The following is a 144,179-nucleotide window of genomic DNA, read 5'->3' as shown; positions in this document are numbered from 1 at the left end:
CCGGTCACGTTGGGCTACACGGAACCAAATTTAACAGGTTCCTCGCTGAATGTCAAATTAAATCTCTTGACAATTCAACACGTTGTGTAAAATGACACTGACACCAGCTAAGTTATTAACTGCAAAGGTTCTTCACACCTCACAGTGGCGACTTTCATCTGGAGCTCTTGGTGGCGTCTACCCTGGTGGCTTGGGTAATGGCGTGTCGCCTCATGTACTAGCGTCTCCCCTGCCCCGCTCCGCGTCCCGCGTTTGATACACAAATTATTTACTACGAATATTATCATTTCTCGCAGTTGTGATTGAAATGCTCGGATAAGGATGGGTTTATTATTCAGAGGAGTTAAATATTATTATTTGCCCGTTTTACGATGGTAAACGAGCAATGGAGATGAATTAAAGTCTCTCCAGGGCATTCACGCTTGACGTTAAATTTATTACCAGATAACAGTTATAACTATAAACGCTCTATTTGGCATTAGTTGGAGATCATTTTATCTGTAAATAATTATCACACAGAACACCGTTGTTTTATAGAGAATCAAATTCAATTCTCAGACACACTGGATATAGTTGTGTTTATTATAATGGAATCTGACGCAATACTGGTGTCTGGTGACGTAAGAATTCTAGCCTTATTGTACAGATGTAATTATTAGTACATGTGAACTCTGCGTTTGGTTAATTTTATTCACTACAATGATTAGTAGATTTAGTAATAATTAATGATAATACAACAGTGTTGTATTTAGTGTTGGAAATTTCCAACATAACTCCGGGGGGAGAGTTTTAGGGTCGCAGTGTAATGTGGAGTACTGACACACCTATCCCGAAGTTGGTATTAATATTAGTATGTTAGTATGTTAGTACACACATAACGAATGTCTCGTATTTGTCAAGGACATACAAGAAACTTAAGTCTTGCTGATTTCATGTTAAATGGAACATGTTATTATGAATTACCTAAAGTTGATAATTAAGAAAACTTACAATAACTCTGAGACTGGTGTCGCTATGACATGTAATGTGTATGTTACAAATCTCTAAGTCTGCAAACTATCAGGTACTCTAGATAAATAATGTTCTTTATAGCCTATACAACAATTAAAGATTTAAATCACACAATTCAAACAACAGAATCTACTGTGATGGGAATGTCCTGGGTCATAGTGACTTGTAATGGTTTGTTACTTGACATTACACCACAGTATCATCATAGTTATCTAAATTGGATGTAAAAGGAATTACTCTTGGTCAGAGCTGTAATAGGCTTGCAGTTTCCGCTTACATTGTTGAGCAGCAGCTCTAGTGGGGCGGTTGCTCGGAGGATCAGAATTACTGTCCTCGGAAACTACTGGAGAAACTGGATCTGGTTGATGTTCTCGCTCAGCCAATTCAAGAGGAACCAGCTTCTCTAAAGTTTTTAGAGTAGTGTTGCCTCGGCATAAAACTTTCACTACTCTCAGGACACCTTGATGATCTGGATGAATGGCAACAATTTTGCCTATGGGCCACTCTGACCTTGGTCCATCACTGTCGACTAGTACTAGGTCCCCTGGTTTTAGTTGCACTTTATTATAAGGACTCGAAGCTCCATAGTGGTACTCTCGTAGAGCTGTGAGGTACTCTCGAGTCCACACCTCATTCCACCTGTTAATAACCCCTGAAAGATGCTGGTAGCTTTCCATTAAGTCACCTCTGGTCACATGTGACGGGTCTACGGGGTCCTCTTCAGTTAAAGGGATGAGAGGGCTCAGTAGACCTCCATGGATCAAGTGTGAGGGACTCATAGGTTCTCTCTGGGTGAAATCATCAGACAGGTATGTTAATGGGCGGTTATTGACTCGCGCCTCGATTTCCACAACAATGGTTTGGAGCTCGGAGTAACTGACCTTTTGTCTGTGCAAAGTTTTTCTTAAACACTTCTTGACTGTGCCTACTATTCGCTCATAGAACCCACCTTGCCAAGGGGCTCTTGGTGCTATAAATTTCCAGTGACATTGTCGTCTCTGCAGGACTGACTGTACTTCTGGGTGGTTCCAGACTTCTCGTAGACAAGCTTCTCCTGCCACAAAATTGGAACCATTGTCCGATATCATTAATTTGGGACAAGATCTGCGAGCAGCAAATCTGCGGAAGGCCTGGATGAAGGCTTCAGCACTCATATCTGAAGTCACTTCTAAATGTACGCCTCTGGTTGTAGCACACGTAAAGAGACAAATGTATGCTTTCACTGGTATCTTATCTGGGTTGCCAGTGAGAAGTAAGGCTCCGGTGTAATCAACACCAGTGGTTTCAAAAGGACGAAGATGAACCACTCTTTCTTCAGGGAGTGGTGGAGGTCCTGGGTAAGGACATACTCTAGCATCGTATCTTTTACAGATTACACAGAATTTAATTATTGACTTAACTGTCTGACGACCTTGAGGCAGCCAGTACTTTTGTCTAAGGTCGGTGAGAGTATCTAACACTCCACCATGTAAAGTACCATATTGATGGTGATGCAAAACAAGAAGTTTAGTGATGATGTGGTGACGAGGTAGAAGAATTGGATTCTTCGTGTCCAGATCAATTTTTGCATGAAGCAAACGTCCTCCACATCTTAGTATATTATGAGTGTTGGCATCATACCAGATACCTAGAGACTTAGTTAATTTATCTGGAAGATTTTCATATTCGCTTCCATATGTCTCTTGTTGTGCACGTTTGATCCAGTAGAGGATAGGATTGGGAAACTTATGTCGAATTCCTATCTTAGCAAGAAAGTCAAACACATGGGCAGTCACTCTTAATAACTTACTTAAGTTAGAATAATTGTGAGGATCAATGGCTAAGATTCCTTGAGGTTCTGGTTCTTTCATGGGAGTGGTGATATTGGTCACTATGACTTGTGGCTTTTGATTGGGCCACTGACCACCAACAAGCCATGAAGGTCCATTGAACCACAGCGAAGACTTGATAAGTTGTTTTATCGTTAACCCTCGAGATAAATAATCTGCAGGATTGTCCTTAGTAGGAACATGTCTGAATTTATATCCAGCAGATAACTCATGAATTTCCCTAACACGATTACTGACGTAGAGAGTCTTGTTGTTGTTGTTTCTTACCCATTGTATGACTGCCTCGTTGTCTGACCACACGACAATCTCACCAAGTGGATATTACTGAGTGTCTTTGTCAGGAAATGAGCCAATCTTACTCCCACCAGCAATGCAGTCAACTCCATTTGAGGTAAAGATCTCTTCTTAATGGGAGCAACTCTTGCTTTAGATGTGAGCAAAATTGATTGTGCACTATTAACTAAGTAGGCTACTGCGCCGTATGCTTTGCCAGAGGCATCGCAGAAAACGTGCAAATTGGTGGGTAAGTTTGGTCCTGAAGCATTACGAGGAAATTTCAAAACACCTAACTGATTAAAATCCGTTGAGAGTATCTGCCATTTAGCTTGTAACTCACTTGGTAACGGATCATCCCATCCCATATGTTTCTGCCAGCACTCCTGCATTAGGAGTTTGCCCCTTATTAATATAGGACTAAGTAAGCCTAAAGGGTCAAATGGTTGACTGACAAACGAGAGCAGTGTTCTCATGGTAAGGGTTGAGTTATCAGTTTGTACTGACTTGACATTCATCTCGTCAGTACTGGTGTTCCATTCCACGCCTAGAACCTTTAATTGCTTGGGTACCTGATAACCTGGAAATTCTTTCTCGATTACCTGGTTGAGTAATTCATTATTTGAGGCCCATGACTGTAGTGGCATATTGGCTCCTAATAGCTCACGGTTAGCCTCATGGTAGATTTCTACCAAATTAGTTTGATCATTAGTTGTTCCCTGGAAATTGTCGACATACAAGTTGTCGCTAATGTCTGCCTTATAAGGGCTATTCGATTTCCTCAAATGTGTGTCTAATGTTGCTTGCAAAAGAAACGGTGAGGACGTAGCTCCGAATAATACTGAGGCAAAACGATATGTGATGACTTCACTGTTAGGATCCAGTGGGTCCTTAATCCAGAGAAATTTTGTGTAGTTACGATCTTCCTCCTGCAAACCTACTCGGAGGAAAGCTTTGCTGATATCAGCAGTATAGGCGAAAATACCGGTGCGAAATCGTAACAGCACATCATGTAGCCTTTGAGTTAGGCTAGGTCCCGTTTGGAGACATTCATTTAAAGACACACTGCTTGGCTTTACTTTAGCACTACAGTTAAAAACAATACGAATAGGTGTTGTCAATGAGTCTTTCACCACAGCGTGATGAGGTAAATAATGACCTATTTTTCGGTCATCGTTATCAACAACTTCAATAAATTTACTGTTAAGTTGTTGTTGGATGAGTTGATGATACATGTTCAGTTTGTCTGGCTGCTTCTGTAGTCGTGTTAATTGAGACTGCAATTGTGAGGCTGCCATAAAATAATTAACTGGAAGTTGTGGATGATTCAACTTCCATGGGAGTCTTACCCAGTATTGTTGATTTTCATAGACAACTGTATCCAGATATTGCTGGTAAGTCCACATATCGTCAGGGCTTGGTTGTTCAGGGATAATACCTAAAGTGTCTAAATCCCACAAACGCTGTACAGGTGGATCAGACTGAATATCTTCAGATATTTCTCTGAAACGTAGGGGTGACTGTTCCAAGCCTAGTCATGCCACTATTATGTTATTAGATTGTTGGTTTGTTGACGCTGGATTTTGTCGGAAAAGCACCGGTCCCGTAAGCAATTTGCCTCCAGCAGACGACAACAAATTCATTCCGTGTTGTCTGGAGCATCCAGTTATAAATTTGTAATAATGATCCTCGCCTATAAGTATTCCAACATTGGGTTCCAACATTGGGTTTATAAGTATTCCAACACTGGGTTCTTACTCTGATGTCGTTAGAGGAAGGGTATCCGGCCCCAAGCCAGTAGTGGCTTTCAAGGGATGTGATCAGTAACGCAAGTAAACAAAAGGGGAAGGGAAAGAAAGGCAAAAACTTAATATTATAATTAACACCGCCACCAATAAATAATATATAAAAGGTTACTCAGGGGGAGGGGTATTAACACTGCACAGGGGAATTATTTACACGGTCGTCTTCTCCTGAAGACTCTGGATCCTCTCGGTGCCAAGCTCTCGGTGCTCTCGTGGCCTCTCGACGAATCCTTCGAGAAGCTGAGTCTACCCCGGCCACAGGCCAGCCAAAACACAGTTCCACTGGGGGCACCGCCGTGGAGGCCGTCAACCACAAGTCCAGCAGACTGCTGGCAGGTTCCGGATCAGCAACGCTGTTCAGGCCACTCCACGAGCGATACTAGGGTAGCGCCCTAGTCAGGAGCCTCGTGTGATACCACAGATCACTCTTCTGTCCACAATACCCCAGTGGTCAATCGTCTCCACCAGTCGGTCCCGGGTACGACTATCCTTCAACTGCCACTACACTGGCAGGGTAACACCACAGTGTTCATCCGGGAGGCGACTCACAGCTGCTGCAGCAAAGCACTTGGTATGGGGATGGCTGCCTTGGGTAGACTGACTCAACTTCCCTTACAGCAGTCCCAGGTTGACTCTGTAAGCAGACACGTCATCAATAACAGGGACACACTAAAGCATCTCACTTACAGGCTCAGACACAAACGCCTGACGTATCCACTCCATAGATGGCGTTGTCGTCTGAGCACCACCTCACCAGAGGTCAGCAACGGCTGTGTTGTGAGCTGAACAGGACTGGAAACTGGCCCTTGTGGCCAGTACACTTCGTCCTCACCAGGTGTCGTCGTCCATTGGGAGGGGGTTTCGGGAGCTGACCCACAGATGGCGCGGTCGTCTCTGCTCCGTGCTCGGACGCTGGATTCGGGTCCGTAACAGCACATCATGTAGCCTTTGAGTTAGGCTAGGTCCCGTTTGGAGACATTGATTTAAAGACACACTGCTTGGCTTTACTTTAACACTACAGTTAAAAACAATACGAATAGGTGTTGTCAATGAGTCTTTCACCACAGCGTGATGAGGTAAATAATGACCTATTTTTCGGTCATCATTATCAACAACTTCAATAAATTTACTGTTAAGTTGTTGTTGGATGAGTTGATGATACATGTTCAGTTTGTCTGGCTGCTTCTGTAGTCGTGTTAATTGAGACTGCAATTGTGATGCTGCCATAAAATAATTAACTGGATGTTGTGGATGATTCAACTTCCATGGGAGTCTTACCCAGTATTGTTGATTTTCATAGACAACTGTATCCAGATATTGCTGGTAAGTCCACATATCGTCAGGGCTTGGTTGTTCAGGGATAATACCTAAAGTGTCTAAATCCCACAAACGCTGTACAGGTGGATCAGACTGAATATCTTCAGATATTTCTCTGAAACGTAGGGGTGACTGTTCCAAGCCTAGTCATGCCACTATTATGTTATTAGATTGTTGGTTTGTTGACGCTGGATTTTGTCGGAAAAGCACCGGTCCCGTAAGCAATTTGCCTCCAGCAGACGACAACAAATTCATTCCGTGTTGTCTGGAGCATCCAGTTATAAATTTGTAATAATGATCCTCGCCTATAAGTATTCCAACATTGGGTTCCAACATTGGGTTTATAAGTATTCCAACACTGGGTTCTTACTCTGATGTCGTTAGAGGAAGGGTATCCGGCCCCAAGCCAGTAGTGGCTTTCAAGGGATGTGATCAGTAACGCAAGTAAACAAAAGGGGAAGGGAAAGAAAGGCAAAAACTTAATATTATAATTAACACCGCCACCAATAAATAATATATAAAAGGTTACTCAGGGGGAGGGGTATTAACACTGCACAGGGGAATTATTTACACGGTCGTCTTCTCCTGAAGACTCTGGATCCTCTCGGTGCCAAGCTCTCGGTGCTCTCGTGGCCTCTCGACGAATCCTTCGAGAAGCTGAGTCTACCCCGGCCACAGGCCAGCCAAAACACAGTTCCACTGGGGGCACCGCCGTGGAGGCCGTCAACCACAAGTCCAGCAGACTGCTGGCAGGTTCCGGATCAGCAACGCTGTTCAGGCCACTCCACGAGCGATACTAGGGTAGCGCCCTAGTCAGGAGCCTCGTGTGATACCACAGATCACTCTTCTGTCCACAATACCCCAGTGGTCAATCGTCTCCACCAGTCGGTCCCGGGTACGACTATCCTTCAACTGCCACTACACTGGCAGGGTAACACCACAGTGTTCATCCGGGAGGCGACTCACAGCTGCTGCAGCAAAGCACTTGGTATGGGGATGGCTGCCTTGGGTAGACTGACTCAACTTCCCTTACAGCAGTCCCAGGTTGACTCTGTAAGCAGACACGTCATCAATAACAGGGACACACTAAAGCATCTCACTTACAGGCTCAGACACAAACGCCTGACGTATCCACTCCATAGATGGCGTTGTCGTCTGAGCACCACCTCACCAGAGGTCAGCAACGGCTGTGTTGTGAGCTGAACAGGACTGGAAACTGGCCCTTGTGGCCAGTACACTTCGTCCTCACCAGGTGTCGTCGTCCATTGGGAGGGGGTTTCGGGAGCTGACCCACAGATGGCGCGGTCGTCTCTGCTCCGTGCTCGGACGCTGGATTCGGGTCCGTAACAGCACATCATGTAGCCTTTGAGTTAGGCTAGGTCCCGTTTGGAGACATTGATTTAAAGACACACTGCTTGGCTTTACTTTAACACTACAGTTAAAAACAATACGAATAGGTGTTGTCAATGAGTCTTTCACCACAGCGTGATGAGGTAAATAATGACCTATTTTTCGGTCATCATTATCAACAACTTCAATAAATTTACTGTTAAGTTGTTGTTGGATGAGTTGATGATACATGTTCAGTTTGTCTGGCTGCTTCTGTAGTCGTGTTAATTGAGACTGCAATTGTGATGCTGCCATAAAATAATTAACTGGATGTTGTGGATGATTCAACTTCCATGGGAGTCTTACCCAGTATTGTTGATTTTCATAGACAACTGTATCCAGATATTGCTGGTAAGTCCACATATCGTCAGGGCTTGGTTGTTCAGGGATAATACCTAAAGTGTCTAAATCCCACAAACGCTGTACAGGTGGATCAGACTCAATATCTTCAGATATTTCTCTGAAACGTAGGGGTGACTGTTCCAAGCCTAGTCACGCCACTATTATGTTATTAGATTGTTGGTTTGTTGACGCTGGATTTTGTCGGAAAAGCACCGGTCCCGTAAGCAATTTGCCTCCAGCAGACGACAACAAATTCATTCCGTGTTGTCTGGAGCATCCAGTTATAAATTTGTAATAATGATCCTCGCCTATAAGTATTCCAACATTGGGTTCCAACATTGGGTTTATAAGTATTCCAACACTGGGTTCTTACTCTGATGTCGTTAGAGGAAGGGTATCCGGCCCCAAGCCAGTAGTGGCTTTCAAGGGATGTGATCAGTAACGCAAGTAAACAAAAGGGGAAGGGAAAGAAAGGCAAAAACTTAATATTATAATTAACACCGCCACCAATAAATAATATATAAAAGGTTACTCAGGGGGAGGGGTATTAACACTGCACAGGGGAATTATTTACACGGTCGTCTTCTCCTGAAGACTCTGGATCCTCTCGGTGCCAAGCTCTCGGTGCTCTCGTGGCCTCTCGACGAATCCTTCGAGAAGCTGAGTCTACCCCGGCCACAGGCCAGCCAAAACACAGTTCCACTGGGGGCACCGCCGTGGAGGCCGTCAACCACAAGTCCAGCAGACTGCTGGCAGGTTCCGGATCAGCAACGCTGTTCAGGCCACTCCACGAGCGATACTAGGGTAGCGCCCTAGTCAGGAGCCTCGTGTGATACCACAGATCACTCTTCTGTCCACAATACCCCAGTGGTCAATCGTCTCCACCAGTCGGTCCCGGGTACGACTATCCTTCAACTGCCACTACACTGGCAGGGTAACACCACAGTGTTCATCCGGGAGGCGACTCACAGCTGCTGCAGCAAAGCACTTGGTATGGGGATGGCTGCCTTGGGTAGACTGACTCAACTTCCCTTACAGCAGTCCCAGGTTGACTCTGTAAGCAGACACGTCATCAATAACAGGGACACACTAAAGCATCTCACTTACAGGCTCAGACACAAACGCCTGACGTATCCACTCCATAGATGGCGTTGTCGTCTGAGCACCACCTCACCAGAGGTCAGCAACGGCTGTGTTGTGAGCTGAACAGGACTGGAAACTGGCCCTTGTGGCCAGTACACTTCGTCCTCACCAGGTGTCGTCGTCCATTGGGAGGGGGTTTCGGGAGCTGACCCACAGATGGCGCGGTCGTCTCTGCTCCGTGCTCGGACGCTGGATTCGGGTCCGTAACAGCACATCATGTAGCCTTTGAGTTAGGCTAGGTCCCGTTTGGAGACATTCATTTAAAGACACACTGCTTGGCTTTACTTTAACACTACAGTTAAAAACAATACGAATAGGTGTTGTCAATGAGTCTTTCACCACAGCGTGATGAGGTAAATAATGACCTATTTTTCGGTCATCATTATCAACAACTTCAATAAATTTACTGTTAAGTTGTTGTTGGATGAGTTGATGATACATGTTCAGTTTGTCTGGCTGCTTCTGTAGTCGTGTTAATTGAGACTGCAATTGTGATGCTGCCATAAAATAATTAACTGGATGTTGTGGATGATTCAACTTCCATGGGAGTCTTACCCAGTATTGTTGATTTTCATAGACAACTGTATCCAGATATTGCTGGTAAGTCCACATATCGTCAGGGCTTGGTTGTTCAGGGATAATACCTAAAGTGTCTAAATCCCACAAACGCTGTACAGGTGGATCAGACTCAATATCTTCAGATATTTCTCTGAAACGTAGGGGTGACTGTTCCAAGCCTAGTCACGCCACTATTATGTTATTAGATTGTTGGTTTGTTGACGCTGGATTTTGTCCAAAAAGCATCGGTCCCGTAAGCAATTTGCCTCCAGCAGACGACAACAAATTCATTCCGTGTTGTCTGGTGCATCCAGTTATAAATTTGTAATAATGATCCGCGCCTATAAGTATTCCAACATCAGTGAGGCAGTCAGAATTTATTTTATAATCTGCTAGCCTCATGCGGTTTCGTTTAAGATGTCTCGCAGTGTGAGCTAACCCAGTGACCTGTAGGTCTGTAGGAAGTTTATCTACTACTATCGCTTGTATTGGACTAGTGGAAGATCCGAGTCTCACTAATACCTTAACTACTTGGTATTCACGAGGTCCACTATTCGTCAAGAAACCAGAAATATTTAACCTCACACTTTTGGCAGGTTTTAAATTTAACTCATCTACTAACTGTCGTGTAATGAAGGTTTTCTGTGATCCTTGATCAAAAAGACCTCTAGTGTTAACTCTAGAACTTCGGTTTATTAGTCTAAGTTGAGCTGTAGGCAGAGTGGTATTATTGCCTGAGTCAGTAGCAAGTACATTTACTTCTTGATGCACTTTGCAATATTGCACTGCGGTAGAACTCGTGGAATTCTCCCCAGTGGTCATGGTTTGTGTAGAAGATTTTCTACATAAGGCGTAGTGATGTACACCTTGGTTGCATCTGTTGCAGGAACGTAGCTGCACTACACATTTTTTGGGATCATGAGAGCCCATGCACTTAGTGCACTTGTGTATTTCTTGCAACCTTTTAATCCTAGTATTATAAGTAGGATAAACAGAGCATTGGTAAGTGGCATGTCCTTGATTACAAAACAGACACCTTCTCTGGTTAATTGACTTGGTCTCTTTAGTAGACAAGTCATTGGTTATCTCAGAAGGAGACACCGAATAAGTACCTACATTTCCACTTCTTTTCCCAGTGGATGGAGTAGTCTTGGATTTATATTTACTAGACTTATTCAAAGTCGGTTTAGGTTTGACTGAAGTGTCAGTATTAGTTGGTTTAGACTCAGGTTTAATTTTATCATGAGTCTTCAACCTGTTAACCGTTATTCTCAATCCCTCGAATATTTGATCAAGAGTGAGAAACTCGGTAATATAATGTGAGCAGAGCTCTGTTAAGACATTTCGAGGTAATTTCCTCTGCAAAAGTAACTTGATTGACCATTCTGAAGCTGGTATGTTAACTTTAGTACCTAAGGCCTTTACTAGAGACTCTACTTCTAGTCTGAAGCTTTGAAATGACTCTGGTCTACTATTTGGTGCATTCAGATCTAGCAATTGGTAATAGAGGGTAGCTATACTTAATTCTTTGTTGCAATAGTTCAACTTCAAAAGTTTTATAGCTTCCTCATAATTACTCTCATTGAGAGTTAGGTTATGTATGACCTTTTTAGCCTCTCCTTTGAGAAGACTAAGCATGTATGAGAATTTAGAAACCTTGTCAAGAGACTGTTTCCTGTGTATATGAACTTCAAATGAAGTCCAAAAATTGTCCCAATTTTCTGTATCTAATCCTGAAAATGTAGGTAAGTCTAAAGTAGGTAAACGAACCTCTGGTAGTGGGTTACTGAATTGAGACCCTGTGTTACTGGTATTGGATCCAGATTGTTTTGCTAATTTAGATAGCATGTAAAGTTTATCTTGAGTCTCATCTTCATACTAGGAGATATCGTCTACAATTTGACTTACTTCCTCAGGATCAGTCTCTGTGGTATTCAGTAGAGTAAGATAAGACTGACTTGTAGACTTAACTTGATCAAATTTCAGATCAGCTACTCTTACTGATGTCTCTAAGTGATAAGAGTCAATGGGAGTATCTTTAGATAAGCCCTCAGCCTTGTTAATTAGTCTGGTCAAATGACCTTTAAGGCCAATGTAGGTTCTCCTTAATTGCTCAGGAGTAGCCATGTTGGGCTTGGGTCCAAACTTCATGGAATTCGTATATGTATTACTAATGAAGCTTGGGTACTTGCTCATTAGTAGACAAGTAACATTAAATGTAGCCTAATTTAATGTGGCTAATTTATACTCTACCTCACTTGAGGTTAAATGTACCTACCTAACAACAAGTAGCTAGATATTTTGTGCATTGTCTGAACTTCACCATTAGTTCTCGTCCGGTTAGCTCTTCTATATCACCATCAGAGGTAATGGGGATCATCCAGCAATACACAAAATAGATACATACAAAATAATGAGTACAAGATGAAATATTTTGGAGACACTCCAATCAGAGTTATCTCAAAATTTAATCCCACCCTGTTTAGGGTCAGCACAAATAGTATAATACATACACTACTGACTAGCTTAAGTCTAGTCCTGACAATTCCTAACTAAGAACTATAAATTTATTTAGTCTGGGCTTGTACCAAATTCAGCACAATCTCAGCCTAAATTCTACCTAATAAGATTGGTAAAGATTATTGTGGTGCAGTAAGGTGAATATAATTGTGCTGTATTTTTGTGTTTTTTGTTTTTATAAGAGTGCACTTGCACACACAGGTGCACTTGCACACACAATTATGTACAGTTAAGTTTGGCTTGCTAGCCACAGCCGTTTGTGATAGTTGATGATGTTGATCAACTTATCAACCACATGCAACCTAGACTCACCTGACAAGTGTACACCATCTCTGGTCAGGTTTTGTCTATAACGTCTGGCTGTAAATTGAATATAAGTGGCATCCAATCTCACTCGTTTTTTCAGCCTGAAATTTATGTACTTAGCAGCTCTCTGGTAGTATTCTGGTGTTACTCCCCAACGATTATCTTGACTTGGTTGGCGAGGTTCCACTAACGTGAATACTACCGAATTACTGATGAGCTTGAAAGAAGAAATTATGGCTTTAAGGTGTTTGATCACCTCAGCTGGATGACGAGTAGGATGGATGTCATTACCACCTAAGTATATAATGGTTAGATGGTGAAGCCACTCTAATGCAGGTGTTAGTGTGGAATTGTTATAAAAGTTATGAGCTGTTGCTCCTGGTGACCTAAAGATTCTTACTTCTGTATGAGCTAAGTGTTGTGGGTAATTGACTGTGTCCCACTAAGGCTACCTTATACATGAGGTGAAAGTAGCGATGTGTTGGTGTGACTTAGACTAACTGATGTGTTACACTGTTGGCTGACACAATTAATTAAATAGTTAATCTAGATTACATCACACAAGGATTAGTTATTATTAATTAGTATTTATAATTATAATTTATGTTTATCCGGTTCGAAGGACCATAATGTGGGACATTTGGGGCTTGACTCTATTTATTTAAATATTAATGTAATGAAATTCTATTACGAAGGACCACCCGCTTTTATAGTAAAGAGGGAAACTAATAAAATATGATCATTAGAAAATTCCTAGATGAACCAGTAACTATGGATAAATTTTAGAGAATATGATCACTTATATAAATTAATGGGCTGTATAATTTAACTGAATCAAAGCCTCAAACACCTACATTGGGGGGTTATTACTGGAACTTCATATATGTCCAGGAACTAGTGTGGTTCGTGCACCAGTCCATTATGCAATAATCTAATCCTATGACCAATTATAGAATCATTATATTTATCACCAATAAGAACATAGATTATAACATGATAAATTAATAATTATAATAAACACATGTCAATCCAAAGAAACAGTGCTCTGCATGAATAATACTTCAGATAATGGAATTTATGGAATAAGGAAAGGGTCTTAGCTTGAAGACGATTTCCAAGAAGTCGGTTACGATTCATCCTCGGAATCTCCTGGACTCATCATGGAACACTGGGAGATGATTAACACGGGAAATGACAGCTCGAAGAATTCTTCACACACGCTGTAAATCAAATTATATTCAGTAGCAACAGATTAAGTTGCTAGACATCTATGTTCAAGAAAATTAAATTAAATAATGAAGGTAAATATTAACCTGTGGTTTTTTATAGTCGCTCTGTGTAACGACAAGCTACCCAGCTATAACCCCCTCCTAGATGATGCATCAAATGGGAATAAAGGTACTTAGCTAATAGGGCACTGTGTAAGTTAAGGCTTGCCGAAGTTCGCGTCCTAGGTTCAGGCATCGTAACGAACACGTGGTGTCTAGCCTAGCCTAGATGTTGACGCGCTTCACTGGCCGGTCACGTTGGGCTACACGGAACCAAATTTAACAGGTTCATCGCTGAATGTCAAATTAAATCTCTTGACAATTCAACACGTTGTGTAAAATGACACTGACACCAGCTAAGTTATTGTCTGCAAAGGTTCTTCACACCTCACGGTGGCGACTTTCATCTGGAGCTCTTGGTGGTGTCTACCCTGGTGGCTTGGGTAATGGCGTCTCTCTCTGAGCGCGTCGCCTCGTGTACTAGCGTCTCCCCTGCCCCGCGTCCCGCATTTGATACACAAATTATTTACTACGAATATTATCATTTCTCGCAGTTGTGATTGAAATGCTCGGATAAGGATGGGTTTATTATTCAGAGGAGTTAAATATTATTATTTGCCCGTTTTACGATGGTAAACGAGCAATGGAGATGAATTAAAGTCTCTCCAGGGCATTCACGCGTGACGTTAAATTTATTACCAGATAACAGTTATAACTATAAACGCTCTATTTGGCATTAGTTGGAGATCATTTTATCTGTAAATAATTATCTCACAGAACACCGTTGTTTTATAGAGAATCAAATTCAATTCTCAGACACACTGGATATAGTTGTGTTTATTATAATGGAATCTGACGCAATACTGGCGTCTGGTGACGTAAGAATTCTAGCCTTATTGTACAGATGTAATTATTAGTACATGTGAACTCTACGTTTGGTTAATTTTAATCACTACAATGATTAGTAGATTTAGTAATAATTAATGATAATACAACAGTGTTGTATTTAGTGTTGGAAATTTCCAACATAACTCCGGGGGGAGAGTTTTAGGGTCGCAGTGTAATGTGGAGTACTGACACACCTATCCCGAAGTTGGTATTAATATTAGTATGTTAGTATGTTAGTACACACATAACGAATGTCCCGTATTTGTCAAGGACATACAAGAAACTTAAGTCTTGCTGATTTCATGTTAAATGGAACATGTTATTATGAATTACCTAAAGTTGATAATTAAGAAAACTTACAATAACTCTGAGACTGGTGTCGCTATGACATGTAATGTGTATGTTACAAATCTCTAAGTCTGCAAACTCTCAGGTACTCTAGATAAATAATGTTCTTTATAGCCTATACAACAATTAAAAATTTAAATCACACAATTCAAACAACAGAATCTACTGTGATGGGAATGTCCTGGGTCATAGTGACTTGTAATGGTTTGTTACTTGACATTACACCACAGTATCATCATAGTTATCTAAATTGGATGTAAAAGGAATTACTCTTGGTCAGAGCTGTAATAGGCTTGCAGTTTCCGCTTACATTGTTGAGCAGCAGCTCTAGTGGGGCGGTTGCTCGGAGGATCAGAATTACTGTCCTCGGAAACTACTGGAGAAACTGGATCTGGTTGATGTTCTCACTCAGCCAATTCAAGAGGAACCAGCTTCTCTAAAGTTTTTAGAGTAGTGTTGCCTCGGCATAAAACTTTCACTACTCTCAGGACACCTTGATGATCTGGATGAATGGCAACAATTTTGCCTATGGGCCACTCTGACCTTGGTCCATCACTGTCGACTAGTACTAGGTCCCCTGGTTTTAGTTGCACTTTATTATAAGGACTCGAAGCTCCGTAGTGGTACTCTTGTAGAGCTGTGAGGTACTCTCGAGTCCACACCTCATTCCACCTGTTAATAACCCCTGAAAGATGCTGGTAGCTTTCCACCAAGTCACCTCTGGTCACATGTGACGGGTCTACGGGGTCCTCTTCGGTTAAAGGGATGAGAGGGCTCAGTAGACCTCCATGGATCAAGTGTGAGGGACTCATAGGTTCTCTCTGGGTGAAATCATCAGACAGGTATGTTAATGGGCGGTTATTGACTCGCGCCTCGATTTCCACAACAATGGTTTGGAGCTCGGAGTAACTGACCTTTTGTCTGTGCAAAGTTTTTCTTAAACACTTCTTGACTGTGCCTACTATTCGCTCATAGAACCCACCTTGCCAAGGGGCTCTTGGTGCTATAAATTTCCAGTGACATTGTCGTCTCTGCAGGACTGACTGTACTTCTGGGTGGTTCCAGACTTCTCGTAGACAAGCTTCTCCTGCCACAAAATTGGAACCATTGTCCGATATCATTAATTTGGGACAAGATCTGCGAGCAGCAAATCTGCGGAAGGCCTGGATGAAGGCTTCAGCACTCATATCTGAAGTCACTTCTAAATGTACGCCTCTGGTTGTAGCACACGTAAAGAGACAAATGTATGCTTTCACTGGTATCTTATCTGGGTTGCCAGTGAGAAGTAAGGCTCCGGTGTAATCAACACCAGTGGTTTCAAAAGGACGAAGATGAACCACTCTTTCTTCAGGGAGTGGTGGAGGTCCTGGGTAAGGACATACTCTAGCATCGTATCTTTTACAGATTACACAGAATTTAATTATTGACTTAACTGTCTGACGACCTTGAGGCAGCCAGTACTTTTGTCTAAGGTCGGTGAGAGTATCTAACACTCCACCATGTAAAGTACCATATTGATGGTGATGCAAAACAAGAAGTTTAGTGATGATGTGGTGATGAGGTAGATGAATTGGATTCTTCGTGTCCAGATCAATTTTTGCATGAAGCAAACGTCCTCCACATCTTAGTATATTATGAGTGTTGGCATCATACCAGATACCTAGAGACTTAGTTAATTTATCTGGAAGATTTTCATATTCGCTTCCATATGTCTCTTGTTGTGCACGTTTGATCCAGTAGAGGATAGGATTGGGAAACTTATGTCGAATTCCTATCTTAGCAAGAAAGTCAAACACATGGGCAGTCACTCTTAATAACTTACTTAAGTTAGAATAATTGTGAGGATCAATGGCTAAGATTCGTTGAGGTTCTGGTTCTTTCATGGGAGTGGTGATATTGGTCACTATGACTTGTGGCTTTTGATTGGGCCACTGACCACCAACAAGCCATGAAGGTCCATTGAACCACAACGAAGACTTGATAAGTTGTTTTATCGTTAACCCTCGAGATAAATAATCTGCAGGATTGTTCTTAGTAGGAACATGTCTGAATTTATATCCAGCAGATAACTCATGAATTTCCCTAACACGATTACTGACGTAGGGAGTCTTGTTGTTGTTGTTTCTTACCCATTGTATGACTGCCTCGTTGTCTGACCACACGACAATCTCACCAAGTGGATATTACTGAGTGTCTTTGTCAGGGAATGAGCCAATCTTACTCCCACCAGCAATGCAGTCAACTCCATTTGAGGTAAAGATCTCTTCTTAATGGGAGCAACTCTTGCTTTAGATGTGAGCAAAATTGATTGTGCATTATTAACTAAGTAGGCTACTGCGCCGTATGTTTTGCCAGAGGCATCGCAGAAAACGTGCAAATTGTTGGGTAAGTTTGGTCCTGAAGCATTACGAGGAAATTTCAAAACACCTAACTGATTAAAATCCGTTGAGAGTATCTGCCATTTAGCTTGTAACTCACTTGGTAACGGATCATCCCATCCCATATGTTTCTGCCAGCACTCCTGCATTAGGAGTTTGCCCCTTATTAATATAGGACTAAGTAAGCCTAAAGGGTCAAATGGTTGACTGACAAACGAGAGCAGTGTTCTCATGGTAAGGGTTGAGTTATCAGTTTGTACTGACTTGACATTCATCTCGTCAGTACTGGTGTTCCATTCCACGCCTAGAACCTTTAATTGCTTGGGTACCTGATAACCTGGAAATTCTTTCTCAATTACCTGGTTGAGTAATTCATTATTTGAGGCCCATGACTGTAGTGGCATATTGGCTCCTAATAGCTCACGGTTAGCCTCATGGTAGATTTCTACCAAATTAGTTTGATCATTAGTTGTTCCCTGGAAATTGTCGACATACAAGTTGTCGCTAATGTCTGCCTTATAAGGGCTATTCGATTTCCTCAAATGTGTGTGTAATGTTGCTTGCAAAAGAAATGGTGAGGACGTAGCTCCGAATAATACTGAGGCAAAACGATATGTGATGACTTCACTGTTAGGATCCAGTGGGTCCTTAATCCAGAGAAATTTTGTGTAGTTACGATCTTCCTCCTGCAAACCTACTCGGAGGAAAGCTTTGCTGATATCAGCAGTATAGGCGAAAATACCGGTGCGAAATCGTAACAGCACTTCATGTAGCCTTTGAGTTAGGCTAGGTCCCGTTTGGAGACATTCATTTAAAGACACACTGCTTGGCTTTACTTTAGCACTACAATACGAATAGGTGTTGCCAATGAGTCTTTCACCACAGCGTGATGAGGTAAATAATGACCTATTTTTCGGTCATCGTTATCAACAACTTCAATAAATTTACTGTTAAGTTGTTGTTGGATGAGTTGATGATACATGTTCAGTTTGTCTGGCTGCTTCTGTAGTCGTGTTAATTGAGACTGCAATTGTGAGGCTGCCATAAAATAATTAACTGGATGTTGTGGATGATTCAACTTCCATGGGAGTCTTACCCAGTATTGTTGATTTTCATAGACAACTGTATCCAGATATTGCTGGTAAGTCCACATATCGTCAGGGCTTGGTTGTTCAGGGATAATACCTAAAGTGTCTAAATCCCACAAACGATGTACAGGTGGATCAGACTCAATATCTTCAGATATTTCTCTGAAATGTAGGGGTGACTGTTCCAAGCCTAGTCACGCCACTATTATGTTATTAGATTGTTGGTTTGTTGACGCTGGATTTTGTCCAAAAAGCATCGGTCCCGTAAGCAATTTGCCTCCAGCAGACGACAACAAATTCATTCCGTGTTGTCTGGTGCATCCAGTTATAAATTTGTAATAATGATCCGCGCCTATAAGTATTCCAACATCAGTGAGGCAGTCAGAATTTATTTTATAATCTGCTAGCCTCATGCGGTTTCGTTTAAGATGTCTCGCAGTGTGAGCTAACCCAGTGACCTGTAGGTCTGTAGGAAGTTTATCTACTACTATCGCTTGTATTGGACTAGTGGAAGATCCGAGTCTCACTAATACCTTAACTACTTGGTATTCACGAGGTCCACTATTCGTCAAGAAACCAGAAATATTTAACCTCACACTTTTGGCAGGTTTTAAATTTAACTCATCTACTAACTGTCGTGTAATGAAGGTTTTCTGTGATCCTTGATCAAAAAGACCTCTAGTGTTAACTCTAGATCTTCGGTTTATTAGTCTAAGTTGAGCTGTAGGCAGAGTGGTATTATTGCCTGACTCAGTAGCAAGTACATTTACTTCTTGATGCACTTTGCAATATTGCACTGCGGTAGAACTCGTGGAATTCTCCCCAGTGGTCATGGTTTGTGTAGAAGATTTTCTACATAAGGCGTAGTGATGTACACCTTGGTTGCATCTGTTGCAGGAACGTAGCTGCAAAACACATTTTTTGGGATCATGAGAGCCCATGCACTTAGTGCACTTGTGTATTTCTTGCAACCTTTTAATCCTAGTATTATAAGTAGGATAAACAGAGCATTGGTAAGTGGCATGTCCTTGATTACAAAACAGACACCTTCTCTGGTTAATTGACTTGGTCTCTTTAGTAGACAAGTCATTGGTTATCTCAGAAGGAGACGCCGAATAAGTACCTACATTTCCACTACTTTTCCCAGTGGATGGAGTAGTCTTGGATTTATATTTACTAGACTTATTCAAAGTCGGTTTAGGTTTGACTGAAGTGTCAGTATTAGTTGGTTTAGACTCAGGTTTAATTTTATCATGAGTCTTCAACCTGTTAACCGTTATTCTCAATCCCTCGAATATTTGATTAAGAGTGAGAAACTCGGTATTATAATGTGAGCAGAGCTCTGTTAAGACATTTCGAGGTAATTTCCTCTGCAAAAGTAACTTGATTGACCATTCTGAAGCTGGTATGTTAACTTTAGTACCTAAGGCCTTTACTAGAGACTCTACTTCTAGTCTGAAGCTTTGGAGTGACTCTGGTCTACTATTTGGTGCATTCAGATCTAGCAATTGGTAATAGAGGGTAGCTATACTTAATTCTTTGTTGCAATAGTTCAACTTCAAAAGTTTTATAGCTTCCTCATAATTACTCTCATTGAGAGTTAGGTTATGTATGACCTTTTTAGCCTCTCCTTTGAGAAGACTAAGCAGGTATGAGAATTTAGAAACCTTGTCAAGAGACTGTTTCCTGTGTATATGAACTTCAAATGAAGTCCAAAAATTGTCCCAATTTTCTGTATCTAATCCTGAAAATGTAGGTAAGTCTAAAGTAGGTAAACGAACCTCTGGTAGTGGGTTACTGAATTGAGACCCTGTGTTACTGGTATTGGATCCAGATTGTTTTGCTAATTTAGATAGCATGTAAAGTTTATCTTGAGTCTCATCTTCATACTAGGAGATATCGTCTACAATTTGACTTACTTCCTCAGGATCAGTCTCTGTGGTATTCAGTAGAGTAAGATAAGACTGACTTGTAGACTTAACTTGATCAAATTTCAGATCAGCTACTCTTACTGATGTCTCTAAGTGATAAGAGTCAATGGGAGTATCTTTAGATAAGCCCTCAGCCTTGTTAATTAGTCTGGTCAAATGACCTTTAAGGCCAATGTAGGTTCTCCTTAATTGCTCAGGAGTAGCCATGTTGGGCTTGGGTTCAAACTTCATGGAATTCGTATATGTATTACTAATGAAGCTTGGGTACTTGCTCATTAGTAGACAAGTAACATTAAATGTAGCCTAATTTAATGTGGCTAATTTATACTCTACCTCACTTGAGGGTAAATGTACCTACCTAACAACAAGTAGCTAGATATTTTGTGCATTGTCTGAACTTCACCATTAGTTCTCGTCCGGTTAGCTCTTCTATATCACCATCAGAGGTAATGGGGATCATCCAGCAATACACAAAATAGATACATACAAAATAATGAGTACAAGATGAAATATTTTGGAGACACTCCAATCAGAGTTATCTCAAAATTTAATCCCACCCTGTTTAGGGTCAGCACAAATAGTATAATACATACACTACTGACTAGCTTAAGTCTAGTCCTGATAATTCCTAACTAAGAACTATAAATTCATTTAGTCTGGGCTTGTACCAAATTCAGCACAATCTCAGCCTAAATTCTACCTAATAAGATTGGTAAAGATTATTGTGGTGCAGTAAGGTGAATATAATTGTGCTGTATTTTTGTGTTTTTTGTTTTTATAAGAACTATAACTAAGAACTATAAATTTATTTAGTCTGGGCTTGTACCAAATTCAGCACAATCTCAGCCTAAATTCTACCTAATAATATTGGTAAAGATTATTGTGGTGCAGTAAGGTGAATATAATTGTGCTGTATTTTTGTGTTTTTTGTTTTTATAAGAGTGCACTTGCACACACAGGTGAAAACAATTATGTACAGTTAAGTTTGGCTTGCTAGCCACAGCCGTTTGTGATAGTTGATGATGTTGATCAACTTATCAACCACATGCAACCTAGACTCACCTGACAAGTATACACCATCTCTGGTCAGGTTTTGTCTATAACGTCTGGCTGTAAATTGAATATAAGTGGCATCCAATCTCACTCGTTTTTTCAGCCTGAAATTTATGTACTTAGCAGCTCTCTGGTAGTATTCTGGTGTTACTCCCCAACGATTATCTTGACTTGGTTGGCGAGGTTCCACTAACGTAAATACTACCGAATTACTGATGAGCTTGAAAGAAGAAATTATGGCTTTAAGTTGTTTGATCACCTCAGCTGGATGACGAGTAGGATGGATGTCATTACCACCTAAGTATATAATGGTTAGATGGTGAAGCCACTCTAATGCAGGTGTTAGTGTGGAATTGTTATAAAAGTTATGAGCTGTTGCTCCTGGTGACCTAAAGATTCTTACTTCTGTATGAGCTAAGTGTTGTGGGTAATTGACTGTGTCCCACTAAGGCTACCTTATACATGAGGTGAAAGTAGCGATGTGTTGGTGTGACTTAGACTAACTGATGTGTTACACTGTTGGCTGACACAATTAATTAAATAGTTAATCTAGATTACATCACACAAGGATTAGTTATTATTAATTAGTATTTATAATTATAATTTATGTTTATCCGGTTCGAAGGACCATAATGTGGGACATTTGGGGCTTGACTCTATTTATTTAAATATTAATGTAATGAAATTCTATTACGAAGGACCACCCGCTTTTATAGTAAAGAGGGAAACTAATAAAATATGATCATTAGAAAATTCCTAGATGAACCAGTAACTATGGATAAATACTAGAGAATATGATCACTTATATAAATTAATGGGCTGTATAATTTAACTGAATCAAAGCCTCAAACACCTACATTGGGGGGTTATTACTGGAACTTCATATATGTCCAGGAACTAGTGTGGTTCGTGCACCAGTCCATTATGCAATAATCTAATCCTATGACCAATTATAGAATCATTATATTTATCACCAATAAGAACATAGATTATAACATGAGAAATTAATAATTATAATAAACACATGTCAATCCAAAGAAACAGTGCTCTGCATGAATAATACTTCAGATAATGGAATTTAAGGAAAACGGAAAGGGTCTTAGCTTGAAGACGATTTCCAAGAAGTCGGTTACGACTCATCCTCGGAATCTCCTGGACTCATCATGGAACACTGGGAGATGATTAACACGGGAAATGATAGCTCGGAGAATTCTTCACACACGCTGTAAATCAAATTATATTCAGTAGCAACAGATTAACACTTTCGCGCTATCTGGACGCGCCGGCGCGTTCGGTTTCGTCTAACGCTAACGCATAGTGGACATAAAGTTATGTCAACTTTTAAAATATTTGTATAAAATTCAATTTTTATCCGATTTCCTTTGGGTTTGTTTCAAACTGCGCGCCATGAGGCTCTCTTTCTCACCACTAGGCTTCATGGTACAATAAGTTCATGAAAGGTGTGGATAACTTCGATCAAATGGTATTTTGTCCCAAACGGGTTGCAGGTTGGTGACTTTAGCCGTTTATACTGGTAATTCTTCCCCTATATCATGTATTATATGCATATGTCTGTTTAGGGAATTTTATTCCGATCAATATACAACCAAAAATAACGGTGTGCAACAAGTATAAACTTGACAAACATAACAAAAGTAAAAATATTTCGTGTGTGTTTGACGCTCACTGATATGTTCCAGCGTTGTTTTATATTTGTCGTTATTCTAACTTACGCTTTGTTGATATTTTTTACCTATGGGCACATAGAACATTCTATTGCGAACACATTGACATAAAAATGAATGACGTACATAAAAAATTAATGTCATGAGAGTGAAATAAGTATAAACTTTCAAAGCGCCGTGCGTCGTCCCGTCACCGATACCGGAAAACAATTTCACCACTTCCCACACTCTTGCGGGCGGGCTGCATCATTATTCTACGCTTATATTCATATCATCGTGTTGGGAATTTCATTGCGAGTCTATTGATACCAAAATTAACGCTGTAGAACAAGTGTGGAGGTGATTACAATCCCAAGAGTAAAAACATTTTGTTGCTGATGGGCGCTCACGGCGAGTCATCTACGTAGTTATTTATTTGGTGCTGGTATCCCTATATGTTTCGTGACTTATTTTACTGATGTTCTTCTAGAGAATTTTATTGCGAACACGTTGGTACCAAAATGAAATACGTAGCATGAGAACTAAGGTCAGAAGAGTAAAAAGAGTATACACATTTTTGTTTTTACGCTTAAGCGATAAAAACGCAGCGCGCACATTCGGTTGGCTGAGTGACCTTTGCGGAGAGCGCGAAAGTGTTAAGTTGCTAGACATCTATGTTCAAGAAAATTAAATTAAATAATGAAGGTAAATAATAACCTGTGGTTTTTTATAGTCGCTCTGTGTAACGACAAGCTACCCAGCTATAACCCCCTCCTAGATGATGCATCAAATGGGAATAAAGGTACTTAGCTAAAAGGGCACTGTGTAAGTTAAGGCTTGCCGAAGTTCGCATCCTAGGTTCAGGCATCGTAACGAACACGTGGTGTCTAGCCTAGCCTAGATGTTGACACGCTTCACTGGCCGGTCACGTTGGGCTACACGGAACCAAATTTAACAGGTTCCTCGCTGAATGTCAAATTAAATCTCTTGACAATTCAACACGTTGTGTAAAATGACACTGACACCAGCTAAGTTATTGTCTGCAAAGGTTCTTCACACCTCACGGTGGCGACTTTCATCTGGAGCTCTTGGTGGTGTCTACCCTGGTGGCTTGGGTAATGGCATCTCTCTCTGAGCGCGTCGCCTCGTGTACTAGCGTCTCCCCTGCCCCGTGTCTCGCATTTGATACACAAATTATTTACTACGAATATTATCATTTCTCGCAGTTGTGGTTGAAATGCTCGGATAAGGACGGGTTTATTATTCAGAGGAGTTAAATATTATTATTTGCCCGTTTTACGATGGTAAACGAGCAATGGAGATGAATTAAAGTCTCTCCAGGGCATTCACGCGTGACGTTAAATTTATTACCAGATAACAGTATAACTATAAATGCTCTATTTGGCATTAGTTGGGGATCAGTTTATCTGTAAATAATTATCACACAGAACACCGTTGTTTTATAGAGAATCAAATTCAATTCTCAGACACACTGGATATAGTTGTGTTTATTATAATGGAATCTGATGCAATACTGGCGTCTGGTGACATAAGAATTCTAGCCTTATTGTACAGATGTAATTATTAGTACATGTGAACTCTACGTTTGGTTAATTTTAATCACTACAATGATTAGTAGATTTAGTAATAATTAATGATAATACAACAGTGTTGTATTTAGTGTTGGAAATTTCCAACAAGGGGAAGGTCTACGTCTTGCCCGAAACGCATTGCGTAATAGTGGCTTTAGGCATTGTATGTACTAGCTCTATCTATATATCAATCCATTAATGTAACATCACTTGTATGTATATACCTTCCCTGAATAAACATATTTATTTATTTATTTATTATTTATTTTAAGTGGTCTGTCAACCACAATAGGTGGCGTCCCTATAGAAGAATCTGTCTGGGCTTGGTCATTGTCATCTTTTGCATCAGACTCACCAGCAGTAATTTTAGCTAACTTCATATGGTATAAATATTCGTTTATAAATGATCTTGTTAACAAATTCTTAAGTCTGTACTTGTTAATCTTGATAAGCTCTATTACCTTATATGGACCTAAAAATTTCTTAGATAACTTGTACATAGGGCCAGATCTGTGTTCGTTAAGTACCATTACTACAGATCCGACAGTCATCTTACTGGACTTAGCTTGAATATTCCTTTGCTCGAGTAAACTCCGCAGTTGTCTTGGACAAGTGTTCTCATATTTTCTTAAAGACTGGTTGCATTTGTCAATGCTTTACTTGAAAAAAACATCTAGGTTATACAAAGGAGTAGGGGGTGAATTGATCACTTCATTAGGAAGAATCTTATATGTACCATAAAGAATAGCATGAGGCGTGTCTCCTGTAGAAGCATTAATTGAAGAGTGTATGGCACACTGAATTAAGGATATGAACTCATCCCAATTACTGTTTTAAAAAATCAATGTGACTCTCAAGGCATCTAACACTTTTCTGTTTGTACGCTCTGCATAGTCTGTTTGTATGCTCTGCAAACCTAGTACTTGCTGGGTGATATGGCATAATACTACATTTTTTAATGTTATATAATTCACACAAACTAATTCACACAAAATATTAAGAAACTATTACTGATCTCGGGACCATTATCTGAGAGAATTACTTTTTGCATACTATATCTACAAATTATTTGGCCATGGAATGCACTGGCTATAGTTTCTGCTGTTTTGTTCAGGATAGGAACTAGTTTGCTATAATGTGAAAATTTTTCAACCATTACAAGCAAGTGTTTGTTACCTTTTTCAGTTTCTGCAAAATTTGTCAACAAATATATTGATACTCATTCCCAAGGGGCTTTAGTTGCTGGGTACACATGAATTGGGTTAGGTCCAATGATGTGTCCCTTGTACTGTAAGCAGGTTAAACTTCTGTCAATATAATGAGCAATCTCTTTAGCCTTTTGGGCCAAAAATACTTCAATCGACCTTACTGGAGTGTACGATCCTTTCCTGGATGTGCATTTACAGGAGCATCATGGATAATCTTTAACACAGTTGGTACCAAGACAGCTGGAACAACTAACTGATAACACTTCCTTGCGGGTGTCCCTAGCTTTACTATTCTACTCAGTAAATTGTCTAACATCACTAGTTCTTTCAATGTTACTGAGGGCTTGTGAATCCGACAAGTATCTTGCTAAATCATAAACTTAATGACAGGTGCCCATATGTGGTCTTGTTTTTGTTCTGTCTCTACTACTATAGCATCTCATTCTGGGTAATTTAACTCGATATGCAGCTATGTGTTAAGAAAATGCATCAGCTACAACATTTTGTTTTCCTGGGATATACCCAAATGAAGGATTAAATTCTTGAATTGTGAGTAAATATCTGGTTGATGATCTGTAAGAACATGAACTGGGTATGTTGACCATACCACACACTAGAGGGTGAAGGGACGACGACGTTTTGGTCCGTCCTCGACCATTCTCAAGTCGATTCTCACAATCGACTTGAGAATGGTCCAGGAAGGACCAAAACGTCGACGTCCCTTCACCTTCTAGTGTGTGGTCTGGTCAACATACTTCAGCCACGTTATTGTGACTCATTGCCAGCATGAACTGGGTAAATTGTATTCCTGAAATGTTTAAAAGCCCATACAACTGCTAGAGCTTCACGCTCTGTTGCACCATAATTTTTCTTTTCCTTAGACAATGTACAGCTAGTTGAGCTATTGCATGATCTCTGTGACCTTCAGTTTGAAGTAATGCTGCACCTAAGCCTATTTCACTAGCATCTGTGACCAACATAAAAGGTTTAGAAAAATATGGGTACCTATGAACAGGTGAAGAGATGAATGCTTCTTTGAGCTTCCTGAAAGACTGTTCTTGGGCTTCTTCCCAAACAAAGGGTTCATCGTTTCTTTCCAACTTGTAAAGTGGAGTGGCTATTGTAGAGAATCCAGCAATAAACGAACGATAAAATCCTAGAAAACCTGTAAACTGCCTCACGGCTTCTGCAGTACGAGGCATTGGAAAATCACAGGCAGCAATAATTTTTTATTCATTTAAGGTAATGCCTGAAGAGGTGACTGCATGACCTAGGAAATTAATCTTCTCCTTTAAAAATGAGCACTTTGAGAGTTTTATTTTTAAATTTGCTTCTACGAGCTTTGCAAGTACTTTCTCAAGGTTCTGGAAGTGAGTCTGAATACCAAACGAGTACTACCTATCAATGTACTAAATAGGCTTGTCATGAGCCTTGAAAACGCGAAAGAAATCCTTAAATTCTGGCCATGACTGGAGGCTAACAATGGCTTTCTCATCATCTACAAAATGAGCATCACCTTTGGTGGAGTCAAAACTTTACCTAGCAATTGCCAAGTAATCATCATCAGAAGGTTCTGAGAAATGCACTTTGGCCTTTGCTTCCACTTTGCTAAACCATGATTCCAATACGTGAGATACTCCAGCAAAAAGTAGAATAGCCATCTCCTGTATGGAGTGCTGGACATTAGTACGAGCAACTGCTCCATTTGAGTCAGAAGGAGTTGCAACAGTTGCAGGCATTGTCACTAACTTAGTGTGTGCTTGAAATTCTAGGTATAAGATTAGAATTTACAGAATAACAACATTCAGAATATCAAACTAGGCTCAAGTAAGTAAATGCAAAGAATAAACATTTAAATTATAGTTAGGCACGACAAAATAAATGGGAATCAGCAAAATTGTAAATTAAATATGCAATATGCGATTTTTTTTTTTAAACACATAATGGCAGGGCTGGTGGCAGACTATGGCTCCTCTTCTGAGGAGGAAAAAGAAGATACAGAGCTTGCTGACGAGTCACTGAGTAAAGGCACCAAGAAGAAAGTTATCAACTTCTTTGATTCTCCCTTTGACCGGGGTAAAGGCACCAAGAAGAAAGTTATCAACTTCTTTGATTCTCCCTTCGATCAAGAAAAACAAATAAAAAAACGTAAGAAGGAAAGCAGCAAACCTGTAATCCTTGCAAATCCTCTTCGTGGTGATGCACTGCCATCTCCATTTGATGATGACCATTCTGCTTCAGTGTTCTTTAACCCATTTCATAAAGCACAGGAAGATAAAAAATTGGTATTGGAGAAGCATGTAAAAATGACAGAAAACCCTAAAGATGTCTTGGAAATCAATGGAAAGAAAATTGTTGGGATTATAGAAAAGGTCGGTGCAAGTTTGGACACAACTGCAAGTTTGCACATGATTCTGATATAAGCCAGCCTTCTGAACCCAGGGAAGCTCAGAACTCCAGTACAAATACCATTGCAGCTTCAGTATCTTATGGGGAATTAGGAACTCAAGTTTTAATGGCGGAACTTACTGTAGATGAACTGACAATAAAAAAGAAAAGACATCCTGGATTATCTGAAGAAATTTGTCCCTGGAAAAAAGGTACAAAAACTACATCGTAAACAGCAAGCCAAAAAAACACCATGGCTTTTGAAATGATTATTTTTTGTCTACCATTCAAATTTTAGTACCTTTTGTATCTTAATAGATTTAATTATCTCAAGTAGGAACTGGAAGTGTGTTTAGTAATTAAAATTTGTATTTTTATAAAAATTTTAAAGAGACATCCAGTTCATTGTAATCTGCATTATCAAACACTGCATATGCAGTGTGAAATCATTATTTTTCTCACACAAAAATATTAATAGCACTTGAATTTATGACAAATTATGTGTGTCTGGTCTTTCATGAAGCAGTTTCTTGCCAGAGATATGCATTCATACTTTACTTAGTATGTAGGCCTATTCCTAGACAAGAGACTCAACTTCAGCACCCACATTCAACACATAACTAATGTTCCTAACTCTGCTCTCCTCTCACTATATTATGCACTAATCTACCCCTATCTTAATTATGGTATCTGTGCATGGGGGTCTACCACTGCAAACCACCTTAAGCCCATCATCACACAGCAAAAATCTGCTATCAGAATAATAACTAACTCTGCTTTCAGACAACACTCAGCTCCCTTGTTTAAATCTCTAAACTTGCTAAATATTAACTCCCTCCACACATTCTCTTGTGTTAACTACATTTACAAAACCCTGTTCTTAAATGCAAACCATGCTCTGAAACTCTCCCTGGACAGATGTAATAGGACCCATTATCACCACACCAGAAATAAATATCTCTTTGATATCCCCAGGGTCAAACTTAATCTGTGTAAACACTCTATGCAAATTAAGGGACCTAGTCTATGGAACTCACTCCCTAGTGATTTGAAAAACTGTAAAACTTTTGCCTTATTTAAAAGCAAAACCAAAAAGTACCTAACTTCATCTATTTAGTTTCCTACACTGAGCTTTAAATTTGCTCTGTACCTAGTGTTACCCAATCTCCTAATTTTTATGTAATATCAAACAACCTTATCATTGTGTTCATTGCTGTCTTCTTTTATGTGCTAGCCATATGCTGTATTGTGACTACCAATTTTTTGTCAACTACCATTCAAGCTGTCATTGCAATCAATCTTATATTGTTTCTGCTGTATTGTGCCTACCAATTTGTTGTCAACTACCATTTTAAGCTGTCATTGCAATCAATCATAGCTACCTATGTGCTTTAATATACTGTACCTATAATTTTCTCTCATCTTTTTTTTCATTCCATGTAATCTGTTATCATTTTTTGTCTATAAATTTTGCAAGTATTTACCTCCTTAAAATTTTCTTAGATTAAGGACCTGCCCGAAACGCTGCGCGTGCTAGTGGCTTTACAAGACTGTAATTACCATATTTGTATCTTCACATTCCTTATGTACATTCTTGTATATGCATAAATAAATAAATAAATAAATAAACTTGATATTGTTTATAGTCATTCTGTAATAACACAAAAATGCTGAGTGTTATTTCATATATGCAAGAGATTTACCATATATTGCATCATGTTAGAAAATGTAGCATGAAATCTTTGATAGTTATAATAATACTTTGTGACAAAGAAAATATCAAGTTGGCTGTGCCATGTTTGTGTTTGTGTTGTTTATTTTAATGTTTCTGCGAGAGAGACCTTAGAAGTTGGGGAAAATTTGCTTAAAATTACAGTATTTTAATAACAATTTAAAGTCTCAGGATTTTTTTTATGAGATTGATACTCTCTATACATGTTCTCTTTAATTAAATGGTCTTTCACTCCGTCATGTAAGATTGGTGGATTATATTCTTGGGAAAACACAGAGCTGAATATCCTAGTTAAATTCAGTACCTGATCCAAAAGAAAAGATAGTATAGCATGAAGTTCATTTTGCATTCCAGAAATACATTATCTGGAATGTAGTTTATTATAGAAGATAGAGAGCCTATACAGATGTTACACTTGGTTTAAATGACATTTCTAGTTAAAATGTAATTTTACAAATACTCTCATGAGATGATTAATTTTTTCTTTCTCTAAATATGTAGTTAATTAATGAAGTGATATTTACTTCAGATAAGATAGCACTTCTCAGTTTTATGAAGGAGCCTGATTGAACATGCAGTACCTATGTATGTCATAATTATGTTGCAGTATTGAACCCACCATAAACTTATAAAGCATGATATGTTAATATCTTGTAATTGCATGTGGCTATGCATTTAATATAATATTTAAAAGCTGTTTGATACTAAGTGCTCTATACTGTATGTTCTCAATTATATTTTTGGATTTTATTTTTATTTTGATGAAATGTGTACTATATCAGTTTTCATTACTATGACTACATACTGTACAGTGTTTTAATGCCACCAACCAAATGATAGATATTTAGTGTGTTTATTTCACAGAATTGCATACCATTTATTGAACAAATTGGTTAATCACTGCGCTGCACCACCCAACATGCAGTGTTGGGTGGTGCTTAGGATTTAGGACTTGCCCAAAAGCATTGCCCGAAGCACTATGCATGCTAGTGGCTATACAAGAATGTAAGAACTTTATATATATAAATAAATAATAAATAAACATGTGATGAACATTAGTATATTGTACGATTCAAAACTCCAGCAGGTACATGGGGCTCACATCCTATTCCTCAGGACTCCAGTAAACAGAGACCTCTTGAAAAAAAAAATCATCTGTATGTGAGCCAGTCGGCCGAGCGGACAGCACGCTGGACTTGTGATCCTGCGGTCCTGGGTTCGATCCCAGGCACCGGCGAGAAACATTGGGCAGAGTTTCTTTCACCCTATGCCCCTGTTACCTAACAGTAAAATAGGTACCTGGGTGTTAGTCAGCTGTCACGGGCTGCTTCCTAGGGGTGGAGGCCTGGTCGAGGACCGGGCCGTGGGGACACTAAAGCCCCGAAATCATCTGAAGATAATCTCAAGATAATCTCTGGTATGAACATGACTTGAATCTAGAGTAATGTAATTAATTAAACCAGGCAAAGCATAACAAATTTGATTATAAACCTAGAAGGTGTAATTGCAAATTTCAAGAAAAATAATTAAACAAATATAGAATTTAACACTCAACATGTGGCATAATAAAAGCTTAATAATTAATATAATGCAGAAAAATACACTCAAAAGAATCAACATGTAATGCAGGACATGTGGGCAATAAGGCATCAAGAATTTAAAACAAAATTAACTTCCTGTAAAATTTTAAATAAAATGGAATGTTGAGAGAATAAAAAAATTGCACTGCAATTTTATAGCAAATGCTGTAATTAACTGGTAAAGTACTATAAAAACAGGTAATTTAAGGAACACTTAAATTGATGACATGGTACAGTAACAATTTTTTTTTTAATTTTCCTCCAAGGGGTGAGTTTATTGGGCAGCGCCACTCATCCTGTGAGTGGACATACCGCCTTAGCAGCATGTACAACACTCCCCAATAGGAAGAAAACCCACTTAGTTGTTCATCTTGTCACGTGTACCCAGACGCAGCTGAGACTTGCTTAACTGTCTCAAGTGAACAGCTCCTCAAACAAGAAGATTAACATCTGTCAACCTTTAAAATCTTACGTTATCTTGCGGATGCAAAATGGGGGAATCTTTTAAGAACAGTATCAATATTTGACAAATAGTGTTTTCCTAACTCAAACAATGTGGGGTTTATTATTCTACACATATTTATAATGTCTTTCAGGTGTTCACATTCTTTCAGGTAATGGTAAAGGCAGTGTCCGTCACTCTCATCACAGATTCTGAAACTCTGCTGCTCAACTGTTTTTTCCATTCCGAATCGCCATGGATATTTGTATCCAAGACGGATTCTCACTATTACTGATACTCTCCCACGGTCACCTCCTCTTCGTTCATAATGATTAGGGTTGCCAGCTGCAACCATGTTGTACCAGCGTACAGATTTATTGGTTTGTGCTTCTATCCCCCTTTCTTCAGTTACCTTGTCACAGTGATATTGCCTGACAATACCTCTAATTTGTAGCAGAGTCTTGGGTATGAAGTATTCAATATGGTCTCCTTCAGCGCCTTCAGCAGCCAGCACATCTGCTCGTTCATTCCCACATATTCCAACATGGGAGTGGATCCACAGAAACTTGACGACTCTTCCCTGATTGATTAGTACCCTTATATCTCTCTTAATTTCAGTGACTATCGCAAGATTTTCTGCCCGATTTTTACTTAGGCTTTGTAGTGCTGCTTTTGAGTCAGTGCTGATCACTGCGCCATTAGTGTTTCATTCAAGGAATCTTAACGCCATAACAATGACAATTAGCTCCGTTTACGATGAAGAGGCATAGTTCTCAATGCGTGCCTTCCCTCCATTTTTGCATTGAAAGGCATTATTCCTAATTGCAGTGAATGCTGCACCAGCCCTGCCAATGACAGAATTAGATGACCCATCAGTGTAAATTTGTTCTAGTTCATCTCCGGCTTCTTTATAAATGTCCCAGAGATACTTGTGCCTCATTTCTTGTGGTATCATGTTGGAGTTTTTGTTGCCATTTCATTGATGATAATCCTGCATGAGTCATCCTCCCAGGAAGATAACCTCTCTACAGGCAAGGGCTCACGGGCTTGCTCAAGCAGGTGAAGCTCTTCGAGGTAGCAGGCTGATCTGTGATGCCCTTCTTTGCTTCTCCTGTTTCCTCCTATTAACAGCACAGAACCCAGAGTTTTCTTGCCAATATCATTGTAATAGTTATCTGGTTATCTTAATTGCAAGCTTAGCATTCAGTTCCTTAATCCTGCTTTTAACACTGGGGGAAGGACAACTCCTCTCGTAAATTAGACGATTTGGCACTTCTTGGAACTCCAAGAATGATTGTCATTGCTTCATTCTCTATGCTTTCGAGCCTTTTCATATCGTTTTGGGAGTAGGTACACAAAACAGGTGCAGCATAGTCTATGACGGAGCACACATAAGCTGTGTACACCATTTTAAGGACGGCAATAGAGGTTCCTTATCCATTCCAGGCCATAGGTTTTTAGTGCCCTGAGTCGACTTTTGCATGTTCCTATGAATTGGTTGAGCCCTTCTTTCTTTCCCTTGTGAGAGCCGACAATGATGCCAAGATACCTGTGGTGGTCAACCCAATCAAGTGTTACACCATTAATTTGTAGTTCTTCATTTGCCCCCTGCTTGTGATGGGAGTATGCCTTCATCTTGTTTGTGGAGAGAGTGAAACCGAGCTCAATACATATCCTTCCAAGGAGTTCAATGGACTGTTTAATTTTTTCCAAGGTGGGAGCTTGTATTAGGACATCATCTGCATATCCCACTTGTTGTATTCCTTCCGGAAAATCAATATTTGCAATGGCGTTCATAAGTACATTGAATAGTGTAGGGCTTAAGACTCCGCCTTGGGGGGGGGGGGGTGTTCCCTAGTTCCATATTCATTGTTTTTGAGACTGCTCCATTGAAGCATACCTTGACCTTCCTCCCTGTGACGTAGTCTTCAACCCATTTCAAGAGTCTCCCCTTGACACCCACGCATGCAAGCTCATCCAGGATCGCAATCACCTGCGCTTTGTCGAAGGCTTCATTACACATAGAAATCACAATTGTGTGATGCATCAAATGAATAAATCCACAAGGGCCGTGATGAGGATTCGAGGCACAAACCAGGGTTTGAGCCTCTGACCCAGGTTCGAATCCTCGTCACGGCCCTTGTGGATTTGTTCATTTGATGTATCACACAATTGTGATTTCTGTGTGTAATGAAGTAAGGGCGAAGAGGGAGAACGGCCTATTGACATAGCTCGAGTGCATGGGGGGAGTTGTGTAAAACCCTGGTTTGTGCCTCGGAGAGGCTGCAGGATCCAGTAAGTTCAGTAGAACTTCGGTTTCAACTCCTTTTGTCCATGTCGTAGCTCAGTCGATTAAGGCAGCGTTTGGAATGCTCTCGGACGCAGGTTCGCATCCTCGTCACGGCCCTTGTGGATATGTCGAAGGCTCCTTTGATGTCAACAAATACAGAGTATCTAGCCTTGTCATTAGTCAAGTAATTAACTATACAGTTTGCTGTGCTCCGTCCTTTAACAAATCCATTGACCCCCTCCCCTAACCTGCCTATTTTGTTCAACAGTCGGTTTAGGATGATCTTTTCAGGCATCTTGGAAGTGCATGACATAAGACTGATAGGTCTGTAATTGCCAGGTTCAATGGGTTTCGGTATGGGAACAATTATTGCGTGTTTCCATTGTGTGGGTAACACTCCACTTAGGAATGACTTGTTAAATAGGTGGAGTAGTGGATTCCCAGACACTTCACACAGTGCATTGAGTATGTCGTAGGTGATGCCATCTTCACCAGGTGCAGTGCTTTAACCCCTTTTCATAGCGCCCCTTACTTCCTGGGCTGTGATCGGTTCTCCATATTCGTCATTACTAGACAGTGCTCTTGTTATCCTTATTCTTCTGTCATTATGTCGGAGGAGCTGCTTCCTGCCAACTTCTGTAGTGAGAGAGGAGGAAGAGGATGCTGCATCACTCCACTTGTGAATTAGTTCTTCAGCCTTACCCTGGGGGTCTTTGTGAGCCACTGGCCGGGCTCTGCCCCCCTTAGCTATCTGAATTTTTGCCCATACTTGTCTTGCAGATGTTTCCCTTCCAATAGACCTAGTGAACTCAAGCCATTGTCTCTCCCGCTCTATAACCTTCTCTTCCCTGGCTACTTGACACACAGTATTAAACAGCTCTTTGGTACTTTCAATGGGATGTCTCCGGTACTCTCTACTCATTTGCGCTAAGCATCTTTATGTAATCGTTCTCATACCATTTTATTTTCTTCCTCTGAGGGTTACTTCGCCCAGTCGTACGGCGCAGAACTCTGAGACAGCTCTCAATTTGGTGATTAAGGTCATCAACAAATGCATCAATGTCTTCAGGGATTTGGTATTCCGTGAACCAGTCACTCATCTTATTTATGAAGTGTGGTCTCGTATCTGGTCCGAGTAATAACCTTTTTCTTCTACTTGACTCTTTCTTCTTCTCGCTCATGTCGACGGTGGTAATCAGTGCCAGTGGTCAATACATAAACTGTGTACAATGTGTGTACTGGCATCCGTGTCCTGTGCATTCAGCAGGAGAGCATAGTTTAATCTTCCTCCTCTGAGTTGAGTTGGCTGTTCATCACCCAAGACTCTAAGGTTTTCACTCCCCCTGACAAAGAGTGACAGTTTCCGTCCATTGATATTGGGCTGATGACAGTTGGCTTCAAAGTGTGGGTGCCTGGCATTAAGGTCACCGATCAGCAGGGTAGGTTCCTCATTAACAAATTCAGATAGTGTGTCAAGATCAAGTTTAGTCTGTGGCACATATCGGCTGATTATATGTAGGGCATTATTGTTTAAGTGAAGGGTTACCCCCAATTATTCATACTCATCCCCCATGTGGAGGTCATCAATAATCTGTGCAGGTAAGTTGATGTTTACAAAAGTGATGAGACCCCGTTTTCTTTCCCCAGCGGGATTTTTTTTTTTTTTATTAAATTATGAGGTACATCTGCATTAGTGCAGCTACCCTAGACTATATGAAGTGGAGTACAGTGTGTCAAAAAAGAGCTAACTAGGTGATGTTAAAAAATCCCCATCACACAGGATGGTTAGTCATATAGAGGCATGTGATAAGCAGTCTGCACTGGCAGACTCCAGATGCATTTTGAGGATATCATCAACACAAGATTGAATAAGGTAGCAGTGGTAATAAAAGCCCCCATCTCGCAGGATGGTAATAGTCATACAGGGCTATATGTTTAGTAGCCGGCATTGGCAAATTTTGGGTACACTGTGAGGATATCTTCAAGAATACGAGAGTGAATAAAGTAATTGCAGAGCTCCAGGTACCCCATGCCAACTGGTCTGAAAGGTCTAATAACTGGGCATTCAGTGATGTAGTGCGGGAGATCGTGCCGTAGTTCCTGCTCACAGAGTTTGAAACTGGAGTGCTCAGGATTGGGAGACCTGTCACCTGCAGCCACCTGCCATAGGTAACGGTAACCCAACCTGATCCTTGCAACCACTGTGTCGCACAGTCTAGTGGACGTTTTGTGCTGTCCATAGATATAGGTTTCAGATCTGAACAAATCATAGCTTTTTATACTAGAACTTTCAGGTCGTTGGGAGTCAGTAAGTTCTTTCCTATCAGATCTGAGTGTTTGAACCAATACAGTTTTGACAGCAGAGATGGGGATACCTAGATCTAATTCAACTTCAAACTTGTTACACGCTTATTTGGCTGCAATGTCTGTCTCATTATGATGGGTTATATTTATGTGTGAAGGTATCCATACAAAGGAGATTCGAGACCCTTTACTCTGTGCATCAATTAGGTCATTTATAATTGGGAGTATGAGGTTCTTGCTGTCGATCTTCCAAGAGAAGTTTTCGATTGCTTGAAAAGCAGACTTTGAATCACAAAATATTATTCCTCCTCCAATGTTTTTTAATGTACTGGTAGCTAGGTGTAATGCAGCTAGTTCTGCTTGTGTGGAGGTCAGCCAGTTGTTTAACCTGACACTGACAGTCTTTGTACAAATATTATTTCTATAAAACCTACATGCTGCTGCAGTCCGTCCAGTAGAGGATTGGACTGAGCCGTCGGTGTAGACACAGTGCTCGTGAGATCTTAAACTCTCGATGGAGGAGGCAATTGTTTCAAGTGTGACAGCTTTGAGAAGAGCAAGATTCTCATTATCTTTCTTGGTGACAGGTGTGTATGATACTTGAATGGTGGGGTACAGATAAAGAGGAATATCAGAGACAGGTAGATTGCACTTAAAAGAAATGTTAAGTTTAATGAGATTGTAAGCATTGTTGCTCAGCCAATTATCATAAAAGGAGTGAGTTGGTATGTCGGCACCAGTCAAAAGGGTGTTAACAGCACTAAATAATTTGTCTCTGAGCAATGCAGGGGATGTAGGATCTCTCATGACTTTAAGGCAAAAGGTGGTGTTGACTTGCATTATTCTCTCTAGTATGGTTGGAAGCTTCAGTTCTTCCCGCATGTTGATGATTCTTGTGCATCTGGAGCACCAAGAATTATCCTCACGGCCTCATTCTGTACTACTTCAAGTTTGTCCAACACAGAGGAGGGGAAATTAATTAAGTGCAGAGCATTACAATCAACGAGAGATCTAACGAACATCATATAGAATAGTCTAGCATATTTAATATTGATACCAATATTCTTACCAGTAAGTGTTTTCAATGGTTTTAGTCTTTCTTTTAACCTACGGTGTAGATCATTTACAATATCACTGTTAATACCAACTCCAAGGTATTTGTGCTGCCTACAGGTTTCAATGTTCTGGTTGTTGACCTTGAGGGAAGGGAGAACTTGCGATATCCGCTGAATCTTGGGTTGAAGTCATCACCCACCAGCGTCTCCTGTAGCACTATGACGTCAATTTGGTGTTCACAGACGTAGTGTATGATGACATTAATTCTATTGCGAACTCAATTGCAGTTCCGTTGTTGTATAGTGAGATATTCTGCGATGTGATTATCCATTTTGAAGTTGTTTGTCACCAGATGCGCTATGTGTGTGTAATTTTTATGTTCATGTGTGTGTTATGATGGTGTTTGGTGTTACTGTGTGTACTGGTGTCACTGTGTGCACTGGTGTTACTGTGTGTACTGGTGTCACTGTGTGCACTGGTGTTACTGTGTGTACTGGTGTTGCTGTGTGTACTGGTGTTACTGTGTGTACTGGTGTTACTGTGTGTACTGGTGTTACTGTGTGTACTGGTGTTACTGTGTGCACTGGTGTTACTGTGTGTTCTAGTGTTACTATGTACTGGTGTTACTGTGTGTACTGGTGTTACTGTGTGTAGTGGTGTTACTGTGTGTTCTGGTGTTACTATGTACTGGTGTTACTGTGTACTGGTGTTACTGTGTGTTCTGGTGTTACTGTGTGTACTGGTGTTACTGTGTGTTCTGGTGTTACTATGTACTGGTGTTACTGTGTGTACTGGTGTCACTGTGTGCACTGGTGTTACTATGTACTGGTGTTACTGTGTACTGGTGTTACTGTGTGTACTGGTGTTACTGTGTGTTCTGGTGTTACTATGTACTGGTGTTACTGTGTACTGGTGTTACTGTGTGTTCTGGTGTTACTGTGTGTACTGGTGTTACTGTGTGTTCTCGTGTTACTATGTACTGGTGTCACTGTGTGCACTGGTGTTACTGTGTGTACTGGTGTCACTGTGTGCACTGGTGTTACTATGTACTGGTGTTACTGTGTACTGGTGTTACTGTGTGTACTGGTGTTACTGTGTACTGGTGTTACTGTGTGTACTGGTGTTACTGTGTGTTCTGGTGTTACTATGTACTGGTGTTACTGTGTACTGGTGTTACTGTGTGTACTGGTGTTACTGAGTGTACTGGTGTTACTGAGTGTACTGGTGTTACTGTGTGTACTGGTGTTACTGTGTACTGGTGTTACTGTGTGTACTGGTGTTACTGTGTGTACTGGTGATACTGTGTGTCCTGGTGTTGCTGTGTGTACTGGTGTTACTGTGTGTACTGGTGTTACTGTGTGTACTGGTGATACTGTGTGTACTGGTGTTGCTGTGTGTACTGGTGTTACTGTGTGTACTGGTGTTACTGTGTGTACTGGTGTTACTGTGTGTACTGGTGTTACTGTGTGTTCTGGTGTTACTGAGTGTACTGGTGTTACTGTGTACTGGTGTTACTGTGTGTACTGGTGTTACTGAGTACTGGTGTTACTGTGAACTGGTGTTACTGTGTACTGGTGTTACTGTGTGTACTGGTGTTACTGTGTACTGGTGTTACTGTGTGTACTGGTGTTACTGTGTGCACTGGTGTTACTGAGTACTGGTGTTACTGTGAACTGGTGTTACTGCGTACTGGTGTTACTGTGTGTACTGGTGTTACTGTGTGTACTGGTGTTACTGTGTACTGGTGTTACTGTGTACTGGTGTTACTGTGTGTACTGGTGTTACTGTGTGTACTGGTGATACTGTGTACTGGTGTGACTGTGTACTGGTGTTACTGTGTGTACTGGTGTCACTGAGTGTACTGGTGTTAATGTGTGTACTGGTGTTACTGTGTACTGGTGTTACTGTGTGTACTGGTGTTACTGTGTACACTGGTGTTACTGTGTGCACTGGTGTTACTGTGTTTACTGGTGTTACTGTGTGTACTGGTGTTACTGTGTGTACTGGTGATACTGAGTACTGGTGTTACTGTGTCCTGGTGTTACTGTGTGTACTGGTGTTACTGTGTGTACTGGTGATACTGTGTACTGGTGTTACTGTGTACTGGTGTTACTGTGTGTACTGGTGTTACTGTGTGTACTGGTGTTACTGTGTGTACTGGTGTTACTGTGTACTGGTGTTACTGTGTGTACTGGTGTTACTGAGTGTACTGCTGTTAATGTATGTACTGGTGTTACTGTGTACTGGTGTTACCGTGTGTACTGGTGTTACTGTGTGCACTGGTGTTACCGTGTGTACTGGTGTTACTGTGTGTACTGGTGTTACTGTGTGTACTGGTGATACTGTGTACTGGTGTTACTGTGTACTGGTGTTACTGTGTGTACTGGTGTTACTTAGTGTACTCTTGTTACTGTGTGTACTGGTGTTACTGTGTGTACTGGTGTTACTGTGTACTGGTGTTACTGTGTGTACTGGTGTTACTGAGTGTACTGGTGTTAATGTGTGTACTGGTGTTACTGTGTACTGGTGTTACCGTGTGTACTGGTGTTACTGTGTACACTGGTGTTACCGTGTGTACTGGTGTTACTGTGTGCACTGGTGTTACTGTGTGCACTGGTGTTACTGTGTATTGGTGTTACTGTGTGTACTGGTGTTACTGTGTACTGGTGTTACTGTGTACTGGTGTTACTGTGTTACTGTGTACTGGTGTTACTGTGTACTCACCTAATTGTGCTGGCGGGGGATGAGCTTTGGCTCTTTGGTCCCGCCTCTCAACTGTCAATCAACTGGTGTACAGATTCCTGAGCCTACTGGGCTCTATCATATCTATATTTGAAACTGTGTATGGAGTCAGCCTCCACCACATCACTTCCAAGTGCATTCCATTCCCTAGTGTACTGGTGTTACTGTGCGTACTAGTGTTACTGTGTGTACTGGTGTTACTGTGTACTGGTGTTACTGTGTGTACTGGTGTTACTGTGTGTACTGGTGATACTGTGTACTGGTGTTACTGTGTGTACTGGTGTTACTGTGTGTACTGGTGTTACTGTGTGTACTGGTGTTACTGTGTACTGGTGTTACTGTGTGTACTGGTGTTACTGAGTGTACTGCTGTTAATGTATGTACTGGTGTTACTGTGTACTGGTGTTACCGTGTGTACTGGTGTTACTGTGTGCACTGGTGTTACCGTGTGTACTGGTGTTACTGTGTGCACTGGTGTTACTGTGTGTACTGGTGTTACTGTGTACTGGTGTTACTGTGTACTGGTGTTACTGTGTGTACTGGTGTTACTGTGTGTACTGGTGATACTGTGTACTTGTGTTACTGTGTACTGGTGTTACTGTGTGTACTGGTGTTACTGAGTGTACTCTTGTTACTGTGTGTACTGGTGTTACTGTGTGTACTGGTGTTACTGTGTACTGGTGTTACTGTGTACTGGTGTTACTGTGTGTACTGGTGTTACTGAGTGTACTGGTGTTAATGTGTGTACTGGTGTTACTGTGTACTGGTGTTACCGTGTGTACTGGTGTTACTGTGTACACTGGTGTTACCGTGTGTACTGGTGTTACTGTGTGCACTGGTGTTACTGTGTGCACAGGTGTTACTGTGTATTGGTGTTACTGTGTGTACTGGTGTTACTGTGTACTGGTGTTACTGTGTACTGGTGTTACTGTGTTACTGTGTACTGGTGTTACTGTGTACTGGTGTTACTGTGTACTCACCTAATTGTGCTGGCGGGGGATGAGCTTTGGCTCTTTGGTCCCGCCTCTCAACTGTCAATCAACTGGTGTACAGATTCCTGAGCCTACTGGGCTCTATCATATCTATATTTGAAACTGTGTATGGAGTCAGCCTCCACCACATCACTTCCAAGTGCATTCCATTCCCTAGTGTACTGGTGTTACTGTGCGTACTGGTGTTACTGTGCGTACTGGTGTTACTGTGTACTGGTGTTACTGTGTGTACTGGTGTTACTGTGTACTGGTGTTACTGTGTACTGGCGTTACTGAGTGTACTGGTGTTACTGTGTGTACTGGTGTTACTGTGTGTACTGGTTTTACTGTGTACTGGTGTTACTGTGTGCACTGGTGTAAAAGTGTATACTGGTGTTACTGTGTATACTGGTGTTACTGTGTGCACTGGTGTTACTGTGTGTACTAGTGTTACTGTGTGCACTGGTGTTACTGTGTACTAGTGTTACTGTGTGCACTGGTGTTACTGTGTACTGGTGTTACTGTGTATTGTAGTTACTGTGTGTACTGGTGTTACTGTGTACTGGTGTTACTGTGTGCACTGGTGTTACTGTGTACTGGTGTTACTGTGTATACTGGTGTTACTGTGTGTACTGGTGTTACTGTGTACTGGTGTTACTGTGTACTGGTGTTACTGTGTGTACTGGTGTTACTGTGTGTACTGGTGTTACTGTGTGTACTGGTGTTACTGTATTACTGTGTGTACTGGTGTTACTGTGTGTACTGGTGTTACTGTGTGCACTGGTGTTACTGTGTGCACTGGTGTTACTGTGTGCACTGGTGTTACTGTGTGCACTGGTGTTACTGTGTATTGTATTTACTGTGTGTACTGGTGTTACTGTGTGTACTGATGTTACTGTGTGTACTGGTGTTACTGTGTGTACTGGTGTTACTGTATTACTGGTGTTACTGTGTGTACTGGTGTTACTGTGTGTACTGGTGTTACTGTGTGTACTGGTGTTACTGTATGTACTGGTGTTACTGTGTGTGCTGGTGTTACTGTTTGTACTGGTGTTACTGTGTTACTGTGTGTAGTGGTGTTACTGTGTGTAGTGGTGTTACTGTTTGTACTGGTGTTACTGTGTTACTGTGTGTAGTGGTGTTACTGTGTGTAGTGGTGTTACTGTTTGTACTGGTGTTACTGTGTGTGCAGGTGTTACTGTTTGTACTGGTGTTACTGTGTTACTGTGTGTAGTGGTGTTACTGTGTGTAGTGGTGTTACTGTGTGTGCTGGTGTTACTGTTTGTACTGGTGTTACTGTGTTACTGTGTGTAGTGGTGTTACTGTGTGTAGTGGTGTTACTGTGTGTGCTGGTGTTACTGTTTGTACTGGTGTTACTGTGTTACTGTGTGTAGTGGTATTACTGTGTGTACTGGTGTTACTGTGTGTAGTGGTGTTACTGTTTGTACTGGTGTTACTGTGTGTATTGGTGTTACTGTTTGTACTGGTGTTACTGTGTGTACTGGTGTTACTCTTTGTACTGGTGTTAGTGTTTGTACTGGTGTTACTGTTTGTACTGGTGTTACTGTGTGTACTTGTGTTACTGTGTGTACTGGTGTTACTGTTTGTACTGGTGTTACTGTTTGTACTGGTGTTACTGTTTGTATTGGTGTTACTGTGTGTACTGGTGTTACTGTGTGTACTGGTGTTACTGTTTGTACTGGTGTTACTGTTTGTACTGGTGTTACTGTGTGTACTGGTGTTACTGTGTGTACTGGTGTTACTGTGTGTACTGTTGTATGGAGGTTGATATGGAGAAGGTGTTATCCCATGCAGCAGCTCCACCCTCTCCACGTTGCTACAATTGTCCAGTGGAAAGGCAAATGACAATGTGCTTGCGTCAAGCACCGTCACAGGAGCGGCCAGAACAAGATTGAAGCCAACATCTGCCTTAGGGTCACTAGCTCCAGTTTTTTGGTTGACTCCTGAATCCCGTCCCAAAACTGGGTATGGCCCCAAGGCAGCGGATGTTTGAGATCAGGGTTGTCCTTTCCTTAGATGAGCTGCCTTCCCAGGCGGTCGAGTCCCATCTATTCGGAGCCGCTGGCTGTAAGGCGCCAGAGGCACGAGGTCGTACACGAGAACGAGGACCTGAAGGGCTACCTCTGTACTACACCTGAAGCAGGCTGGTAGCCTCTCTGAGGACCCTGCAGAACCTCTAGACCCAGCATTATTATGACCACATGTGTGTTCATAATAATGACAGCATTACACCAAAGATAGTATAATGCTCCTATTATAACACCAGAGATGGAATAATGCTCCCCATATAACACGTGTGGTTATAATAATGCCTGCATAACACCAGGGATGATATAACACTCCCTGAATAACACCAGGGGTAGTATAATGCTCCCTGTATAACATGATGGATGGTACAATGTTACCCGTATAACACAGGTGTGGTCATAATAATGCCTTCATTACACCAAGTATCCCTGTATAACACCAGGGATAGTATAATGCTCTCTGCATGACATCCAGGGATCGTATAATGCTCCCATTATCATACCAGGGATAGCATTAGGCTCCCCATATAACACATGTGTAGTCATAATAATGTCTTCATAACACCAGGGATGGTATAATGCTCCCCGTATAACAAAAAAGGATGGTATAATGCTCCTCATATATCATGGTCATAATAATGTCTGTATAACACCAAAGACGGTAGAAAGCTCGCCATATAACACAAGGGATGGTATAATGCTCCCTGTATAACACCAGGGATGGTATAATGCTCCCATTATAACACCAGGGATAGCATTAGGCTCCCCATATAACACATGTGTAGTCATAATAATGCCTGCATAACACCAGGAATATTATAATGCTGCCTGTGTAACGCCAGGGATGATATAATGCTGCCTGTGTAACACCAGGGATGATATAATGCTCCCCGAATAACACATTAGTGGTAATAATAATGCCGACATAACACCAGGAATGATATATAATTATTTATATAACAGCGGAGAGTCCACTATATCTGGACCATTAAACCCAAGTACCTGCATGTTGACGAGTCCGCTGTGTATTATCTGCGTCACACCAGTGAAGGCGTATAGTAACCTTGTCAACACGTGTACAGACAATGTGTATTATCTGCGTCACACCAGTGTAGGCGTATAGTAACCTTGTCAACACGTGTACAGACAATGTCTGTTGCAGCCGCGATGACACTATATTACATGGTCGGAACACATGCGGAGTCCACTAACATCTATTTGACATGAATGAAGACTTATAACACTTATGAAAATTATAAGTCTAACAAGACTTATAACGAGAGTATGCAACCACATGTGCACAATCCTAGTAATAATATACTGATGTTTATATAACAACCTGTGCACCTCAATTAATGGGTTTGAAAGTTTTAATCCGAATGACAACTATATGATACCAATAAGAACTTAATAATACATATTCATCAACCCTGACTGATTTTTTTTTTTACCAGATTGGGGCCTTCCTAAATCACATGCACCCGTTCCTTCAGCGCCAGCAGCTCAACTACTCCATCTACTTTGTCGAGCAGGAAGGTTAGTGATGCTAATATTTCCTTGTTGAGGGCTTCTATCCCGGAGGGAGCCGGTCGGCCGAGCGGACAGCACACTGGCTTGTGATCCTGTGGTCCCGGGTTCGATCCCGGGCGCCGGCGATAAACAATGGGCAGAGTTTCTTTCACCCTATGCCCCGTTTACCTAGCAGTAAAATAGGTACCTGGGTGTTAGTCAGCTGTCACGAGCTGCTTCCCGGGGGTGGAAGCCTGGTCGAGGACCGGGCCGCGGGGACACTAAAAAGCCCCGAAATCATCTCAAGATAACCTCAAGATCAAGATAACCTCTGACTAGTGCTCTTGCCTCTTAGTTTAATTGGAAGAGGATCTCTCCAAATGTCATATGTGTTTGAGGTTAACTAAAAAAATCTAAATTATTTGAACAATGAACATTTCCATTTTTGTTTATATAGATTTACATTCACGATAACCTTGTTACTGTGATATTTGGGTCAAAGTTTTCAATGAAGGTTTGCTTTATTAACATTATCTTGGTGGCGGATGTAGATGCACAATGTTCACTAGTGTGTCACATTCTTCAACTATTTTTTTTACATATTGTAGTCGATGTGGATTTTGCATTTAATGCAGCTGCTCTTGTTGGTTGAATGTTGAGTTTGATGCGCAGGGCTTCAGATGCTTCACAGTCCAGTAAGTAATGTAATAGTGGTGCCTCTGCTTCTGTTGCAAAGATAAGACACTCTCTAACTATTGGGTTTATTACCTCCCAGCAGCACTTGTAACCAAGTCTGAGTCTGTGTAAGGCTACTGCAATGTCTTTGGATATTTTTTTGCCAGGCATGAAAGAGGAGAACCCAGTGGCTTGTTCATTACACATCGCAGTGGATCTTCCTTCCGCTAATTTGGCTCTGTGGCGACTTTTGATAGTTGGGAGTATTTTCTTCTTGATTTTCTCCTTAATCTGTGAGAAACGTGGAGGTATTTTTACCTGTACAACAGGTAGAGCAGTGGCAGTTTTTGCTAGTGAGTCTGCCTTTTCATTACCAACTATGCCAATGTGACTTGGTATCCAATTTAGGGTGATTGACAGCTGTTTCGGTATCGACACCGTTGTTGGAGTGGGGAGTGGTATTTTCAATGGCATTTATGGACCTGCACTCCAACTCCCAGGTATTAGGTGCGATGTAGTCAACGTCATCTGTTGGTGGTGGTGTGGAGCCGGTGAAAGACTCCTGTTTCATACCTCAGTTAGATGGTGAGGTCGATGATGATGACCTCTGGTGGGTTGCGTACCGATATCAATGCCATCTAGGTTGTGAAAGCAATTACAATTTCAATTCCCATGGGAGTTATTCCCCTGGGAGCTATTCAATACCTGGGAGTCAGCTGTCACGGGCTGCTTCCTGGGGGTGGAGGCCTGGTCGAGGACCGGGCCGCGGGGACACTAAAGCCCCGAAATCATCTCAAGATAACCTCAAGATACATACCCTTTCTTTAACCACCCAATATACTGACTGTCTAATTAATGACGTTTTATGTTCACAGTGGTGACGTAAGGAGGCGATTGCGATGAGGACAGTTCACCTTGGGCAGTCCAGAACTCTTGACTTGGTCCTGTGAGAGGACAAAGTGACCGCCGTCGGTAGTAGCAGTGTGTTAGTTGCTGGATTTATGTAGTGTTGTATGGACAGACGTACCTGGGAATTGGCCAAGAAGAGTTATGAGATGACGGTAGTGCATCTGTTGAGAAGTGCTAAGAGTGTATTGCTAGAGACTTCTGCCAGGGTGTTAGCTAACCCTGAACATGATTATTTAAGACCCCTGTCAGCTTGTGGCTGAAGCCCTTTGCCAGTGAATTTCTTGAGAGCAGATGTGGGGTACTAGGGCATTGTGATGATACGATGCGTAGACTGGCCCATGTCGAAGGTGTATTCGCCAGTGATTGCCATTGAGTGTAGACAATGTATATGTGAAGATAGTGGACTCACCAGGGCTTGATGAACACTACGGATCTACTGAGTGTCCTGAGTGAAAGCGACAGTGTAAATGTGTAGTTATAATTAGAGATATATATTGGTGAAGGTGATAATGTATTGGTGAAGGTGTAATTGTGTGTTGTTTATTCCCCATTTATTCCTTGCACTGTTACTTGCTACCACCAATTCTTGAAAACTTACTATCGACTTTGGGTAGGATCAAGGAGAAGTTATGAGAAACGTTAACAGAAAGAACCCTGTTACTGGCCCCAAGCTGGCTGTAAAAAGACAGTGTGCTTCTTTTCCTAGATGTAGGATTTATGTGATAAGTTGTATATTATCTCTGTGCTGGATGAATAACAATGCCTGAAACGAAAATTTAGAGATGGTATGAATGATGGCATCCTGTAAATTATTCTTAATTTCTTAATTTATAGCCTCTGTCAGGGAATATAATTCTGTTTGCAATGTTGAGTACCTACTGTTCATGCTCCAGTAAGTTTCATGGTTCTTAGTGTAACCTGCTGCCCCAGCAGAATCTTTTTCTTTTATCAACTGATCCATGTGTGACGATGAGAGTGGTTGTCGGTCATGAGATGGTTTCCATTTGTTGTACTATGACTGCTTTTGAGCCTCTGCGAGTCACAAGCTGATTTTCTAACTGGTAATCCTTCAGTGGTTACCTTTAAACTCGGTTCTTCCCATGGAGGAGTTTGCCGAAAATGTTGATATAGGCGATCTTCTCCTTTTTCTCTAATAGTCAGTTTCAAGTCCACTTTCTCAATCTTTCGCTTCAATCTTGACCAGATTTTCCGTCCAAGTACTTGTTCTATATTGAAGGTTTCTATGCAGTAATTTGTTTACGCATTCTTTGATTGGCAGTCTGGCGGTGGTTCCACCACGTTTTACTGTTTTGGTGGCTATTTTTTGTTTAATTTTGCTTTCTAAGGCTGGCAAGATGGTTTCCATTCTTTGATTCTCTCGCCATGAGAGAATAGGTGCTCGCAATATTGTTTTGAAGGCATCGTTTTGAGACACTCCAGTTTCTCCCATTGGTTATCACTAAGGGATGTAAGAGCAGGAGCAGCATAGTCAATGAATGACCTAACTGCTTGAACGTAGTACATTTTGAGTACTGGTAGAGATGCACCATCTCTAAAACTTGTCAGGGAATGCTAAGCAGAGTTTCTGGTTTTGTAACGTTGCAGAAGATATTAAATTCAAGGATATTTTCCTTGAATTGCAGCTCTGATGCCTTGAGTTCTCATTTTAACGGCCATTGGCACTGTGGAGAAATGCCCGACAGACCACTGGAACATCATCTAACACAGTGCACAGTTACAAACCCATTAAGATTTCAACTTAGATTCAACAGAGCAGAGGAAGTTGTTAAACGCATATGGCAAAATCTTACTGAAGCGACCATACGAATCATAACTACTCATACTCCGCCCAAGTAAAACAGAAACAAGCAACACTTAGTGGGCGAGCCAAGGGCTTAGGGCCCGCGTAGGAATATCCGTGAAAAAAATGGCCATTGCTTTGCATTTATGTTGTTTATGCGTTCTGAGCATAACCTAAGGAACTGCTATGCGTTCCACTTCCCTGCTGATGATATCTAGGCATTTTTGTGCACGATTCATAGCGCCTTTGCCAGTGATGATGACCACAAAGTCGTCTGCATAGTTAAGCAGTTTGGCTTTTGGTAACTTGAGCTTCATGTATTGTTCCATGAGACAGTTGAAGAGGAAGGGGCTTAGTATTCCTCCCTGCAGAGTCCCATTTTCCAGCCTCTTTGAGGAGGATGTTTTTCCTTGGAATTTGACTTTAGCTTCTCTATTGATTATACTTTGGCAAATGCAAGAGCGTGTCCCTTGATTTTCTTATCCACAAGGCAGCACAGTGTAGCTGGAGCATTGGCTAGCTCTAAGGCTTTTTCAAAGTCCAGAAAAATAAGGATTCCTGGTTTGTCATAGATTTGATCCAGGTGGGAGGTAAGGCATTCTGTGGGTTTTCTGTCAGTAAAATCATTTTGGTGCAGTGGTTTGGCTTTCCATTCAATTCAATTAAGAGCCATTCTTTCTGCAGCTTTGGCCTGTTCATCCTAAAGGTTTCCAATATGTCTTTTGTTGGCTTCGGTTCTTGGTGAATCAAGTAATTTATTATGAGCATTTAAGTCACCCGATATGATAGTTGGTTTGGTGACTTATTTCAGAGATTGCAGAGAGATCCATATCGTGTTCTCATTGGCTCCTGTATACATTGAAGATGTATAGGATTGAATTCCTCATAGTGAGATTAACTCGAATAATTTCGACGTCCTCACCACAGTTAGGCAGGTCTGTGATTGCTGTGGCATTGATATGATTTCTTACTAGTATTGAAGTGCCTCTGGTACCACCTTGTGCAATTGGAGAGTGGAAACCTTGATATCATGTGATATTGATACTTCTTTCAGTCCTTGTAAATGTTTCTTGAAGTAAAACAATATCAATGTTGTCCTTGAGAAGCACTGCTCTGAGTGTTTGTGTTTTGTTTTTGAATCCTTTGATATTCCAATGTATATTCATGAGTGTTGTTATTGGCCATTATTATGTTATAGTAGAGTCCACCAAGGACTCAAAACCATTGACTCGTTTGTAGTTTATTATGTGCTGATTTTCCCGACTGCTTGTGTCGTCTTGGTTAGAGTGGAGACTGCCACTGGGCGCTGAAACCATTCAACTTCGTCACCTTCTTCGACTTCATCGAGCATTACAGGTAGGGCTTGTAAACGTGTGGAAAAAACAAGTTCAATAGATTGTTTTTGGTCCTCTGTTAACATTTCCTTCTTTAAGTGAGGGTTGGTCTGTTCCAGTGCTTGGAATACTTTGTCAAGCATCTTGCTGAAGGTCTCTGTCAGGGAGGCAATAATCATTGGAACAGTAGACACTTGATATATCTTTGGCCCCTTTTCTTTTTTCTGGGTAGGTGAGGAGAATCTGGGTTGGGTCGTGGTGTCTTTGCTACATTCAGGTACTGGGGCATTAGATTATCAAGGTGGTCGTCATTTGTGCTTGGGATGTCTTGGAGGCAATAGCAGGTGTACTCATTTTGCTCCCCTGATCTGTTCGGTTGTTGTTGCCTTGTGGAGTATTGCTTTGGTTTCTCCAGTTATTCGAGGTCAGAGACAGGAGTTTTAAATTCAGCTACTCGTAACAAAAGTTCCAAGCAGCACGGCTATGGTGAGCTCGTAGTGGACTTAACTGGCACAGGAGCGGGGCTGTGAGAGAGAGACAGGAGTTGTTGTTGTTTAAGATTCGCTACTCAGAACAATAAGTTCCAGTAGCACGGGCTATGGTGAGCCCGTAAGTGGATGCTCTTTGTAGCCATTATCTGTATCAGTGGCTGATACTAGAGATCTGACGATGGATGGGGGTCTTCATGATGGTTTTCAGCCTGGAGGGCTGGCTATACCAGTTATGGAGCTGGTGGGGTTAGTGTAGACCTCTAGGTTTTCCGTTTTTTCTTTGCCTGCGACTTTGGCTGAGCAGTGCTGTCGTTAGAGTTTGGTGACGTGGCCTCCATGAGTAAGTCTTGAACCGTGTAGGTGTCGTAAGACAGGAGAGAACATGTCGAATTTATACTGCTGGGAGGTCAGATGTATACAATTAGGTGACGAGTAAGGTGTAAAGGTAAGAGGCATCAGGAAATAACCTATACATAATAATATTAGTCACGTGTAGTGGGCATGGCGTTTTGAGCCGTGACGTCATCGTTGGCATCTTCACGTTCCGGTCTCGCTCTCACTCTTATGGTGGGTAGAGTTAATTGTTCCGCTATTGGAGTATTTATGGTGTGTTGTTCTACTTTTATTTGAAGGCTTCAAGAATCTGAAATCTTTCAATGGATTTTGTCTAATATGCAAATGTTTTTATTCTGAATTTCTCTTGTTAGGGTGATGTCACGAGCCTCGTGAGCTTGGTCGACGTCGAAGTCACTCCTAATTGTTAAGTAAGTAAGTAGGCATCTATCAGTCTCAGGAGACTATGGAGTTGCGCTCTGGTTGTCGGTCTGGAGTAGCCTCTCCAAGGCGCAAATCCAGGGTAGGTTGATACGGTGGAGAAGCTGTTACCCATGCAGCAGGTCTCTCCTCTCCACGGCACCGAAATCCTCCAATGGAAAGACAAACGCCAATACAGTTGGTTCCTGTGCCGTCGCAGGAACTGTCAGAACGAGCTTGAATAACGAGGTTGACTGTAATGCATGTAATTTCTGTAGCTTCTAATTGTTAGAAGCTCCAGAAATCACATGTGTTAGTCAAAACCAAAGAGATCCCAGGTTAGGTTAGGTTATAATAGATTTGGCTCCTATTCATGTTCTCCCCCTTTCAACTGTGGGTGAGCAGGGAAACGGGCCTTACCCTTATATCCTGTAAAGAGGCTCCCATTTTCCAGGATATCAGAGGGGGATCCGAAGGGAAATGTTGCCAAGCTGTGTGCTCCTTAAAGGGGGCCCTCCATCCATTGCCAAAGTTTGGTTATCTCCTCCCTGAAGATTCTTGATGCTGTAGGAATACACGTTGAAGGGAGCACCATCCTGGAGAGGGGAATCTGCTGTCGTCCGGTCCTCAGAAGGTCGCGCTTCTGTAGTGTAGAAAGTTTGTGTGCCTCTTCCGGTAGAATCCTCTCTGTTCGGGAAACACGACCAAATTATATAAAAATCCTTCTGGAGTTCGCTGTCAACACTCGTTATCCATTTTATTCGGATAACAAACGAATAGGCGAGAGATGTCTTTAAGGATGCTGGATGACAGGAAGTATGCAAGAGATAAGAATGCAGGTTAGAATCTTTTTAAACCATTTTAGTTTGGAGTCTCTTTCTCGTTCAAGTTATACACAAGTGTCGAGGAAGGGTAGCTCCTTGGGGGATAGATATGACTGTAAAACCCAAATCTGGGCGGAAACCACTAGCCCATGTGTGAAAAATATTGACCTCTACCTCACACACACTCCAATCGCTGTTCCTTTAATCTGTCGGTAAGCTATTGTCAGAACACAGGAGCGTGTCCTTTAGGTTACAGTCTAAGACATGACGCAAGCACCGTCCCACTAGCACCCTCCCAGGGGAAACGTCTTACTCCGGCGCCTGGTAGGTCGTCTGCAATTTCTCCTTTTGTGTTTCTCAAAGAAAGCTGTTACTTAACGGGTTGCTGCCACTTGAGGGGTGCTTGGGTACAAGGCCGAGACATCTAGAGAGAAAAGGTTGGCTCCTTCCTGATATGGTTGGTTAAAGTCAGCAATTTTACGAAGAAAATATGTAGGGTCGTACAGTCTCTCAAGCAATAGTTTCAGTAGTGGAGAGAGGATCGCTGTGAGGGTTATATCTACCGGCCTCGTTGGAGCCCTCCAACCATTCAGATCCGGCCGTCCTACCAAGACCCTCTCGAGGGATGATAGTTTTTATGAACTCTCGCTAAGAAATATTGAGGAGGAAACATAGTATTGTGGATCATGAAGCTATCTCTTGATGCCGCTGAGAATATTCCTCCTCTTTTCCTGTTTTCAACTGGAACTGGACCGTCCACATACTTGTTGTGCTGGAGGATAATAAGACTGTTGCTTCCGTTTGCCGCAGGCTGGAGCGTCACCTCTGGGTTTGCCGCAGGTTGGAGCGTCACCTCTGGGTTTGCCGCAGGTTGGAGCGTCACCTCTGGGTTTGCCGCAGGTTGGAGCGTCACCTCTGGGTTTGCCGCAGGTTGGAGCGTCACCTCTGGATTTGCCGCAGGTTGGAGCGTCACCTCTGGGTTTGCCGCAGGCTGAAGGGTCACCTCTGGGTTTGCCGCAGGTTGGAGCGTCACCTCCGGGTTTGCCGCAGGTTGGAGCGTCACCTCTGGGTTTGCCGCAGGTTGGAGCGTCACCTCTGGGTTTGCCGCAGGTTGGTCACCTCTGGGTTTGCCGCAGGTTGGAGGGTCACCTCTGGGTTTGCCGCAGGTTGGAGCGTCACCTCTGGGTTTGCCGCAGGTTGGTCACCTCTAGGTTTGCCGCAGGCTGGAGGTACACTTTTAGGTTTGCCGCAGGTTGGAGCGTCACCTCTGGGTTTGTGTACAGTTGAGGTTCGGAGGTCTGTCGCCTCCATTCCTGTTACAAGACTGGTCTCTTCTTGTGCTGTTGTTTTAATTGTGGCAGAAATGTCCATTCCACCAATTTCCACGCCCTTCCAGTCGACTGTTACCCTGAGTCCTGTAGTTCCTTGTGTCTCTACTGAAATCCTGTCTGCATGTCTTTCCTTCTACAGTGTGGTAGAAGGGCGGCCTCTGGTTGACATGTTGCCTGTTGTACTGTATTTTTTCTTTGACTTCTTGGAGGAACCCATTGTTCTCTGTCTGCATGTTCCCTGGTTCTTATCAAGCAACGAGCCCCAGATGTGCATGAATGATATTGTATTATTCATACAATACTTTTCGTGACGTTAGTTTATTTCAGAGGTGGCCAAACCACGGCTCGGGAGCCACATGCGACCATTTGACCTTTAATTAATATGCCGTTCGTGAGCAATTCTAGTGAATTCAAATATTCTAGAAATGTCGTCCTGAATCCAGAGCAAGAAACGTATGGCTATATAAACAGCTGGGATACTTAGGGAAGGGAGAATAGTATAAGTGCGGGCCTAGCTTGTACACTTCATATTAAATCTAGTTTTTAGTGTATTTGAAAACTTTGTGAAGGAAAATATCTTACAAATTGTAAGATACGAAAATAGGAAGAGGAAAACTCAAATTTTCAGCCATAGTCGGAGGAAGAGTTTGTTCTGTAATGAGGTTTGTGAAGGGGAAGCATCGTGCTGTCCTTACAAACCAACACCTGACGAAGCTAATTCGCTCTGACAATATATCAGCCATATTGGGAACGACTTATATGCAAGATGAAGACATAAAAGACCAATACTAGCAGTAAATAGCGTTTTAAATTGCTTGATATGTGTAGCACTGTATTTTTGTCAAAAAAAATTTAATTTTAATAATTAAATTTCTTACTTACAAAATTAATCTTAAAATATTTCAATTTTTTGCTCTACTTTTTTGTTAAATATTTGTCTCTCTGATTGCTGAAACTAACAAATTAAGTTTAAAAACTGCCTGCATGAATATATATTATGGCATTCAATGTGCAGATTTTTAAATTTATATATAATTTTTGTAAAAAAAAAATGTATATAACAATAAAAACGTAAGTGTAAATTTTGTTGATGTCTGTGGCTCTCAAACATCTGAGCTTTATCATTTGTGGCTGAAAGAGTGAGCAAGTTGGACCACTCTCGGTTTATACAAGGCGTTCACTACATCACTCACACCTGACTGTCGACTCCGGCCACATGACTGGGACCACTCCATAATACCTAATTATATCTGGTACTACTTTATTACAAGTAGCTTCTTTTACCCAACAGCTTCTAGCTTCTACCACGGTAAGTATCGTATCCAGGTTCTGAGAGGCGGGTGATAGGCCTGATGTTGCTGCCTGACAATATGTTGATCAATCCATCCACTGACTAGACTCCATGGTCCCTGGAAGACATACACTAACTCTTTTTCTTGTATTCCTAGACTAAATCCTTCCCATATTTCTACTTTTAAATCCCAGAACAATCAAATTCCTCTCTGTTCCTTTTGTTTTGTTGTAGTAATGAGCAGCTGTCCTGCTTACACGTTCCCACTAATGTTCTCATAGTTTTCGTTCAAGTTCTCATCCTGTAAAACAGGGAAATGGTCTGTCATATTAACCGCTGCCTTCCTGATTATTAGCTGGCAGTCCTTTGCCATGGTTCTAGCTCCTCATTTATCGTCTACTCTCCGGGTATCCTGCTGGAGAGTAGACGTTCTATGTCTTAGCATGCTATTAGATGTTTTATCCTGCTCTGTAAGCCTGGTAACTTCTGGCCTAAAGTTCCAGTCTTGAGTTAAGGGCATGATGTGTGCCACTGCTGTTGACTCGCCAGTTGCTATTTATCCAGGTTGTCATACATATGTTTGAAATCATTAGAATCGACCAGAGTTCCGGAATTTAATAAACAAGTGCAGGAGTCATTAGTTTACGTGCTATTTTATATTCATATTCACATAATTTTGTTTTCATATTTTCTAAAGTCTGTTAGTTTATTGATTTTATTTCCCTAACTACTACTCTCATTTTCCTGTCAATGTATTCGTTCTACACAGACAAACCAACATGTTACAAGTAATGGTAATGTTCCCGTATTACGTTGACAATATATTTATGTATCACATCTCTGCTCTAACAGGGGCGGCACCCTTCAATCGCGCCAGTTTACTGAACGTGGGCTTCAAGGAGGCCCGCAAGGAGGGTCCGTGGGACTGCTACGCCTTTCACGACATTGATCTGCTGCCTGAAAATGACTTCCACCTCTATCACTGTTCACCTCAGCCAAGACACCTGGCTGTTGCTCTCTCAACATTCAATTATAGGTGAGAAAAGACACCAGCATTTGATGCTCGTGTCTTCTTGCGCTAATAGTCAAATGTTGACTGTTCGCATCAAATGTTAGACATGTGCTAATAGTCATATTTGTGTATTTATCTGGTAATATCAAAGGAAACATTATTAACTCAATAATGTATAACTTTTGGAAGGGAAGAATAAGACTCCACAGACGACTGTTAAATAATTTGAAGTCAAAACTGATGGTGATAATATTTAGTTCTCATTTCAAAGTTTTGTCGTTGCCACCACAACGGCAAAGTTTTGTCGTTGCCACCACAACGGCAAAGTTTTGTCGTTGCCACCACAACGGCAAAGTTTTGTTGTTGCCACCACAACGGCAAAGTTTTGTCGTTGCCACCACAACGGCAAAGTTTTGTTGTTGCCACCACAACGGCAAAGTTTTGTTGTTGCCACCACAACGGCAAAGTTTTGTTGTTGCCACCACAACGGCAAAGTTTTGTCGTTGCCACCACAACGTCAAAGTTTTGTTGTTGCCACCACAACGGCAAAGTTTTGTCGTTGCCACCACAACGGCAAAGTTTTGTTGTTGCCACCACAACGGCAAAGTTTTGTTGTTGCCACCACAACGGCAAAGTTTTCGAACGGAAACAAGTAGAGTGCTGAGTACTTTGAGTGAGTGTTTCAAGGTTACCGCTAATAGAGACGGAAGTGTGAGTATTATGAGATCATATGTGTAAAGGAGGACTAAAATAGCAAGTTCCTAAGAACTGATGCCATAGAAATATCTACAGAAGTAATGTAACTATGTTTTGTAGGCTTAAGACTCAACCCTGGCATGTCTGTTCAAATAATTAGGAAGACAGTTTTTGTGTAAGTTGAATAAATGAAGCGTTTTGGTGAAAAAGGAGCAGTACTAGATTTGAGACACATACTATAAACAAAAGCTAATTAGACTTTCGTAGAGCAGTGTAATTACAAAGGAAAATGTTTATTAACATTTTACAACAGTCTCCAGTGTTGAGGCAGTCTTTCATGTGTTGTAGTGTTATCTTCAAGGACATATTAAATGTAATTTTGATATTGATAAAAGATTTGTTCCAGAAAACAGGTAAAGAATATTTATATACGAATAAAATGTGCGTAAATAAGAGCATAAATAAATAGAGTAAATAAGAGTACATGCCATAAGAGTGAAGGTTTAGTGTGGGCTGCAAGGGAAGGATTACAATTGAAACGTAAGCAAGAGTGCAAATTTCATCAAGTAACATAAAAATAAACAGAACTAATAATATTGAAAGATCTGTGGTAGAATAAAAGGTAGAGATCTGGCGACAGAAGAGAAACTTGGAGACCTCATCAATTGAGGAAGAAAGTATAGGAAAATAATCAATAGCAACTCTAGATCTATCAGAGTATGATAGAAATTATTACATGGAGAAAATGTATAAAGATTTGTTATCACTAAGCACGATGGTTCAGTATAACTTTTCATAATACTTTTATAATAAATAATTTTATAATACGATATATTTTTATAATAATGTGGCTGAGGAGTTCATAACCCACAAATCTGAAAATCAAGAAACTACGACATTTCGGGTTGTACAGGACGAAAGTCATTCTCCGACTTGAAAATGGTCCAGGATGGACAGAAACGTCGAAGTTTTATAATTTTCACCCCCTCCCCATCTGGCCCGTTGGCGCCGTGAGGGGGCTTGGTGGACGGCTGCCGGAGTGTGATGCTCCGTGAGGCAGCCCTCTGTCCTTTTGTGGCCTTGCGCTCCTGCTGCCCTCTTCTTTAATTGTGCCGGATCGCTTTTCCTTTTCCTTATGTTTCGTTTTTCTCCCCCTCTTCTCCTATCTGCTTGTCGTTTCCTGCCGACCTTTTGCTTGTTTTGGTTATTCCTTTGGACTTCTTCTATTTTGACGCCCGGGTGCTTGAGGAGGCATACTCTTGCACCCGTAGAACTGTACTACCCAACATTTTCGACTGAGGGGAACCTTTTATTGTCAATCCCCCTTTCGTCGCTGAACCCGATCTCGACAGACTTACGGTTCTTAAGGTGGCATTTGTGGGGCGTATACTCGCGATGCACCCCTAGGGGCCCCCGGCATGATCAGCGATAGCTTCCTGTTAGGTGTCCTGCCTCTAATTGTGGCTCCATGGTGGGTATGGGGGCACATTCATCTGTATGTCGTTGAATGTGTCTGTTGTACCCTCTCAGGCTCGTGGGGTAGGTGACCAAGCCCCCGAGTCGGCCTGTATTGGAAGACCGGACTCTGTAGTCCCTGCTGCGTTGGGCCCCAACCTTGCTCCTCCTTTGACCCTCCTGACTTCTTCCCCCAGCTCCCCTCCCTCCTCTGTGGTTGGGTCGAGCCTCAAGCCCCCAGTGGTGACCACTTCGTCCCCTGGTGCGGCTAAGTCTCTCGTTGTGACTACTGCGACTTTTAACCCCTCTCTCTCTGGGGGTTTTCAACGCCGTCCGCGCCACGGCCGCACTCGCTCGATTCCTTCTTGTACTGATGCGTATCAGGCCTTGTTTGGTCCCGCTTCATGGGCCAAATACTTTGATCTCCTCCCTCTTGATTCTGCGCCTCCTGATGATTTCTCCCTCCATCGGCATCTTGTTGATTCTGTGGATGCCTCTATTACCTTCAACCCCACTCGTCTTGGTACACGTGTCGTTGCTGCTGCTCCTTCTCAGGATGCAGCGTCCCGCTTGGCTGCCTTATCGTGCCTTGGCGAGATCCCTGTTCGGGTCTCAAAAAACGCTCGGTTGAATGCCAGTGTTGGCACTATTCTCCTCCCGCCCCATGTTGCGACCGTTGTTCGGAATCTGCAGGACTGCCACAATGATATTCGGCATATCCTTGATGCCCAAGGCCATTCTGTCCTCCAGGTAGACTCGTTTACTCGTCCTCCTCGTGGTCGTCGCCGTCAACCCCTTCGTGTTGTGAAGATCACCTTTGATGGTAGGACCCTTCCATCCTCTGTCATTCTTGAAGGTGCTAGGTGCTCTGTCCAGGTGTACATTTCTTTTCCTAGGCTTTGTAACAAGTGCTGGAGGTTTGGGCATGGTGCCCTCTGCTGCTCTGGGACTGTCTCTCTCTGTCCTTTGTGTGGGGGCGAAGGTCACTCTAAGTCGGAGTGCACTTCTCCCCAGGCTCGCTGCATCAACTGCAGTGAGGCCCACCCTACCTTCTCCTGTGCCTGTATCCATTACAAGCGTGAGGCAGCCGTCCTCAACTTGAAGCACCAGGAGCGTTTATCTTTTCCTGAGGCGAGGTGCCAGGTTTGCTGGCTCCCGCCTTATGCTAATATCTCTTATGCTCGCGTGTTGCGCTCTTCCTCTCCTCGTCCTTCCCACCTTCCTCAGGCCCACAACCGTTTCTGGGCCTTGGACCCTGATACGCCCACTGCCCCTCCTCTGTTCCTTTGAGTTCTGTCCCGAAGGGTCCCCCTCCTGGTTCTCTGTCTGGGGTTCCCCTTCTTTCTGCCCGGTCTGTCATGTCTCCTGTGTCTTCTTCCTCGTCTCCCTCCGCTCCTCCTTCCCATCCTTCTCCTCCATCTATTGGCTCTCCCCGCCGCCTGTCAGTGCGGGCTGATGTCCATCGCTTTCCTACCAGCCGTCGTGTGTGCTCTCGTTCAGCTTCTGTTGAGACACTGGAATCCGTTGCCCAGTACGTAGTTGCTGGGACACCTGTCTCTTTAAGTCAGAAGCTTAAGCCTGGCTCCTCTCATTCCTCCTCCCCGGCGGGTAAGCAGGCTTCGCTTTCTTCCTCGGCCCCTACTTCTGACTCTATCGCCCTTTCCCCTTCCATTTCGGTGGTTGCGCCCCCTGTTCCTACTATGGAGGTTTCTTTGGCCCCCGCTTCCCTCTCGGTTGCTGCCCTTGCTGAGGTGCGCTCCCCTCTTTCTACTCCCCCTCTTTCTGCTGGTGTCTTTGTCTGCTCCTCTCGGTTGCCTCCTCCTCCGGACCCCGCCTGTCCACCTCTGGTCTGTTCTCCCGCTTCCTTCCCTCTGTCTTTGCTCAGTTTACCCATGCCCCCTAACCCTGACTTTGCTGAACCTGATCCCGACTTTGATCTTCTTTAACGTGCTATGTTACTCTTTCACCTTTGTTTCTTCCTTGTTCTCTGTTGTTGTCCTTTCTCTTCTCGTCGATGTCTATTCTTCAATGGAACGTTCGGGGTTATTATGCCAATTTCCTTGAACTCCAACTTCTGATTTCGCGGTTTTCGATCCTTTGTGTCTGTCTCAAGGAGCCGATGCTTGGTGCTCGTCCTGGTCGTTTTCGAGGCTATTCCTTTCTCTCCCCCCCTCCCAGCTGTTGCTGGGGCTCCTAACTTCTGCTCTCTTGATTCGCCCTGATGTTCCCTTTGTCTCCTTACTTTTTCCTTCGCCTCTCCATTGTTCTGCTGTTCGTATCTTTGTGGGGAAATGGTGCACTGTTTGTTCCATTAATCTTCCCCCGAGTGTCCCGCTTTCTCTTCCTGATCTAAAACACTTACTGGACTTCTTACCGGAGCCTGTGCTCCTGCTGGGTGATTTCAATTGTCGTCATTCCCTTTGGGGTGATGTTCTGGCGAACACCCGCGGTCGCCAGAACGTTTATCCTCTATCGTTAAGACGTTTATCCTCTCTTCTTCCCTGTCTCTTCTGAATTCTGGTGAGCCCACGCATTTGGACTCTCGGACTCGCACCCTTTCCTGTCTTGATCTTTCTCTTTGCTCGTCTTCTCTTTACTTAGATTTCACGTGGCAGGTTCTTGTTGACCTCCATGGCAGTGACCATTTCCCCATCCTTGTTTCCTTTTTCTCTTTTCGCCCTCCCCTCTCCTTCCCTAGGTGGCAGTTTGCGAAAGCGGACTGGAACCTCTTTACCCTCAGTGCAACTCTCTCTGACCTCTCCCTTCTGCTACTCCCTCGCTCTCTCCTTTTTCATGACACTGTCTTCGACGCTGCCCTCCGCTCTATTCCTCGCTCTTCCTTTCGGGGTCCACGGAAATGCGTTCCCTGGTGGAATGCAGACTGTGCTCGGGCTGTCCGCTATAAGCGTGCAGCCTGGAAGAGACACCGCCGTCGCCAGATGGCCAATTCTTTTCTTTTCGTTCGGAAGGCGAGTGTGGTGGCCCATAAGGCCATCCGTACAACTAAACGTGAATGTTGGGCATCTTATATCTCCACCATTACGTCCAAAAGTCCTCTGTCACAGATCTGGAAGCGTATCCGCAAGATAGCGGTTAAGTTCGTTCCCGATGTTTCACCGGTCCTTCACCTACATGGTACTCTTGTTGCAGACCCGTTGCAGGTCGCTACCGAACTGGATTCCCACTTTTCTTCTGTAGACCTAGTCTTCATCTTCCTCAATCTTTCCTTCTTCGTAAACCTGTACTTGAGTCTCGTCCTTTTGATTTCTGCACTCATCTTCGACTTCCCTACAACGATCCCTTCTTTCTCTCTCTCAACTTCGTTCTGCCCAGGCCCTCTGCGGATCTACGGCGGCATGTCGGAAAATCCGACAGCATTTAATATATCATACAGGCAGATAACTGCTGTATTGTATAAACAAGTTACCCATAGAAAATGTAACTTGTAGTGGAATTACCATCTATAGAAAACGGGATATCATCACCACACACTATTATATATTCACCACCTATTATGGTGGGAATTATTCTTAAATACATTAGTCTTTGGACTTTACCATCATAAAAACATCTCATATAAATTAACTTAATTATCAGAATTAAAGTAGAGTAAACGTGGCCCTTCTATCACTTTCTGTCATCTGGACAATGTAAGCCAGGCGTCAGGGTGAGGGAGGGGCAGCCATTGTTTATACTGAGACCAGAGGTGCAGGGAGCAATTCGGCTCCTGTTAATTTTACTTGGACGAAGTGTTATGGAAACCAAAGGTGTACCATTATCACACGCTGTCAACAAATTCAAGTTAAGTGTTCTACCGAAACCCATTTATCTAGCATTAGTGGCCATTAATGTCATTGGGTAGGGTTAACCGGTTAGAGCACGAGATCGCCTCATACTAAAGGTAATTAAGCCAGATCTTCATTGTTCCATGTACAGTGTTTTCTCTGATATACCTGTCACATATAGGATTCTGGCTTTACAGCTAGCGCCCTTTTGACAGGTCAAGACGAGGAAGCATGCTTTGTGCATCAATTACCAGGGTGATGGAAGCTACCTCAAAGAGGGAAAATGTGGTGTCTACATCCTGGTTATACCTGGTGGACTAAGGCCTGCTGTACTATAAGATAAGGAACCTCTTCAATGTTCAATATGTGTAGTTAATACTGTAGTTTGATTGGCTGCATATATATAAATTTAATTAATATAAACCCCCCCTAATGTGTAGAGGATCGATTTGTGAGATTATGAGATTATTGCAGAAATACAGTCCACTTATCATTATACAAATTGCTATCGAATATATAAATTAACGTAAATATAAATTCATATAAATTAAATAAATATAAATCTCACAGGTCGGTTCCCACACGGCAGGCTCCGATGGTATTCATTATGAGATGCTTCGCCATCTCCCTCCGTGCACGTCTCAGTATTTACCGAGTCTGTATAATCGGATCTGGGAGTCGTCATCAGTCCCTGAGGACTGGCGCGATGCCGTTGTCCTCCCTGTTCGCAAACCAGGGTCTCTGGGAACATCCCCTAAGGACTTTCGCCCTATTGCTCTTACCAGTTGTCTGCAAACTCTTTGAACGTATAGTTAACGTTCGTCTGATATGGTTCCTGGAACACCATCACCTCCTCTCCCCTTCTCAATTTGGTTTTAGCAAGTGCTGCAGTATGACAGATGTCCTGGTGAACTTGGAGGTCTATATTCGTACTGGTTTTGCTGCGAAGACCTCCGTTGTTGCCGTCCTTTTTGACCTGGAAAAGGCTTACACCACCACCTGGCACTTTCATATTTTATCCCAGCTTCCTTCATTTGGCCTTCGTAGTCATCTCCCTCTCTTTCTCCACAGCTTACTCTCGTCGTTCCTTTCGGGTGCAGCTTGGTACCGCTCTCTCTGCCTCTTTTCAGCAGTACGAAGGTGTGCCCCAGGGTAGTGTTCTGAGCACTACTCTTTTTCTGGTTGCCCTCAATGGTCTTCTTTCCTCTCTTCCTTCAGGCGTCTTCTCCGCTCTCTATGTCGATGATCTCACCCTTTGCTGTCAGGGTGATTATGACACTCGTTTGTCTTAGCCTCCCCATATCTCTTACCTCCGTGTTGAATGCTCTAAGGCCCTTACCCTCCTACGGGTATTGTCCCATACTTCTTGGGGAGCGGATAGGCGCACTCTCCTTGCTTTACATTCCTCTCTCGTCCTGTCTAAGCTCGATTATGGTTACCCTGCTTACTCGTCTGCTTCTCCTTCTACTCTTCGCCGTCTTGATGCTTTGCACCATACTGGGTTGCGCCTCAGTTCTGGTGCCTTTCGTTCGACTCCCGTCCTCGGCTTGTATGTTGACACTGGCTTCCTGTTTCTCCAGGAACGCCGTGATCGCTACTGTCTTCGCTATCTTGCGCGGTCCTTGCAACATCCCTCCTCTCGCCTCTGTCGTGCTTAAACTTTTACCCCTCCTGCGGTTCTTGTTCCTCTTCACCACCTCCCTCTTTCTGTCTGGTTATCTCGCTTACAGGCTTCTCTTTCCGTTCGTATTTCTAATGTTTCTCCTCATCTTGTTCCTTCTTTGCCCCCGTGGAGAGTCCCCCCTTCCGCAGTTTTGTACATCCTTGACCCGCATCACTAAAGCTTTTACCCCTCCTGCGGTTTTAAAACGCCTTTTCCTTGAGCACTTTGCTTCTCACTCCCACTCCGTTTCTGTCTTCACCGATGGGTCTAAGTCTGCAGACGGTGTTGGCTACGCTTGTTTTTTCTGATCGCGCTTATATGTGTCGCTTACCTCAGGAGACTAGCATCTTCACAGCGGAGCTTTATGCTATTCTCTATGCTCTTCGTCTCCTGCTTTCTCGTTATCAGCCTTCCTTTGTAGTTGTTGTTGACTCTCGTAGTGCCCTCATGGCTCTCGGGTTCTTTAATCCGTTTCATCCAGTAGTTGTCGAGATCCAACAATGACTGATTCTTGTTCACAGTAAATTTAAGTCGGTTGAGTTTAGTTGGGTTCCCAGCCATATTGGTGTCTCTTTAAATGAGCGTGCGGATGCTGCCGTCAAGGAAGCTGTCCGCTCTAGTCCCATCTCTCGTAAAGGCATTCCATATTCCGACTTTTATCCGGTTATCCATTCCTCCATCCTTACCCGTTGGCAGGCTTGTTGGTCGTCTGTTACTGGTAACAAACTACATACTCTTAAATGTTGTGTTTCCTCGTAGCCGTCCTCCTACCACCGTAACTGGCGATGGTAAACGGCTCTGGCGAGGTTGCGTATTGGCCATACTCACTTAACCCATGGTCACTTGATGGAGCGCCGCCCTGCTCCTTATTGTCCTAATTGCATTGTCCCTCTTACGGTCGTGCATATCCTTCTTGAATGTCCTGGATGTTCTGAATGTTCTGAATATCCTGAATGTTCCAGGACGAGCGTGTGTCTTGCTTTCCGACCGCCCCTCGCGGTCACGTGTCCCTCAATAGAATTCTTGGTGACTCGGATACTTTTGATATCGTTCGCCTTATGCGTTTTTGTTCTCGTATTGGCATCCTGGGTGATATTTAGTGCCATCTGACTATTCCGCACATTTGATGGTGCTACATAGCCTTCCCGGTTTGGTGCCTTCTTTTGATAATTACTTACTTTATCTTTATAATTTTCAGATGTGGGGGTTGATTATACATAACTTATATTCTCTCCCACAAAACCAAATTTGCCACAGCAATAACTATTCCCCAGGTTTCCCTCCATCACATAACTGCACTAAATGAAACGACGCTCTCACTCCCCCAAGTGGACACCACAGTGGCCCGACGCTCTCACTCTCCAAGTGGACACCATACTGCCACGACGCTCTCACTCTCCAAGTGGACACCACAGTGCCACGACGCTCTCATTCTCAAAGTGGACACCATAATGCCCCGACGCTCTCACTCTCCAAGTGGACACCACAGTGCCCCGACGCTCTCACTCCCCAAGTGGACACCACAGTGCCCCGACGCTCTCACTCCCCCAAGTGGACACCACAGTGCCCCGACACTCACTCCCCAAGTGGACACCACACTGCCCCGACGTTCTCACTCCCCCAAGTGGACACCACAGTGCCCCGACGCTCTCACTCTCCAAGTGGACACCACAGTGCCCCGACGCTCTCACTCCCCCAAATGGATACCACAGTGCCCCGACACTCTCACTCCCCAAGTGGACACCACAGTGCCCCGACACTCTCACTCCCCAAGTGGACACCACAGTGCCCCGACGCTCTCACTCCCCAAGTGGACACCACAGTGCCCCGACACTCTCACTCCCCAAGTGGACACCACAGTGCCCCGACGCTCTCACTCCCCAAGTGGACACCACAGTGCCCCGACGCTCTCACTCTCCAAGTGGACACCACAGTGCCCCGACGCTCTCACTCCCCAAGTGGACACCACAGTGCCCCGACGCTCTCACTCTCCAAGTGGACACCACAGTGCCCCGACGCTCTCACTCCCCCAAGTGGACACCACAGTGCCCCGACGCTCTCACTCCCCCAAGTGGACACCACAGTGCCCCGACGCTCTCACTCTCCAAGTGGACACCACAGTGCCTCGACGCTCTCACTCCCCAAGTGGACACCACAGTGCCCCGACACTCTCACTCCCCAAGTGGACACCACAGTGCCCCGACGCTCTCACTCCCCAAGTGGACACCACAGTGCCCCGACGCTCTCACTCTCCAAGTGGACACCACAGTGCCCCGACACTCACTCCAGCAAGTGGACACCACAGTGCCCCGACGCTCTCCCTCCCCCCAAGAGGACACCACAGTGCCCCGACGCTCTCACTCCCCCAAGTGGACACCACAGTGCCCCGACGCTCTCCCTCCCCCCAAGAGGACACCACAGTGCCCCGACGCTCTCCCTCCCCCCAAGAGGACACCACAGTGCCCCGACGCTCTCACTCTCCAAGTGGACACCACAGTGCCCCGACGCTCTCACTCTCCAAGTGGACACCACAGTGCCCCGACGCTCTCACTCTCCAAGTGGACACCACAGTGCCCCGACGCTCTCACTCCTCCAAGTGGACACCACAGTGCCCCGACGCTCTCACTCCCCCAAGTGGACACCACAGTGCCCCGACACTCTCACTCCCCAAGTGGACACCACAGTGCCCCGACACTCACTCCCCCAAGTGGACATCACAGGGCCCCGACACTCACTCCCCAAGTGGACACCACAGTGCCCCGACGCTCTCACTCCCCCAAGTGGACACCACAGTGCCCCGACGCTCTCACTCCCCCAAGTGGACACCATAGTGCCCCGACACTCTCACTCCCCAAGTGGACACCAAAGTGCCCCGACACTCACTCCCCCAAGTGGACACCACAGTGCCCCGACGCTCTTACTCTCCAAGTGGACACCACAGTGCCACGACACTCTCACTCCCCAAGTGGACACCATAGTGCCCAGATGCTCTCACTCCCCAAGTGGACATCATAGGGCCCCGACACTCACTCCCCCAAGTGGACACCACAGTGCCCCGACACTCTCACTCCCCCAAGTGGACACCACAGTGCCCCGACGCTCTCACTCCCCAAGTGGACATCACAGTGCCCCAAAATGTCAGCTCACTCTATTTCTCCCACAGGAATCCCTACCATAGCTATTTCGGAGGTGGTTGTCTCATGATGGAGAGCCACATATTAAAGGTGAATGGCTGGAGCAACATGTACTGGGGATGGGGAGGCGAGGACGATGATATGTGGAATAGGGTTACGTCTTCAGATATGACGGTGTGGAGATACCCGAACCCTTACGTCAGATACAAGATGATTCAACACAGACCTGCAGCTCCCAGTCAAGAGAGGTAAGAGAGAGGCCGTTGTTCAGGTGGCTCCAAATATCAGTGAGTGCCATTTTCTGTCCTAATGTGGTCGATTGTAGTTATTTATATGTAGTTAGGGTTTAGGATGAGAGCTTTTCTTGTTAGTGTGTGCTGGTAGTTTGATTGTATTCACATATTGTTAAGGGGAGGTGGTTTGGTGGTATATTTTCTTGTTAGAGACGGGGCGGTAATTTGGTTATTATTGGTAAGGGCTGTTCGGATTGGGAATTGTAGTGAGAATGGCGGTCGTTTGAGTGTGGCCATGTTTTGTGAGAGAGGGATAGTCTATTGGTTCCATTCGTGACTTCTTAATGAGGAAATATAAATTGGGTGTTGTCTTATTTAATCCAAAAGGGGAGGTAGTTTGGTTAGTTTTTGTCTTTGTAGTAAGGTGTTAGGGTTAGGATGAGCTGGTCTTGTTAGTGATGAGTGGTAGTTCGGTTGCAGTTTAGTCTTGGTAGTAAGGGGGTGGTGGTTTATTTAATGGTTCACTCTTGTTAACGACAGGTGGTGGTGTGTGTATGTGTGGGGTCTTGTTATCCTAGTGAGGGGTGGTGATGGTCTGGGTGTGGTCTTGTTATCTTAGTGAGGGGTGGTGATGGTCTGGGTGTGGTCTTGTTATCTTAGTGAGGGGTGGTGGTGGTCTGGGTGTGGTCTTGTTATCTTAGTTAGGGGTGGTGATGGTCTGGGTGTGGTCTTGTTATCTTAGTGAGGGGTGGTGGTGGTCTGGGTGTGGTCTTGTCGTCTTAGTGAGGGGTGATGGTCTGGGTGTGGTCTTGTTATCTTAGTGAGGGGTGGTGGTCTGAGTGTGGTCTTGTCGTCTTAGTGAGGGGTGGTGGTGGTCTGGGTGTGGTCTTGTTATCCTAGTGAGGGCTGGTGATGGTCTGGGTGTGGTTTTGTTATCTTAGTGAGGGGTGGTGGTCTGGGTGTGGTCTTGTTATCTTAGTGAGGGGTGGTGGTCTGTGCGTGGTCTTGTTATCTTAGTGAGGGGTGGTGGTGGTCTGGGTGTGGTCTTGTTATCTTAGTGAGGGGTGGTGGTCTTGTTATCTTAGTGAGGGGTGGTGGTGGTCTGGGTGTGGTCTTGTCGTCTTAGTGAGGGGTGATGGTCTGGGTGTGGTCTTGTTATCCTAGTGAGGGGTGATGATGGTCTGGGTGTGGTCTTGTTATCCTAGTGAGGGGTGGTGATGGTCTGGGTGTGGTCTTGTTATCTTAGTGAGGGACGGTCTTTTGTGTGTGGTCGTATGTATCTCCTTCTGGGAGATCATTTACGCATATCAGAAACAGCATAGGTCCAAGTACTGATCCCTGTGAGACTCCACTGGTGACTCCCCGCCACTCCGAGACCTCACCCCTCAGAGTGACTTGCTGTGTCCTGTTGCTTAGGTAATCTCTTATCCAGTGGAGTACCTTCCCTTTCACTCCTGCCTGCATCTCCAGTTTGTGCACTAGTCTCTTATGTGGTATTGTGTCAAAAGCTTTCTTGCACTCCAGAAATATGCTGTCAGCCCAGCCCTCTCTTTCTTGCCTGATTTTTGTTGTCTGGTCATAGAACTCAATTAATTCTGTTAGTCACGATTTGCCATCTCTGAACCCATGTTGATGTTGTGTTACAAAGTTCTTCCGCTCCAATTGTTCCACTAGCTTTTTTCGCACAATCTTTTCCATCATCTTGCATGGAATGCAAGTTAGAGACACTGACCTGTAGTTCAGTGCCTCCTGCCTATCACCCTTCTTGTATATTGTGACTACATTGGCCGTCTTCCAAATTTTTGGCAGTTCATCTGTTACCAGCGATTTGTTGTATACCATGGAGAGTGGTAGGCACAGAGATTCTGGTCCTTCCTTTAGAATCCATTGTGAGATTCCATCCTCCATCATTCCATTCCATCTATAGCCTTTGTCACGTCCAAATCTAGCAGATGCTTCCTCACCTCCTCATTGGTAATCACAAACTCCTCTAGTGGTGTCTGGCTTGATATTCCCTCCCTTATCTCTGGGACTTCTCCTTGCTCTGAGGTGAAGACTTCCTGGAATTTTGTATTGAGTTCCTCGCACACTTCCTTGTCGTTTGTAGTGAATCTTTCAGCACCTATCCTCAGTTTCATTACCTGTTCCTTCACTGTTGTTTTCCTCCTGATGTGGCAATGCAGCAGTTTGGGTTGAGTCTTTGTCTTGCTCGCTATGTCATTTTCATATTGCCTCTCTACCTCTCTTTTCACTCTGACGTATTCATTCCTGGAGCTCTGGTATCTTTCTCTGCTCTCTAGTGTTCTGTTGTTTGTATAGTTTCTCCACTCCCTTTTACTTAGCTGCTTTGCTAGCTTGCAACTTTGATTAAACCATGGTTTTCTCATCTCCATTTCATTTTTTTCCTTTTGGACTTGGACGAACTTGACTGCTGCCTCCTTATACTTCTGTGTGATGTAGTCCATCATGTCTTGAACCTCTAGCAGTTTCGCTCTCCATGCTTCCTCACCTCCATGTGGTTCCCTGTTTCCCAGTCTATCCTTCCATATTTAAAGTCCCCCCATTATGAGAAGATGGGATCGATTTCTACAGGCAGCAGCGGCTGCTCTCTCAATAATGTTAACTGCCATGTTGTTTCTGTTATACTCTTGCCTGGGTCTTCTTTCATTTGGTGGTGGGTTATATATCACTGCTACTACTACTCTTGGTCCTCCCATTGTCATGGTGCCTGTGATGAAGTCTCTGAACCCTTCGCAGCCCGGAATAACCATCTCCTCGAAACTCCATTCCTTTCTCATCAGTAGAGCCACTCCTCCGCCTCCCCTTGATTCCCTCTCTTTCCTTATTACAGTGTAGTCCTGGGGAAACACCGCATTCGTTATGATTCCTGAGAGTTTTGTTTCTGTGAGTTCAATTACATCTAGGTTTACTTCTTGTGTTGTTTCCCTAAGTTCACTAGCCTTGTTTGTAATCCCATCTATGTTCGAGTACATGACCTTAAAGCTGATTCTCTTCTGTCCATTCTCAGTTTCTGTGGATTCCACTGGAGTTGGGGGACAAGGGATATCTGGGATGGGTGAGCCTAGGAAGGAGGACCTGGGGGGTCTGGGGTGTGAGAGGGCTGTGAGGATCTGGAACAGGAGGGCTAGGGGGGTCTGACGTGATGCGGTTGAGGGGGTCCGGGGTTGGGGGTGATTTGGGGCATGGGATGGGGGAGCTATCCTAGGGTGGGTTGACAGGGAGGTCAGGGGTTGGGGAGGGAAGCCTGGGGAGGAGGGGCCAGCAGGGAGGGGGGTAGGGCAGGGAGGAGAGCTTGGGGTGGGGAAACTGGGCAGGGTACAGGCTGGAGAAACAGGGAAGGGCATGGGGTGTAGGAACAGTGAGGATCTGGGGAAGGGGTTGGGGAAGAAAAAGGGCATGGGGAGAACATGGGGTGTCTGGGATCAGGGAACATGGGGGCATGGTCTGAAGAGGGACTTTACTGTCTGGGGAGGTACAGTTGATTGGTGGGGGAAGGCTGAGAGGTTGGTTGGTGGGAGGCTTCTGTTACAGTCCCCCCCCTGGGTGTGTTGGCCTGCTGGTGGGGGGATTCCCACTCCCCTCTGAGGTTCCTGGAGATACTGAGCTGAGGCCTGTGGCTCCCATATCCCCACCCCTTTCTCAGCGTCTCTCCCTTGCTTTTGCAGCCTTCCTTCTCTCTTCCCTCGTCATGTCCCTTTGCAGAAAGCCGTCCTCGTATCCCCCTAACCTCACAAGTCTATATTCGTACTGCTTTTGCTGCGAAGACCTCCATTGTTGCCATCCTTTTTCATCTGGAAAAGGCTTACGACACTACATGGCGGTATCATATTCTATCCCAGCTTCATTCTTTTGACCTTCGTGGTCATCTCCCTCTCTTTCTCCGCAGCTTCCTCTCTCGTCGTTCCTTCCGGGTGCGCCTTGGTACCACTCTCTCGGCCTCTTTTCAGCAATACGAAGGTGTGCCCCAGGGTAGTGTTCTGAGCACTACTCTTTTTCTGGTTGCCCTCAATGGTCTTCTTTCCTCTCTTCCTCCAGGCGTCTTCTCCGCTCTTTATGTCGATGATCTTGCCCTTTGCTGTCAGGGTGATGATTCGCCTCTCTTTCAACGCCGGCTTCAACTTGCGATTGATGCCGTGTCGTCTTGGGCCACCGATCATGGCTACAAGTTCTCTTCTACTAAGACTTGTGCCATGACTTTTACTCGGAAACGGGTCGTTCTTCGTCCCCTCTTTGTCACTTTATGGTCATCCCCTTGAGTACAAAGATTCCGCGAAGCTTTTGGGGTCATTCTTTGACACTCGTTTGTCTTGGTCTCCCCATATCTCTTACCTCCGTGTTGAGTGCTCCAAGGCCCTTACCCTCTTTTGAGTATTGTCCCATACTTCTTGGGGGGCAGATAGGCGCACTCTCCTTGCTTTACATTACTTTCTCGTCCTGTCTAAGCTCGATTATGGTTGCCCTGCTTACTCGTCTGCTTCTCCTTCTACTCTTTGCCGTCTTGATGCTTTGCACCATACTGGGTTGCGCCTCAGTTCTGGTGCCTTTTGTTCGACTCCTGTCCTCAGCTTGTATGTTGGCACTGGCTTCCTGTCTCTCCAGGACCACCATGATCGCTATTGTCTTCGCTCTCTTTCGAGGTCCTTGCAATATCCTTTCTCTCGCCTCTGTCATGCTTTAACATTTACCCCTTCTGCGGTTCCTCTAAACCTTCACCACCTCCCTCTTTCTGTCCGGTTCTCTCACTTACAGGATTCTCTTTCCGTTCGTATTTCTAATATTTCTCCTCGTGTTGTTCCTTCTTTGCCCCCGTGGAGAGTTCCCCTTCCGCAGTTTTGTACATCCTTGACCCGCATCACTAAAGCTTTTACCCCTCCTACAGTTCTAAAATGCCTTTTCCTAGAGCACTTTTCTTCTCACTTCCGCTCCGTTTCTGTCTTCACCGATGGGTCTAAGTCTGCGGACGGTGTTGGCTACTCTGTTGTTTTTCATGATTGCACTTATGTGTGTCGCTTACCTCCGGAGACTAGCATCTTCACAGCAGAGCTTTATGGTATTCTCTATGCTATTCGTCTCCTGCTTTTTCGTTGTCAATCTTCCTTTGTAATTGTTGCTGACTCTCGTGGTGCCCTCATGGCTCTCGGGTCCTTTAATCCGGTTCATCCAGTGGTTGTCGAGATCCAGCATTGGCTGTTTCTTGTTCACAGTAAATTAAAGTCGGTTGAGTTTTGTTGGGTTCCCAGCCAAATTGGTGTGTACTCACCTAATTGTACTCACCTAATTGTGCTTGCGGGGGTTGAGCTTTGGCTCTTTGGTCCCGCCTCTCAACTGTCAATCAACTGGTGTACAGATTCCTGAGCCTACTGGGCTCTATCATATCTACATTTGAAACTGTGTATGGAGTCAGCCTCCACCACATCACTTCCTAGTGCATTCCATTTATTAACTACTCTGACACTGAAAAAATTCTTTCTAACGTCTCTGTGGCTCATCTGGGTACTAAGTTTCCACCTGTGTCCCCTTGTTCGTGTCCCACCCGTGCTGAAGAGTTTGTCTTTGTCCACCCTGTCAATTCCCCTGAGAATTTTGTAGGTGGTTATCATGTCTCCCCTTACTCTTCTGTTTTCCAGGGATGTGAGGTTCAGCTCCTTTAGCCTTTCCTCGTAGCTCAATCCTCTCAGTTCCGGGACGAGCCTGGTGGCATACCGCTGAATCTTCTCTAACTTTGTCTTGTGTTTAACTAGGTATGGACTCCAGGCTGGAGCTGCATTCTCCAGGATTGGTCTTACATAAGTGGTATACAGGGTTCTGAAAGATTCCTTACACAAGTTTCTGAAGGCAGTTCTTATGTTGGCCAGTCTAGCATATGCCGCTGATGATATTCTTTTGATGTGGGCCTCTGGGGACAGGTTCGGTGTGATATCAACCCCCAGATCCTTCTCTCTATTTGATTCTTGCAGGATTTCCCCTCCCAGATGATACCTTGTGTTCAGCCTCCTGCTCCCTTCGCCTAATTTCATCACCTTACACTTTCCAGAGTTGAACTTCAGCAGCCATTTTATGGCTTTTTCAGCCATTCCTCCAGTTTATCCAGGTCATCCTGTAGTCTCTGTCTATCTTCATCCGTCTTGATTCTTCTCATAATTTTTGCATCATCAGCAAACATCGAGAGGAATGAGTCTATACCCTCTGGAAGATCGTTCACATATATTAGAAACAGGATGGGTTCCAAGTACTGAGCCCTGTGGGACTCCGCTGGTGACATCTCGCCACTCTGATGTCTTCCCCCTCACCGTTACTCACTGTTTCCTGTTGCTTAAGTTCTCCCTTATCCACTGGAGCACCTTCCCTTTTACTCCTGCCTGTTGCTCCAACATTTTTAACAGCCTTTTATGGGGTACTGTGTCCAAGGCTTTTTGGCAATCCAGGAAAATGCAGTCGGCCCACCCTTCTCTTTCCTGCCTAATTTTCGTTGCCTGGTCATAAAATTCTATTAAACCTGTGAGGCACGATTTACCATCTCTGAACCCATGTTGGTGGTGCGTTACAAAGTTATTTCCCTCCAGATGCTCTACGAGCCTTTTCCTCACGATCTTCTCCAGCACCTTGCATGGTATACAAGTTAAGGAAACTGGCCTGTAATTCAGTGCCTCTTGCCTGTCACCCTTTTTGTATATTGGGACCACGTTAGCTGTCTTCCAACTTTCTGGTAAGTCTCCTGTTTCCAGTGACCTGTTATACACCATAGAGAGTGGCACACTTAGTGCTTCTGCACCTTCCTTTAGTATCCATGGTGAGATTCTATCAGGCCCAACAGCCTTTGTCACATCTAGCTCCAGCAGACACCTTTTGACCTCATCACTGGTGAGGTCAAATTCCTCCAACGTTGTCTTTAAATGAGCGTGCAGATTCTGCCACCAGGGAAGCTGTCCGCTCTTGTCCCATCTCTCGTAAAGGTATTCCTTATTCCGACTTTTATGCTGTTATCCATTTCTCCATCCTTACCCGTTGGCAGGCTTGTTGGTCGTCTGTTACTGGTAACAAACTACATGCTCTTAAAAGTTGTGTGTCCTCGTGGTCGTCCTTCTATCTCCGTAACCGGCGATGGGAAACGGCTCTGGCGAGGTTGTGTATTGGCCATACTCGCTTAACTCGTGGTCACTTGATGGAGCGTCGCCCTGCTCCTTATTGTCCTAATTGCATTGTCCCTCTTACGGTCGTGCATATTCTTGTTGAATGTCCTGACTTTCGGGACGAGCGTGTGTCTTGTTTTCCGACAGTCCCCCGTGGTCGCTTGTCTCTCGATAGTATTCTTGGTGACTCGGATACTTTTGATATCGTTTGCCTCATGCGTTTCTGTTCTCGTATTGGCATCCTTGGTGATGTAGCGCCCTCTGATTATACCGCACGTTTGATGGTGCTACATAGCCTTCCCGGTTTGGTGCCTTCCTTTGATACTTACTTACTTACTTTACCTTTAAAAATGGAAAATTGGCCAAAGGATGTTGATGGCTGCCCCAGGTCCTGAAGGGACCTTTCTCCAAGTTCTGCCCAAGACACTGAATTTAATATTTTCATAAACTTTCTCAGTGGGAACAGCTCCTCCCACTCTAAGTTTTCCTAGGCCCAATAAGCCCTGCCTCTCAAGACTCAAGCGAATGGATTCCAAGTCTTATTCTAGGTCAGCCAAATACCCTGACTGGCTCCGTCCACTAAAAGCCTCCCTGGCTTGGGTAGAGGCCTGCCCTGAAAGTTATATTTTATTCCCGTAGACTTCTGAATTGTTCCCACGCTACATACCGGAAACCAACTTGAAGTATATGGCCCCTCCCCAGCCACCTAATGAAATTTGAGCCTTAATTGTTTATGGCACTGGGTGAATGACTCCTCAAATTTATCAACGGTTAAGGCGATGGCAGGGGGAAGAGGTGAACGATTGGAAGGGGGGAATTGGGTAGGAAGTGTGAGGATTGGAAAAAGATGATATATGGCCTGAGACTGCCAGACAAAGTCCCTTGCCTTCACTTGAGTTTATGTCCGGATGTGGTCAACAGGGGAGGGGAGAGGGAACACGAGAAGGAAAGGCGAACGAGGGAAGAAAGGGAAGGGAGAGGGGAAGGGAAAGGAGAAAGAGAGTGCGCTCAAGGGAGTACAGTTTTAGGCTCTTTAGTCGGTCCCAATAGTTTAGATGTTTTACTGAGTGGATTCTAGCAGTAAAGGATCTCTGCACGCTCTCCAGGTCATCAATTTCTCCAGCTTTGAAAGGGGCTGTCATTGTGCAGCAGTACTCCACTCTAGAGAGCACAAGCGTTTTGAAAAGTATCATCATCGGTATAGCATCTCTAGTGTGAAAAGTTCTTGTTATCCAACCTGTCATTTTTCTTGAAGTTGTGACGGCTACTTTATTGTGTTCTTTAAAGGTAAGGCCTTCCGACGTGAGTACACCCAGATCCTTTACATTGCCTTTTCGTTTTATGTTATGATTTGACTGAATTTTTGCACGTGGTTTCCATTTTTCGTCCATCTAGGACCTGAACCACATAAACATTCTAACCTAGTCCAAGGAATATCTGTGCTGCTGCAAACGGGGGTATAATTACTCAGAGATAAGGTATGTGGAAATATGCGTAAAAAAATGATATGCAATAAAACAAACTAACTTGATAAATTAAGATTAATGGATATGGGTATTCTGATTATATGAATATTCAGCAATAAAAGAGGTTCATTCACTAAGAAGATTAAGTCAGAAATTACTAGATGATGTGGCGTTACCTCGCTGCCTAACGACTCTCAATTTATATATGGATATATTAATGTTATAAAACATGCTAATTGGCCAATTTACGCTCTAAAACAATTAATAACTTATCCTGAATTGAGAACTGGAGTCTATCTGATAGTAGCCAGATGATGTCTCTCGTGCTGACAACAGACTTAATATTTTTGATGGGGATTTGGCAGCCCTGATAGTGGTTGTGTCCCTGACAGCCTTGATGTTGGTTGTGTCCCTGGCAGCGTTGATGTTGGTTGTGTCCCTGGCAGCCTTGATGTTGGTTGTGTCCCTGGCAGCCTTGATGTTGGTTGTGTCCCTGGCAGCCTTGATGCTGGTTGTGTCCCTGGCAGCCTTGACGTTGGTTGTGTCCCTGGCAGCCTTGATGCTGGTTGTGCCCCTGGCAGCCTTGATGTTGGTTGTGTCCCTGGCAGTGTTGATGTTGGTTGTCCCTGGCAGCCTTGATGCTGGTTGTGTCCCTGGCAGCCTTGATGCTGGTTGTGTCCCTGGCAGCCTTGATGTTGGTTGTCCCTGGCAGCCTTGATGCTGGTTGTGTCCCTGGTAGCCTTGATGCTGGTTGTCCCTGGCAGCCTTTATGTTGGTTGTGTCCCTGGCAGCCTTGATGTTGGTTGTCCCTGGCAGCCATGATGCTGGTTGTGTCCCTGGCAGCCTTGATGCTGGTTGTGTCCCTGGCAGCCTTGATGCTGGTTGTGTCCCTGGCAGCCTTGATGCTGGTTGTGTCCCTGGCAGCGTTTGCTGTGGGACAGCGTCTTGTAGGGACGCTGCTTGGTAGGATGAGGTTTATAATGGAGAAAATATTACGAGACTCTGGCTACATGAGCTGGCCTCACGCCGCTCGATAAGAGTTCTAAAGATCAAATTGCTGATCAGATTATTGATCACTAGGTTCCCTGGTATATAGAGAGTTAACACTGGAGATTAGATAAGTAGTTCGTTTTTTAATGTCCGTTGAAATGTTATCAACACTGCACACTTGCATGCCGCTCCGATTTCAACAAGGGACGAACAGGTACTCCCCTTGGCGCTTCTGTCCCACTGGCCTCTGCCCGTGGCGTCAGTCAAGGTGCCGGCAGTGTTTATAGATTTATTATTTTCATTATTTTGACTGATTATTGTGATAAGGTTATATAACAAGGCAATTCCCACGTGGATTTAGTGATAAATAATAGTAATGGAAAGTAAAATTTGTTCTTTATTAAGGATTTTGAAAACACGTCATTGGAAGCTAATAATTTAGTTCCAATAATGTTTTTGTTTATATGGAAGCTTCTAGATTCTTGTGATCATGTCAACAATATTATATAGGCATTAATCCCAATGGTGTACTTGGCCAATGGTCATGAAGGATGCTGATGTACATAAAGTAGATATGATTAATAAATAATGAATCCGATGATGAGATATAGATTTGATGAGATATAGATTTGATATGAATAATACATTACTTAGATAATAATATTACCATGATAAAGGGAACTTTCCACATGTGTTAGTGGTCTGTGTTTGGTTTTGTTAGTATGTGGTAGTGGTGTGTGTTTGGTCTTGTCTTGTTAGTATGTAGTAGTGGTTTGTGTTCAGTCTTGTTAGTATGTGGTAGTGGTCTGTGTTTGGTTTTGTTAGTATGTGGTAGTGGTCTGTGTTTATTTTTGTCTTGTTAGTATGTGGTAGTGGTCTGTGTTTGGTCTTGTCTTGTTAGTATGTGGTAATGGTTTGTGTTTGGTCTTGTCTTGTTAGTATGTGGTAGTGGTTTGTGTTTGGTCTTGTCTTGTTAGTATGTGGTAGTGGTCTATGTTTGGTCTTGTTAGTATGTGGTAGTGGTCTGTGTTTGGTCTTGTTAGTATGTGGTAGTGGTCTGTGTTTATTTTTGTCTTGTTAGTATGTGGTAGTGGTCTGTGTTTGGTCTTGTCTTGTTAGTATGTGGTAGTGGTCTGTGTTTGGTCTTGTTAGTATGTGGTAGTGGTCTGTGTTTGGTCTTATCTTGTTAGTATGTGGTAGTGGTGTGTGTTTGGTCTTGTCTTGTTAGTATGTGGTAATGGTGTGTGTTTGGTCTTGTCTTGTTAGTATGTGGTAATGGTCTATGTTTATTTATTTTTTATTTATTTATTTATATACAAGAAGGTACATTGGATTTGAGAGAATACATAGCATGGTATTTACAATCTTGTAAAGCCACTAGTACGCGCAGCGTTTCGGGCAGGTCCTTAATCTAACAGATAATTTTTAGTAGATAAATTATATAGTTCCTTGATGACCTCCATGGCAGTGACCATTTCCCAGTCCTTGTTACCTTTTTCTCTCTTCACCCTCCCCCTCTCCTTCTCTAGGTGGCAGTTTGCCGAAGCTGACTGGCGCCTATTTACCCTCCTCTATCTCCGCCCTCTCTATTCTGCCTCTCCCTTGCGCCCTCCTCCTTTTTCATAACACCGTTTTCGACGCTGCCCTCTGCTCTATCTCTCGGGGAAAGCGGAAGTGTGTTCCCTGGTGGAATGTGAATTGTGCTCAAGCTGTCCGCTTTAAGCAACCCATCCTCCGAATTGACAGTACGTTTTAATACTAAGTGTAATAGTACATTTCCTGACTATCATGCATAGTACATAATTGCATTTATGGGGCTGGTACATTTACCTCTTCATTTAATTCTCCTCGTTTTCTGTTAAAACACTCAGAATTTTAGGATGAAGCTTTAAAATTCAATTTATCAATCAATCAATCAATTAAATATAGGTCAAGATACCCTAATGGGTGAGCGTGGAAGTGGGGATAGGGGAAGAATTAGTGGGGGTGAGAGGAAGGGTTTTCAGTATGAGGTAAAGTGGCAGGGCTAGACCCAGCTGCATGGCATTGAAATCGTTATGACCAGACTAGGCAATGAAGGCAAGGAATCGGATCTTTGTGACAACATTTCGTTTTTCTGAGCACCCACGGAGATAGCAGCCCTCAGCTGGGTGTGCCCTGGAGGCTCACACCAGATGTGGTCTTAGATCTGCTAATCAGCATCGTGCCCCCACTCAAGGCACCAGAAAACGGGAGCTAGTTGGTCTCCCCCCCCCCCCCCTAAAGAAGGGGGGAGAAGAATTAGGAGGCTATAGTTGGAAGTTTGGTGATTTGAGTAGTGGTATATTACAGGAGAGGGGTCATGTAAAGGACGGAGCAGGAGGTGGATCGTCGGTCAGGATAAAGAGGTTGTGCGGATGTCTGGGTCTGCTTAGGACGTTTCTGAGGAACGCGTCGTAGTTGTCATGATAGGTGAGAATTCTATTAATCTGTTTCTTCCCCATAGTATCCCAGGTTATGTTCAGAGGTGGGATGTTCGCCCACTCATGCAGGGCCTCACTAGTGGTGAAGTCCTGCCAATGAGTATCGAACACCCATCTCAGAGCCCTGTTCTGGGTACGCTGGAGTTTCTTCCTATTTGTTGGTGCTGCAAGTGAGAGTGGGATCGGTGCATATGTTAGGAATGGGAGAATAAGTGTTTTGTATAGATAGAGCTTGGTGGCTTGGGAGGCATGTTTGAGTGGGAAGAGTTTTGATAGAGCGTTTGAGGCTATAGCTTTCTTGGGTGTTATATGTCTGTGAAAACGAAGGTTAGAGTCTAATGAGAGTCCAAGTACTGTGGTGTTGTTGACTCTTGGGATCTGGGTTGCATCTGGTGATTGAGAGTAGAGTTTTACTTGGGCAGGGTTACGTCGTTTGTTGTAGAAGAAGTATGTCATTTTAGACTTGTTGGGGTTTGTTTTTATTCGCCAGTCGTGTTCCCAGAGGGTGACTTTGTCTATTTCTTGCTGTGCTTTCCGTGTGAGGGCTTTAATCGTATAGTCCGAGATCAGATGGGTTACGTCGTCAGCGTAGCAAAGGGTCATTGATGTCCAGTATATTGGGTCAGGAATGTCGTTTATATAGAGTATGTATAAGGTTGGTGAGTGAACTGAGCCCTGGGGGACACCTGCATTTAGGTTGAAGTAACCTGACAGCTTGCTGAGGAACTTGATCTGCATCTTTCTATTTGTTAGAAAGCTGCAAAGTAACCTCTGCATGTTGTAAGATAGTTGAAATAGAGTGCAGAATTTGTAACTTAGGCCGTCGTGCCATACTGTGTCAAAAGCCTTTTCGACGTCCTTTGCAATGAGGGCCGTCTTGGCCCTCTGGTGCTTATTTATGGAGAGGTAGTTTGTTATTATGTTCAGTGCGTCTTGTGTTGAGCGGTGTTGTCTGAAGCCAAATTGTTTGTCTGTCAATATGTTTTTGTGTTTTAGGTGATTCCTGAGTTTATGATTAATGAGTTTTCCATATACTTTCCCTAGTGTCTCTAGTAGGCTGATCGGTCTGTAGTTTTTGTGGTCTGTCGGGGATTTTTGGGGTTTTGGAATGAGGATTGCTGTGGCTTCTTTGAATGGGCTTGGGAAATATCCTGATGCTAGTGAGGCGTTGTAGACGTCAGTGAGTGCAAAGATTAGGGGTTCTGGAAGTTGCTTGAGGAGAGCTTGGCCAATGCCGGTGGCTCCTGGGGCTTTACGTCTGGAGTTCTTGAGCATGAGTTTAACTTCTTCAGGTAGTATTGATTCTGTGAGGTCACTTTGTAAGTCGTCTAGTGTCGTGAGGTCAATGGTAGGGTAGTGTGTGATGGCCTGAGGGTTGTGTTGGATCCATGTTTCTACTCTGTTTATGTTTTGTATTGCTGTTGGCTGGGGGGGTGGGGATTGAAGATGTTCTGCCAGTGCAAAGAAATTCAATTTACTATACCCACGGTTTAAATATAAGGAGTTTTTCAGATTTATTAAACAATAGAGATTTTATACAAAATTTGAAAATATCCTGAATTACTTTACAATTCATTGAAATATTTTAGTTTTGTTTTATAAAACTGTAATATCAATATAGCTATGGGTTAAGTATTAATTGTAATTAAGAAGCAATAAAATGCTTATCTTCAAAAACGAAGACAGTTAGGTAAGGGTGTGGTTTTCTATTCAGCTTTTCAGATAAATTCAAATATTCGCAATACATATTTGACTACGATTTAATACTAAGTGTAAATAAGTACAATTTCTGACTTCCATACAAAGTACATAATTGCATTATGGGGCTATTACATTTACCTCCCCATTTTTGGAGGACGGGCAGCTTTAAGCGTGCAGTCTGGAAGAAACACCGCCGCCGGCAGACGGCTGATTCTTTCGTTTTGTTTCGGAAGGTGAATGCGGTGGCCCGTAAGACCATCTGTAAAGCTAAACGTGAGTGTTGGAAGAGTTATGTTTCCACCATTACGTTCAAAACTCCTCTGCCGCAGATCTGGAAGCGTATCCACAAGATAGTGGGTAAGTTCGTTCCTGATGTCTCACCGGTCCTTCACCTCCGTGGTACTTTTGTGGCGGACCCGTTGCAGGTCGCAACCGAACTGGGTTCCCACTTTTCATCTGATAGCTCTGGCTCTCATCTTCCTCAATCTCATCCTTTAGATTTCTGCACTCGTCTTCGGCTTCCCTATAACGATCCCTTTTCTCTCTCTGAACTTCAGTCTGCCCTGGCCCTCTGCGGTTCTATGGTGGCGGGCTCCGATGGCATTCATTAAGAGATGCTTCTCCATCTCCCTCCGTACATGTCTCAGTATTTACTGAGTCTGTATAATCGGGTCTGTGGGTCGTCGTCAGTACCTGAAGACTGGCTCGATGCTGTTGTCCTCCCTGTTCGGAAACCAGGGTGTCTCGGGACATCCCCTAAGGACTTCTGCCCTATTGCCCTCACGAGTTGTGTCTGCAAACTCTTAGAACATATGGTTAACGTTCGTCTGATGTGGTTCTTAGAACATTATCACCACCTCTCTCAATCTCAATATGGTTTTCGGACGTGCCGCAGCACAGCAGCTCCTTGTATTGTTCCTACCTTGCCCCCGTGGAGAGTCCCCCTTCCGAAATTTTGTACTTCCTTGACCCGCATCACAAGCTTTTACCTCTTCTATGGTTCTGAAACGCCTTTTCCTTGAGCACTTTTCTTCACACTCCCATCCCGTTTCCATCTTCACTGATGGGTCTAAGTCTGCGGACGGTGTAGGCTACTCTATTGTTTTTCCTGACCGCACATATATGTGTCGCTTACCTCTGGGGACTAGCATCTTCACAGCAGAACTTTATGCTAGTCTCTATGCTCTTCGACTCCTGCTTTCTCGTTGTCAAACCTCCTTTGTGGTTGTAGTTGACTCTCGTAGTGCCTTCATGGCTCTAGGGTCTTTTAATCCAGTCCATCCGGTGGTCGTCGAAATTCAACATTGGCTGTTTCTTATCCCCAGTAAATTTAAATCCATAGAGTTTTGCTGGGTTCCCAGCCATATTGGTGTTTATTTTAATGAGCGTGCGGATGCTGCCTCCAGACAAGCTATCCGCTCTTGTCCCATCTCCCATAAAGGTACTCCCTTTCCCGACTTTTACCCGGTTATTCATTCCTCAATCCTTGCCCGTTGGCAGTGTTGTTGATCTTCTGTTGTTGGTAACAAACTGCGTACTCTTAAGCCCCGTGTCCCCGTGGCCTTCCTCCTACCACCGTAACCGGCGATGGAAAACGACTCTAGCAAGGTTACATATTGGCCATACATACTTAACTCACGGTCAAATAATGGAGTGCCGCCTTGCTCCTTATTGTTCAAATTGCATTGTCTCTTTTACAGTCATGCATATCCTTGTTGAATGTCCTGACTTCAAGGATGAACGTGTCTTGCTTTCTGACCGTCCCTCGCGGTCACTTGTCCCTTGATAGAATTCTTGGTGATTTTGATATTGTTCGCCTTATGCGTTTTTGTTATCGTATTGGCATCCTTGGTGATATTTAGCGCCCTCTGATTATTCCGCACTTTGATGGTGCTACATAGACTTCCCGGTGTGGTGCCTTCTTTTGATAATTACTTACTTCACCCATCCCATCCTAAATCTTTATCCTGACCCCATCCAAGTGCTATATAGTCATAATGGCTTGGCGCCTTCTCCTGATAGGTCTCTTCCCTTCTCACTGCCGACCAAACCAACATGGCTAGTCCTTCCTCCCCAACAATCACCCTCTCGGTCATGTCACAACTAATAGTCATTACATTGGCTGTTTGGCTGTTTAATTCTAATCATTACAGAGTCTGAACTGAATATTTTGATTTGTTGAATATATGTTAGATTTTTTCTCCACACCTTAATTCACCAACGAGGCTCACCAACGAGGCTCACCAACGAGACCTAAGAAAGTAGTTCCATTCCTCAATCTTCGTGGTGACGTGGAGCTAACTGACGTCACAAATGTCACGTCACTCAGTAATATTATTATAATTTATATATTGAGAACAGGAATAATCCTCATAATAACTCGGTTTAAATAGTAATAATTCTTATTTAGTCATGTAAACTTAACAGAGGACGAATCCTCATTGCTGTATATTATTATAAATATTTATTAGGTTTATAATAAATATTAATTATGTTATAAGTGGGAAATATTTCCCCACAGTTCTGCATTTCACGGAATTCTCACCTTTCTTCGCGCACTGGCAAAGGCATCTGTCACAGCGTGTGATGACGGGTCATTCTGGTGTTCTCAGAATAGTTATATTTTTCCGGACAGCAGTGTCTGTATCTCTTCGTCGTTTTCGTCGAGCCAGTCCCAGTTTCTGCGGGACGCTAGTCCGAGGTGCTCAACGCATGCGAGTAGACTGAATCCCAAAAGGCTGCCTACGGTTCCTTAGTGCTGTCCTGAACATTCTGGGGTGTGTCTTGCATACTTCTTTCTTGGTCGTTGGAGAATTCTTCAGCAACTCTACTGATCTTCAGCTTGGAGACAATCTTTTCTGACCTTGAGGTCTTCTCTTGGGTTGGGTGTGAAGGTTGTATCTGGACCAGATAGAGCGGTGGTCTGTCCAGCAGTCGACGCCATACATGACCTCAACCACTCTCATGTCCTGCCTGTAAGTTCAAGCAAGCTAATACATTGGCTGCTTGAATTTTCTCGCAATTTATGTCTGTCAAAGCCAAATTTCATGGGAGAGACATGAAATATCTTATTAACTGATAACGGTTTCCACAGGAACAACCTCCCTTAACACTTAGGACAATCAATCGTTAACTTGGCTTCATCAACCATTTCTGGTACTCACCTGAGACAATGGAGCTTACTGTCGTTCGGGTAATCACAATTCATGTCCAACAAATCTCGATATCTTGTCAAATGGACAAGTATTCGTCATGCAGAATTATCATGCATTAATCTGTAGCAAGCTTAATGTGTATGTATGTAATCCTCAGAAAATTACTCACTCAACCACGAACTTCATTTAAAGATAAGTTACGTGTTAACTGCCTATGATAGCTGACATAACCTGTCCAATTGCTGGGAAGGTTAAAACCCATTAGTGGTCCGCACTGAGCTGAGCCCAACCACTTGGTTTGCACGGTAGGGCGATAGTCTCGCTTCATGCAGGTTGGCGTTCAATCCCCGACGGTCCAAGTTGTTGCACACTATTCCTTCCTTTCGGTCTATCCTAAATCCTTCGCCCTTTGAAATGGTATATAGTCGTAATGGCTTGGCGCTTTCTTCTGATAGTTGCTATCCCTCCACCCTGTGTTGTGGCTGATCTGTGGCCAGGGTAGGCTCGGCATTCTCAGAGGACACGTCGTGAGGCCACGAAGAAGGCACCGAGAGTTATGGCACCAGCGTCTTCAGCAGAAGACCACGATTATGGATTAATCCCCTTGTAAAGTGTTAATATCCCTCCCCCTTGTGCACTCTTTTATTTTATATATTTAAACGGTGATGGTGTTAATTATAAAATTAAGTTCTTAACTTTCTTTCCCTACTCCCTTTTAAGTTACTTGCGTCACGGATCTCATCCCTTGATAGCCACTACTGGCTTGGGAACGGATACATATATCTTCCTCTAACAACATCAGAGTGAGAACCCCGTTGCGTCCCGAGAGGGCCGTAACACACACTCTTATAGGTAGCTACTCCTGTTGGTGTGTAACACACACTTGATGTTCCTGAAACAAGACAGATGAACAACAAGCAGCTGAAGTCTCGTTCCCTTGACAATCAATATTATGGTGAACATGCAGACAATACTCGTGGTAGTGCTTCACAATGGTCAATGTTGGCAAGAACTATTTTACCCTTCTTATGTCAATGAGGAAATAGATGAACCTTGATCATGCAGCAACACTTTGAAATTCAATATTTCTCATCTTTCACCACTTCGTGGTGCTCCTTGATAACTCAGTTACGTCAAAAATTACACAGCTGTGATTCTAGGTGTCCATGACACATCTATAGTAATAAGTATCTTCTTGCATAACTTAAGGCTTGAGTTTGGTGAAATGATAAATTATCTATTTGACTTAATAGACAGTAAGTAATCAACCACCAAACAGCCTTGCCAGTAAAACACACAATGTTTCCTAACGTTTTTAATTAGTCACAAATGGTGACACTGTAACTATTACACAGGGAAATCACACTAACGTAATATATCCATATCAATGAGAAAATCCACTGGAGCTCTGAGTTGATTCAAACCTGCAACCAAGAGAATCCCAGCCACTGATGTTAACTACTGAACCACCTTGACTTGGTAAAAGTCATACAACCAGATTTAAACTGAAATCACAGGAAGTCTGAAGGCCTATCCTGAAGCCAGTCAACGTTTTACATATGATCCCCAATCACCCCGGAGTAGGCAATGTAGTTCATCCACCGTACCCCCTCCCTGTCCAGCTCGTTGCTGCCATGAGAGGGCTTGGTGGGCGGCTGCCAGAGTATGATGCTCCTTGGGGCAGTCTCCCTGTCCTTTTGTAGCCTTGTGCTCCTGCTGCTGTCCTCACGAATTTTGCTAGACGCCTTTTCCTTTTCCTTTTGTTTCGTTTTTCTCCGCCCTCTTCTCCTTTCTCGTTGTCATTTCCTGCTGACCTTGTGCCTGTTTTGATCATTCTTTTGGCCTACTTTTGTTTTGACACCCGGGTGTTTGAGGAGGCATACTCTTGCATCTGTAGAACTGTAGTACCCAACGTCTCGAGCGAGGGGGAACCTTTTATTGACAATCCCCCTATCGTCTCTGAACCCGATCTCGACGGACTGACGGTTCTTAAGGTGGCGTTTGTCGGGCGTATACTCACGACGCACCCCTAGGGGGGCCCCGGCTTGATCGGCGATAGCTTCTTGTTGGGTGTCCTGCCTCTAATTGTGGCTCCATGGTGGGTGTGGGGGGGCACATTCGTGGATGAAAGTGTGTTTTTCGTATCTATGTTGATGAATGTTCCTCTTGTTTCCTCTCAGGCTCGTGGGGTGGGCGAACAAGCCCTTGAGTCGGACTGTATTGGAAGACTGGGCTCTGTAGCCCCCGCTGCGTTGGGCCCCGACCTTGCTCCTCCTTTGACCCTCTTGACTACTCCTCTCGGCTCCCCTCCCTCCTATGTGGTTGGGTCGAGCCCCAAGCCCCCAATGGTGACTACCTCGTCCCCTGGCACGGCTCGGTCTCTTGTTGTAACTACTGCGTCTTTTAACCCCTTTCTCTCTGGGGGTTCTCAAACGCCGTCCTTTACACGGCCACAGATTCCTTCCTGTTCTGATGCTTATAAAGTTTATAAGGTCCTTGTTTGGTCCTGCTTCGTGGGCCAAATACTTTGATCTCCTCCCTCTTGATTCTTCGCCTCCTGACAATTTCTCCCTTCATAGGCACCTTGTTGATTCCATAGATGCCTCTGTCACCTTCAACCCCTCCCGTCTCGGTACCCGTGTCGTTGCTGCTGAGGATGCGGCCCTCCCACTTGGCTGCTTTACCCTGCCTTGGCGAGGCCACTGTTCGGGTCTCCAACAGCGCTCGGTTGAATGCCAGTGTTAGCACTATTCTCCTTCCGCCCTATGTTACAACCGGTGTTCGGAATCTACAGGACTGCCACGATGATATTCAGCATATCCTTGAGGCCCAGGGCCATTCTGTCCTCCAGGTGGACATGTTTACTCCTCCCCCTCGCGGTCGTCGCCGTCAGCCCCTTCGGGTTGTGAAGGTTACTTTTGATGGTAGGACCCTTCCGCCCTCTGTTATTCTTGCTGGTGCCAGGTGCTCCCTCCTGGAGTACATTCCCTCTCCTCGTCTCTGTAATAAGTGCTGGAGGTTTGGGCATGGTGCTCCCCGCTGCTCTGGAACTGTCTCTCTGTTCTTTGTGTGGTGGGCGAAGGTCACTCGAAGTCGGAGTGCACTTCTTCCCAGGCTCGCTGCCTCAATTGCGGTGAGGCCCACCCTACCTTCTCCCGTGCCTGTATTCATTACAAGCTTGAGGCAGCCGTCCTCAACTTGAAGCACCAGGAGCGTTTATTTTTTCCTGAGGCGAGGCGCCAGGTTCGCCGGCTCCCGCCTTATGCTAACGTCTCTTATGCTTATGTGTTGCGCTCTTCCTCTCCTCGTCCTTCCCACCTTCCTCAGACTCAGAACCGTTTCCGGGCCTTGGACCCTGATACGCCCACTGCCCCCTCCTCTGTTCCTTTGAGTTCTGTCCCGAAGGGTCCCCTCCTGGTCTTCTGTCTGGGGTTCCCTTTCTTTCTGCCCGGCCTGTTATGTCTCCTGTGTCATCTTCCCCGTCTCCCTCCGATCCTCCTTCCCATCCTTCTCTTCCGTCTCTTGGCTCTCCCCGCCGCCTGTCAGTGCGGGCTGATGTCCATCGCTCTCCCAACGGCCGTCGTGTGTGCTCTCGTTCAGCTTCTGTTGAGACGCTGGAATCCGTTGCCCAGTACGTAGTTGCTGGGACACCTGTCTCTTTAAGTCAGAAGCGTAAGCCTGGCTCCTCTCCTTCCTCCTCCTAGGCGGGTAAGAAGGTTTCGCTTTCTTCCTTGGCCCCTGCTTCAACCTTTCTCGCTTCTTCCCCTCCCATTTCGGTGGCTGCGCCCCCTGTTCCTGTGATGGAGGTTTCTTTGGCCCCGGCTTCCCTCTCGGTTGCTGCCCTTGCTGAAGTGCGCTCCCCTCTTTCTACTCCTTCTCTTCCTGCTGCTGTCCTTGACTGCTCCTCTTTTTTGTCTCCTCCTCTTCTTCCTCCTCCTCCTCCTCCTCCTCCTCCTCCGGACCCCGCCCGTCCACCTCTGGTCATTTCTCCCGCTTCCTTCCCTCCGTCTCTGCTCAGTTTACCCATGCCCCCTAACCCTGACTTTGCTGACCCAGATCCCGACCCTGATCTTCTTTATCGTGCTATGTTCCTCTTTTGCCTTTTTTTTCCTTGTTCTCTGTTGTTGTCCTTTCTCTACTCGTCGATGTCTATTGTTCAATGGAACGTTCAGGAGTATTATGCCAATTTCCTTGAACTCCAACTTCTGATTTCACGGTTTTCGACTCTTTGTGTCTGTCTCCAGGAGCCGATGCTTGGTGCTCGTCCTGGTCGTTTTCGTGGCTATTCCTTTCTCTCCCCCCCCCCCCTCGAGCTGTTGCTGGGGCTCCTAACTCTTCTGCTCTCTTGATTCGTTCTGATGTTCCCATTATCCCATTGCTTTTTCCTTCGCCTCTCGCCATTGTTCTGCTGCTCATATCTTTGTGGGGAAATTGTACACCGTTTGTTCCATTTATCTCCCCCCCCCCCCCCGAGTGTCCTGCTTTCTTTTCCCGATCTGAAACACTTACTGGACTCCTTGCTGGAGCCTGTGCTCCTGCTGGAAGATTCCAATTGTCGTCATTCCCTTTGGGGTGATGTTCTAACGAACACCCGGGGTCGCCTTCTTTAGCCGTTTATCCTCTCTTCTTCCCTGTCTTTTGTGAATTCGGGTGAGCCCACGTATTTGGACTCTTGGACTCGCACCCTTTCCTGTCTTGATCTTTCTCTTTGCTCGTCTTCTCTTTATTTAGATTTCACGTGGCAGGTTCTTGATGACCTCCATGGCAGTGACCATTTCCCCATCCTTGTTACCTTTTTCTCTTTTGACCCTCTCCTCTCATTCCCTAGGTGGCAGTTTGCTAAGACGGACTGGAACCTATTTACCTTCAGTGCTGCTCGCTCTGACCTCTCCGTTCTGCCTCTACCTCGATCTCTCCTCCTTTTTCATGATACTGTCTTCGACGCTGCCCTCTGCTCTATTCCTCGCTCTTCCTCTCGGAGTCCACGGAAGTGCATTCCCTGGTGGAATGCGGACTGTGCTCGGGCTGTCCGCTATATGCGTGCAGCCTGGAAGAAAGACCGCTGTCAGCAGACGACCGATTCTTTTCCTTTCTTTCGGAAGGCGAGTGCTGTGGCCCGTAGGACCATCCGTACGGCTAAACGTGAATGTTTGGCATCTTATGTATCCACTATTACATCTGAAAGTCCTCTACCACAGATCTGGAAGCGTATCTGCAAGATAGTGGGTAAGCTCGTTCCTGATGTTTCGCCGGTCCTTCACTTCCATGGTACTCTTGTGGGGGGACCCGTTGCAGGTCGCTACCGAACTGGGTTCCTACTTTTCTTTTGTTAGCTCTGGTCTTCATCTTCCCCAATCTTTCCTTCTTCGTAAACCTGTCCTTGAATCTCGTCCTTTAGATTTCTGCACTCGTCTTCAGCTTCCCTATAACGATCCCTGCTCTCTCTCTGAACTTCGTTCTGCCGTGGCCCTCTGCGGTTCTACAGTGGCGGGCTCCGATGGTATTCATTATGAGATGCTTCGCCATCTCCCTCCGTGCCCGTCTCAGTATTTACTGAGTCTGTATAATCGGATCTGTGAGTCGTCGTCAGTCCCTGAGGACTGGCTTGATGCCGTTGTCCTCCCTGTTCACAAACCGGGGTCTCTGGGTACTTCCCCTAAGGACTTTCGCCCTATTGCTCTCACAAGTTGTGTTTGCAAACTCTTTGAACGTATGGTTAACGTTCGTCTGATGTTGTTCCTGGAACACCATCACCTCCTCTCCCCCTTCTCAATTTGGTTTCCGCAAGTGCCGCAGCACAACAGATGTCCTGGTGAACTTGGAGGTCTATATTCGTACTGCTTTTGCTGCGAAGACCTCCGTTGTTGCCGTCCTTTTTGACCTGGAAAAGGTTTACGACACCACTTGGCGATATCATATTCTATCCTAGCTTCATTCTTTTGGCCTTCGTAGTTGTCTCCCTCTCTTTCTCCGCAGCTTCCTCTCTCGTCGTTTCTTTCGGGTGAGGCTTGGTACCGCTCTCTCTACCTCTTTCCAGCAATACGAAGGTGTGCCCCAGGGTAGTGTTCTGAGCACTACTCTTTTTCTCGGTGCCCTCAATGGTCGTCTTTCCTCTCTTCTTTCAAGCGTCTTCTCCACTCTCTATGTCGATGATCTTACCCTTTGCTGTCAGGGTGATGATTCGCTTCTTCTTCAGCGCCGGCTTCAACTTGCGATTGATGCCGTGTCGTCTTGGGCCACCGATCATGGCTTCAAGTTCTCTACTACTAAGACTTGTGCCATGACTTCTACTCAGAAACGGATCGTTCTTCGTCCCTCTTTGTCACTTTATGGTCGTCCCCTTGAGTACAAAGATTCCGCGAAGCTTTTGGGGTTATTCTTTGACACTCGTTTGTCTTGGTCTCCCCATGTCTCTTACCTCCGTGTTTAGTGCTCTAAGGCCCTTACCCTCCTTCGGGTATTGTACCATACTTCTTGGGGAGCGGGTAGGCGCACTCTCCTCGCTTTACATTCCTCTCTCGGCCTTTCTAAGCTCAATTATGGTTGCCCTGCTTACTCGTCTACTTCTCCTTCTACTCTTCACCGTCTTGATGTTTTGCACCATACTGGATTGCGCCTCAGTTCTGGTGCCTTTCGTTCGACTTCCGTCCTCAGCTTGTATGTTGACACTGGCTTCCTATCTCTCCAGGACCGCCGTGATCGCTATTGTCTTCGCTATCTTGTGTGGTCCTTGCAATATCCTTCGTCTCGCCTTTGTCGTGCTTTAACTTTTACCCCTCCTGCGGTTCCTGTTCCTCTTCACCACCTCCCTCTTTCTGTTCGGTTATCTCGCTTACAGGCTTCTCTTTCCGTTCGTATTTCTAATATTTCTCCTCGTGTTGTTCCCTCTTTGCCCCCGTGGAGAGTCCTCCCTTCCGCAGTTTTGTACATCCTTGACCCGCTTCACTAAAGCTTCTACCCCTCCTATGGTTCTAAAATGCCTTTTCCTTGAGCATTTTTCTTCTCACCCCACTCCGTTTCCGTCTTCACCGATGGGTCTAAGTCTGCGGACGGTGTTGGCTACTCTGTTGTTTTTCCTGATCGCACTTATATGTGTCGCTTACTTCTGGAGACTAGCATCTTTACAGCGGAGCTTTATGCTATTCTCTATGCTCTTCGTTTCCTGCTTTCTCGTTGTCAGTCTTCCTTTGTAGTTGTTGTTGACTCTCGTAGTGCCCTCATGGCTCTCGGGTCCTTTAATCTGGTTCATCCAGTAGTTGTCGAGATCCAACATTGGCTGTTTCTTGTTCACAGTAAATTTTAGTTGGTTGAGTTTTGTTGGGTTCCCAGCCATATTGGTGTGTCTTTAAATGAGTGTGCAGATGCTGCCGCCAAGAAAGCTGTCCGCTCTTGTCCCATCTCTCGTAAAGGTATTCCATATTCTGACTTTTACCCGGTTATCCATTCCTCCATCCTTACCCATTGGCAGGCTTCTTGGTTGTCTGTTACTGGTAACAAACTACGTACTCTTAAATGTTGTGTTTCCTCGTGGCCGTCCTCCTACCGCCGTAACCGGCGATGGGAAACACCTCTGGCGAGGATGCGTATTGGCCATACTCGCTTAATCCACGGTCACTTGATGGAGCGCCGCCCTGTTCCTTATTGTTCAAATTGCATTGTCCCTCTTGCGGTCGTGCATGTCCTTCTTGAATGTCCTGACTTCTAGGACGAGCGTGTCTTGCTTTCCGACCGCCCCTCGCGGTCACCTGTCCCTCAATAGAATTCTTGGTGACTCGGATACTTTTGATATCGTTCGCCTTATGCGTTTTTGTTCTCGTATTGGCATCCTTGGTGATATTTAGCGCCCTCTGATTATTCCACACATTTGATGGTGCTACATAGCCTTCCCGGTTTGGTGCCTTCTTTTGATAATTACTTACTTATTTTCTTGATGTGAGGTGGTTGTTCTGTTGTGTTTTTGTCTTCTTAATGGGGGTTCGCAGATTGGAATTGTCTTGTCTTCTTAGTGAGAGGTGGTAGTTTGAAACTGGTTATGTGTTGTTAGTGAGAGGTCATAGTTTGGATGTTGTTTTGTCATGTTAGTGAATTGCAGAGGTTTGGGTGAACGTTTCACTTTATAGTGCATAAGGGAGGTTTAATTATATTTTTGTCATTTTAGTGAGTGGTGAGACTTTAGTGGGTTTTATTTTGATAGCAAGGGACTCCTTTTTTATTACACGTGATGAGTGATAGTTTGTGTTTGGTTTTGCCTTATTCGCAACTAGCTGTACCCGACCACGTGTTGCTGTGGCACAGCAGCGCATGTGTGTTGCTGAGCCACAGCCCTCCCCCTCTCCTCCTGTTCTCCCAACATTCTCCCCCTCCCTCTCATCCTCCCAACTATTCCCCACTCTACTGCCTCTTATCCTTCCTACCCTTTCCCCCTCCCCCTCCCCTGGACCTTCGTCCTCCCAACAGCTTCATCCCCTCGTCCTCCCCAGAATTCCCCCTCCCCCGTCCCCTAGTCCTCTCCATCATCCCCCACTCCCCCATCTCCTTGTCCTCCCAACCATTCTTCATCCCCTCGTCCTTCTCACCATCCCCGATCCCCTCTTCCTCCCCACTATCCCCCACTCCCCAGTCCCTCGTCCTCCCCACCATTTCCCCCTACCCCATCACCTCATCCTCACAACCATCCCTTCATCCTCACAACCATCCCCCACTCCCATCCCCTTGTCCTCTCCACCCCATACCCTTGTCCCCACCATCCCCCACTCCCTCGTCCGCCTCACCATTACCCCCTCTCCCGTCCCATCATCCTCCCAACCATCTCCCACTCCTGTCCCCTCGCCCTCCCTATCATTCCCCACTCCCTCGTTCTATGCATTCTCAAATGATTTGAAGTTCCCATCAGAAAAATGAGAACATCAAATGATCTGATGTTCCCTTTACTTCAAAATAAGAAGAACAGTTAAAAAAAATATGTGAAAAAATGAAAAAATACAAAATTAAACTATACTCATGAAATGAATGGTATGGTAAACAACACAGCTCAATTGCAAGTCTAAGTCTGTCAAAGTCACACAAAATAATTAAACCAAATGAAAATAAATCGAAATCTATGAAAATTATATTTATCAATGCAATTGGAAACATTGAATTGGAATTGTAACATATTTAGTATAGAATATATTGCTTTTACATCCAATAGATGGCGCTGTTTTTTTAAGCACGTTTTTACCTGTCACAGGTATGGCATCCATATAGTAGGTATATATAAACACAGGCATATTCGAATGGAACACTGTGTCAAAATTTCAAAGCAATCGGTGAAGAACTTTCAGAGATAACGATTTTGAACAAATGAACATTTACATTTTTATTTATATAGAATGGTGGTGTTTGGATGGGATCATGTCTTGTTAATAAGTTATGGATTTATTGTATTCTTGTTAGTAAAAGATGGTGGTTGTGTAAGGTTTTGTCAGTGAGGTTTTGTGATATTAGAATTGACCTTTGTTTATTGTGAGGCTTGGAGGCTTCGGTATGCTTTTGATTTGTTAATTTATGGTTTGTGATTACATATGATGCTGTTAAAAATGTTGTTTGTTTCATTTTAGGAATGGATAATCTGTGGTCAAATATTTGGCATTGTGCATTTGATTTATCTTAAATACAACTTCAATTTTAAATAATCAAAACAACGCTAATTGGGAATCCTGACATGATTCTTTCATGCATGATGTGTCTGAACAAGTAAATCTAATTTGATAATGATCACATTCTTCCAAGGTGTACTTCACTTAAATATTTTAAATCAGTTATTCACAGTTTGCTAACACTAAATAAAAAATACTGTTCTGCTAAGTTATATCATTATTAAACATTGTCAAAAAACAATCACTGACAAACCTCTCCCCAAAAGACCTCCGCCTCAGCATCACCTTGCATTTCTGATTAGTGTATTTTATCAAAATAGAAATCTCCCACTATATTGCTACTTCTATTCCTTGATGCTTTTTTAATTCCAAACTAAATACATTTTTCTTGTTTTGTTACGATTACGTTTCTTAACATTATTGTATTAATTTTAAAACTATTGTGTAATGCACAATTTTGTTTTTGTGAGGGGAAAACATGTTTGTTTGAAAAACTGTGTTTTTCATGTGAGAGAAATCTTTAAAACCTCTTTACCGATTGCTTTGACATTTTGACACAACGTTGCATTGGAAAAGGCGCGTGTTTTTATATATCTACTATATACATGCCTCACCTGTGACAAGAAAAAACATTTTTTTTATACAACACCATCTGTTGGACATAAGAGCAACACATGGTATAATCTCTGAAAATCCTTCACCGATTGCTTTGACATTTTGACACAACGTTCCATTCGAATATGCCTGTGTTTTTATATGCCTACTATATATAGATGCCACACCTGTAACAGGTAAAAAAATGTTTTCTTTTTTAAAACAGCGCCATCTGTTGCACGTCAGAGCAACACACACTAAATACATTATGATTCCATTTCAATGTTTCCAATTTCATTGATTAAATGAATTTTCATAAATTTCGATTTATTTTCATTTTAATTTAATTATTTTGTGTGACATTGCGTTGGAACTGAGCTGTGTTGTTTACTGTTCTGTTCATTTCGTGAGGATAGTTTTTTGTTTGTTTTTTCATTTGTTTCCATATCTTTTTTTAACTGTTCTTCTTATTCTGTAGTGATGGGAACATCAGATCATTTGATGTTCCCTTTTTTCTGATGGGAACATCAGATCATTTGGGAACGCATAGGACGAGGGAGTGGGGAATGGTGGGGAGGGAAAGGGGACAAAAGTGGGAGATGGTTGGAGGATGAGGGGAGGGGGTAATGGTGAGGAGGATGGGGGAGTGGGTGATTGTGGGGACGAGGCGACGGGGGAGTGGAGAATGGTGGGGAGGACGAAGGGATGGGTGAGTGGGGAATGGTGGGGTGGATGAAGGGATGGGTGAGTGGGGGATGGTGGGGAAGATGAGGGGACAGGGAAGGGGGGAATGGTTGAGGAAGAGGGGACAGGGGAATGTGGAATGGTTGGGAGGACAAGGGGACGGGGGAGGGAGGAATGATGGAGAGGATGAGGGGCTGGAGGAGTGAGGATGGTGGGGAGGACGAGGGGATGGGTGAGTGGGGAATGGTTGGGAGGACGAAGGGATGGGGGAGGGAGGAATGGTTGGGAGGAAGGAGTGGGGGATAGTGGAGGGAGTGGGGGATAGTGGGAGTGGGGGATAGTGGGGTGGACGAGGGGATGGGAGAGGGGGGAATAATGGGGAGGATGAGGAGACGGAGGAGGATGGAATGGTGGGGACAACGAGGGGTCGGAGGAGTGGGGATGGTGGGGACGACGAGGGGTCGGAGGAGTGGGGATGGTGTAACAAAACAGTTACAAAACGTTGTATCAAAATAGGTGGTTGGGTTGTATATTTCATTTCATGAAGATCGGCTACACCATAACTATATTTTATAGTTATGAAACTATTTCTGAGTCTCTCCGTTAGTGGGCAGACAACCTTAGTCCTCAGATAAATGTTTATGTATATGTTCTACAGGCACAAGTTACTGGCACAGAGCATCGAGAGGCTGCGCACCGACGGCCTTAACTCCCTCGTCTATTCCGTCATCAACACCACCCGCTACCCACTCTACACCAACATTTTAGCGCACATCAGCCCCAGCGCTCTTAATATCTTCACCACTGTCAAGTCCACCACTGTCAGCAACCCCCCATCCCCACCCCACATAAGATAACAGTCAGTAAAGATAAGAACTTGATGAATAAAATAATAAGAAAAGGTCAAGGCAACAGAAATGTCCAATGTTGGAAAGACTGACCAACCATACCAAATTCACTCCAATAATTACTTCCCGGTGGAAATATATAAGGTTTTCCGAGTTAGGGTTAAAGCTGAATAACAGTATTGTGACAGATAATATAAAATATTTGCTGAAAAAGAAATACAAATGTAATATTCATTGTTTTGTGAATGACATATAATCAATAAATGCAAATTGACAGTTGAACAATGTCACTCGTCATCTTCTATATCGTGATATTAACCATATGTTATATTTTACTTGTATAAATACAACAATTACACTTAAGCTTTCAATCAATTTGTTGTTTTCAAGATGCAGGTTTTTTCATCTTGCATCAGAGGTAATATGAATGTTGCACAGATATTGCAGACATAATACTTATTGCCACACTGACGAGCGTTTCTTTAAATGTTTTCAAGCTAAAATTCACCATGTGTATTTTTTAGCGTGTTGTTGTGGGGTATATTGGTCCCTAATTTGGATTCTCACAAGCCTCTTGTTGAGGGATATACTGGTCCCTAGTTTGGGTTCTCACAAGCGAGTTGTAGTGCGACATATTGGTTCCAAGTTTGGGGGTCTAAAAAGTATGTTATTGTGGGACATACTGGCCCCAAGTTTTGGGTTTTACAAGCGTGTAACGTGGTTAAGTTGTTCTCAAGGTGACGTTATCTAATTTTAAAATCCCTAAGGACCATAAATTGTTACATCTGGGGGTGGGTGAGGAGGCTACTAGGGGTTCAGGGGAAAGAAGGTCAGTCCGTCTGCCTCATGTAACTCACTAGAGAATGTTGGTCCCAAAGATGAGGACCACGTCAAGCCCAACACCGCAGGTCTATGTTCCCACCACCTGGGTGCCACTGATCGCCTTGGGAGCCCTTCCGTCAACCACGGGGAAACCGCTACAGTATTTCCTGCCTTGCCCCACAGAGGAGCGAGGGAAAACTCAGATTTACCTTCAACAGCACTTTCTCTGAGTCTTGCCCGCCGTAACAAGAGTTCACAAGTCCCTCTTACACACCTGTGTTTTTCAATTATCCAATAAGGTTGCCAACTGGGTCCCCAGTTGGGGACCCAGTTGCTGGGGTGCATCTCTGCACCCCAGCAATGCAGTTCAGTGGTTACACTCTATGTTGCCTGATAGCGAAAGTGTTGCTACTCCTACAGTATTACAACAGGACTGCCAGCCTAGGATACATTTCCATAGATGTCTGTGTTGCTCTGACTATGCCAGCCACTAGGACATTTTCATATAAAATCTCATTTTTCGAATGTAGAGGTTATGATATCACTCGTGTATGCTCGTAGAGATATATGGAGGTGCACTCAAACACGTCAGGAAAATTATACGAAATTTACTAACGAAAAAGCTACACACACACACACACATATATATATATATATATATATATATATATATATATATATATATATATATATATATATATATATATATATATATATATATATATATATATATATATATAAATATATATATATATATATATATATATATATATATATATATATATATATATATTTATATATATATATATATATATATATATATATATATATATATATATATATAACTGAAAACTCACACCCCAGAAGTGACTCGAACCCATACTCCCACAACTGGTATGTACAGGGACGCCTTAATCCGCTTGACCATCACGACCGGACTAAGGAAGTGATAGCCGAGGCTATATGAACCACTTCCCCGCCGGCACTCGGATGGTAATCTTGGGCATAGCATTTTATCAAATCACCTCATTCTTTGGGACACACGTGAGGAACACAAATGCAAACAAGCCTGAATGGTCCCCAGGACTATATACAACTGAAAACTCACACCCCAGAAGTGACTCGAACCCATACTCCCACAACTGGTATGTACAGGGACGCCTTAATCCGCTTGACCATCACGACCGGACTAAGGAAGTGATAGCCGAGGCTATATGAACCACTTCCCCGCCGGCACTCGGATGGTAATCTTGGGCATAGCATTTTATCAAATCACCTCATTCTTTGGGGCACACGTGAGGAACACAAATGCAAACAAGCCTGAATGGTCCCCAGGACTATATACAACTGAAAACTCACACCCCAGAAGTGACTCGAACCCATACTCCCACAACTGGTATGTACAGGGACGCCTTAATCCGCTTGACCATCACGACCGGACTAAGGAAGTGATAGCCGAGGCTATATGAACCACTTCCCCTTGTACATAGTCCTGGGGACCATTCAGGCTTGTTTGCATTTGTGTTCCTCACGTGTGCCCCAAAGAATGAGGTGATTTGATAAAATGCTATGCCCAAGATTACCATCCGAGTGCCGGCGGGGAAGTGGTTCATATAGCCTCGGCTATCACTTCCTTAGTCCGGTCGTGATGGTCAAGCGGATTAAGGCGTCCCTGTACATACCAGTTGTGGGAGTATGGGTTCGAGTCACTTCTGGGGTGTGAGTTTTCAGTTGTATATAGTCCTGGGGACCATTCAGGCTTGTTTGCATTTGTGTTCCTCACGTGTGCCCCAAAGAATGAGGTGATTTGATAAAATGCTATGCCCAAGATTACCATCCGAGTGCCGGCGGGGAAGTGGTTCATATAGCCTCGGCTATCACTTCCTTAGTCCGGTCGTGATGGTCAAGCGGATTAAGGCGTCCCTGTACATACCAGTTGTGGGAGTATGGGTTCGAGTCACTTCTGGGGTGTGAGTTTTCAGTTGTATATAGTCCTGGGGACCATTCAGGCTTGTTTGCATATATATATATATATATATATATATATATATATATATATATATATAAAAACTGAAAACTCACACCACAGAAGTGACTCGAACCCATACTGCCAGGAGCAACGCAACTGGTATGTACAGGACGCCTTAATCCACTTGACCATCACGACCGGACATAAAGAAGTGATAGCCGAAGCTATTTGAACCACTTCCCCGCCGGCAATCGGATGGTAATCTTGGGCATAGCATTTAATCATATCACCTCATTCTTGGTGATTTGATTGGTCGAGCGGTTAAGGGATCCTGTACGCCAGCAGAGTGCTCCTGGCAGTATAGGTTCGAGTCACTTCTGGGGTGTGAGTTTTCAGTTGCATGTAGTTCTGGGGACCATTCAGGCCTGTTCGCATTTGTGTTCTTCACGTGTGCCTCAAAGAATGAGGTGATTTGATAAAATACCATGCCCAAGGTTACCAACCAAGTGCCGGCGGGGGGATAGAAATAGCCTGGGCTACCATCCTCTTTTGTCCGGTCGTGTTGGTTGAGCGGTTAAGGGATCCTGTACGCCAGCAGAGTACTCCTGGCAGTATGGGTTCGAGTCACTTCTGCGGTGTGAGTTTTCAGTTGCATATAGCCCTGTGGACCATTCAGGCTTGTTCGCATTTGTTTTCCTCACATGTGCCCCAAAGAATGTGATGATTTGATAAAATACCTTGCCCAAGATTACCAACCGAGTGCCGCCGACTGTGTAGTAGCTTTGGTTTGGTCTTGACTTTATTAGCTATATTATTTTCATACATTTTCTCAGCGGCTCTTCTTACTCTTACATACTCGTTCCTGGTTCTCTGGTATCTCTCTCTACTTTCAGGTGTTCTCTTATTTCGGAAGTTCCTCCACGCCCTTTTTTCTTTTATACATTCCTGATTAAACTACGGATTCTTCTTTTGCTTCTCGGTTTTTTCCTGTCGGGCCGGGATAAACCTGTTTACTGCCTCCTGACACTTTTGGGTGACATTGTCCATCATGTCTTGTACGGACTTAGTTCTGAGTTCTGTATCCCATGGTATATCCCTTAGGAATTTATTCATCTCCTCATAGTTTCCCTTTTGGTATGCCAGCCCTTTGTTTTCCAGTTCCTTTTGGGGGGAGATAATTCCTAGCTCAACCAGGTACTCAAAGTTCAATACAATATGATCACTCATTCCCAAGGGGGCTTCCAACCTAACTTCCCTTACAACCGACTCATTTAGGGTAAATATCAGATCAAGCAAAGCTGGTTCGTCGTCTCCTCTCATTCTTGTCGGTCCCTTGACGTTTGACTTAGAAAGTTTCTTGTTGCCACATCCAGCAGCTTAGCTCTCCATGTGTCTCGTCCTCCATGTGGGTCTCTGTTTTCCCAATCTATCTTCCCGTGGTTGAAGTCTCCTATGGTTAGTAGTCTAGATCCGTTCCTGCTAGCTACAGAAGATGCTTTCTCTATTATATTGATGTTGGCCATATTGTTTCTATCATATTCTTGTCTGGGTCTTCTGTTATTTGGCGGGGGTTAAATATGACTACTACAATAATTTTCTGTCCTTCAATTGCTATGGTGCCTGATATGTAGTCACTGAAACCCTCACAGCCCTGATTAACTATTAAAACTCCAACTGTATGGAGGCACCCAGGTATGTGCAGTGTATGGAGTCACCTGGGTATGTCCTGTGTATGGAGGCACCTGGGTATGTCCTGTGTATGGAGGCACCCGGGTATGTCCAGTGTATGGAGGCACCCGGGTATGTCCAGTGTATGGAGGCACCCGGGTATGTGCAGTGTATGGAGGCACCCTGGGTATGTCCTGTGTATGGAGGCACCCGGGTATGTCCAGTGTATGGAGGCACCCGGGTATGTGCAGTGTATGGAGGCACCCGGATATGTGCAGTGTATGGAGGCACCCGGATATGTCCAGGGTATGAAGGCACCCGGGTATGTCCAGGGTATGAAGGCACCCGGGCATGACCCGAGTAATGAGGAACCCGGGTATATCCACTGTATAGAGGCACCCGGGTATGTCCAGTGTATGGAGGCACCCGGGTATGTCCAGTGTATGGGTGCACCCTGGTATGTCCACTGTATAGAGGCACCCGGGTATGTCCAGTGTATGGAGGCACTCGGGTATGTCCACTGTATAGAGGCACCCGGGCATGTCCCGAGTAATGAGGCACCCGGGCATGTCCCGAGTAATGAGGCAATCGGGTATATCCACTGTATAGAGGCACCCGGGTATGTCCAGCGTATGGAGGCCCCCAAGACAGGAGGAGAGGCATGAGGTGCGGAAGAGGTTTGTGTTGATTCTAGGTATAATGGACCAGTCTTGCCTTTTGTCTTTATATAGAACTTAATTCATCTCCGGCCGGAGTCCTGCTTGGCTGCTCTAACTCCTTGCCTTACCTCAGTTGGCTCTCTCAAGTATTCACTTGGTCGTCTCTTGCTCTCACCATTTCAAGGTGTTGGTGATGCTCATATATTTCCAATTCATAATGAAACGGAATGACTTGGTACATATGTTTAATTATATATTTCTTTTGGTTTGGAATTTATGACTAAATATTCTTATCTGTATACAGCTTAGTAGATTAGTCAACGGTTAATGTTGGAAGGAAACACATTGACATTTTGTGATTTAATTAATTTTAATTACAAGCTTAACTTTAGTGCACGTGTTAGGCATTGACTGCTTGCATTCTCTCTTATAGTCTAGGATTAATATTGAACCTGAATTTGAGGTCTTAATTGTTTATGTTCTGTTTATTGTGGTTGAGACATGAGACCGCTGGTAAGACCAATATTCTAACTTATAAAGACCTGTGCACTGTTTTATGTTAAATTATATTATATTATAATTCAAATAAACTTTTTTTTAATATTATGGCCCGGGTGTACTTATATATTGATTATATATTTGAGAGCCTTCTACTGCACTTATGTAAAGGTTTATTTTGAGATAAAGGCCCACATTATCATCTGTCCTCACAGCCACATTAACAAGTGCTGGACACGCAGGTTATGTTTAAACTACTGTGAAATAAGTCATTTATCACTGATGCAAGATCGAATTAGTCATCCCGAAGTCTGTAAATACAAACCGAGCTTACTTATTGGGATTCTAACTTGTATAAGACTTTATACAATAAACTTTTCTGATCGGTTAAACGTTATGGCACAGCGTTGAAGGACCCCACCAAGTTCAGGCGACGACCAGGACTATCAGAGTAAATCATGTTGCTGATAACTATGTTATACTCTGGTCTGTTCCTTAGCTGAGAATTCCCGTCAGGCAGGAGCAGCAACACCTGCAAGGTAGAGGAGATACTTAGCCAGAGATTGAGATCTTGAAGATCACTTTGCCGTATTGTCAAGAGTGGCAGCAGGAGAAAGCCACGTGAGCTTGTGACTAACATGCACTGACAAACATTGGCCTCGCATATATTTAAGAAAGATCACGTTAATAAAGTTCAATATAAAACAAGAACGTTTATAGCATTCTTGATACACCCTAAGTAACCAAGCACAGTACCCTACATGGTATTCTTGCCACGCCATAAGTAACCAAGCACAGTACCCTACATGGTATTCTTGCCACCCCATAAGTAACCAAGCACGGTACCCTTCATGGTATTCTTGCCACCCCATAAGTAAACAAGCACAGTACCCTACATGGTATTCTTGCCACGCCATAAGTAACCAAGCACAGTACCCTACATGGTATTCTTGCCACGCCATAAGTATCCAAGCACAGTACCCTTCATGGTATTCTTGCCACCCCATAAGTAACCAAGCACAGTACCCTACATGGTATTCTTGCCACGCCATAAGTAACCAAGCACAGTACCCTGGATAACAAAGGAGCTGAAGAACCTTTTAGGTAGAAAGAGAGCTTGGTACAAAATGATTAGGTATGAGGAAGTCAGTTTAGAACAAGAATTCGTAAAACTGGTTAGAAATGTTAAAAAAGAGATAAGAAGGGCAAAAAGAAACTATGAAGTTCGCAAAGCAGGGCAAGCAAAGACAAATCCTAATGGATTTTTTCAGTTGTATTGAACTAAGAGTAGAAAAAAGGATTAGACCATTAAAAATTTAGAAAGGTCAGATAACTTTGTAATGACGAAGATATGTGTAGTATTTTTAATAAATATTTTATATCAGTAATTTACTAATGAGGAACAGAACATTATGCCTTCAGCCGAACAAGTCTATGTGGGTGGGGACGAGGACAGGTTGACTAGTTTAGCAGTTATCAATGAGGATGTTATTAAACAAATAGTGAAACTCAAACCAAAGAAATTCCCAGGGCAAGACGAAGTGGTTGCCAGGATGCTTAAAGAATGAAAAGAAGAGCTTTGCGAGCCATTTTCTACCATATTTAATAAATCATTAGAGTCAGGCAGAGTGTCAGAGTCGTTGAAAGTTGCTAGTGTGGTACTAATTTTCAGGAAAGGAGATAGATCACTTGCGTAAAACTATCGGCCTAACGCCTAACTTGTGGGAAAGGAGCTGATAACGTTTATTGTAGGAAAGTTACTTGAATCGATAATTGCAAATACCATTCGCCTTCATCTTGAAAAGCATAAATTAATAAATGATACACAACATGGTTTTTACAAAATGGCCGTTCATATTCAACAAACTTGCTATCCTTTTATTCAAGCATAGTTGAGGCAGTAGATTGTGGTAAGGATTGTGATGTTGTGTACCTTGACTTTAGCAAAGCTTTTGATATAGTGCCACATGAATGACTGATTAAAAAGATAGAGGCTCATGGTATTGAGGGTACTACAAAGGGCATGGCTATACCAAAGGAAACAAAGAGTTAGTATAAATGTGGTTAAGTCAGAGTGGGAAAATGTTGTAAGTGGAGTGCCTCAAGGCTCTGTCCTGGGACCTCTGTTGTTTATAATATATATAAATGATTTAGATTCAGATTTAAGCAGCAATATTTGTAAATTTGCCAATGATATAAAAATCGGGAGGGTAATAAACATGGAAAAAACTCACTATCACTTCAAGAAGATCTAAATAAGGTTTTGAAATGGTCAAAATTTTGGCAGATGCAGTTTAATGCTGACAAATGTAAGGCTTTGAGGCTAGGGAATGATGATAGAGTTACAAGATACGAGCTAGATGGTGTTGAGATTGCGAAGTCGGATTGCAAAAGGGATCTGGGAGTTATGATCACTAAGAATTTAAAAAAATCAATGCATAAAATTTCGTAATAATGCAAATAATACACTAGAATTTATTAATAGAAGCATTAGTAATAAGACACCTGGTGTTGTTTTTCAGCTATATCTGCTTTGGTTAGGCCCCATTTAGATTATGAAGTTCAGTTTTGGTCGTCGTACTATAGAATGGATATAAATTTACTTGAACACGTCCAGCATAAGATGACAAAGTCAATCCAGCAAATTAGAAACCTGTCATGAAGAAAAATTGACAATGCTTAAATTACTTTCGTTGGAAAGACGAAGAGTTAGGGGTGATATGATTGAGGTTTACAAGTGGATGAATGGCAATAACAAAGGGGATATTAATAGCGTTAAAACTAGCAACACAAGACAAAACACGAAACAATGAGTATAAATTGGATAAGTTTAGATTTAGGAAAGACCTGGGTAAATACTGGTTTGGTAACGGTTTTTTTTTTTTTGGCCGGGATATTCCTGGGCAGGCCCTAAGCCTCTGGCTGGCCCACTAAAACTGGGTTGTTGATTTGTGGAACCAATTACCGGGTAACATGGTAGAGATGGGGTCCCTCGATTATTTCAAGCGTAGATTGGACATGTATATGAGTGGGATTGGGTGGCTACAAATAGAAGCTGCCCCATATGGACCAATAGGCCTTCCGCAATTGCCTCTTATTCTTATGTTCTTAAGTGAGGTTCACTGATTGTTTCAAGCGTAGGTTGGATAAATATATTTGAATGAGATTTAGTAGATATGAATAGGAGCTGCCTCGTATGGGACAATAGGCTTTCTGCAATTTCCTTCATTCTTATGTTCTGATGCTCCATGTATAAGTCGTCTGCGACAGAACATAAGAATAAAGGTAAAAGCAGAAGGCCTATTGGCCCATACGAGTCAGCTCCTATTTATATCTACCCAATCCCACTCATATACATTTCCAACCCATGCTTGAAACAATTAAGGGACCCCGCCTTCACCACGTTACGCGGTAACTGTTCCACAAATCAAAAACTCTGTTACCGAACCTCGATACACTCCATTTACAACATTTTCCCACTCTGACTTAACCCCATTTTAACTAACTCTCTGTTTCCTTTGGGGTAGTCATGCCCTAATCCAACTTAATATAGCACCCCCAATACCATGAGCCTCTATCTTTTTAATCAGTCTTTCATGTTGCACTGTATCAGAAGCTTTGCAAAAGTCAAGGTACACAACGTCACAATCTTTACCACAATCAAGTGCCTCAACTATGCTGGGATAAAATGATAGCAAATTTGTTAAACATGAACGGCCACTTGTAAAACCCATGTTGTGAATCATTTATTAATTTATATTTTTCAAGATAAAGACGAATGGTATTTTCAGTTATCGATTCAAGTAACTTTCCCACAATTGACGTTAGGCTAATTGGCCGATAGTTTGACGCAAGTGATCTATTTCCTTTCTTGAAAATTGGAACCACATTAGCAACCTTCCATGACTCTGGCACTGGGCTTGACCCTAATAATTTATTAAATATAGTAGACAAAGGCTCGCAAAGCTCCTCTTTGCATTCCTTAAGCACCCTGGCAAACACTTCGTCTGGCCCTGGGGATTTGTTTGGCTTGAATTTCACTATTTGTTTAATAACATCCTCCCTGGTAACTGGTCAACTAGTCAACCTTTCCTCTTCACCACCCACATAGACTTGTTCGGCTGAAGACATAATGTTCTGGTCTTCTTTAGTAAATAGAGATAAAATATTTATTAAAAATATTACAAATCTCTTCGTCATTATCTGACCTGTCTCAGTTTTTAATGGCCCTATCCTTTCTCTAATCTTTGTTAAATATAAATGGGGAAAACCCTTTAGGATTTTTCTTTTCTTGCATTGCTCTGCGAACGTCATAGATTCTTTTACCCTCCTTATCTCTTTTTTTAACATTTCTAACCAGTTGAACGAAATCCTGTTCTAAACTGATTTCCTCATTCCTAATCCTTTTGTACCAAGCTCTCTTTCTACCTTTAAGGTTCATCATATCCTTTTTTATCCATTTTGGGTTATTATTATTCGGTCTATTCAATTTGCATGGTATACTACCTTCCTTTGCTTTGCTTAGAATATTTTTAAATAAGTTCTATTTTCAATTATCATCGAAATTCCTTTTTACATCACCCATCTCTGGATTCACGTCTCACTCCAAGACAAGCCCACCCCCCATGGTCAAGACTTTCCAATCTATTTCACCCAAAAAAAAATCTTAGACCATTAAAATCAGCTTTTCGAAAATCTGGTACTCTAACAGAATTTTCTATTACAAATCTATTCCATTTTACGTAAAATCTTATTTCATTGTGATCACTGTTCCCTAGCTCACTCCATATTTCGATTTCATTAATTTGTTTCCCAATTGTTAGCACTAAGTATAAAATATTATTTTCCCACGTTGGTTCCTTAATGTGTAGCTTAATCTTCAATTAATTCTAGAAATTCTCCTACTTCATTATTCCCTTGTTTTGTTCATTCAATTTATTCCACTAAAATTAAAGTCACCCATGACACAATTACTCTTAGACCTAGATGCTCTAGATATTTCCTCCCATAGGTAATTTGTTTCCATTATGTCCAAGTTTGGTGGTTTGTATATAACTACATTTATAAAATTTTTAGTTGTTTCGTTAAATTTTACCCAGATAGTTCCTGTGTGTGGCTCAGTTTTGATTCCCTCTTTGGGACTACATTTCAAAATTTCCCTAATATATATGGCTATGCCCCTCTTCTTCTAATATATCTACTTGCGTGAAATAATTTAAATCCGTTTATTTGATATTCAACTAATATTTCTCCATTTTGTACTTTCATCCATATTTCAGTAAGTGCAATATTACTTTTTTTTCTGTGCAGACAAGAGCGTTTAAATCGTTTAATTTGTTTCTTAGACTCCTACTGTTCTTGTAATATATCTTAATTGTACTGTTATTTAGAGGCTCTTCTCTTTCCCTGTTTATTTTGCCAATTTGTTTCCCCCACAAACACATACTTTTATTACTTCCCTTCTCCATATCCATTCCCATACCACTGTCTACTATCAGTTTAAACCCAAACAAATCCCTCCAACCACAGGTTCCAACGAGTTGGCAACAGCAACAACCTCAGCCCTAGATAGATGCACCCCATCACGAGCATGCATGTCATTTCTTCCATAGAAGTGTTCCCAGTTATCTATGAATGATATTGCATTTGATTTGCAATATTTGTCCAGTCGGCAGTAGACACCAAGTACTCTCGATAACCATTCATTTCCAACTCCCTTTCATGGATGAATGCCACATATGATTGTGATTCCTCCCCTTGCTCCTAATTTTATGGTGTCTTAAACCTCTGTATCAGTGCCTCACTCCTAACTCGTCCATCATCATTTCCACTGGCACTGATACAAATAATGTGTCTGTTTCCATTTCAAGCCATAATATTCAACTATATATTCAACAATATCATCCATCTTCTTGAGGTTATCTTGAGATGATTTCGGGGCTTTTAGTGTCCCCGCGGCCTGGTCCTCGACCAGGCCTCCACCCCCAGGAAGCAGCCCGTGACAGCTGACTAACACCCAGGTACCTATTTTAATGCTAGGTAACAGGGGCATAGGGTGAAAGAAACTCTGCCCATTGTTTCTCGCCGGCGCCTGGGATCGAACCAAGGACCACAGGATCACAAGTCCAGCGCGCTGTCGCTCGGCCGACCGGCTCCATGTTGTTAACAGTATCACAAATCTCTGCTCCCGGATAGCAAATCCTTAACCTGTTCCCCTAATCTCTGTCACAAAAAGTTCTGTCCAAATACTTCACCTGGGAATCTCCCACGACCAAAATTAGCGTAGGTGCTTCCTCTACTTGCTGAGCACTTTGAGGGACCTGCGCTTCCTTCGTTGCCTTTCCTTTCAAGCGAACTGCAGGCTCCCTACAGCACTCGTCTTGCAACATGGCGAATGAGTTAGAAGTACTTAGGACATTTGTAGATGGCCTTGTCAGAGTCTTCTTAAGGGGGCATATCATTCTAAATCGTTATAAATTGAAAGTTGTTCAATTTGCTTATACATTTTTTTATGAAATGGTTATAGAAAGGGCTGCAACTGGTCCAAGTTTCACCATCACACCCTAAACAGAAAAGGAGAAAAAAAATACACAACGTATTATGCAACGAATGTTCAACATTCTCAAATAATCTCAGGGAACACATGTGTCAACTAAAATGTCTACTATGTGCTGTAGAAGCACAAACTCTTGTAATAATTGTAATATGTATGTTCAATATATTTATATTTAAATTTTTTTTTCTTTTTCTTTTTTTTTCTTTTTTTTTGGCCAATTTTTTTTTCTCGTTTGTTATCAAGGGATTTGCATGAAACTTGCACACCTTGCTCAATGGATGCCTATCTGCATGGGTGCCAATTATGAACGAAATCTGTCGAATTCAAGCTCAGCTACAGGTGGCCGAACTTGGATCTTTATTTTACTCTGGAAAGTAATTTACACCTTCAAATTACTTCAGAGCTTTCATTTATTAATCAATTTACATGCAAATTACACCTGATATGTAGCGTTTGTGCTTCTACAGACTCTAGTAGACACTTTAGTCCAAAGTCTATTTGGTGATTTTATAAAAATTTATAAATATCATAAATTGCATATTTTTTTAGTAGGGTAACTTTGAAAAATTATATTATTGCACTCAACACTTTTTTGATAAAACTGATCACTAGAATCCTTTATTATGTCCTTAATTTAATATCTGAGTGTTATAGAAATGATTTTAGTTGACACATGTGTTCCCTGAAACTATTTGAAAATTCGTTGTTTATTTTTTTTCTCCTTTTCTGTTTAGGGTGTGATGATGAAACTTGGACCAGCTGCAGCCCTTTCTATACCCATTTCATAAAAAAAATTTATAAGCAAATTGAACCACTTTTAATTTTAAATGAATATGCCCCTTAAGACCCCTGTCTACCAAATTCCAAGACGAAAACTTTCTACTGTTGCTCTTCCTCTTGACCGCCCCCCCCCCCTCTTGTTGGTAGGGGGGGGGCGGGGTAAGAGAGACGACTGCCCCCTAAATGAGCCAGTATAGGCTGGTCCTTTGATGCGGTTGTACTGATGGGTAACCGCCTGGAGGAGACCTACTACAGGATTAGTGCACCTCCTGCAGATATCGGTGTGCTGTTGTGACTATAGTATACCTGAAAGTAAACCATGGAACAGCCTACCCGATATAACCACGCCGAGCTCGTGTTAAACTCACGACAGTGGTGGTAAATATTTCTGTTACATTATTCTGCCTTGATAATGGTCTAATGCTTCAACGGTCTTTATACCAAGTAAGAATGAATTATGTAGGGAACATATTCGCTCATTTTGTGTGCCTGCCAACTCGTGGGAGCGGGTTGTCTTCGAAAAGAAGTTCCTGTAAAATAGTCTAATAGGAGGTACAAGTGTTGTGTTAGTTGACAATTCAGAGGTTGCATGGCGTTTCACCTTTCTTTTTATGAGGTCTTCAACAAAACCATTAGAGAAGCTGTTGTTGACTAGGACCTGCCTTACCCTACCGAGTTCTTCATCGACTTGCTTCAATCCTGAGCTGTGGCTTACAGCACGGTCGAAGTAAGCCTTGACAACACTCCTCTTGTACCTGTCTGGGCAGTCACTATTGGCATTGAAGCACATTCCTATGTTTCCTAAGTGTACACTGCAGTGTGGAAGCCTCTGCTCCTTTCTGTGACTGTTACGTCTAGAAAATGCAGCTCCCCATCCTTCTCTATCTCGTAGGTAAAACTCAACACAGAATTCTGCTCAAATGCCTCCTTCAGCTCCTGCAGACGTCTGGCATCAGGTACCTGCGTAAAAATGTCGTCAACATACCTGTAGTATATGGCCGGTTTCAAGTCCATGTCAACTAAGACCTTCTGCTCGATGATACCCATGTAGAAGTTCGCAAACAGGACACCTAGGGGAGAACCCATGGCGACTGTGACGGTGTTCCCCCCCTTATATTTCTCCCACGCCTGCTGTAAGAGTCATGTCCACTTTACCCGAGCGTTCTCTACGTCACAGGCATCAGTTTGATATATGTGGGAGAGTGTAGTGTTCTCGAGGTGGCGAGAAATTTGTAAAAAAAAGAGTATTTTGGCCTGTGGTATAGGCCCTTTAGGAAGCCAATATGGCGCTGGCCCCTTCGTTTTGCCGCCAAAACTGTGTGACGGCAGTGGCGCCAGATTGGTCACCGACAGCGACGTGGCACAGAGAGCCAATGAAAACCTCTCTTGGCAAGTATGACGTCATGAAGGAAGGGGGGTCCGGTCATCACGCCGTGGTGGCACCACCAGTCTAAGATAGCACGTCAAGGAGGTCGACGTGCGCGGAGGGGGCCTGTCAGTTGGACAGTTTACCCCGTCTCCGGAGGACTTACGCATCACCAGCGGTCTGACAGCACCTGTGAGATCTTCCTTCGTTCACGTGTTGGACCAGAGAGGGAATTGACAGAATATTGAGCAACAAGTGCTCCCGGGACAGGTGTTGTGCAGGTGAAGTCTAGGCAGCAACGTATGCAACGGCTGATAGCTTCACAGTGATGACGTAGTGGCTGGGCCAGTCAAGGTGGACGGATGTGTGAAGGTTGATCCTATCAATCTGACAGTAATACGCCACTCCCGTGGATCTTACACGTCACCCGTAGTCTGCAAGTACGCCGAGAGGTCTTCTTTCATTCCATGTGTGGACCGAAGAGGGAATTGACGGCATACTGAGCATCAAGTGCTCCAGGGACGGGTGCTGTGTAGGTGAAGTCTAGGCAGTATCGTCTGGGACGTCTGATAGCTTCACAGTGACGACGTAGCAGCTGGGTCAATCCACTGGGAAGCAGTGAAAGAAGATATTAATTGGGAATCCGTACGACTGCAGCCAAGACGTGGGTTGGCAGCCATAGTTGGGAGGAGAAGTTGACGGCTGGGAGACCGACTCCAACCCTACAAGATGTGGAGGAGGAGCACGGACCCGTGGAGGTCAGAACACGGAGACGACGCGTTTATTTTGGGACGTTGATTGGGTTCTCGGAGGACACGACAGGGTGTGTGTGGGGGCGTTCCCAACACGAGGCGGGAGCCTAGACCAGGAGCTACAACTCAACTCTCACCGGAGGATAGGTGGAAGTAGGTGATTCTAGTTTCCCTCCCAATTCCCCTTTAGTCAGCTATATTATTTAGCTAGAGTATTTTGTATGTCGCGAGCAAGGCTCACCTATGTCACAGTAAGGCACAAGTGTGCAGAGTGGGGCTACATAGAGCACTCATGGTATCTATTATTATTATTGGTGTGTGCAGGCACCCGGAGTAATTGATGAATTTACTGTGTTGATAATGTCTTTCATGAGACTTTAATATGATCATTTAGTGAGAGAATATATATATATATGAATGTACCAGTATTTGGTGTTAGGCTATGTGCCCAGTAACTATATTATTACTATTATTGATATCTATGATTTATCTATATATATATATATATATATATATATATATATATATATATATATATATATATATATATATATATATATAAATATATATATATATATATATATATATATATATATATATATATATATATATATATATATATGTCTATGCTTGTGTATTGAATAACCATTCATGTGTGCAGTGATCAATTGAATATTCGCCCACGAAAGGAATTACTTAGAACTCCAGTAATATATAGTTGCATGCGTTATCATTAAATGAGGGGCAGTGTGTTATACCATGATAGTGAATTATTGTGTTCATTAATATAGAAATGTTTGATTGAGCTCAAGATCAGTGCAGCAAAGTATTTACGTTCTATTGCTATTGTCGCAGATATTGTGTTGTTTGAACATTTAGTGATCCTTGAGAATTTAAAGAAACAGGCATATTTCGCCAACAAGCAAGTGCAGTAAGAGATCAGGCAATGGGGGGGGGGGGGGGGAAGTCGCCCAGCTGATTTTTACATTGACGTGAGGGGGAGCATTGCCAGCTTGGCGAGTTCATGATTATATGTGGGAACGAGCGACTTACGCATGAAATAGCTGTTTACTTGTTGATATACGGATGTGATGTCTTGAGTTTTAAGTAAAACACAAAATACCTTGGCGTTTGTATCATCCCCTCCATATTTCTTGTGGCTATATAATACATGAAAGGAAATAGAGTGATAGAAATAAATACCTGCCTGATATCAGACCTATTGAGTGTGCTGTTGCCACTGTTACCACAAATCAACAAAAACCACTGACGTGTTACTGCACACCGGAAACACCAGTTGGCGACCTTGTGGTTAATAGTAGAGCCTTTTGTCGGGGCGGGCACACAGCTGTAAAGAGAACAAGCTGTGTTCTCACTCATTCTCGATCAGAGGCCGGTTGGGATTGACTGGGATACACTCCTGGCGTACAGTGGCGCCGCGAGGATAGAGTGAAGACCCGCAGGGCTACGGTGAGTGACCTTGTGTATACTGTTGCTCACCCTCTTATGGTGAACCCAGACATTAGCGACCTCGCCAGGATAACGATCAAGATAAAGGTTGCAGTTGTGGTACTTTGCAGTGGTATTAGGTATCAGGTACAGGGTATCACTCATAGCACAAGATGGAGGATGATAAGGTAACAAGGTTCATTGACACTAGAGATGAGCAGGTGCTGGAGGAGTGCACCAAGGCACAGCTACAATTGATAGCAGACCACTTTAGGATGAAGCTGAGATCTTCCAAAGTGGGAGAGAGAAGACTGGAGATCATGGCACAGCTCAGGGCACGAGACGAAGCTTTGATGGGGGGGGGGAACGGCCACAAACACCTGCCAGTATGGGAGAACATCTGAACATTGGTGGGAGCAGCAGAGGATCCAGCGGCAGCAGGCGCTGTGTTAAGCTGGAGATAATGAAGCTGCAGATGGAAGCACAACTGAAGCGGGAAGAACAGGAATGAGAGGCACAGCTGAGAAGGGAAGAGCGAGAAGCAGGGGCACAGCAGTGCAAAGAAGAGCGAGAAGCAGAGGCACAGCAGCACAAAGAAGAGCGAGAAGCAGAGGCACAGCTGTGCAGAGAAGAGCGAGAGGCACAGCTGCGCAAGGAAGAACAAGAGCGAGAAGCACAGCTGAGGAGAGAAGAAGCGCAACAGAAGCGTGAGGAACAAGAGTGAGAAGCACAGCTGAAGCATGAGGAGCAAGAGGCACAGTTGCGCCGAGAGGAGCGCGAGCTAGAAGCTAGGCTGAAACAGCAGGAGATAGAAGCTAACAAGGATATGGAGCTGAAGCGAGCTGAGCTACGGCTAGTTCCACCTGTTCCGCCACAGCAGGAAGACCGCCGAGTGAGGGAGCGAGATTTGCCGGTCTTTGTACCAAATGAAGCTGAAGGTTTCTTCGACCACTTCGAGAGGGTCGCCACCTTGAAGAAGTGGCCGAGGGCGGAGTGGGCGGAGCTGGTTCAGAGTAGGCTCACCGGTGAAGCTCGTGAAGCCTACAACATGCTCGACCTCAGGGAGTGCACCAACTACGATGCTGTAAAGAGAGCTGTGCTCCACTCTTTCAAGCTCACGCCGGAATGTTACAGGAAGAGATTCAGGGAATGTACCCGTTCGCCAGGAAAATCTTATGCGGAGACGGCGAGGGACATGGAGAGAAAGTTCCTGAAGTAGCTGGAGTCTGAAGGAGCGAAGTCGGCTGAAGAGGTCAAGGGGCTTATGGTCATGGAGAAGTTTATGTCCATGCTCTCTCCTGAGATCAGGGTTAGAGTAAAGGAGGCGGACATTAAGGACCTTAGAGCCGCGGCTGACAGAGCTGACATGCTGGAAGAAGCCCTGCGATCACACCGAGAGGGATGGCACCGACCGCCCGTACACTCCGGATATGGTAAAAGATATAGAAGGACGGACGAATGGAGGACGGGAGCGAGTTCTCCTGAGTCCCACCTCTCGAGTGGAGACAGGAGAGGCTCAAAGAGTGCTGTGGAGCCGGTAAAGAAGTCCCAAGCTGAGAGCTCAGGAGCTGTTGCTGAAACGGAGGAGTCGATGAATGGCGCGAGGAAGATCCACAGAAGAAGAAGTATCCGCTGCTACAACTGCGGAGTATTCGGACACGTCGCGCGAGAAAGCAGACACCCTGAGCAGCAGGGGAACGTGGCTTTCATGAGGGTCGAGGACCAGACGGCCGAGAGGGTGCGGGATGAACCCGTACTGAGTGGGGAGAAAAGAGTTCACCCATTCGTGTGTGAGGGAACCGTAAGGATGGGGGACGCAGACCCCATTCCGGTGAGAATATTAAGAGACACTGGGGCAGATTTTACCCTGGTGAGCGAAACCATGTTCCCCGAGGGTTACGAGAGTACCAGTGTGGGGGTGGCAAGTGTGACCACTGTGGGAGGCCCAGTGAGGATGCCCCTACACCAGGTGACTCTGAATTCTGATTATGGCTGCCAAACCCTTGTGGTGGGGGTCTGTGCATCAATGCCCAAGATGGAGACTCAAGTCATCTTGGGAAATGACGCATGTGGAGGATGTGTCCTCCCGAACCTCGTGAAGGGCGAGGAGTGCTTGGAGTACTATACGGAGACAGGTGGAGTGTTAGACGCCTGTGGGGACAAGAAAGGAATCGCCACGGTGGCGTTCCCGGTTTGTGCTGTGATTCCGAGGCAGTGCAACGGACACAGAGGGAGTGAACCTGATGGGGCTGAGGAGACGTCCGACAGCCTGGGAATCGATCACCTCTTCGTGGGACCCAGAGAACGAGTGGAGGGCGAAGGCAGCCCGGATGGTGAGTTACAGGTGACCCTCACCAATTCTCTAGGGGTGGACCGCACTCGTCTTGGAGAGTTGCAGCAGATAGAGTTCCCCGAATTGATTCATGAGGCCAATGGAGGACGTGTTGGTCCTGAGAGGGCCACTCATTTTTACATACAAGACGGCATGCTGATGAGAGTGTTCTGCGCAGAGCAGGGAACTGAGTGGGATGAAGCAGTATGCCCTGCGTTGTTTGCCATACGTAACGCAGTGGTAGGATCGTTAGGTTTCTCACCTTTCCAGCTGGTGTATGGACACGAGGTGCAAAGTCCTCTGTCCATGCTGAAGGAACAATGGACATCAGGAGTGACCGTGGGAACGGTCAACGGATACGTAAGGAGCGTTTCGCATTGGCGGCAGGAGTACTGGTTGGAGATTAAACTCATCCGAGGGAAAGGCAACGTAGTAGCAGATGCCCTGTCCTGTATACACTAACCAGACATGACTCTTATTTTAAGGGGAGGGGTATGTGACGGTGTTTACCCCCTTATATTTCTCCCACGCCTGCTGTAAGAGTCATGTCCACTTTACCCGAGCATTCTCTACGTCGCAGGCATCAGTTTGATATATGTGGGAGAGTGTAGTGTTCTCGAGGTGGCGAGAAATTTGTAAAAGAAGAGTATTTTGGCCTGTGGTATAGGCCCTTTAGGAAGCCAATATGGCGCTGGCCCCTTCGTTTTGCCGCCAAAACTGTGTGACGTCAGTGGCGCCAGATTGGTCACCGACAGCGACGTGGCACAGAGAGCCAATGAAAACCTCTCTTGGCAAGTATGACGTCACGAAGGAAGGGGGGTCTGGTCATCGCGCCGCGGTGGCACCAGCAGTCTAAGACAGCACGTCAAGGAGGTCGGACGTGCGCGGGGGGGTCCTGTCCGTTGGACAGTTTACCCCGTCTCCGGAGGACTTACGCATCACCAGCAGTCTGACAGCACCTGTGGGGTCTTCCTTCGTTCATGTGTTGGACCAGAGAGGGAATTGACAGAATATTGAGCAACAAGTGCTCCCGGGACAGGTGTTGTGCAGGTGAAGTCTAGGCAGCAACATATGCGACGGCTGATAGCTTCACAGTGATGACGTAGTGGCTGGGCCAGTCAAGGTGGACAGATGTGTGAAGGTTGATCCTATCAATCTGACAGTAATACGCTACTCCCGTGGATCTTACACGTTACCCGTAGTCTGCAAGTACGCAGAGAGGTCTTCTTTCATTCCATGTGTGGACCGAAGAGGGAATTGACGGCATACTGAGCATCAAGTGCTCCAGGGACGGGTGCTGTGCAGGTGAAGTCTAGGCAGTATCGTCTGGGACGTCTGATAGCTTCACAGTGACGACGTAGCGGCTGGGTCAATCCACTGGGAAGCAGTGAAAGAAGATACTAATTGGGAATCCTTATGACTGCAGCCAAGACGTGGGTTGGCAGTCATAGTTGGGAGGAGAAGTTGACGGCTGGGAGACCGACTCCAACCCTACAAGACGTGGAGGAGGAGCACGGACCCGTGGATGACAGAACACGGAGACGACACGTTTATTTTGGGACGTTGATTGGGTTCTTGGAGGACACGACAGGGTGTGTGTGGGGGCGTTCCCAACACGAGGCGGGAGCCTGGACCAGGAGCTACAACTCAACACTCACCGAAGGATAGGTGGAAGTAGGTGATTCTAGTTTCCCTCCCAATTCCCCTTTAGTCAGCTATATTATTTAGCCAGAGTATTTTGTATGTCGTGTGCAAGGCTCACCTATGTCACAGTAAGGCACAAGTGTGCAGAGTGGGGCTACATAGAGCACTCACGGTATCTATTATTATTATTGGTGTGTGCAGGCACCCGGAGTAATTGATGAATTTACTGTGTTGATAATGTCTTTCATGAGACTTTAATATGATCATTTAGTGAGAGAATATATATATATATAAATGTACCAGTATTTGGTGTTAGGCTATGTGCCCAGTAACTATATTATTACTATTATTGATATCTATGATTTATCTATATATATATATATGTCTATGCTTGTGTATTGAATAACTATTCATGTGTGCAGTGATCAATTGAATATTCGCCCACGAAAGGAATTTCTTAGAACTCCAGTAATATATACTTGCATGCGTTATCATTAAATGAGGGGCAGTGTGTTATACCATGATAGTGAATTATTGTGTTCATTAATATAGAAATGTTTGATTGAGCCCAAGATCAGTGCAGCGAAGTATTTACGTTCTATTGCTATTGTCGCAGATATTGTGTTGTTTGAACATTTAGTGATCCTTGAGAATTTAAAGAAACAGGCATATTTCGCCAACAAACAAGTGCAGTAAGAGATCAGGCAGTGGGGGGGGGGGGGGGAAGTCGCCCAGCTGATTTTGACATTGACGTGAGGGGGAGCATTGCCAGCTTGGCGAGTTCATGATTATATGTGGGAACGAGCGACTTACGCATGAAATAGCTGTTTACTTGTTGATATACGGATGTGATGTCTTGAGTTTTAAGTAAAACACAAAATACCTTGGCGTTTGTATCATCCCCTCCATATTTCTTGTGGCTATATAATACATGAAAAGAAATAGAGTGATAGAAATAAATACCTGCCTGATATCAGACCTATTGAGTGTGCTGTTGCCACTGTTACCACAATTCAACAAAACCACTGACGTGTTACTGCACACCGGAAACACCAGTTGGCGACCTTATGGTTAATAGTAGAGCCTTTTGTCGGGGCGGGCACACAGCTGTAAAGAGAACAAGCTGTGTTCTCACTCATTCTCGATCAGAGGCCGGTTGGGATTGACTGGGATACACTCCTGGCGTACAGTGGCGCCGCGAGGATAGAGTGAAGACCCGCAGGGCTACGGTGAGTGACCTTGTGTATACTGTTGCTCACCCTCTTATGGTGAACCAAGACATTGGCGACCTCGCCAGGATAACGATCAAGATAAAGGTTGCAGTTGTGGTACTTTGCAGTGGTATTAGGTATCAGGTACAGGGTATCACTCATAGCACAAGATGGAGGATGATAAGGTAACAAGGTTCATTGACACTAGAGATGAGCAGGTGCTGGAGGAGTGCACCAAGGCACAGCTACAATTGATAGCAGACCACTTTAGGATGAAGCTGAGATCTTCCAAAGTGGGAGAGAGAAGACTGGAGATCATGGCACAGCTCAGGGCACGAGACGAAGCTTTGGGGGGGGGGGAACGGCCACAAACACCTGCCAGTATGGGAGAACATCTGAACATTGGTGGGAGCAGCAGAGGATCCAGCGGCAGCAGGCGCTGTGTTAAGCTGGAGATAATGAAGCTGCAGATGGAAGCACAACTGAAGCGGGAAGAACAGCAACGAGAGACACTGCTGAGAAGGGAAGAGCGAGAAGCAGGGGCACAGCAGTGCAAAGAAGAGCGAGAAGCAGAGGCACAGCAGCACAAAGAAGAGCGAGAAGCAGAGGCACAGCTGTGCAGAGAAGAGCGAGAGGCACAGCTGCGCAAGGAAGAACAAGAGCGAGAAGCACAGCTGAGGAGAGAAGAAGCGCAACAGAAGCGTGAGGAACAAGAGTGAGAAGCACAGCTGAAGCATGAGGAGCAAGAGGCACAGTTGCGCCGAGAGGAGCGCGAGCTAGAAGCTAGGCTGAAACAGCAGGAGATAGAAGCTAACAAGGATATGGAGCTGAAGCGAGCTGAGCTACGGCTAGTTCCACCTGTTGCACCACAGCAGGAAGACCGCCGAGTGAGGGAGCGAGATTTGCCGGTCTTTGTACCAAATGAAGCTGAAGGTTTCTTCGACCACTTCGAGAGGGTCGCCACCTTGAAGAAGTGGCCGAGGGCGGAGTGGGCGGAGCTGGTTCAGAGTAGGCTCACCGGTGAAGCTCGTGAAGCCTACAACATGCTCGACCTCAGGGAGTGCACCAACTACGATGCTGTAAAGAGAGCTGTGCTCCACTCTTTCAAGCTCACGCCGGAATGTTACAGGAAGAGATTCAGGGAATGTACCCGTTCGCCAGGAAAATCTTATGCGGAGACGGCGAGGGACATGGAGAGAAAGTTCCTGAAGTAGCTGGAGTCTGAAGGAGCGAAGTCGGCTGAAGAGGTCAAGGGGCTTATGGTCATGGAGAAGTTTATGTCCATGCTCTCTCCTGAGATCAGGGTTAGAGTAAAGGAGGCGGACATTAAGGACCTGAGAGCCGCGGCTGACAGAGCTGACATGCTGGAAGAAGCCCTGCGATCACACCGAGAGGGATGGCACCGACCGCCCGTACACTCCGGATATGGTAGAAGATATAGAAGGACGGACGAATGGAGGACGGGAGCGAGTTCTCCTTAGTCCCACCTCTCGAGTGGAGACAGGAGAGACTCAAAGAGTGCTGTGGAGCCGGTAAAGAAGTCCCAAGCTGAGAGCTCAGGAGCTTTGCTGAAACGGAGGAGTCGATGAATGGCGCGAGGAAGATCCACAGAAGAAGAAGGATCCGCTGCTACAACTGCGGAGTATTCGGACACGTCGCGCGAGAATGCAGACACCCTGAGCAGCAGGGGAACGTGGCTTTCATGAGGGTCGAGGACCAGACGGCCGAGAGGGTGCGGGATGAACCCGTACTGAGTGGGGAGAAAAGAGTTCACCCATTCGTGTGTGAGGGAACCGTAAGGATGGGGGACGCAGACCCCATTCCGGTGAGGAATATTAAGAGACACTGGGGCAGATTTTACCCTGGTGAGCGAAACCAGGTTCCCCGAGGGTTACGAGAGTACCAGTGTGGGGGTGGCAAGTGTGACCAATGTGGGAGGCCCAGTGAGGATGCCCCTACACCAGGTGACTCTGAATTCTGATTATGGCTGCCAAACCCTTGTGGTGGGGGTCTGTGCATCAATGCCCAAGATGGAGACTCAAGTCATCTTGGGAAATGACGCATGTGGAGGATGTGTCCTCCCGAACCTCGTGAAGGGCGAGGAGTGCTTGGAGTACTATACGGAGACAGGTGGAGTGTTAGACGCCTGTGGGGACAAGAAAGGAATCGCCACGGTGGCGTTCCCGGTTTGTGCTGTGATTCCGAGGCAGTGCAACGGACACAGAGGGAGTGAACCTGATGGGGCTGAGGAGACGTCCGACAGCCTGGGAATCGATCACCTCTTCGTGGGACCCAGAGAACGAGTGGAGGGCGAAGGCAGCCCGGATGGTGAGTTACAGGTGACCCTCACCAATTCTCTAGGGGTGGACCACACTCGTCTTGGAGAGTTGCAGCAGATAGAGTTCCCCGAATTGATTCATGAGGCCAATGGAGGACGTGTTGGTCCTGAGAGGGCCACTCATTTTTACATACAAGACGGCATGCTGATGAGAGTGTTCTGCGCAGAGCAGGGAACTGAGTGGGATGAAGCAGTATGCCCTGCGTTGTTTGCCATACGTAACGCAGTGGTAGGATCGTTAGGTTTCTCACCTTTCCAGCTGGTGTATGGACACGAGGTGCAAAGTCCTCTGTCCATGCTGAAGGAACAATGGACATCAGGAGTGACCGTGGGAACGGTCAACGGATACATAAGGAGCGTTTCGCATTGGCGGCAGGAGTACTGGTTGGAGATTAAACTCATCCGAGGGAAAGGCAACGTAGTAGCAGATGCCCTGTCCTGTATACACTAACCAGACATGACTCTTATTTTAAGGGGAGGGGTATGTGACGGTGTTTACCCCCTTATATTTCTCCCACGCCTGCTGTAAGAGTCATGTCCACTTTACCTGAGCATTCTCTACGTCGCAGGCATCAGTTTGATATATGTGGGAGAGTGTAGTGTTCTCGAGGTGGCGAGAAATTTGTAAAAGAAGAGTATTTTGGCCTGTGGTATAGGCCCTTTAGGAAGCCAATATGGCGCTGGCCCCTTCGTTTTGCCGCCAAAACTGTGTGACGTCAGTGGCGCCAGATTGGTCACCGACAGCGACGTGGCACAGAGAGCCAATGAAAACCTCTCTTGGCAAGTATGACGTCACGAAGGAAGGGGGGTCCGGTCATCGCGCCACGGTGGCACCACCAGTCTAAGACAGCACGTCAAGGAGGTCAGACGTGCGCGGGGGGGTCCTGTCAGTTGGACAGTTTACCCCGTCTCCGGAGGACTTACGCATCACCAGCGGTTTGACAGCACCTGTGGGGTCTTCCTTCGTTCATGTGTTGGACCAGAGAGGGAATTGACAGAATATTGAGCAACAAGTGCTCCCGGGACAGGTGTTGTGCAGGTGAAGTCTAGGCAGCAACATATGCGACGGCTGATAGCTTCACAGTGATGACGTAGTGGCTGGGCCAGTCAAGGTGGACGGATGTGTGAAGGTTGATCCTATCAATCTGACAGTAATACGCTACTCCCGTGGATCTTACACGTTACCCGTAGTCTGCAAGTTCGCCGAGAGGTCTTCTTTCATTCCATGTGTGGACCGAAGAGGGAATTGACGGCATACTGAGCATCAAGTGCTCCAGGGACGGGTGCTGTGCAGGTGAAGTCTAGGCAGTATCGTCTGGGACGTCTGATAGCTTCACAGTGACGACGTAGCGGCTGGGTCAATCCACTGGGAAGCAGTGAAAGAAGATACTAATTGGGAATCCTTATGACTGCAGCCAAGACGTGGGTTGGCAGTCATAGTTGGGAGAAGTTGACGGCTGGGAGACCGACTCCAACCCTACAAGACGTGGAGGAGGAGCACGGACCCGTGGAGGACAGAACACGGAGACGACACGTTTATTTTGGGACGTTGATTGGGTTCTTGGAGGACACGACAGGGTGTGTGTGGGGGCGTTCCCAACACGAGGCGGAAGCCTGGACCAGGAGCTACAACTCAACTCTCACCGGAGGATAGGTGGAAGTAGGTGATTCTAGTTTCCCCTCCAATTCCCCTTTAGTCAGCTATATTATTTAGCCAGAGTATTTTGTATGTCGTGTGCAAGGCTCACCTATGTCACAGTAAGGCACAAGTGTGCAGAGTGGGGCTACATAGAGCACTCATGGTATCTATTATTATTATTGGTGTGTGCAGGCACCCGGAGTAATTGATGAATTTACTGTGTTGATAATGTCTTTCATGAGACTTTAATATGATCATTTAGTGAGAGAATATATATATATATAAATGTACCAGTATTTGGTGTTAGGCTATGTGCCCAGTAACTATATTATTACTATTATTGATATCTATGATTTATTATTGGTGTGTGCAGGCACCCGGAGTAATTGATGAATTTACTGTGTTGATAATGTCTTTCATGAGACTTTAATATGATCATTTAGTGAGAGAATATATATATATATAAATGTACCAGTATTTGGTGTTAGGCTATGTGCCCAGTAACTATATTAATACTATTATTGATATCTATGATTTATCTATATATATATATATATATGTCTATGCTTGTGTATTGAATAACCATTCATGTGTGCAGTGATCAATTGAATATTCGCCCACGAAAGGAATTACTTAGAACTCCAGTAATATATACTTGCATGCGTTATCATTAAATGAGGGGCAGTGTGTTATACCGTGATAGTGAATTATTGTGTTCATTAATATATAAATGTTTGATTGAGCTCAAGATCAGTGCAGCGAAGTATTTACGTTCTATTGCTATTGTCGCAGATATTGTGTTGTTTGAACATTTAGTGATCCTTGAGAATTTAAAGAAACAGGCATATTTCGCCAACAAACAAGTGCAGTAAGAGATCAGGCAGTGGGGGGGGGGGGGGAGTCGCCCAGCTGATTTTGACATTGACGTGAGGGGGAGCATTGCCAGCTTGGAGAGTTCATGATTATATGTGGGAACGAGCGACTTACGCATGAAATAGCTGTTTACTTGTTGATATACGGATGTGATGTCTTGAGTTTTAAGTAAAACACAAAATACCTTGGCGTTTGTATCATCCCCTCCATATTTCTTGTGGCTATATAATACATGAATGGAAATAGAGTGATAGAAATAAATACCTGCCTGATATCAGACCTATTGAGTGTGCTCTTACCACTGTTACCACAATTCAACAAAACCACTGACGTGTTACTGCACACCGGAAACACCAGTTGGCGACCTTGTGGTTAATAGTAGAGCCTTTTGTCGGGGCGGGCACACAGCTGTAAAGAGAACAAGCTGTGTTCTCACTCATTCTCGATCAGAGGCCGGTTGGGATTGACTGGGATACTCTCCTGGCGTACAGTGGCGCCGCGAGGATAGAGTGAAGACCCGCAGGGCTACGGTGAGTGACCTTGTGTATACTGTTGCTCACCCTCTTATGGTGAACCCCGACACGACCCCATCTACTTGCTTATACATGTGCCCATCCTGGCTCAAGAAGGGTGCCTCTTTAGTACAAGCTTGGAGTAGTTTCCTAATTATGTTTTCTGGCATGTCAAGAGAAGTACAAGCCGGATCATGATACACTCTGTCCGCTATCATCCCGATTGTTTCATCCACAAGTACGTTGGTAAACAGTGATTCTATATCCAACGAGGCTGTGGCCCGTTTGCCCTGTGGCCCGTGTTCCCTGCAGTAAGTCAACAAATTCCTTTGGAGACTTCAGACTGAAAACACAGGGTTACATAAGGAGTCAGCAATCCCTTGAGTCACTTAGCCAGTCTGTATGTGGGTGTGGGCATCTGGCTGATGATTGGCCAAAGTGGGTTTCCAGGCTTGTGGGTATTGATATTTCCATATGCATACACGGTTTGTATTCCCCAATAACCTTCGGCAGGTGGCGTCCAGATTTCTTGGCGTTCACAGTTTTGATCAATCTGTTTCCCTTCGTTTTCAATTCGGCTGTAGTGTCCTTCGTTACCCATTGGAATTTAGTTTAGTCAGAGAGTATGAGGTTCATTTTCGAAAAATATTTGTCTTTTTTAAAGAATAACGTATATTGGCGACTTGTCACCTCTCCAAGGTGTTCGAGTCACTTCTGGGGTGTGGAGTTTTCAGTTGTATATATGCTTGGGGACCACTCAAGCTTGTTTGCATTTGTGTTGTTCGAGTTGCCCCACATAGTGAGATGATTTGATGAAAAACTATGCCCAAGCTCACCACCAAGTGCCGTCGGGATGGTGGGGAAAATTGCCTCGGCTACCATCATCTTTTGTACAGTTATAGTTGGTCAAGTGGTTAAGGTATCAGATATGCCAGTTGCATAGTGCCCCTGGCTGTCTGGGTTCGAGTCACTTCTGGGGTGTGGAGTTTTCAGTTACATATATGCTTGGGGACCATTCAAGCTTGTTTGCATTTTGTGTTGCTCACGTGGCCCCACAAAGTGAGGTGATTTGATGTCTGATACACAGTCTATGCCCAGGCTCACCACAAAGTGACGTAGGGATGGTGGGTGAAATAGCCTCGGCTACCATCGTCTTTTGTATGGTCACAGTTGGTCGAGTGGTTAAGGTACCAGATACGCCATTGCATAGTGCTCCTGGCTGGCTGTGTGGGTTCGAATCACTACTGGGGGTCTGGAGTTTTCAGTTATATATATATATATATATATATATATATATATATATATATATATATATATATATATATATATATATATATATATATATATATATATATATATATATAATAAATATGATATGATATATAATTTACTTGTATATATTTCTCTTATATTAAACAAAGACCAAACAAAATATTACACCACACTATTTTATGCACATTATTATATTATAGAATTTTATTTATATTATATATAAATATTATATGTTGATTTGTGGAATCAATTACCACGTAACGTGGTGGAGGTGGGGTCCCTCGATTTTTTTCAAACGTGGGTTGGACATGTTTGTATATGAGTGGGATTGGGTGGTTATAAATAGGAGCTGCCTCGTATGGGCCAATAGGCCTTCCGCAGTTACCATTGTTCTTACGTTCTTGCTAACCCTTAGATGTGGGTAGTACAATTTTAGGCTTGAGCTGAACTGAACAATGCACAACCTAGCCTAATATATTTTTTTGTGCTGACCCAACAAGGGTAGGATTATCATTTAGCTAGCACTGTACTAAGAATTGTACAGCCTAGCTAACATTTATTGTGCAGCCCCGAAATAGGGTGGGAATAATCAACTACACGATTTTTTTCTATATATTTACCATTCTTATATTATTTCTGTTGTATTTCATCTTTGAATGATAAGAACTGTTGCTATCCAACAGACGGCGATGAAGAAGGGCTAGTTCAAGGTAAATCTTATAGCAGCAGCGATTGATTACTCCTCAAATCTTATATTTACTGTTAACATTGTTAATCAGCATCTACGTGAGGCAAACAACGTTGCCTAGTTGTAGAAAATTATAACCCTAGGCTTTTATTGTCAAACAATTGTTCAAATTTGAGCCAGTACCTCAGTTATTTCCACAACGAAATCATGGCAGCCAATGAAACCAAATTCACAGACTGTGTATCAGACGAAATGTTCAGCAACAGTATTTTGTTCTTTAGATCCTACGTGAGTCTCAAAGGTCATGTGACTCGGCAACTGAACAAGTTTGATCAGTTAGTTCAGTCAGTTGTCACAGTCACAGTACTTGAAGGCCACATAGAGGTGGCCAAACAAAAATTACAGAAAACAAATGAGGCTGCAGATAACTATTTTAGAATCCTCAGGCAACAAACTGCTGAGCCAGACAAACATCTTCCATGACGATACGGACAATTTGAGGAGGATGTCTTTGATCGTCTGGATAAATTAATACAGTTCTTAGAACGATTGAATATAAAATCTGTTTCTCAAAATGCTTTAACAACGAGTGATACTTATATACTTGAACCACTCAAAGAAGTTCGTCTTCCTGCCATTGATCTACCTCAATTTTAATGGCAGAGATGACGAAAACTTTGAATGTTACTTGAACACGTTAGATTCCTTAATGAACTCTAAAAGTTCAATTAACAAAATAAATAAATTCCTTTATTTGCGAAGTACCCTTAAGAGAGAAGCAAAGCCAGTTACCGATCATGTGAATCTAAGCGGAGACAACTACGATTCTGCCATACAGAATCGTCATATTCTTACGTTACCTCCATCCTTGTCCACAGCTTACCTGTCAGTCCCATGCTGTCTAGTATACCCCATGTTGTTAAGTTAGTTTTGCTTAGTGAAATCTAGCTGCTGTGACTCGTGCCTCGTGTTAACTTAACTGATTTATAATTACTTTGTTGTGGTTCTGTAATTATTGTATATATAAGCTGTGTCATGAATATAATTTCGCCCAAGTAAACTAGTGGTTTTACTTAGACTTTCACTTAAACCTAGACATTTGTTTATGTTTTATCTGAGGTCAGGAGGCTCACAGATTAAGGGAAGAAAGTTCTCCACCAGGAGCCTCACTTGGGGATGATGACATAACAGCGCCCACCTGATAGTTGCCGAGAGGAGCGTTAGTGGGTAATGTCATGGAGAACTGGAGCTTCTGTTGTTGGCCGGGCAGCCACCTCCTGAGGTCCGCCCCAGCAAGTGCAGACACGTACTCAGTCTTGGTGCTCACATGATGCAACACTAACTGCAAAACCAGCCACATTCTTAACGACGTTGGCCGCAAATATCTATTTGGTTTTCAATATCATAGGAATATTTAATTAAATGGTAAGTTAAAACTGAAATGTTAATGAACAAATTGGTTAGTGACAGATCAATTATTTATCGTATGAAGTTGTTCAGCAGGTGAGTATGAGTATGTTAAGGAACCATTAGCGAACAGTGTACATTGTATCATCGCAATGTACATCAGGCTCCGAACTGAGAAAGTTTTCATCATATACACACAATAAAATTATATTGGCTTACAATTCATTAATTTACAATTGAATGTTGCAGAGTAGGAAGCCCTCAACCAGTTCCAACTTGGAACTAGTTTGTGATCTTGCCTAGGCTTACCACATGATCGAATAGAGCTCAATAACACGGCAGGGCCACAAGACAGAGCAGGGTTCTGTAACACAGCAGGGCCACAAGACAGAACAGGGTTCAATAACACAGCAGGGCCACAAGACAGAACAGGGTTCTGTAACACGGCAGGGCCACAGGACAGAACAGGGTTCAGTAACACAGCAGGGCCACAAGACAGAACAGGGTTCAATAACACAGCAGGGCCACAAGACAGAACAGGGTTCAATAACACAGCAGGGCCACAAGACAGAACAGGGTTCAGTAACACGGCAGGACCACAAGACAGAACAGAGTTCTGTAACACAGCAGGGCGACAAGACAGAACAGAGTTCTGTAACACAGCAGGGCCACAAGACAGAACAGAGTTCTGTAACACAGCAGGGCCACAAGACAGAACAGGGTTCTGTAACACAGCAGGGCGACAAGACAGAACAGAGTTCTGTAACACAGCAGGGCCACAAGACAGAACAGGGTTCTGTAACACGGGAGGGCCACAGGAAAGAACAAGTTCTGTAAAGCACCATGGGGAACAGGTAACATGGGGCAGGTGTGAAAAGTCTAAAGATTATAGTTTTATTGATAGCTTATATGGAGTTTACCAAAAGTAAACGCTTGCCCTTAGACGCCTCGTGTTGGCACCATGAAGGTGAGCAGCCAGCACCCTCATGCCCCACCACCAACAGTGTTGGCCAGCAGCCAGCACCATCATGCCACACACCACCAGCAGTGAAGGCGAGCAGCCAGCACCATCATGCCCCACCACCAACAGTGTTGGCCAGCAGCCAGCACCATCATGCCACACACCACCAGCAGTGAAGGCGAGCAGCCAGCACCATCATGCCCCACCACCAACAGTGTAGGCGAGTAGCCAGCACCATCATGCCCCACCACCAACAGTGTTGGCCAGCAGCCAGCACCATCATGCCACACACCACCAACAGTGTAGGCGAGTAGCCAGCACCATCATGCCCCACCACCAACAGTGTTGGCCAGCAGCCAGCACCATCATGCCACACACCACCAACAGTGTAGGCGAGCAACCACCACCATCATGCCACACCACCAACAGTGTAGGCCAGCAGCCAGCACCATCATGCCACACCACCAACAGTGTAGGCGAGCAGCCAGCACCATCATGCCACACCACCAACAGTGTAGGCCAGCAGCCAGCACCATCATGCCACACACCACCAACAGTGTAGGAGAGCAGCCAGCACCATCATGCCACACACCACCAACAGTGTAGACGAGCAGCCAGCACCATCATGCCACACACCACCAACAGTGTAGGCCAGCAGCCAGCACCATCATGCCACACCACCAACAGTGTAGGCCAGCAGCCAGCACCATCATGCCACATCACCAACAGTGTAGGCCAGCAGCCAGCACCATCATGCCCCACCACCAACAGTGTAGGCCAGCAGCCACCACCATCATGCCACAACACCAACAGTGTAGACGAGCAGCCAGCACCATCATGCCACACCACCAACAGTGTAGGCCAGCAGCAAGCACCATCATGCCACACCACCAACAGTGTAGGTGAGCAGCCAGCACCATCATGCCACACCACCAACAGTGTAGGCCAGCAGCCAGCACCATCATGCCACACCACCAACAGTGTAGGCGAGGAGCCAGCACCATCATGCCACACACCATCAACAGTGTAGGCGAGCAACCAGCACCATCATGCCCCACCACCAACAGTGTAGGCCAGCAGCAAGCACCATCATGCCACACCACCAACAGTGTAGGTGAGCAGCCAGCACCATCATGCCACACCACCAACAGTGTAGGCCAGCAGCCAGCACCATCATACCACACCACCAACAGTGTAGGCCAGCAGCCAGCACCATCATGCCACACACCACCAACAGTGTAGACGAGCAGCCAGCACCATCATGCCACACACCACCAACAGTGTAGGCCAGCAGCCAGCACCATCATGCCACACACCACCAACAGTGAAGGTGAGCAGCCACCACCATCATGCCACACCACCAACAGTGTAGGCCAGCAGCCAGCACCATCATGCCACACACCACCAACAGTGAAGGCGAGCAGCCACCACCATCATGCCACACACCACCAACAGTGTAGGCGAGCAACCAGCACCATCATGCCACACCACCAACAGTGTAGGCCAGCAGCCAGCACCATCATGCCACACAACACCAACAGTGAAGGTGAGCAGCCACCACCATCATGCCACACACCACCAACAGTGTAGGCCAGCAGCCAGCACCATCATGCCACACACCACCAACAGTGTAGGTGAGCAGCCACCACCATCATGCCCCACCAACAACAGTGTAGGCCAGCAGCCAGCACCATCATGCCACACCACCAACAGTGTAGGCCAGCAGCCAGCACCATCATGCCACACCACCAACAGTGTAGGCCAGCAGCCAGCACCATCATGCCACACCACCAACAGTATAGGCGAGGAGCCAGCACCATCATGCCACACACCACCAACAGTGTAGGCCAGCAGCCAGCACCATCATGCCACACACCACCAACAGTGTAGGTGAGCAGCCAGCACCATCATGCCACACCACCAACAGTGTAGGTGAGCAGCCAGCACCATCATGCCACACCACCAACAGTGTAGGCGAGGAGCCAGCACCATCATGCCACACCACCAACAGTGGATGCGAGCAGCCAGCACCATCATGCCACACCACCAACAGTGTAGGCCAGCAGCCAGCACCATCATGCCACACCACCAACAGTGTAGGCGAGGAGCCAGCACCATCATGCCACACCACCAACAGTAGCTTTCATTTGATCTAATATTTATGATTCTAATTATTGTATATAAAATATGCCCTAACTTAGTGCTAAGTTACTAACTAGAATTAATTAGTATATTGCTGATCAACTAAGCTAACTAACCGTCCTCCCTAACTAATGATAAAGACTACCTCAGTAAACTATCCAGAGCCTCTGTACCTAACTCCCAAAATATCCACTGATGTTAATGATATAATCCTTTCCCTTAAAACAGTCAAGTGCCCTTGCTGAGACTCCAACTCTAATTTTCAAAAAATCTTCTAGATTTTTAGCTCCGGCCATTGCATTGCTTTACAAAAAATCATTTGAACTACAAACCTTTCCTGATATTTAAAAAAACAAGACTAACCCCAGTCCATAAATGTGGTGATCTCACTGATGACAACAATTACATACGAATATCAATCTTGCCATCCTTGCCTAAAATATTTGAGAAACTAATCTACAAGCAGCTTTACTCTTATCTAGCTAAACACAATACACTTAGGTCTTGCCAATATGGATTCAAACCCCCATAAAACACCAATGATGCAGCAATTAGTATGATTAACTTGATATATGCAACTCGTGACAAAAATGAGTTCCTCTGTTGGGTTATGTGTTGACCAACGTAAGGGTTTTGGCACAGTTAACCACTATAACCTGCTTCTTAAATTACATCATTATGATTTCAGAGGTAACTCCCTCCAGTACCTTCAGACTTACCTCAGTGACAGGCTCCAGTATGTCTTTGTGAATGATTTCAACTCTCCCACCCTATCCATCAACACTGGTGTTCCACAGGGCAGCATACTTGACCCTCTCCTCTTTCTCATCTACATTAATGATCTTCCAAATGCCTCTCAACATCTCAAGCCAGTTTTATTTGCTGATGACATAACCTTCATTTTCTCCAATCTTAACACTTATTCTGAAGGATACGTTGAATACCGAACAAAATAAAGTCCATGTTTAGATAACTGCTAACAAACTCACACTTTACATTTGATATAACCTATATTTTGTTTGGTAATGAGTCCTCTGATCAAATTATTCTAAGAATTAACAATAACCAAATTAGTAACAAAGTAATGGTAAATTTCTTGGTGTTCTCAATGATGACAAGCTGAATTTCCACGGCTACATTCAAAATATAGTTAAAAAAGGTTAAAAAAAACAGATGGTATTCTAAGATTGGATATTATGTACCTCGCCCTGCCCTGGTATTACTCCCTCATCTATCCTTATATCAATTATGATATCTGTACCTGGGTTTCTACTATCCAAAATCATATACATCCTTTAATTATTTAACATAAATCAGCTATTAGAACAATAACAAACTCTGGCCCCTGACAGAACTCGTCCTCCCCCCTTTCTTAAATCTTTGAATATGTTAGATATTAAGTCACTGCACATCCTCTCAGGTGTACTCTTATATATAAACTCTAAACTGTAATGCTAATCCTGACCTTATGTAAGATCACGTTAGTTAAGAAGGTTGAGGCCTTTAAGGGAAGAGAAAGGGACGCGAAGAAAGGGAAAGGAAAGAGCTTACTGTGAAAGGGAAAGGGAAAGGAAAGAGCTTACTGTTAAAGGGAAAGGGAAAGGAAAGAGCTTACTGTGAAAGGGAAAGGGAAAGGAAAGAGCTTACTGTGAAAGGGAAAGGGAAAGGAAAGAGCTTACTGTGTAAGGGAAAGGGAAAGGAAAGAGCTTACTGTGGAAGGGAAAAGTCAATAGCAACAAAGCCAGGACAAAGGTTCAGGTTGGATAGGTTGTGTATCAGAGCCGTTTCGACAAGACGGCGTCTGTGTAGAGTAGAGGCAGGAAAAAAATTATTTTAGAAGAAGACTAATCATAGGATGATTATAATCCCTAACATGACAAAAGAGAGAACTGTTTGTGTCTGAAGACTTAACACTTCTTTTGTGTTCCTTAAATCTGTCATTAAGCATATGGCCAGTTACCACGTTGGAGAGGTCAAGACGAACAGGAACGAAGAGTGTTAGTTTGTCGAAAGCCGAGCTTTATATCAAGAGGATGAAACGTATTAGTGAGAGTTTTGAGCTCAGATATGAAGGGAAGGCAGAGAACATTAGTACTTGTGTTGGAAACAGGTCTGGGATGAAAGAATTGAATAGAAATAACCTGTTACTTGAATGGGGAAGTGTGACATTAAATAAACCATTAATACTGTTTTGCTTACCTGAGCTGACCGATAAAAATTTATTGGCGCCGCCCAACCTTTGTTGGCGATCAGTATTCCGACCTTCAGCTGACATCCGACAGCTACCTCTGCAGGAAACTGCGCCTGCACGCCCACGAAATTGTATCCCATTGATGACCAAATCTGTCAATAACGAATTTTAACTAAATATGTTCAGATCATAGTCCCTGCTCAAATCATATCTCTTAATACAAATCAGAAAACAAATGATTGTCACTGGGTTACACTGTTGAGCAGCAACAGACACCTTAGTTTTATGATCATACTGATGTTGTTGTTTAAGATTCAGCTAACGGGCTATGGTGAGCCCGTAGTGGACTTGATCACACAAGTAAGTACTATCAGTCTGAAGTCAATACGATGAGGTTCTCTCAACCAGCATATCAGAATGATACATATGCGATACCAGCATGTCGTAGGCTGCTAATTAGTAGAGAGAGTGCTTCTTTTAGTTTAAAACTGTAAACATCGTTAGGTTGTACTATTTTAGGTTAGGTTGTGTCAAATTTAATTTGGTATATATTGAAATCAGGTAATGATCTGACTTATCATGTGTACAATATTACTAGTATCTTTCCTTTTTCGTTATAGGATAAGAATGCTAAGTTTGTAACAGTACTTCAAACTATCGTACCCTCCTTATAGCAAGCAAGTGAAAAGCAGCATTTGAAACATACAAATTAACCTTCAGACTTCACAGCAAAACAACGACTGACAACCACCTCATAAATGCACTTTACAATATAAACTAAGAATCTGAACTAAATAATACACATGGTATAAAATAATTAATTAACATCTTCCTCACCAAAGCACCCTCTACAACACACACTGTCACAACACACACTGTCCTCTTCTCACCAAGCAAGTAACTGTCAAAAGATTAAACAACCTTTGACTCAGAAACAGCATACGTAAGGATAATATATTCCACAAATATGTCCAACACAAGAAACAAAACAAATAAACTATATCTGAAAGGATGCATTAAGGATAATATTTTCCACAAATATGTCCAACACAATAAACAAAACAAAACAAATAAGCTATATCTGTAAGGTTAGGTGAAAGATAAAAAATATGAACAAAAATATGTCAAACATAATAAATTATATGTGAAAGGTTAGGTTAAAGGTCAAAGAATAAGAGCAAATTATATCCAACACAATAAATACACTAAGATCAAAAAATGGTTAGGTTAAAGGGCGGAGAATAAGAACAATTATATCAAACATAGTAAATTCAACTTATGAGAGACTTGATGAACTTTAAATAAAAAATGTATAAAATACTTAAACTCACATCTCTAACAAATATTACTTGAACTGAAAAATGCCTGTATATAACAAATACTTTGAATATGCATGACACCTATCTTTAAGAAAATCTCATGAAATGCATAAAATACTCCATCTTTAACAAATAACCCATGATAATGCTTAAATGCTCTATCATTAATAAAGACAGCCTTGAAATGACCAAACATCCATCTCTAACAAAATCCTTTGAAAGACTTAAACAGCCTATCTTTAACAGACACACCTTTGAAATGTTTAAATACCCTGTCTTTAACACATATCCCTTGGAATGACAAAAGACCCCATCTTTTATACATGCCTCTTGAGAACGAACCAACAACTATATATAACAAAAAATCCCATGAAATAAAGCAAATGTATTTGAAACACAGATTGATAAACATGAATGTTCTCAAGAAAAACATATATACATATGATAAGATGTTTAATATATTAATAATATATGTAAAGACTAGATGTGGTAAAAATAGACATTCCTATAAATTATATGGAAAGTATGAGGATATATAAATAAGTAAAGGTTAGGTGGGGTGTGATAGGTTAGGGTCATGGTTGGTTGGGGTAGGTTAAGGTTATGGGTTATGTAAGGGAGGAATGCTTAAACAACACCTACTAAGAATAACAGTAATAAGAACGAGCTAAGATAAGACAAATTAGTTGGATATGGGTGTTTATATAATGTTCTGAAAATAGTATATGTGTAAGAGTTTGTCAAAGTGACAAACTGTTTGTGAGAGTTGTGCTAGTCTAAGAGTGCATATGGTTTGTGTCAGTATATATATGTATTTACTTGTTTTGACTAAGTTTATGATTTTTGAGCAAGTCTGAGAATGTGAGTAAGTTAATGAACAGAGAGTATGTGTGCATGTGCCAGTCTGTTTGTGTAAGTGAGTGAACTGAGTATTTGTTTAAGTTTTGTATAAGTGTGCAAGTTTTTATAAGTTTGCGAGTGTAATTGTATGTTTAAATGAGTGTTTTCAGGGTAAATAAATGAAGAATTGATGTTTCAGAGAGAATATGATGATGCTTTAAATAAGTTATGCTAGGTGAGGTATGTAAGTCAGATAATTTGGTAAGTTGTGTAAGTTAGGATATGTCAGGACAGATAAGTTATGTTAGGTGAGTTAGGTTAAGCAATTTACATCAGGTAAGTTTGGCTAGGTAAGGGGGGGGGGTTAGCTATGTTGTGTAAGTTTTGTTATGTTTGGTTCATGATAAGGTAAGGTACGTTAGGTAGGTAAGGTTATGTAAGTTATATTAGGTAGGAGAAGTTAGGCAAGTTAAGTTATGATAGTAAGTTAGATCAGGTCAGGATAGGTAAATTACGTGAGGTAAGTTAGGTTATGTAAGTAACATTAGGATAGGCTAGTACAAATAAATGAGGATAAGTAAGTTACATTATTAAGTTAAGTAAGTTAGACCAAGTTAGGATTGGTAAGTTATGACAGGTAGGATAGGTTGTGTAATTTCTATCAGGTAGGTGAGGATATGTAAGTTGGAATACATAAGTTACATTAGGATAGGTTAACTCAGGTAAATCAGGATAGGTAGGATAGTGAATTGTTGATCAGAGACTAGTTTAAGTTAAAGTGGATAAGCGAATACATTTTTAACATAATAATTAATAAACGGAAATAAAAGTTGTTAAGAACAGATGAACTAGTTGCTTAAGTAGTCATGTTTAGTGAGAGAGTTATTATTATCAGCGATGGGAAACATAGTAATATGGCGATAATATGATGTAGTACCTTTGTATTAAGTTGATAGAAAAGTTTTATACTCATTTTTACTTGATGAGTAAGTTTATTAGTACATAAAGTTGCGCATGTTTTGTTTGATATATTACTTAAAGTATTTTGTGACTATATAATGTCGTGTGTTAATAAATTTAGCACAAACATTAGTTTAAATATTGTACAGAAAACGAAGCTCTTTGCTACTTATTTATTGAATGAAGAACAAATGTTTGTTGCTATGAGAGTATTATTTGATGTACAAAGAAGTTCTAATGAGTAATTATTTTATATAAATTTGCGTTAAAGAGAGAAAATGGTAATTAAATGATATAAGAATGTATTATTGTTGTCTTTGAGAGATTCATTAAATGCACGAAAATGTCTTAAAGAATATCTTTGAGATATTCTTGAGATAAAGAATGTCTTAAAGAATAAATGTCTTAGAAAGTTTCTTCGATGCTCAAAGATGTCTTAGAAAGTACATATATTAATTAAAATGATCTTGGAACGTATTAATGGGGTCTTGGAGAGATTAATTAATGAACGAAGATGATTACAGAGTATCCTTCTTAAGTAAATACAACAAAGAGAGATTCTTTTAATGCTTGAAGAGTATTCTTAATGTTTCCGAGATTACCTTTGTCGACTCTGAGAATAACTTTGATAGCATGCAAATTATTTTGATGTCTTTGAGCGTGTCATTGAAGAATGATGATGCCATGAGAATATAACTTGATGAGCAATGATGATTCGGAAAGAACTTTAGCTTAAAAAAATATTATGAAGAAATCTCCTTTGACTATTTTTCTAACTCAACAAAGCATAATAGTAGTTACGAAAGTGTTGAAATATGATGAACATGACTATTTTCAGTTGAGAGAAGTGTTATTTTAGGTAAGAAAGGTGTTGGTCAGAAATATTAAGTTGATAAAGAAATACAATGACAATTGTTTGAAAATAAACCTCAGTAAATGAATAAATAAATACCTTGCAACTAAATAATATACAAGTACAAGAATGGTGTGAATGTACAAGAATGTAACAACTCTTGTATATATCTCAAAAATAATTTAAAATAACTAAATAATTTGTAACTACATAATTTGTAACTAAATAATTTGAAAACTAAGTATATTGAAACAAATTTTTTTTTACTTATCAATAATAAATTTATTGCAATAAATAACTTTTAAATGACTAAATAAATTTGTAAGTAGCTGAAATAAATAATTTGTAACAGATAACTTTTTAATGTCTAAATAAATCTGTAAATAACTAAATAAATGACTAAATAAATACTTTGTAGTAACTTGTTGACAATCAATAATGCGGTTGATAATACATTACAATGAACTATTTACTGAATGGGAGAAACAATCATATATTTGATTTCAAAGACACAGAACATGTAAGAGAATGTGATGAACACAGTGAACATGTAAGAGAATGTGATGAACACAGTGTACATGTAAGATAATGTGATCCCCCCACACCCTCTGCCACACACCCTCTGTCACACACCCTCTGCCACACACCCCTCTGCCACACACCCTCTGCCACACACCCCTCTGCCACACACCCTCTGCCACACACCCCTCTGCCACACACCCTCTGACACACACCCCTCTGCCACACACCCTCTGCCACACACCCTCTGCCACACACCTTCTGCCACACACCTCCCCCACGCCCACTGCCACACACCCTCTGCCACACACCTTCTGCCACACACCTCTCCCACGCCCACTGCCACACACCTTCTGCCACACACCTCAACCACACCCTCTGCCACACACCCTCTGCCACACACCCTCTGCCCCTCACCCTCTGCCACACACCCTCTGCCAAACACCCTCTGCCACACACCTCCCCCACACCCTCTGCCACACACCCTCTGCCACACACCCTCTGCCACACACATCCTATGCTACACACCCCCTGTCACACACCCTCTGCCACACACCATCTGCCACACACCCTCTGCCACACACCCTCTGCCACACACCCTCTGCAACACACCCTCTGCCACACACCCCCTGTCACACACCCTCTGCCACACACCCTCTGTCACACACCCTCTGCCACACACCCTTTGCCACACACCCTCTGCCACACACCCTCTGCCACACACCCTCTGCCACACACCCTCTGCCACACACCCTCTGCCACACACCCCCTGCCACACACCCTCTGCCACACACCCTCTGCCACACACCCTCTGCCACACACCCCCTGTCACACACCCTCTGCCACACACCCTCTGCCACACACCCTCTGCCACACACCCTCTGCCACACACCCTCTGCCACACACCCTCTGCCACACACCCTCTGCCACACACCCTCTGCCACACACCCTCTGCCACACACCCTCTGCCACACACCCCCTGTCACACACCCTCTGCCACACACCCTCTGCCACACACCCTCTGCCACACACCCTCTGCCACACACCCTCTGTCACACACCCTCTGCCACACACTCTCTGCCACACACCCTCTGTCACACACCCTCTGCCACACACCCTCTGCCACACACCCACTGTCACACACCCTCTGCCACACACCCTCTGTCACACACCCTCTGCCACACACTCTCTGCCACACACCCTCTGTCACACACCCTCTGCCACACACCCTCTGCTACACACCCACTGTCACACACCCTCTGCCACACACCCTCTGCCACACACCCTCTGTCACACACCGTCTGCCAAACACACCCTCTGCTACACACCCCTCTGCCACACACCCTCTGCCACACACCCTCTGCCACACACACCCTATGCTACACACCCCCTGTCACACACCCTCTGCCACACACCCTCTGCCACACACCCTCTGCCACACACCCTCTGCCACACACCCTCTGCAACACACCCTCTGCCACACACCCCCTGTCACACACCCTCTGCCACACACCCTCTGTCACACACCCTCTGCCACACACCCTTTGCCACACACCCTCTGCCACACACCCTCTGCCACACACCCTCTGCCACACACCCTCTGCCACACACCCTCTGCCACACACCCCCTGCCACACACCCTCTGCCACACACCCTCTGCCACACACCCTCTGCCACACACCCTCTGCCACACACCCTCTGCCACACACCCTCTGCCACACACCCGCTGTCACACACCCTCTGCCACACACCCTCTGCCACACACCCTCTGCCACACACCCTCTGCCACACACCCTCTGCCACACACCCTCTGCCACACACCCTCTGCCACACACCCTCTGCCACACACCCTCTGCCACACACCCTCTGCCACACACCCCCTGTCACACACCCTCTGCCACACACCCTCTGCCACACACCCTCTGCCACACACCCTCTGCCACACACCCTCTGTAACACACCCTCTGCCACACACCCTCTGCCACACACCCTCTGTCACACACCCTCTGCCACACACACTCTGCCACACACCCTCTGCCACAACCTCTGCCACACACCCTCTGCCACACACCCTCTGCCACACGCCTTCTGCCACACACCCTCTGCCACACACCCTCTGCCACACACCTCCCCCACACCCTCTGCCACACACCCTCTGCCACACACTTCCCCCACGCCCTCTGCCACACACCCTTTGCCACACACCCTCTGCCACACACCCTCTGCCACACACCCTCTGCCACACACCTCCCCCACGCCCTCTGCCACACACCCTCTGCCACACACCCTCTGCCCCACACCCTCTGCCACACACCCTCTGCCACACACACCCTCTACCGCACACACCCTCTGCCACACACCCTCTGCCACACACCCTCTGCCACACACCCTGTGCCACACACCCTCTGCCACACACCCTCTGCCACACACCCTCTGCCACACACCTCCCCCACACACCCTCGCCTGCCAGCCGGCGGGACTGACCGTGTTAAAGCAGCCTTGGGTCCTCCAAGCGTCCAGCACCACCTGAATGTAGTCGATATTAAGGAACCTGTAGTGGAGCTCCGCCATCTCCTGCAGTGCTGTTGGGCAGCTTGATCTGTGGGAGTGGGAGCCAATGTTAGTGTGTTATGTGATGAGCAGGTAGGTCAGTGTGTGTTATGTGATGAGCAGGTAGGTCAGTGTGTGTGATGTGGTGAGCAGGTAGGTCAGTGTGTTATGTGATGAGCAGGTAGGTCAGTGTGTGTTATGTGATGAGCAGGTAAGTCAGTGTGTTATGAGATGAGCACGTAGGTCAGTGTGTGTTATGTGATGAGCAGGTAGGTCAGTGTGTATTATGTGATGAGCAGGTACGTCAGTGTGTGTTATGTGATGAGCAGGTAGGTCAGTTTGTGATGTGATGAGCAGGTAGGGTTAGTGTGTTATGTGATGAGCAGGTAGGTCAGTGTGTGTTATGTGATGAGCAGGAAGGTCAGTGTGTGTTATGTGATGAGCAGGTATGTCAGTGTGTTATGTGATGAGCAGGTAGGTCAGTGTGTGTTATGTGATGAGCAGGTAGGTCAGTGTGTTATGTGATGAGCAGGTAGGTCAGTGTGTGTTATGTGATGAGCAGGTAGGTCAGTGTGTTATGTGATGAGCAGGTAGGGTTTGTGTGTTATGTGATGACCAGGTAGGTCAGTGTGTGTTATGTGATGAGCAGGTAGGGTTTGTGTGTTATGTGATTGTTACGAACCCGGATCCAGCGTCCGAGCCTGGAGCAGTGACAACCACGCCATCTGTGGGTCAGCTCCCGAAACCCCCGCCAAACGGACGACGACACCTGGTGAGGACAGCGTGTACTGGCCTCGAGGACCAGTTTCCAGTCTGGTTCAGCGCTCAACACCGCCGCTCCTGACCTCTGGTGAGGTGGTGCTCCGACGACAGCGCCATCTATGGACTGGATACGTCAGGTGTTTGCGCCCGCCACCGTAAGTGAGGAGTATTAGTGTCCCGGTTATTAATGACGTGTCTGCTTACAGAGCCGACCTGGGACCACTGTGTTGAAGGTGGAGTCAGTCTACCCGAGGCAGCCAGTCTCCATACTGTGAAGTTTGCTGCAGCTGTTGTGACGTCGTCCCCCCGGAAGAACACTGTGGTGTGTTAAGCCTGCCAGTGGAGTGGCAGTGAAAGGATTTACCCGGGACCGACGGTTGGAGACGATAATCCACTGGGGTATTGAGGACAGGAGGGTGATTGGTGATATCACACGAGACTCCTGTCTAGGGCGTACCCCTTTTATCGTTCGTGGAGTGGCCGTACCAGCCTTGGTGGCTCAGTACCTGCCAGCAGACCTGCTGGACGTGTGGTTGACGGCCTCCACGACGGTGCCCCCAGTGGACCTGTGTTGTGGCTGACCTGTGGCCAGGGTAGGCTCGGCGTTCTCAGAGGACACGTCTTGAGGCCACGAAGAAAGCACCGCGGACTCAGCGCCACTTCTTGATCAAGAGTCTTCAGCAGAAGACTAGATTGTGCACGATCCCCATGTAAAGTGTTAATACCCCTCCCCTTTGTGTACTCTTTTATTCTATATATTTATTCGGTGATGGTGAACATTATAATATTAAGTTCTTAACTTTCTTTCCCTACTCCCTTTTAAGTTACTTGCGTCACGGATCTCATCCCTTGATAGCCACTACTGGCTTGGGAACGGATACATATATCTTCCTCTAACAACATCAGAGTGAGAACCCCGTTGCGTCCCGAAAGGGCCGTAACAGTGATGACCAGGTAGGTTAGTGTGTGTTATGTGATGAGCAGGTAGGTCAGTGTGTGATGTGATGAGCAGGTAGGGTTAGTGTGTGTTATGTGATGAGCAGGTAGGGTTAGTGTGCTACGTGATGAGCAGGTAGGGTAGTGTGTTATGTGATGACCAGGTAGGTCAGTGTGTTATGTGATGAGCAGGTAGGGTTTGTGTGTTATGTGATGACCAGGTAGGTCAGTGTGTGTTATGTGATGAGCAGGTAGGGTTTGTGTGTTATGTGATGACCAGGTAGGTCAGTGTGTGTTATGTGATGAGCAGGTAGGTCAGTGTGTGTTATGTGATAAGCAGGTAGGTCAGTGTGTGTTATGTGATGAGCAGGTAGTGTGTGGCAGTGTGTTATGTGATGAGGAGGTAGGGCAATGTGTTATGTGATGACCACGTAGGTCAGTGTGTTATGTGATGAGCAGGTAGGTCAGTGTGTGTTATGTGATGAGCAGGTAGGGTTAGTGTGTTATGTGATGAGCAGGTAGGTCAGTGTGTGTTATGTGATGAGGAGGTAGGTCAGTGTGTGTTATGTGATGAGCAGGTAGGTCAGTTTGTGATGTGATGAGCAGGTAGGTCAGTGTGTGTTATGTGATGAGCAGGTAGGTCAGTGTGTGTTATGTGATGAGCAGGTAGGTCAGTGTGTGTTATGTGATGAGCAGGTAGGTCAGTGTGTATTATGTGATGAGCAGATAGGTCAGTGTGTGTTATGTGATGAGCAGGTAGGTCAGTTTGTGTTGTGATGAGCAGGTAGGGTTAGTGTGTTATGTGATGAGCAGGTAGGTCAGTGTGTGTTATGTGATGAGCCTGTAGGTAAGTGTGTGTTATGTGATGAGCAGGTAGGTCAGTGTGTTATGTGATGAGCAGGTAGGTCAGTGTGTGTGATGTGGTGAGCAGGTAGGTCAGTGTGTGTTATGTGATGAGCAGGTATGTCAGTGTGTTATGTGATGAGCAGGTAGGTCAGTGTGTGTTATGTGATGAGCAGGTAGGTCAGTGTGTTATGTGATGAGCAGGTAGGTCAGTGTGTGTTATGTGATGAGCAGGTAGGTCAGTGTGTATTATGTGATGAGCAGGTAGGGTTAGTGTGTTATGTGATGACCAGGTAGGTTAGTGTGTGTTATGTGATGAGCAGGTAGGTCAGTGTGTGATGTGATGAGTAGGTAGGGTTAGTGTGTGTTATGTGATGAGCAGGTAGGGTTAGTGTGCTATGTGATGAGCAGGTAGGGTAGTGTGTTATGAGATGACCAGGTAGGTCAGTGTGTTATGTGATGAGCAGGTAGTGTTTGTGTGTTATGTGATGACCAGGTAGGTCAGTGTGTGTTATGTGATGAGCAGGTAGGTCAGTGTGTGTTATGTGATAAGTAGGTAGGTCAGTGTGTGTTATGTGATGAGCAGGTAGGTCAGTGTTTGTTATGTGATGAGCAGGTAGGGTTTGTGTGTTATGTGATGACCAGGTAGGTCAGTGTGTGTTATCTGATGAGCAGGTAGGTCAGTGTGTGTTAGGTGATAAGCAGGTAGGTCAGTGTGTATTATGTGATGAGCAGGTAGGGTTAGTGTGTTATGTGATGAGCAGGTAGGTCAGTGTGTGTTATGTGATGAGCAGGTAGGTCAGTGTGTATTATGTGATGAGCAGGTAGGGTTAGTGTGTTATGTGATGAGCAGGTAGGTAAGTGTGTGTTATGTGATGAGCAGGTAGGTCAGTGTGTTATGTGATGAGCAGGTAGGGTTAGTGTGTGTTATGTGATGAGCAGGTAGGGTTAGTGTGTTATGTGATGAGGAGGTAGGGCAATGTGTTATGTGATGACCACGTAGGTCAGTGTGTTATGTGATGAGCAGGTAGGTCAGTGTGTGTTATGTGATGAGCAGGTAGGGTTTGTGTGTTATGTGATGACCAGGTAGGTCAGTGTGTGTTATGTGATGAGCAGGTAGGTCAGTGTGTGTTATGTGATAAGCAGGTAGGTCAGTGTGTGTTATGTGATGAGCAGGTAGGTCAGTATGTTATGTGATGAGCAGGTCGGTCAGTGTGTGTTATGTGATGAGCAGGTAGGTCAGTGTGTTATGTGATGAGCAGGTAGGTCAGTGTGTGTTATGTGATGAGCAGGTAGGGTTAGTGTGTTATGTGATGAGCAGGAAAGGTCAGTGTGTGTTATGTGATGAGCAGGTAGGTCAGTGTGTGTTATGTGATGAGCAGGTAGGTCAGTTTGTGATGTGATGAGCAGGTAGGTCAGTGTGTTATGTGATGAGCAGGTAGGTCAGTGTGTGTGATGTGGTGAGCAGGTAGGTCAGTGTGTGTTATGTGATGAGCAGGTATGTCAGTGTGTTATGTGATGAGCAGGTAGGTCAGTGTGTGTTATGTGATGAGCAGGTAGGTCAGCGTGTTATGTGATGAGCAGGTAGGTCAGTGTGTGTTATGTGATGAGCAGGTAGGTCAGTGTGTATTATGTGATGAGCAGGTAGGGTTAGTGTGTTATGTGATGACCAGGTAGGTTAGTGTGTGTTATGTGATGAGCAGGTAGGTCAGTGTGTGATGTGATGAGTAGGTAGGGTTAGTGTGTGTTATGTGATGAGCAGGTAGGGTTAGTGTGCTATGTGATGAGCAGGTAGGGTAGTGTGTTATGTGATGACCAGGTAGGTCAGTGTGTTATGTGATGAGCAGGTAGGGTTTGTGTGTTATGTGATGACCAGGTAGGTCAGTGTGTGTTATGTGATGAGCAGGTAGGTCAGTGTGTGTTATGTGATAAGTAGGTAGGTCAGTGTGTGTTATGTGATGAGCAGGTAGGTCAGTGTTTGTTATGTGATGAGCAGGTAGGGTTTGTGTGTTATGTGATGACCAGGTAGGTCAGTGTGTGTTATGTGATGAGCAGGTAGGTCAGTGTGTGTTATGTGATAAGCAGGTAGGTCAGTGTGTATTATATGATGAGCAGGTAGGGTTAGTGTGTTATGTGATGAGCAGGTAGGTCAGTGTGTGTTATGTGATGAGCAGGTAGGGTTAGTGTGTTATGTGATGAGCAGGTAGGTCAGTGTGTGTTATGTGATGAGCAGGTAGGTCAGTGTTTGTTATGTGATGAGCAGGTAGGGTTCGTGTGTTATGTGATGACCAGGTAGGTCAGTGTGTGTTATGTGATGAGCAGGTAGGTCAGTGTGTGTTATGTGATAAGCAGGTAGGTCAGTGTGTATTATGTGATGAGCAGGTAGGGTTAGTGTGTTATGTGATGAGCAGGTAGGTCAGTGTGTGTTATGTGATGAGCAGGTAGGGTTAGTGTGTTATGTGATGAGCAGGTTGGTCAGTGTGTGTTATGTGATGACCAGGTAGGTCAGTGTGTTATGTGATGAGCAGGTAGGTCAGTGTGTGTTATGTGATGAGCAGGTAGCTAGGTCAGTGTGTGTTTTGTGATGAGCAAGTAGGTCAGTGTGTGTTATGTGATGAGCAGGTAGGTCAGTGTGTTATGTGATGAGCAGGTAGGTCAGTGTGTGTTATGTGATGACCAGGTAGGTCAGTGTGTGTTATGTGATGAGCAGGTAGAGTTAGTGTGTTATGTGATGAGCAGGTAGGTCAGTGTGTGTTATGTGATGAGCAGGTCATCACCAGGACTGACCTGGGGACATGTTTAGTGCAGCAGTAGTTACTGGTCATCACCAGGACTGACCTGGGGACATGTTTAGTGCAGCAGTAGTTACTAGTCATCACCATGACTGACCTGGGGACACGTTTAGTGCAGCAGTAGTTACTGGTCATCACCATGACTGACCTGGGGACATGCTTAGTGCAGCAGTAGTTACTGGTCATCACCATGACTGACCTGGGGACATGTTTAGTGCAGCAGTAGTTACTAGTCATCACCATGACTGACCTGGGGACATGTTTAGTGCAGCAGTAGTTACTGGTCATCACCATGACTGACCTGGGGACATGTTTAGTGCATCTGTAGTTACTGGTCATCACCAGGACAGACCTGGGGACATGTTTAGTGCAGCAGTAGTTACTGGTCATCACCATGACTGACCTGGGGACATGTTTAGTGCAGCAGTAGTTACTGGTCATCACCAGGACTGACCTGGGGACATGTTTAGTGCAGCAGTAGTTACTGGTCATCACCATGACTGACCTGGGGACATGTTTAGTGCAGCAGTAGTTACTGGTCATCACCATGACTGACCTGGGGACATGCTTAGTGCAGCAGTAGTTACTGGTCATCACCAGGACTGACCTGGGGACACGCAGTAGTTACTGGTCATCAACTAACCTGGGTGGGTTGTTCGCGCAAGTCTCACCACCCATGGAGAGGTACAGTGTTTCATTCTTCAGGTATGGGTACTCCATCGCTTTGTTAACGTACGTGCCGAAATCCGTGTCTGAGGCGAGGAAGCAGTCGTTATGTTGGCCGATCCTCGCTACCTGCCCCCCACAACGGTACATTGATCAGTTCTTCATGCACTCTCACTCATCGTAGAATATATTATATATTTATATAATAACAAGTAACAATATTGTTTTATGATAAAATTTCTGAAGTTTTGCCTGTCAATGTGTGAGATAGTTGTAGTTGTCTGACCTAGTGATTGTTGTCTGAACTAGTGATTGATGTCTGCACTAGCGAATGTTGTCTGCAATCGTGATTGTTTTCTGC

At 44.1% G+C, this 144,179-nt stretch overlaps 2 protein-coding genes and 1 pseudogene across 2 annotated transcripts; 2 read left to right on the top strand and 1 right to left on the bottom strand.

The window, feature by feature from the left end:
- The first annotated feature begins 27,854 nt into the window (after positions 1-27,854).
- Positions 27,855-28,568, top strand: LOC138366957 (uncharacterized; annotated as a pseudogene).
- Positions 28,569-44,921: 16,353 nt separating this feature from the next.
- LOC138365865 (beta-1,4-galactosyltransferase 4-like) lies at positions 44,922-95,058 on the top strand. The gene is made up of 4 exons (XM_069326478.1): positions 44,922-45,000; positions 55,235-55,418; positions 66,157-66,375; positions 94,860-95,058. Exons 1-4 carry the CDS (start codon positions 44,940-44,942, stop codon positions 95,056-95,058), a joined length of 663 nt encoding a protein of 220 aa, XP_069182579.1. The 5' UTR covers positions 44,922-44,939.
- A 5,454-nt stretch (positions 95,059-100,512) lies between these two features.
- On the bottom strand, positions 100,513-130,985 carry LOC138364346 (uncharacterized). The gene is made up of 3 exons (XM_069323955.1): positions 130,787-130,985; positions 125,276-125,419; positions 100,513-101,197 (listed from the first exon to the last, which is right to left on the bottom strand). Exons 1-3 carry the CDS (start codon positions 130,916-130,918, stop codon positions 101,060-101,062), a joined length of 414 nt encoding a protein of 137 aa, XP_069180056.1. The 5' UTR covers positions 130,919-130,985; the 3' UTR covers positions 100,513-101,059.
- Positions 130,986-144,179: the final 13,194 nt, after the last annotated feature.

Source organism: Procambarus clarkii, chromosome 2 (assembly GCF_040958095.1).
Source record: "Procambarus clarkii isolate CNS0578487 chromosome 2, FALCON_Pclarkii_2.0, whole genome shotgun sequence".
NCBI lineage: Eukaryota > Metazoa > Arthropoda > Malacostraca > Decapoda > Cambaridae > Procambarus > Procambarus clarkii.
Note: the sequence above shows the minus strand (reverse complement) of the source record. Positions and strands in the feature narration are given on the sequence as shown.

Bases quoted from the DNA above. Each gene is read 5' to 3' on its own strand.
- LOC138365865 (XM_069326478.1), top strand. From the start codon at position 44,940: ATGCACCCGTTCCTTCAGCGCCAGCAGCTCAACTACTCCATCTACTTT. The intron at 45,001-55,234 runs GTTAGTGATGCT...CTGCTCTAACAG, and splicing joins CTACTTTGTCGAGCAGGAAG to GGGCGGCACCCTTCAATCGC. The intron at 66,376-94,859 runs GTAAGAGAGAGG...TATGTTCTACAG, and splicing joins GCAGCTCCCAGTCAAGAGAG to GCACAAGTTACTGGCACAGA.
- LOC138364346 (XM_069323955.1), bottom strand. From the start codon at position 130,918: ATGGGATACAATTTCGTGGGCGTGCAGGCGCAGTTTCCTGCAGAGGTA. The intron at 125,420-130,786 runs GTAAGCAAAACA...CTGGTTTTGCAG, and splicing joins ATTTTTATCGGTCAGCTCAG to TTAGTGTTGCATCATGTGAG. The intron at 101,198-125,275 runs GTGGGCGCTGTT...TCTACCTTGCAG, and splicing joins CTCCTCTCGGCAACTATCAG to GTGTTGCTGCTCCTGCCTGA.